A 144,179-nucleotide genomic window follows, 5' to 3' on the forward strand; every position below is an offset into this window, starting at 1 on the left:
GCTAGCAATTCGTAGTAATATTGTAAAATAAGTAAGTGATAGGGTAACAGAGGTATTTTGGCCACTTCATATATTTGGCCCACCTAACAAACTTTATCGATATTATCGGATTTTTTCCATGTTAAGTAACCCATGTTGCATCAATTTGATGCCTATCATATTAAATTATCTATTGCGGAAGGGTTTTTCAAAAATATCACAACATTTGGTGGATATTCGTACAAAATGGGCCAACATACCTCTGTTACTCTAAACTGTGTTGCATTATCTAGATCGACGGAATCATATATTTCGTTACCTAGGTAGTGATTAACATTATTTAAAAGCATGTAGAAATAGTAAAAAACATTTTTTTCTCAGTATGTAGTGCTCTGTACTCATATCACAAATTCCGAAACAATTAAAAATCTAAAGAAAAAAGCCTTTCCTGTAGGATACGTTTATCTGAATGCACACAACAAATAGTACAAAGTGCAGGCGGCGACCATGGCAAGACAAGCGTTAGAAATTAACGAATCCAAACTTATTCTGAATAAAACACCATAGACCCAGGACGATTAAGAATGTTGGATTGTTGGAATTCATGCAGCAGCTCACAGACTAGTTCAAGATCACGATCAACATCACATGTATATCGCTTCTGAACCAAACGATCTCCGTTCTTTAACTCGTTTACGACAGTTTAAATTGAATTCTCGGATATCTTCAGGTGACCCTGCTCCCTGAACTCAAGCACAGACGTTCCCATTCTCTTTCGGTAGAACGGCGCACTATTAGTAAATGCTCTGCTTCACCAAAAGACGTGAGCGAATAATTCTTGATCGATACGAACGGAATCATTATGGCTGTACAATTTCAGTATTCATCCTTCCCGATTATTCACGGCAGAACACTATTACCAGTGACAAAAATAATCGACGCAACGGTTCGACGTGCTTCACGATTCTAAACCTGTCAAACTTTCTACCTTACAATTCTTTGTGATGTTTTTTCCATTAAATGCCCTGATAACAAGTGTTTCTTTATGTTTATCGTCTTCTGTATTTTTTGTTTCGATCATAGCGGTTTGAGTCTCAAGGTAATTCGCTTCTTCGGACCAGAAAAATTTTCTGACCCTATGTGCAAGGTTGGGAATCACACCCAGGTGGGCTGCATGTAAGCCATCGCCTAACTCATCACGCTACATCCGTCCCTCAGTCTTCTGTATTGATTACCAAGCCGTTTCCACGTTTACGCTTGATGATATCTTAATGATGAATTTAACCGAAAAGTTTGATAAAAATCATATTTTTCCACACTAATCGGAAGTGAAAGTAAACAGCGGAACAGTCACTTGATGTTAAGACCTATTGAAAAATTGATTGCGAAGTACGTCTAAGTTCGGTAGTAACCAACCGGTTCGCAGGAATCACATCTTGTTGCCGTTTGGAGATTATTTATATGTTGCAATTAAACAACATACGTAGCCATGGATGACTGTTATTTAAAATCAACAGCTTTCGACCTGTGTTGCCAGTTTTAATGTCTTTTCAAGCAATTTCGTTTTGACATTACCAGTTACTGAGGGGTAGTTAAATTTGCGATACAGTTTTGATAGACGAGTGGCAGGTCGTGTCGTCGATACAGATTTAATACATATTGCCAAAACTTTATACAGAATTGTGCGAACTTCTCATCCTCCAACGCAATACAAAATCGACCGTTTTGTTACAAGATTTACTTGCTTCTGGTCTGCCGCCACTTAATTTCGGGTGAAAATTACCAACACAATCAGAAATAGTCTAAATGAACAACGTTGAGAAAAATAAATGGTTACCTTCCAACATCGCTAAAAAAGTTAAATGTATTATCAACGTAATTCAATAATTTATTATGACGATTCGTTTTCAAATATTATGATGGAATCAGGCATCCCTGCAAGCAGCTGATCGGTGTTGACAAACCAGGGGAAACCTACTAGTAAAAAAACTTTTACATAACACAAGGGGTGTACCGATAGTAAATAGTTCGCGCAGTACAATATAGGTGGAACTAGTACATCACGAAAAATTATTTTTTTATTACTCATACTGTCATGTCTGTTAGTCTGTGGTTGTAGTAAAAAATAAAAGAGAGTGCCAATATAAACATTAATTGATAAAGTTTACTATTCTTTGCGAAAAGTCATCGGATTTGAAGTTTATTGGAATAAATATGAATATATATTTAAATTTTTATGCTTTCCGATTATAATTTAGTCATATCGTAATCAAGTAGTGTCAGGAGAAACGAAGATAATGCCAATTGCTTTTGCAATCAATGGACGTCCTGGCGAGTGAAATATCGAGAGAACTTTAGGTTTGACACACCGGCTCTCAGACACTCAATACATGGTGGTTTGTAGAGTCTCGTTGGCAGCTGCTCAGCAGTGATGTCAGATCTACGGAAATCTCCGTAGATCTACGGATTCGAACATTTTCTACGGATCTACGGATCCGTAGACAAAATCTACGTAAATTGGAGTTTTTCTACGGAAATCTACGGAAATTACAATTTATCAACGGAGAACTACGGAAACTAGTTTTGTCTGGCGAGCAAAAAAAAAGCTTTTTACCGTGAGAGCTTCCGAGAAAAATGCCAATCTACGGAAATGACACTACTACTATCTGGCATCGCTGCTGCTCAGTAACATGGACTATCCAATCTATATTGTACAACAATCTTGCTAGTTCATAGTAACAGATATCAGCTCTGGGTCTGTCACTATCTGAATTGAATTAATGGATGTAATAACTTTTTCTGAATTTTCAATAGAACAGAAAAATCTGTTGTTGAAATTACCGGCTTGCCAAAATGACCAACATAAATGGTATATTGTTCCGTTCACTGTATGGCATGCAGACTCATTTTGTTGGAAAGCGAGCTTTTACAACCCATTTTTTTTTTCAAGTATATTCGGTAACACAAAGTCACAGACTAACAGACATGACAGTATGAGTAAATTCTTATAAAAATAATTGTTCGTGATGCACTAGTTCCACCTATATTGTACTGCGCGAACTATTTACTATCGGTACACCCCTTGTGTTATGTGAAAGTTTTTTTACTAGTTGGTTTCCCCTCGTTTGTCAACACCGATCAGCTGCTTGCAGGGATGCCTGATTTCATCATAATATTTGAAAATGAATCATCACAATAAGTTATTGGATTACGTTGATAACATATTTAACTTTTTTAGCGATGTTGGAAGGAAACCATTTATTTTTCTCAATGTTGCTCATCTAGATTATTTTTTATTGTGTTGGTAATTTTCATCCGAAATTAAGAGGCGGTAGACCAGAATCAAGTAAATATTGTAACAAAACGGGTTCGATTTTGTATTGCGTTGGAGGATGAGAAGTGGCACAATTATATATATATATAGTTTTGACAATATGTATTAAATCTGTATCCTGCATGAAATTCGCATGGACGTATACGAATCAATACATTACAGGTAATTCTGTATAAATGGCAACTCTGTTGGTAAATGAAAAAATAAACACAGTCTAGATGACAGACAGGATGTTTTTGATAGGGTAACGTGGCGACATCATGACATATACGTGTACTGTCCCAACTAAAGGAATATTCGAAAAGACCGTTAAAATGATTGAAGAATTTAATTTGAGTGTCCTGTCTGTTAGTCTGTGACAAAGTGTCTCAAAATCCAATTATGTCGACCTAATCGGGTTTTCGGTTATCCATACATGGTTGACTCTGTGTATGTGGAGCTAAAATTGAGGGATATTCAATTGTTTCCCACTCAATGTGGTAAGGAGCCATAGTCAAATGGTTTTATCGTTCTTCCTGGTGTGAATGAATCCTTGCTGTATTGATCCTGAAAGAATTTAGCAAATTGTCTGGCATCCCCTATAGGGTGCCGAATTTACTTCTGCTCATAAATATTGCGAATCGTTCTGATCTCTTCCGGGAATGCAGATTGGTGTCGCTTTTATAAAGTTTCTAAATCTTTTTGAGATGGTTGGAGGTTTTATTAAATATGCATTTCAACACACGCAGATCGTTCAGCATGCAGAACGATTTGTTTTGTGCTGTTTTCCAACTCATCCACTACGCATTCCTGAGCCAATTTGTTCTGATTCCTGATACTCCGGGGAAAGAATGAATGAATATAAAATAAAGGATTTCTTTTCTGCTCTTTTCAATAATTCGTATGTAAGTTGTAAAGATTTAAACAAATAAATTCATTAACAAAAATATCTGGTTTCTCGTTATCATTCTCGTTTGCTTTGTTATCAGATTCGAACACTTGAATAAAAGCACGTATTCACGCTTATGTAGTGCCGAAAATTGGTTTGTTTTTATTTTTTTCTGTTATAATTTGCGACAAAAAATCTCGAAAAATATAAATGAATTATTCATCTCATTTAGTTAGTTAGACATATTCCTACTTTATCATAGTGCCGGATTTTGTATTCAAGGATAGAGATTGAGTTATGGTTAAATAAAAGATTCTGCTTCTAACACTAACTGTAAGTGGATAATTATATATTTATACTCAAAAGTGACGCTGTACTGTACTGACCTGTTTGACTATGTTCAAGCTAATAGAATGATGGCATTGAAAGTGTGATTTAACTTAAAATATATCGCTGTTAAATATCAAGGCGTTTTTGAGCAATTTATATTCAACAATTTGTAGATGCAGTTTGAACAGTAGTACCGACGACACGACCTGCCACTCGTCTATCAAAACTGTATCGTAAATTTAACTACCCCTCAGTAACTGGAAATGTCAAATCAAAAACGCTAGTGAAATTTTTTAAACTGGCAGCACAAGTTGATATATTATTGATTTTGAATAACAGTCACCATAACCTTGGTTACTGCATATCGAAGGCAAGATGAAAGTAAACAAAATAAATTTCAGATCGGTTATTATATTACGGAACATTTTAATGGATTTACCTGCCTCGAGCGGAATGTAAAAATTGAGGAGTATGAGTTATGTCTTTTATAAAGCCAAGTGCAAAATTCAGGTCTTAGGGACATTGGGATGCATAACTCAATGCTGACTTGAAACCGTTGTGTGATAACAGTTAGCGCAAACCAACGAGGAAGACATGGAAATGACCGACAACGAGCTGAGCGAGGCTAGTGCTCTGCGGTACCTACATAACTTACGGTAAAATGATTTCTTTATGGAATTCCACTAGTAATCCTCGAATAGTGGTCAACAAGGTGAAATACTGTTTACACTGCTGCGCAATCAACCGACACAAAACAATTTTGACACCGGCATATTACACCGAATCCTATTGCCCAGAAAAGCTAGCAGTTGAAGTGTACGGATGAATCGCTGGAAGCAGTTTATTGTCCTCGTTCGTTGGGAAACGATCAAACGACCGATCTGATTCAGAAGTGTCTGTCGTCCATTTCAATCGGGGCGATACTACTGTAATAGTAATTGTTTCAATACATACATATACCGGCCACAAGAGCGAGAAAACTGCATCTTAGCAAGTTCTCCGTTACTGGAGGAAAGGTAAGATCGAATAGTGGTTTTTTGTTTTTGGCTCTTTCTTTGACAGCTCTCGAAAGTGACAGTATGATAAAACTACGGAAGATCTTCAAATGAAATTGGGTGCAGGCAATTTAGTGACCATTTGTTATGAATCCTAACATCACGACAATTCTGTATCTCCCTATCCGATTACTTCGGATTCTAAGTATTTATACATAGTTTAATCAATAAATGCATATTTATGATGTTTCATCCATAGTTTCGGTTAAATTCCGAAAATCGAGTTCATTTAAATGCATTTCTGCTTAATTTGGACAAAGTTTAACACTAATTTTCAAAACATGTTTATTTCTTTTGGGGTTCCTTGGTAATTAGTCCATAGCAACTTAAACAGTGTTGCTCGAGAAGATTATTTTTATCATCTACAAGGGGTCGCTAGATTTGTGGTAACTGGTGGTAAATCGTTAGCGAACAGTTTTAATGCTGATTTTTCTTCGGAGTGCCTGGTCGTGTCGTCGGTAGTACTCTAGTGATGCATTCGTTTCGAGTGATAGCATTGCATTGTTGCCGAAGAGGAGCTCGTTAACATTTACAAAGAAAGACGGTAATTAACAAATAGTTTGAACTTATCTACTCTGCAAATGGTTCAGTTGTCTTGCGATTTTTGTGGCACTTTTGATAACAATAAACTATGGAGAAGTATACATACTAATAGATAATGTACAAAACTGAAGAACAGATTAGATTTTACAGTCAGGCGTTTGCTGGACATTTATTTATCTAGTGTTTTTAGTGTTGGCAACTTTATTTCTCAAGCTTCGTAAGTACTTTGTAGTTCAACCATCAACCGGAAGAAGTATTGCCGTTTCCTTTCGAATGAACATTCTTTGCAGGTGTTTGGAGAAGGTGTGCAATCAACATTCTATCAAGCGGACATCATACTCATAATACATACTCTATAATTATGGTCTAATTGTGATGTTGACGTATGTGAATTCGTAAAGCTATCAATATGAAAACAGCGTTTTGTATTAAACGAAATAAGAATTCATTTGTTAGCTACAGTTATTTTTTTTCATACACAGGAAAACATTACTAAGACGTTTTGTTCAAGGTAACAATTTTCGTAATTTTTGTATTGTTTGGTCATTCTTTTAACATCGTATTTTGTTGTTGAAATATATACGAAAGCACTAATAAATAATTATCATCATGAAAAGATTAGATTCTAATCCTTATGAAATAATTCTTGATATAGTCCAAGTGGTGGCAAAAGTCTCGTTCAGAGCCATGATTGGCACAAGCAGTGAAACGAAAAAAAAAAAAATGTGGCAGATCATTCTAAAACATACCTCACCGACAGTTACCAGGAGCACGAGTTTAAAATGTCGTTTTGTTGTCAACGGTGGCGACATCTATAGTGATTTAGGTCACCTACGTACCGACGCAATTTCAGAAGTTTTTGTGTTGTTTTTTCGGCGCTTGTAAGTAAATTTCTGTTTTGTAAAGTAATACGTGTAACGCAGATATATTTCGATTCCCTAAAACGTGGTACTTTGGAAAGGGTATTCAAAGAACATATCGGTTTCCAATATAACCTTACTTTTATTTTTGTTAATTGTGATTGTTCTCGAAAACATTCATTGAGGCAGGTTGGCCGAGTTTTCTGCGGGGTTGGTTGACCGATATGTAATTTAAGCTTAGAGCAAACTGCACTTTGTGATTCGATGATCGTGCAATGTCCTTTGCCTACCCCGGATCTGGGGTAGGTTGGGCCATTTTTGGTCCGCATTTGATTGTTAATAACTATTTTCCCGATTTTTATTGTGAAAAATTAATATACCTTATGATCAAAAAAGAACCGGAATTTTCATTTTAAAATTCCCGCGCTTGTCCAATCGGTAAACTTTCATTCTCTCAAAATTGGCAACACTTTTATACACATTCTGTCAAATTTTGACGCATATCGTACGATTAGTTTTTGTTTGGCGTCTATACAAAGAAGTAGAAAAATTTTCGTGTGGCGATTTTTATAATGGATGAAAATTTAGAACAACGGCTCGCCTTCGAAGCGCCATTCGGTCAATTGTCGTGCGGTTTCGACGTCATATTCATAAATCCACACCTCATCACCAGTTATGATGCATTCGATGAATGTGGGGTCACTATCTGCGTTGGAAATCATCTCTTTGGCCACATCAACACGACGCTGTTTTTGAATGAAATTCAGCTTTTTTGGCACCAGCCGAGAAGCGACGCGTTTCAAACCCAAAACATCAGTTAAAATGTGTTCGGCTGATCTATAAGAGATGCCCAACAACACAGCAATCTCTCTAATCGGTACAGAACGATTTTGCAACAAGATTTGCTTCGCCGATTCAATGTTTTCTTCAGTAACAACATTTTCAACATTTTCAACATTTTCAACGTTTCAGAACACTTAAATCCATTTGCAACACAAAATTTGATGCACGCACGTTGTTCTAAATTTTCATCAATTATAAAAATCGCCACACGAAAATTTTGTTTCTTTGTATAGACGCCAAACAAAAACTAATCGTACGATATGCGTCAAAATTTGACAAAATGTGTATAAAAGTGTTGCCAACGTTGAGAGAATAAAAGTTTACCGATTGGACAAGCGCGGGAATATTGAAATGAAAATTCCGGTTCTTTTTTTATCATAAGGTACATAATAAAAAAATGGCTTATGCTATTTTTTTTCACTAATAAACGTTTTCCATTGATGCATTTGATGTGTTTCAAATATTTTTTTCAAACTCGGTAAAGCTACAGCCTCTTTTATTTCTATTTATTTCGGTAATAAAAAAGTTAAACCAGAAAGAGTACAAAAATTCCGAAAGCAAAACTCGACCACCCAACCCCGGTCGTCCCTACTTTCAAATGTTTATTTCGTGCTGAATCCAGTGAAAAGTGCTTTCGATTACGTGGAAAATAAAAGTAAAATTGTGTCTCGAAAATGAATTGTCTGTGTGGGGCTAAACAGAGGATTCAGTCAGACATAATTCTCGGTTAATTTTTCAAAAGGGCGTATAAGCAAGTGACAGTTTCTCTTTGTTTACTCTCTCTTCTATTAATTACTCAGCGGTTTCCACGTTTATCACTCAACTCTATGCATGAAATGATACCCGAAACTTTCGACTTTCAAACAGAATAGTGATATCAAAGAAAATCTTTTTAATTACATCACAATAATCGAAAGAGAGAGTGATTAAAGAGAAACTGTCACTTGCTTATACGCCCTTTTGAAAAATTTACCGAGAATTTTCGATTTGAAATTCTTAACGGATTTTTCAAACATACCTAATTAATGATATCTATATTTCAATTCTACTGCCCATCATTTATTAAAACTAGATTTACTATAAATTAAATTAAAACATTCATTCAATTTCATCAATCAAATAGTCTTCGATAAGGACTTTAAAATCAGTTTCAACATCAATTATTCGAAACTGCAGGGAGTGAAGTTTCGAGACAATACCTATATTCCCAGCAAGCAGGATTATATCTTATGCATACAAACTTTGAAACCTACAGACAATTCATTCGAAAACGATTTCATTTATTTTGCGCTCATTAAGTTATCTTAAGATTTGGCACACCACTGTACTGCCCATACTAGTATGTCAGTCGCATAACGATTTTCACCAATTTTGAGTTAGCTTGAGGAATGAAATCTATCCTCAATAAAGACTGTCCTAGAACGTATGGACGCAACCAAAAACCGCTGCCATTTCGCAATGGTTCAGAATCTGCCAATTTTTATGGCTGCGTCCTGTTGTTGTTCACACTCTTCTCTAACCACTTGTGCAGTTGTTTATTCGTTTTGATTAGTTTGTTTCGAAATGCGTGTACTTTCAGCAAAACAACGTCGAAAAATTGTGTACAAATGGTGCACAGAACGCGGACTGTCACTGAGAAAGATAGCAAAAATGGAAGGAGTAAGTGGAAAAGCCGTGCGAAATGCAATCAGGAAATTCGGTGAGGATAACACCTTCGAGGATAAACAGAAAACGGGCCGAAAAAAAGGTCCTGCTAATCCTCAGTTGGATAAACGTATACTGAAGGCGTTCGAGCAAAAGAAGGAGGTTTCAGTTCGGGATGTGGCCAAAAAAGTGGGCACTTCGAAGTCAAATGTTCTTCGTGCTAAAGAACGTTTGAATCTTCGAACCTATCAGAAGCAGAAACAACCAAAACGTAGTCCGAAACAAGAAGCATCGATCAGGCCGAGGGTTCAAAAGCTGTACAATACGATTCTTGCTAGAAGTTTGAACCGCTTAATCATGGACGACTTAACCTACGTGAAACTCGATTACAAATCCTTGCCGGATCACAATATTATACGGTGTGAGAAGGGCAAGTGTTAAACCAGTCCGGGACATCGATTGAAGTCGAAAAATTTGGTAAGAAAGCTATGGTCTTGCAAGCAATTTGTAGCTGCGGTAAGATTTCGAAACCCTTCATCACCACTGCTTCAATGAACAGCGAAATATACATCAAGGAATGTTTACAAAAACGACTTTTACCCATGATTCGAAGCCACAAGGATCCTGTTGTCTTCTGGCCAGATCTTGCTTCTTGCCACTACTCGAAATCAACGGTAGAATGGTATACTACCAAAAATAACACTTTCGTCCCAAAAGACATGAATCCACCAAATTGCCCAAAACTTCGACCAATTGAGGAATTTTGGGCATTAACGAAGGCACATCTTAGAAAACATGTCTCGGCAGCCGAAACCATTCAACAGTTCGAAAAAGATTGGAAAAAAGTGTCAAAACTTGTCGCCAAGAAGTCTGTACGGAATTTAATGAGGAACGTTCGCAAGAAGGTGCGCCAGCTAGTCTACAATGGCTAAGTAGCAAATGTTGAGAATAATATTCTGTTGTTGTGGTGTAATATTATCAGTATATCGAATAAAATTTGAATATCTAACACTTGTGAAATATTTACAGCGAAATCAAAGTGCGTCCATACTTTCTGGGACAGTCTTTATACTTTCAGAAATTGTGATAAAAGTTAAGGGTTTGTTCAATAAAAGGTGAAAAAAAATCAACTCATGTCTGTCCCATATGTAAAGTACCCGCATGTCAGTTCCAATTAGTGCAAATTTCAATAATTTCATTTGTTGTAATATTGGAATAGCATGTAATAATACCATGATTCAGCATTAGGTAGGACAATAAATCAAAAAATTCGTAAATAAAATTTTATTGGTCTTTTTCTCGACATGCCGATTTTCCATATGGGACTGATATGCAAGTATGGGCAGTGTATTCGTTCTTCGTTTTTGTGTTCAAAATCCGGTTTAGTCCCGCGGTTCCTAAATGTTGCATTTTTGGTGTGTTACTTCATGGTGATTTGATACAAAAACTAGTCACAAGTTGGAAATTGTAGCTGAAAGTTGAAGGTTCACAACTGTATAGATAAACTGAGTAAAACCCTAGGTGTAATGCGTGTCCAGTTTAGCCCCGCAGTTTCTGAAATTTTGGACTTTGGGTTGGTCACTTGGTCATTGCGACCTTTTACGGAAATCAATGCATATTTTCCCAAACCACAAGTTGGAATTTGTAGCTGAAGGTTGAAGCTACACAACGGCATAGATGACTTGGGTAAAAACCTAGTTGTAATGAATGCTTTTTTTCAATTTCCAAAAAGTGTCCGGCTTAGCCCCGGTCTCTCTTACACATGCTAGTATCCGCACAGTTTACTGACAAACCTGTAGTGTGAGCAAATGATGGTCTCGTATTATAGCTCCGCTGGATTCTTGAAACCCTGACGCAGTACTAAAAACCTTTTTAATCCACCAAGTGATGTAATGAATCCTTTCTCATAAGTCAGTCGATAAAACAGAACCGCTTACGTTCGGGACGGAAGAAACCAAGTACAGTATTGTGTTGTGAACAATAGAACGATCTCGAAATGAGTGAACAAAACGAACAAAAGCTACTGCCGCCACTACGAAAGAATACAATTATTGTTGACTTCTGGCAGTGCAAAATTTGACCTTCGATAGGAGAACTTGAAGGTTTCCCTCTTAGAAAAAAAAGGTTCAACGGTGGTTCTTCGTTGGATCATTGGTCCAATGAACGACCAATCAATCGTTCAACGGGAGACCAACACGAGACCTTCGCTTGCCGATTTTGAAACAGACCGTAGAACCGAATGCCATTTTTTTTTTTCGTTCAACAAACCCGGCAGACAGAAGTCCATTGTAGAGCTATTTTTTATATGAGGAGTCAGAGCCACGTAACTAGTTTGACTGGAGACTAGCCACGACTAGTTTGACTGGAGAATTTCTGAAGTTTCAACTTATTTTTTTAAAACTAACACTACATACCTGTAAAATTCTTCTATTTCACGTAGAATAACAGCAAATTATGTTTCTATATGAACATAACACCTAATTTTGACACTACTTTTGCAAGAGAAAAAACAACAAACCCACCCAGCAAACTGAACGAAAATTTTGTGCAGTATGCCATTCAACAAGCGCTCAACGACCAACAAAATAGAACCGCTTGCTGTGAGGGTTGCTTAAGGAGCAAATGCATCTTGATATTGACGTGTGCTTTTACTTACACAGTTTTATAAAGAGTTGGATGCAATTCAATTCATGATCATGTGTACATGATCTACCCTCAAGCGTCTACGATCTTTATATCCGCAAAAACATGTCTTAGTACGGAGAGATTCTTTCCATCGAAAAAAAAGAACGTTTTCCCAGGTATTCTAAATGGTGTCCGTTTGTTACGCATACGCTTGAAGGAGGCTCTACTTTCTTATGTAAATTTCGGTCAAGAAACAAGAATTCCGTGCAAATCATTTGTTACCTATGACAATCAGATGGCAACGTTGCCAAAAAGCTGTTCACCGACAAGCCATGTGAAAAACTGAACAAGGACAACAGCGCTCCACACCAACCCAAAATAACTCCAGTACATCGGCGACAGCCATCAACAACAAGGAAGCTTACTTCTCAATGAAATCAGTTGTACCCTATGTAGGACGAGGTACCCCAATTACAACTAACATCGCACCCAACGCTTGGACAAATGTAAGAAATAACTATGATTTCGCCAACAACAGTGACACCGAACCAATGGACAGGAGCGTGACTAGCGAACCACTGTTCCTCCTTCATTCGCTGGATAGCAATGAAAACGTCTCTCCGCCAATAAAAAAAGTTGACAACAAGATCCATACATAACAAATTTTTTTTGTTAAACGGCTACGTTAAGCCGAAGAGCGAATGAGCCGAAATAAAAGTTTTATGAATAAATGAAAGTTCATTTGGGCATGAAACAGCAGAACCTTTTAAAATTTTATCAGAATTCATAGAAACTTTGAAAAATTATAACAACGAAGAAAAATTTTGTATCAAAAATGAGGATATACGTGTCTAATAATTTATTATATAGAAGCCGAAAAAAATTTAGACGAATTTAAAATGTAAACTTGTTTTTGGTGTACTGTCGCTCCACGAATAAGTGCCCCATATTCTATAGGATCTCCTATGTATATGCGACAAATATGCGTAGAACGGCAGTGTACGACTTGTAAAAGAATGTCTCATAGGGGAAAGGTGGGTAATAGTGCGCATCTCATTGTAACCTCCTGTTAATGTTTACTTTAGCTATTTACTTGCAATTAACATGAAAATTTGGCCTTATTAACTCGGCCTATTCGGCTACATATCACCTTCCCTGTTAATTTCATATCAATACGACAGACGCAAATATAAAATCTGTCATTAGAAAAGAAGCTTTGTATTTATTTCTAATATAATCACGTTTTCTTGGTTCGTAAGCAACATAATAATTGTAATCGTTCATTTGAGGATATTGAAAAGCAAACTCCATATACACACAAATATACACACCTTGACATTTGCTTATATAGACGAACTGCCGCGAATGGCGTATCACACTCGACCTCGGCTCGAGAATCCGGTTTCACAGTGTCTGCATAACCTTTTTCAATGAAAAAGGAAAAACCTGTTGATTGAATAGAAACATAAAGGTCTGTTTAGACGTAAGCTAGCAAAATCTAGAAATCAAAACACCTTGTAGTTTCAGAACCGGAAGCAGAATCCGTAACAAATTCAGAAATTCCGTATGAAAGCGTATGACGTATGGTTTCATTTTTGAATGAAACCTACAGCTTGTGAAAATCGGTTCAGCCAGTGCATGTTTTTGCCATTTTTTAGATGCATATTACCCTGTATCTCCGGAACCGGATGTCGAATCGGGATGATATTCAATAGCAGACTATGGGACCATAAGACCTTTCATTTGAGTCTAAGTTTGTGAAAATCGGTTCATTCATCTCCGGAATATGACATTCGGTGCTCCGGACCTCGGTTGAAAAGCCGGTTTGCATAACCTTTCTTTATGAGGAAGGCATAAAAGTGAATTAAAATGAATAAGCTTCCAGTGCGACGCTCGACAGATAATGACGATATTGAAATGGTACCAGAATAGCAGTATAGAAACAGACCCATGCGTGACTAAAGCTGCTAATAAACGATGATGACATCACCAACACCTCATTTATCATGGTGCCCAAAATCATCACGATGGGTTTGATGAATGTCACTATCACTGCTTATCAATCAAATCAAATTACATTTTGAGCGAATCATGTCCGTCAGCAATCAATTTATATTGCTTAGCGGTTCAAATTGAACTGCCGAGTTTAGCACTAAGCAGTTCAATTTGAACTGCTCTGCACTGATCAGTCAAAGTCGAAACGTAAAAATAATAACGGGCAGCATTAGACTCTTCAATTGATTCTCTTCAAATCAAAACTCAGTTCAACCATCGTCAGTAGATCTCTTGAAGTAACAAAATATATCTTTTTTCGGTTTTTAACGATATCAAACTAACTAGAGATTATGAGAGGAGAAAGAATATGAAATTATAGAGCCATAGTACTCAAGGAAGAGCAAGGATGTGAAGATAAAGTGCGGAAAGTGAGACGTGATAAGGGTCATTTTAAGTAAGCAGAAGGCTTCTCGTATCTAAACTTTTACCTTCTACCAGAGGAGTCGAGCTTAGGCATCTTGGCGATACGAGTCATCCGAGTCTCTGATATGTCAGAAAGTAAAGTCAAAGGTCGTTTGCCATTTACTATCCGAACCGGCAAAAGTAAAACTACGAGAAGTTGTCACATTCTGCCCACGACGGTTTCTCACATAATGTGTTTCATTGTGTTGATATTTTCTCATCTCTATATAGTTAGTTATAACACCGGAATGGAAGATTTGTCCGAAACTATTGCTTGAATGCCTGGAGTTGTAGCGTATGGCTAAGCGTCTCAGGGTGCAGGCGGCGCACGGACAGCGCTCCATTCATCGCTGTGTGTGATGGAATCCCATCAAATATTTTTTACTTTTCTACTTTTTTATCAGAGACTCGGATGACTCGTATCGCTAAGATGCCTAAGTTCGACTCCTCTGGTAGAAGGTAAAGGTTTAATACGAGAAGCCTTCTGCTTACTTAAAATGACCCTTGTCATGTCTCACTTTTCCGCACTTTATCTTGACATCCTTGCTCTTCCTTGAGTACTATGGCTCTATAATTTCATATTCTTTCTCCTCTCATAATCTCTAGTTAGTTTGATATCGTTAAAAACCGAAAAAAGTAAAAAATTACTGACTGACCAGAAGTCATAAATAAAAAAAAGTGGACAAAATATCTCTTTCAATAGTGTGTGAGCGGCCTTCAAATGAGGTTCATGTAAACATTCGAATTGGTTCGAGATAATAGATGAAAGACAAACCAGATATCTGAAATATCAATTACAGAATACAAATGGTTTTCAAAGGAGGGAGAAACTAACATTGACAGCAAATGAAGAAAAACATCGAAGAATTACTTTGGTTTCAAATCCTATTCAGAAATTATCATATATTCTCAGATCAATTTGGGAAAAGTCGATGAACTGTTGGTTTATCTTTAAAGGTTATGCATTTTATTTCATTTTTCTTCTATATCAACTGAATAAATCAACATAGAAAGAGATTCGCACTTTTTCGATTTGTTTACCAACATGCTATCAATGTGAATAATGAAGTTACGCCCTTGCACATTTTTCGTGAAATTGGTTGGTTTCCGCGGCTAAGACAGATCAACGGGTAATTTTATCGTCTCAATAACTATTAACAGTAGTAAAAAGTTCGGGAACCATCTAAAATAACGAAAATAAATAGTTCCACCTTCCCTTTATATCATTTGAGGTATCGCCCTGAATATTGGCATGGAACACGGAGGTCGAAATTTAATTAAACAACTGCAATAACAGTTTCGCCTCTAATAGTTCTTTGTATTGCTAAGGTTGAGATTTTTGTATAATTCGGGCTAAATTGTAGGATTTTTTACCATTTATTGTTAGCAAAGAGATAGTCGATTTGTTTACTTATGTAAGATTCGCCCTTCCTCGAAAAAAAAACAGCTGAAATAAGCTTTAGATAGACACAAAAAGATACGATCCGAGATGCAACAACAGTTCCAAAATCTTGTTACTTTTGACTACAGGCGTGCGATGGGAATAGTAGATGGCTGCTGTTCGACTGTAGTCAGCTCAACGGCAATATTTCTTCCGATTGTCAGACATTCATACTTTCACTCATATTTGTTATGCTTTGCCGTTATTATCACATTAGTTTTTTTTTATTATCTCGTTCACTCTGAATTTCAGAACTCAAAGATGCTTAAATTTTCTTTTACGATTTTGTATTTTATCTATATTTTTTATATTCTTAATATGTCACTTCATTAAAAGAGGAGGGAATGAAGAAGGTTTCATTTTCAGTTCAACGCTTAAAATACCCTCGCAGTTTTTTGTTGTTTTTTTTCTTCTTAGGATCACGATTCCTTTGTTCCATTAACTAATGCCTAGCTAAACTAGCTTGTTTTATGATACAATATTGCGTCAAAGACATAATTACAGAAGATCAGTGTCCCTTGATCATAAAACATCTTTTAGTACACGTGCTCACAGACGCTCTCTGCAAGCGAGGTAATCTTTGTCCCGCTTTTCTAAATTTACAGACCCATTGTAATCTCTCCCCTAGTTTACCACGTAGGCTGACTATGTTCTAACGCTGGAATTCCCACTTTTGTGTGCGAACCCTCGGCAGACAGGGTGTTACGTGGACATAACTTTTCGTGGATAAATCACTACTGTCCAGACACAGTCCCGATGGCACGTGCATTAGCTGCTGATTTTCGGTGATCTGCCACGTATCATCAATATCCTCGTCGTCGACACAAGGAATCATTACTACATACCTGTTATCGGACTTGTTGTCCTGCACGGTCGCACAACTTCGCTCGGTTCGCAGAACGCCTCGCTTCGTCAGAGACATTAACTGCGAAGCGGACACTTCAGTGCGGAAACACGTGTAGATGCCGAGATTCCATGGTTTATCGGCATTCTGTTGGAGAGTATCTAGACAAAGGTTTTCTGCCAGTGACGATACTCTACCATAGGCTCGCACATTTCTAGTAGGAATGAACTTTTCCGGATACACATTTTTCATGTACCAATCAAAGCTCTTACATCGGAGCTTTTCTCGTAACACTCTTCGATGGGTTACGTCTCCAACTTCGGGGTGATCCTAGAACGAGAATTTCAATCGAATTTACAACACACGATACGACATAATCCGGCTTACTTTCAAGTCTGGCCTATTTAAAAATAATAAATCTATGTAGTCATCCATCCAGACCACGGCCATTCGAACTGTATTGATCCCATGGGTATCACGATCATTCGGGAATCTATAAAATATTTCAAGGTTATTAGAGAATAAAGATTTTTTTATATCATACTTTGAGCTCGGCTACTTACGAGTAAGGATGGAAATCTCGGAAGATATGTCCTATTCGGGAACAGGGTATCGTTTCCAGTGTACCCCCGCATTGCCACACTCGGAAGGACATTTCCAGATTTTCGCCTCCCCAGCCGTCCATCTGCTCATCGTAGCTTCCGATCTCCCAGAAGTAATCCCGTGAGATAGCAAATAATCCTCCGGCCATCGTTGGACTAAAAGTAGGACAGATAGCCAGATCCTTCTCGGAACATTCTCGTTTCTGTCGTTCCTTTTCTCGTTGGGTTACGTCATGCCAATCGAAGTGACCGTCCCAGGTGAAGCCACCAATCTGTACATGGAAACGTAGTTTTCGGAATTTGCTTCTAGGTTACTGTTTAACTAACTATCCAAAATTCACCTGAAAATCAGTTACCCCGTTCGTACTGTAGTAGAAGTTTTTCGCTTCTATCACATCGATAATCGGTACCAACACGCTGGTTCTTGATTCCTTGATCCGTTCCAGCAGTGGCTCCAGCCACTGAGACATACACTCGCAGTGTGCGTCCAGGAAAACCAACACATCCGCTTTCGCGAATCGTGCACCGGCTAACCGTGCCCGAATTAGACCAACTCTGCAAAAGAAGAAAGAAACTTATGTTTTTGTAACGCCGAAAAGATAGATCTAAAGTTGTTTCGTTAGTTACACTATCACATTTCAAATAGATGTATCAAATAGATACTATTAATTTTTAGTGACGTAGGACTACGTCTTTGTTTCCTATATAGAGGTACGAATTAAAAATACCGAAGAAACCTCTATAGCTCAATCAATTTTAAACTGACTCTCGATATTATGACACTTTCAGCTTGGAAATATTTCTACGCATCGTTTTGAGCTTATAAAGCAAATATTTAAGATGATTGGAGTTTCGTATACATAAGTTCACGGTTTACATAGGGATTCCGATCTTCAACGTGTGCGTTCGCTTTCAAGAAAATCCTTCACACAAAATAAGTATCAGCATCGCACTCTGTGCGGTTGGTTATTGCCGTAGAGAAGTTTGCGCAAGGTGCACATCAGCGACTGGACCGTTTGTGATATACACCTTTGATAACCAAATCAAAAAGGTCCTTTTCAGGGCAATAAAAGTTCTCAAAGAACTATTTCTAAATAAATATTTCGTATAAATACAAATAAGTTTACATGAAATGAAAAAACCTTCTGAATAAAAATACCTACATAGAAATCGATTGTTTTTCTAAAAATTATTCAATGTTTACATACCGACATAAAAGATGGAAAACCCTGTATATCATTCGACCAGGTCGACGAGATAGGAAAATGTTTGTGTGCGTGAACCTTTCAACGAAGTTTTTTCGCATTCAATTTTCTCGAGCTGCCTGAGCCGATTTCAACAAACTTAGATTCGTTTGAATGCTACTATTGGGTCATTGATTAAGTTCGAGGTTCAAATTCTCTATTTTCTCAGAGATGGCTGAGCCGATTTTATTAAACATAGACTCGTTTGAAATTTGCTAGTAAGTCAGTGATCGAGTTCGAAGATCAAGTGGCTGTGATTTCTGGTTTCGAAGATATAATGTTAATTAAGTTTTCCCATTAAAATGTACTGTATTTTTATATTAGAAAATTATTGCAGAATTTTATATCTTTAACGCATCGAATTTCGATTTTCCGCAATATAAAACGTCAGAAAGAACAGTAACAACGTGTAACGAATATAAATACATTCAAATAACAAATGGGTTTATCTCGTTATTTTCCCTTCATTTTGGTTTTTGGATTATTCATTCATTTTCAGAGCGCGTAACAACAATTTCACCAATTTTTTTATTCAAAACAAACGAAAATTGTCATCACCAGAAAGGGAGAACACACTAATTCAAAATCATCGTCAAAAATATTCGATTGATGATTAAATGGTGTATTTTTATAAAATTTGTATTGAACTAAAAAATAACCTAAAAAAATAATAAAAAAAAACTATTGAGATTATGACAATAAGTCATCTGATTTAAAAAATAATCATCATGAATTTTGTTGATTTAAAATAAAGGAAAATTATCACCACCAAATAGAAGGAATTTTAAAAACAAAAGTAGATTTTTTTGCAAAATATGTTTGTTGATTAATTCATGCATTTTTTTAAGTTTATAGTGAACTAAAAAATTCCTCGAAAAAAGGAAATAATAAAGAACTGTTGAAATTATTAAAATAAATCATCCGATAGCTATTCGCTTTTGTTTTTTATTCACTATTGATAAGAATAATGCGTACAGTGAAATGTACTGTGTTTTCAAAGTCTTTGTACTGTATTTTTTATTTTTGCCTCAAATGTACTGTTTTTTGTTAAAAAAAAATACACACGAGCGTTATATATAAGTGATGTAACCAACTGAACGTGCTTTTTTTCTCTAATCAATGTTTTCGTGATGGCAGAACCGATTTCAAAAAAAGTTAGGCTCGTTTGGAAACTGCGATTGGTTAATTAAACAGGTTTGAAGTTCAAAAGGCTGTCACTTACCGTTCCGGTGATATAATAGCATAACAGTTCGGCTGAAAAGTTCGTATCGTTTAATAGAAACACACATTTTCTTGCCAAAATTCGTTTTTATTATTCAACATAATTGCCATCAGAGGCGATACAGCGATTATAGCGATCTTCCAACTTTTCGATACCATTTTTGTAGTACGATTTGTCATTTGCCTCAAAATAGGCCTCAGTTTCAGCGATTACCTCTTCATTGCTTCTAAATTTTTTACCAGCGAGCATTCTCTTGAGGTCTGAGAACAGGAAAAAGTCACTGGGGGCCAAATCTGGAGAATACGGTGGATGAGGGAGCAATTCGAAGCCCAATTCGTTTTTCGTTGTTTTTTTGATTGATTGTGAGCTCACGCGGCACCCATTTTGCACAAAGCTTTCACATATCCAAATATTCGTGAATAATATGTCCAACACGTTCCTTTGATATCTTTAGGGTGTCAGCTATCTCGATCAACTTCACTTTACGGTCATTGAAAATCATTTTGTGGATTTTTTTCACGTTTTCATCGGTAACAGCCTCTTTTGGACGTCCACTGCGTTCATCGTCTTCGGTGCTCATATGACCAGTACGAAATTTTGCAAACCACTTACAAATTGTTGCTTCGCCCGGTGCAGAGTCTGGATAACACTCATCAAGCCATTCTTTGGTATCGGCGGCACTTTTTTTCATCAAAAAGTAGTGTTTCATCAACACACGAAATTCCTTTTTTTCCATTTTTTTCACAATAACAAAAGTAGCTTAACTCAAAATGCAATATCTCACAAACTAATAATCAGACAGCTGTCAAATTTATTCACGTATCTTTTGAAGGTTGATACTAACTGAAAATGGTATAGATTTAATTCTAGTGGCGCCCTCTCATAGAAACGATACGAACTTTTCAGCCGATCTGTTAAGTGACGTAAACGTCGAAAGTCATTACTGCTCAATTTTCTTGTATATGGATTTCAATTTTCTTGTACCGGGTAACAATAATTTTGGGCTGTGTTTCGGAGATATCACTTGTGCGATTAGTGACGTAATCGACAATACGATTTTTTTAATCCCTATAATCATTTCAGATATTGACCTATGATCACTAGGGTGCCACAAATTTATAAAAATATAATAAATTTTCATTTTTCGCTGTTTTATTCATAACATATTTTCACGTTCTAGTTTTTTTGTGATATAGAGCCGCCTTGAGCTTTTAAATTTGATTTGTACCATTAAAAAGTTGAACTCGTCAGTCTTTTTCCCATCTGTTTTCCTCGTTATCTACACTCATCGAAAAAAAAACTCTGTGATTTTACATCTTATTAGATGCACAGAAATGAAGCGTCGCCGTTCGCGCAAATTTACATGGACGAACATTCAATATTGTGTCTTAAATTCCATGATATGAAATTTACTGAAATAAAAAAAGTGAATCCTGATAGCGACCGCCGCGACTTGAATCGAGAATCATTGGATCACAAAGTACGTTTGTTAATTGACTGAGCTGAAGCACACATCTGCTCGGCTGGTAAAAGATGCATTCAAATGCATACAGTCGCATCTGCTAACAGAATGCATGTTACAGTCGTAAAAAAATTAAGTTGTAAAATTCATGCTAATCGAAAATTAAGTCATTATAAATTAAATTGTCTGTCATTTGACAAATTCGGTGTTCATGAACGGCATCGTATGAGAGATTAAGTCACCTGTAAAATTAAAATTTTTTTTGGGTGTAACTGATCAAATGGTTCGTGATTATGAACGATTTTCTCTGGTTGCGTTTACAGATATTTTGTGTACAATCATAAATCAAATAAACATAGATTTCCCACTGTACGGTGACACTAACAGCACCTCTAGTGAAAAACGGGTGTACTTTTTTCCATTAGTTACTGTGGTTGTGTTAAATGCGCAGGCAACTTTAAAGCATGCATTTTAGGAGCGTTAGAAAACTCTACTGACGTACGAATAAGGATATCTGATAGACGATAGATTGATAACCCTGAGGGCATGTTTCAGGGTTCCAGTTCTAGATGCATAATTTATGTCAGTTTTAAAATTTAAATCTGGAAATTATAAAATGTTTCAAAAATACAAGAAATAGAACGGCAGCGTATACTAGTTGACAGTAGAACTGTTCGAATAAATAAAACTAAAACGGTTCGTGGAGATACGGTTGTTCCAGTTTTAGTTCTATTAACTATTCGCCCATATAAAACTTCTAACCGAGGATGGCTTTTATCGTATCAAAAAACGCTCTCTACCAACTCTTCATACGATCCGATCAGTGCCATCGAAGAGACACGACTATCATCGCAGCAACAAAAAACCGGCGTGGTTTATTAACGTAGAATGGATACCAGTGTAAGAGCGAATTTCTCTCGATGACCCGTCTGAACATCACGGGTTAGCAATCTGCTGTGGGGATTCGCTATGAAGCAACAAAGATTCGATTTACTGCGATAATTGTCAACTTGCGATTCTCTCTTGGTAAATTATTCCATACAACGCCGATCGTTGCCAGATTGCATATATTTCGTTAAGGGCCGTGAAATACTCAGAGTATAAAGTGGTGCGAAGAAATGGAGAAAAACTCTCTCACGATTCATGTATTGAGAGCAGTGCTGTAAAATTTCATTCAATTTAATTGAAACTGAATGCGGAACACATTGACGTAGGGATGTCCGATACCGAGTCGATACTTTGAGGTATCGATACTTTTTTTCAAGAATCGAGTATTTTTGGTATCGATATAGCATCAGAGCGATACTGTTAGTATCGATACTTTTGGTCTCGATACTTATAGTATCGCAACGGATTAATGTCAATTCCCATTACAACGTAATTTTTTGTTTCAATTACAGAGGCTTTAACCTTGAGGTCATTCGCCTCTTCGGGCCATAAAAACTTTCTAAGACTATGTTCAGGGTTGGGAATCGAACCCAGGTGGGCTGCGTGAAAGGCATCGACTAACCCATCCCGCTATACCCGTCCCCAATTGAACTTTTTTTTTCTTCGGATTTGATGAAGCGCCAGACTCATGCATGGATTAGTATGACGTAGACTAGCCATTGTTGAAATTTGTTCTCGACAATCTCGCTTCTTGCACTGAAAGAAAGTGAACTGAGCGAAAACCATCAACAAAACAAGCACATAAAGGCCATACTCTCAGAGGATTCAAACATTGCAATATTTCACACATATTTGCGCCTGTGGGACGACGCGAGATTGTCGAGTACGAATTACAACGAGCGCTAGTCCACGTCATACCAATACATGCGCGAGCCTGGTGCTTCGGTTCCGTCCGTCTCTGGTCCCGTGGTGATAATAATAGTAGTTCAATTTAAATCGCAAAATTAACACTGACGAGCCGAAGAAAAAGAATATGTGCTTTTGCACAAACCAACGAAACTCCTACATGTTCAATAGGAATTGGCTTTTAGTGTAGTATCCGTGTATCGACATAAAGGTTATGATATGAAATTTTTTGAGAAAATAAGTGAAATGTGAAATTCTTTGAAGTGGACCAAAAGTCAAGAAAGGCGAGGTGCAATCTATGTGGCAAGAAATATGCGTATACTAGTTTCACAACAAATGTATGGAAAAACCTGCTGCTGCTCAAGTATCAATTGATACTTACAGGTATCGATACTTTATTGCCTTTTGATACCATGTATCGATACCCAAAATTTTGGTATCCCGATACCCTAGGTATCGATACTTTACCTTCCGAGTACCATCCCTACATTGACGATCTCTCTAATGCAGTAAACTTCACTCTCTGACACACACAATGTTTGCTGAAGGCCCGAACGAGCAGCATTCAGTTCATCACTCGTTTCTCTTCAATCAAGGCTCAGTTTAACCACCGTCAGTTGATCTCTTGAAATGACAAAATATCTCTTTCAATAGTGTGAGAGCGGCCTTCAAATGAGGTTCGTGTAAACATTCGAATTGGTTCGAGATAATAGATGAAAGACAAACCAGATAGCTGAAATATCAATCAAAGAATACACATAAATTAATTGTTTCCTCCTTAAGTTTTCATTTTTAATACTTTACTCCATTTATAATTCTATTCGTTCGAATTTGTTTACTACCAGGAGCGAAGGCATTGAAGCAGGTAGACTACTTGGCAGTCGAAACCGAGCAAGCAAAACTTCAAATGACTAGGTACGATTATTCAACTGACGGTGAATTCCGGGAGCTTCACTTGAAAATGGCAGCAAAAGTCAAATGAATTAGTAGGGATATGCTGACTGTCAGCGGCCATAAATTTCATTTTCATCTTATATTATTCGATTGAAAATGAAATTTTACCGCACTGATTGAGAGGCAGCGAGTTCTTGTAGCATCTTCTACCAGATTCAAAATGTTGTTTACAATGTAGAGAAATATCGAGCGGCTTTCTGCCAAATTTTCGGCAATCACCAACACTGCTTCCAGCTGCTGAATTTATTCTGACAAGGGCGATTGAAAATTGTATTCGATTACTAGCTGAGTTGCCCAGCGTTGCACGGAATTGTATAGACTGCCAAAAGATTCTTAAAATCGTCCTGTCAATTGAAATAGTCTGAAATTTAAAAGGCAACCCGATTGAACAAAAACTCCGTACATGCTCAAACTGCGCACGGTCAGTATGCCATTTCAGATCTTATAATAATCATAATTTTCACCATATTCTTGTCAAATCGGTTTACTTTTATCTTTGATCCCTTTTGCTAGAAAGGTATTTAAAATCCTTTTTCTCTATTTATACCATCCTAGTAACCTCAAAAAGATGCAAAAAGTTTCTGTGCTTGTAAAGACTTGACGTTGATCGTCAAAAATTTGCTACACCCTCCTCGCTATATATTTTGATGACATCATCTTTTCCAAGCAATCGCTCTAGATGTTCAATTTGATGTTTACTTGAAATTTTATACTTTTATCATCCTATAAAACCACAACCGGAAGTCGGATCCTGATAAAATATTATTACTACATGATTGTCAACCGCATCCGACAGTTACGAGTCGAATGTTTTAAGAAAATCTAGATTTTTCTCAAGTGAAAAAACCCGGTTTTTCGGTTCACCAACGGACCCGGGTTGGCGGTTCAATGCATAGTGCGTTGATCTTACAAGCCAGTTGTGTCGTATGTTCGAGCTCCGACCTGGAAGGATTCTTTGTGTCAGTAGGATCGTAGGTATCAAGCCATGTAATGATTCAGAACGCTAAAAATCGACTGCGAAATCTGTTGAACTTGAAAAGCCAAATTCCACAAAAGGAATGTGATAATGCCAAGACTTTACTTTTGTTTAACAACGAGAGCATGTTTACATCGATGATTAATATTTATGGGCAGAGAAATGAAGCTTGTTTAAAATAACAAAAAAGTTAATAGACTTTCAAATTTGATTAATGTTAGTTTGAAACAAGAATAATGTTTGCATTCAAATACAATATTTGCTACTTTTGTCACTATTTCAATAATATGAATCGTTACTTGAAACCCAAATTTAATTATTTTCACCATATTTTTTCTCTGTGTGTATTTCTAAGACTCGGAGAAACCGATATGGTTGAGAATTTTGTTCAAATTTTTACGTGCTCAATAGTGCAAACATTATCACTCCTATAATAACTTGTTATTGCATGTATGTACATAAATTTATTTCAATCATTGGAAAGAAAAAGATACGGTTACACTATAATTCATGTCATTCAATTTATTTCAATCCCTCAAAATATGAAGATTACTAAAGTGTACATTCAATTTTGTGAACGACTGTATTTCAAGACTAAAGCGAACTGTTTCGTTTTCTGACTGTTGTCAGTTGTACAAATATTCAATTGTTTGACGTCAGTTGTGAACGAACAAAAAAAAACCTGTTCATACATTGGCAGGGTTGATAGGATAATACGTATTATGTGGTGTTTGTGGATTTACACGGGTTTATATACACAAAGTAAATCAATCCCTGCGATTCAATTTTGAACAGTGATGATTGAAGAATTCTCAAAATACAATTTAATTTATACCAAGCAGGAAGATAAAATTTCCAGTTGGTTTAAATCAGAAGAAAAAAAAACCTTTTTTAATCCACCTAGTGGTGTAATGATGCCTTTCTCGTATTACTTATATTTTCTAAAACATCACAAGAAGATTCTTTCAAGACTTTTTTTCAAACTTGAATAAAATCAAAAACTTTCTTTGGTATAAACTACCATCACCTTTCCAGTTTGTAAACAGTTATGTCAAGTGAATATAGATTCAAATCTGGCAACCCTGCAAGCCATACAAAATTGAATAAAGCACACTGTGTGCTAGGCGGTTGCGTTTTCCTCTTCCGTATCAGTACGTACTGGTGCGTACCGATTTAGCATCATTTTGTATGATAGTTTGAAAGTTTTGATAGGGTAATTTGGCCACTTCATATATATAAATAAATATATAAATAAATAAATAAATATAGAAAGGTATTAGAATGGCTGGAAAAAACGACTTTCGAACGAAGCATCGGAGACCCATAGTGTTATATAATATCCGACTCAGTTCGACGAGATCGGAAAATGTCTGTGTGTGTATGTATGTGTGTGTGCACTTTTCGAAGATATTTGAACGCGTTCAATTTTCTCAAAGATGGCTGAACCGATTTTAACAAACTTGGGTTCGTTTGAAAGTTACTATCGGGCCATTGATCAAGTTGTTGTTGATCAAGTTCAAATGGCTGTGACTTTTGGTTCCAGAGATATGATGGTATAAGTGACGTAACCGACAAAACACGTTGATTTCTACCGCTCTTATACATATAAGAGTGCCAATATTTTGGGATCACCTCCAATTTCGTAAAGCGCTAGTGCTCAAAAGTTTAATCACATCGAAAAATGTCCTCATGCAAAATTTGAGCTAAATCGGACATGCGTAATGGAGCTGCCCGGCGGTTAAGGTTTGAAAATTTTCGATCTTGAAAAAGCGCCATACATGAAATTTCCGAAATCGAAAATTTCGCAGTGTTTATGTCACACAGTCAGGATAGTCTCGACGTTTCATGCAATTCTAAGACTTTCGGCATCAAAAATTTTTTTTCGATTTCGAAAATTTCATGTGGTTAATTTCAGAGATAATGAAAATTCCACTAAGTGGACTAAGAAGGGTTTTTTTTTGGATTAGCATCACTCTTCTCATACAAATAGGCAACGCAAATGTCAAGCACTAGTTTGGAAAAATGATCCTGACTGTGTGACATAAACACTGCAGCATGCTTTTGTGAACTTGAATCAATCTGAATCAATTGGTGTCAAAATTAGTATCCGAAATTATTTAATAAAAGTATGAAATATATTTTCATGAGACTGTTATGAAAGAAGAGAAAGGCATTACCACACCACTAGGTGGATTAAGAAGGGTTTTTTAAAGATGTTAAAACACTGGGTGGATATTTTTACAAAGTGGGCCAAAATATCTCTGTTACTCTACTCCCTATAATTTCTGAACCGGAGGTCGGATCTGGATGAAATTTCACACTATCTTTTAAGAAACTGATAGCTTTAATTTGAATCATGATTTGTGAAAATCGACAAAACTGTTGCTGAGAAATCGAAGTGAGTTTCCTTTTTGGAGCTTTTCTTCACTATTACCGGTGCGTTTGGAAGCGGAAACTGGGAGCTAGTAGTACAAAAGTAGATTTATATATCTATTAACTAACAAGGTCTGTCAACTAGATGAATTTCCTAGTAAATTTTATAAAAATTTAAAAATCATGAAATTGAAAAATCTTCACTTATTGCGCTTTTGGGACTTTTTAAAGAATTTCAAAACATTTCATTTCCATCTTAGTTTGTCAAAATCGGTTGAGAAATTTCCGAGAAAATTGAGTGCGCCTTGTAATTGCGGAACCGGAAGTCGGATAAAGATAAAATTCAATAGACCTTTGGTTTCAATTTAAGTTTGTGAAAATCAACCACGCCATCTCTGAGAAAACAGAGCACAATTTTGTTAAATGATAACAATGATTTTGGTGCATATCACTCTGTAATTCGGGGACGGGAAGTTGGATTGGAATAAAATTCAATAGCAATCTATGGAACCTTTCATTTGGATGTGAGTTTGTGAAAATCGGTTCAGCTATCTCTGAGAAAATCGAGTGACATTATTTGTCACATACACACATACAAATCACACTTGTAAAACAAGCACGAGTTAAATCGTTGTGCTTGCCTTGCAAGATAGCTGTTGTCTTGAGTTCGAGTCCCGAGCTGGAAGGATTTTCAATAAGAATAGAATCGTACATAGCGCAAGACAGTTAAAGGTTCGCCCGCTAAGAAACGGCAGCGAAATCTGTTAAAACAGTATGGCGAAATTCCAATAAAGAAATGTGTATTACCAAAACATTACTTCACTCTCCTTTGATCATTCGAAAAATTCGTTAGTGAAACCTTCGATTTGAATCCAAGTTTGCAAAAATTTATTATTATTGACATTATTTGACACATACACAGACCATACATTACTCGACTTGACTAACATGGCTCTCGATTTTTGGATGATTGTATAGCCTTTTTCTATATGAGAAAGGCAACATTTTTTATGATAACTATTCTATTTTAAATCATACTGATGCGAAGTTAACCCACCAATGAAACCAAATTGTCCCTACCCAAATCCAAAAATTGAGAGAAAGTTAACTTACGACTGACGCAACTGAAAATGGCACCAAAATATGATGACAAACCGTATCGGAATGAGTGTGCGTCGTCATTCGTATATAAAAAGTAGACTATTTATGTTCAAACGGCTGATGATGGTTACTATTTCTTCTCAAATTTATGAAATAAAATTCAATTGTAATAACAGAAATATGAATTCGTAGGTATTGAATAACATTTCCACTCCGATTCCGCACGGTCAGCACCATTAACTTTTCAATGTTCGAAACAATTCAATGGCTTTCCGAAACATAAAGTTCACCATTTGCTATCTTCGTTAAAAACGATTTACTTTGTTGCAGCTGTACACTGTAGCAACTCATCATCGGTGTAGTTGATTTATGTTTCGCATCGGATTCTACCGTCGTGAGCAGCGAATCAAATCCCGGCGGTGCCAACGGGAACGAAAATTGCATTTCAATGTAACAGCTCTGATTGCAATTTGATGGTGTAGTATTCCGATGGAAGTCTAAAAATAGCCTCAGGCGGGGTAGGAAGTGTTAGTGACGTCATCACCATCAACGACAGATTTGGTATTATTAGTAAAACAATCAGTTACTAACGAGACCAGACCGGAATTACGATCAACGGTGTAAAGTTCCCGCGGAAATTGTCAAATTAGTTCGGAATATGTATTAAACAAGAAATCTGATGGCTGGGGCGGAAAGCTCAACGAGTTACTGATTGTATTTTAATTCAATTGTCATTTTCCCCTGTCGATCCGGTAAAGGAAAGAAGTTATTATTCAACTGGTTAGAGGAAATTGTGACTGGTCGGTTACTTTCAACACTCAGAGTGAGAGGTGCTTTCCAGATGAGAGAACCTGTGCTATTCAATTGTAATCAGAGAAGCTTTTGTTCATTTTGTCTATCCAATTTTCTAATTTGTATGATATAAACATACCATGCTTTCCGTTTGTTTGGTGTTACTGAAGTGACGAAACATTTATCGCTGTACTGTATTATTAAATAAAAATCATACGAAATCCATTAATAACAGTTTGAATCATGTTTTTGGGAACTTTGGATAGCGACACAACAATAGAACACTGCAAAAAAGTAATAATTTAATCTACAAACTTAAAGATAAAGAAAAGTTAAACATCTTAAGCCCCTACAACTTATGTATTCCGAACTATTTCAAGCGAAAGACCTGAAATAAAAAGATACATCATACTAAAATTGCAAAATTATACAAAAAAAAATGAAATTTGAAGTTGACGCGAACCCACTGATAGAACTGTACAAGAATGATTTAAATATGTGTCAAATACAGTGGGAGCTTACAAATGTCAGAATCCATTAAATATGTGTTAGATCAACTGTAAAAATGAGTTAGTACTGACGGTCGAAAATGTCTTCACATTGTTCGGTATGGTCGCCATAAAATTTTTTTTACCCTACGGAGATACGAACGGGAATTTTGATATATGGAATAGGAGCAAGCTCGTATAATTTAGAGAAAGCGTTCTACCAATCGAATCTCTTTGGACGTAATGAAACGGCAACCCAATTGAATCGAACTCAATACATGTTTAGACTTTGCACGGCTCAAAGGGTGTAGCTGGGTTTGCATATAAAAACTGCCCCCAAACAGAAAAAACCTGTTTTAATCCACCTAGTGGTGTAATGATGCCTTTCTCATATCAATCATACTATCATATATAATACTGTTGTATTCTTCAAAATAATTTTCTTCGATTCTTAAAAGAATAATCGAAATCATTTTGTTTGACCGTCTACTGATAAAATATATCGATTGGAGAAGATTTGAGGTCGATTTAGAAAACTTTTTACGGTTTATCGTCCCTTTCAGTGATGGTAAAATTTTTTTAACACACTTTACCCTATATTTCCGGATCCGGAAGTCGGATCCGGATGAAATTCAGGAATTACGTATGGGACCACAGGTCCTTTCATTTGAACTTAAGTTTGTGAAAATCGGTCGCGCCATCTATGAGGAAAGTTTTAAAACATATTTTCATTTTTTTGCACATTTTACCCCATAACTCCGGAACCGGAAGTCGGATCCCAATAATATTCAGGAATTTTGTATGGGACCACAAGACCTATCATTTGAATCTAAGTTTGTGAAAATCGGTTCAGCCATCTCCGAGAAAAGTTAGTGCAAAAAAAACGTTACATACACACATACGCACATACACACACAGACATTTTGCGTACTCGACGAACTGAGTCGAATGGTATGTGACACTCGGCCCTCCGGGCCTCGGTTCAAAAGTCGGTTTTCACAGTGATTGCATAACCTTTCTATATGAGAAAGGCAAAAAATGATTGAAAGTGTTTATATTGGAGATGATTTTCCCAATTTTAACCCTTTAACTGCCATGTTGGTGGCCAAAATTGGGGTGGTTCTTCTGATTTTCATTTTATTTAAATTTTTCAAAAAACAAAAAAAAATTAAAAAAATCAGGAATATTTTAGGAATTATGAGAAACCATTCTGATTTCGTTCAGAATTTTCCAAAATGTATTTCATGTGAAAAAAAATGTTCAAAATTTTCGAATCGTTTTTGATTGATCCACCTTGCTCACTTCAAATGTTCGCCGTCTGTTATCCTGATGACATGCCCTACCGATCGCAGATGTCCTATTTCAGCTGTACGTATGACAGGTGGATCTCCAAGCAGCTGTTGAAAACCGTGGTTTTTACACCGTAGATTAATTTCTTGTAGTGACGTATTACTTGTATCCTTATCCGCGGTCATAAATTAATGAATACACGAATTCATGAACCTCCAGTGGAAGTGGGAAGGTGTTATATTTTAAAGGCTTTCCCTCTCATACATTTTGTTTCGACGGATTTACTGTCAGTCCGATCCCAGTTTGATTAATCCGTCTCTATGAGCTTAAGCCGCTTGACTTTAGCTGTCTTGTTCTTGTTGTTTCAGGCAACTTGACTATTTATATCATGTGATACAGAACGTCGACGTACATTTACTTTAAAACTGATAGTATCTAGGAATACTTTTTTCTGCAAAACAGTGGCGTCTCGTGACAAAATTTACGGGTTGTGAACTGAGCATGTGGTATGATATCAGATGTAACAGTTCGTTGTAAGTAAAAAATAAAGATTGGCGAATGGGTATTCGCTAGTGTTTTTCAATACAATGAAATAATAATATACTTTTGGATGAGATTTCTTCATCAACTTATTTTGTATCATCGATACAATAGAAGAATTCGGCGCTTAGCACGTCAAGTAAATCTGTCAATAACATCATCAATAAAACCGCTTTGATGTCGAAACTGAGACAGCAATTTGTTTTCAACTGCCATAAGCATAAGCCACTGAAGCCTCTCTTGAAGGTTCGTATACAAGTTCTCACAGAGCAAAATGTGACAGAGAAAACAAAAAAATCACAGTGCTGAGTTGGGTAATTGCTTCTCTTCTTGAATCTGTGCAGTGATTCATGTGCACGGAAAGGACACTAACGCAGCGACAAGAGATACTTGAAATTTTAAGTTAGATGTATATGAGATGTGTGCACAAGGCAAAGTGATCGAGTTCAGTGCGTCACGTATTGGCTACCTCAATGCGTTATGAAAAGTTGCTGCAAAAGAATTGTAATTTAATTGTACTTTAGAATTTTTACTAAATATAGTTATTATTTGATTTAAATACAATAAATGAGAAACAAATGTGAAATAACTCATCAGTTCATAAATAAAAACTTTAAACCGTATATTAAAACCTAAATATTTGTCAATTCATTAGTTTTGATTCATTTTTCTCTCACTGGTTATTCCTTATGAAAATTCTTTCTTAAGGGCTGAGGCCAGTGTGTTTTAGGGCGTTTTAGAGGGCTATTTTCACGCTTCAAATCTGATTTTCTCAGAAACGATGACGAATATCAAAAAACCCAACTGACAATCTCTTAGAAAATTAGTTTAGATTATTCTGTGAAAATTTCAGAATGATTGTTTGACTTTAGCGGTCGGGAAAGTCTTTTTACTGAAGGAAGAATTGCATTGCTGAAAACGGCTTCAAAAGCATGGATCAAAAATCTATCCTGACAATGTCTAGATAATATAATTTAGATGCGATTAATGCATAAAAACATGTATGTTGTGTCGATGAAAATGAAGTGTAAGTTATTTTTTGTAGAAGTAAATCGATTTCTATGTCGGCGCCATCTTAGTTCCCTGGTAACGTGACGAAACATGAGAGAGAAATAAAATCGACTTAAAAAGGCTGCCAAACAAGCTACAGGTTTTTTGGATTTTATGTGATGTAGTCACATGTCGTGGTTTTACGCGACCTACTGGCCTCAGCCCTTAAGCCCTGAACTCAAGTTATAGATGGAGATACATGGTATTTAGTTATAAAGGCATGTGATATATGATTTTAGAACTAAATACCATGCGTCTCCTTCGGATGATGACAATTTTATGGAGACGCCGGTTTCCGAATGATTTATTTTTTTTAAGTCTGCTATTATACCCGTCCACGTTTTTTAAAAATTTGAAAAATACAGCGTAATGTACTCACAAATGATTTATTTTTTTATGTAAAATCTAGAGTGGTACCAAAATTTTTAGTGCGATTTAAAAAAATCGAAACTTTCGAACATTTTTTTTTCACATGATGTACATTCTGAAAAATTCTGAAAAAAAATCAGAAAGGTTTCCCGTAATTCCTAAAATATTCCTGATTTTTTTCATTTTTTTTGCTGAAGAGGTTTTTGAAAAATTTAAATAAAATGAAAATTAGAAGCACCACCCTAACTCCACCAATATGGCAGTTGAAGGGTTAAAATTTTGGGAAAATCATCTCCAATGTAAACCCTTTCAAACAGCGTATATCAATTTATTTCTATTTGGAGGCAGTTCCTTTGTTCCCAAGATTATATTCGATATTAAAAAAAAACCTTTTGAAATAATATTCAGCAGATGCAAATAGATTCGAGCACCAATCTATAAAAAATTCAGTGTCGGTAAGATCAGCATCTGATGGAATCAGTTTGGTGTGGTGTGTTACGAGTTATTAAAACCTGGTGGATCGGTGAAAAAGGATCGTTATCCAAAACAATCAACATTTACACATTAAACACATTAAAAGAACATAATTATGGAATAAACAACCGCCATTTTCTCCTGATATTGCTTCGTCCGACCATTTTTGCATCGATGGGACACTCGTTTGCAGAGTAGCACCTCCACAATTTCGAAGGAATCGTAATATGGCTGATCAATTGGTTTGCTTCGAAACAAACAAAAAAAGTATTTTTGAAATAGTATTTAGATTTGCCTGAAATATGAAAAAAATGGTGTCTTTATACTCAAGTCAATTTTTGAGCGGAGATACCTACCGTATAAAAAATCGCATCGAAAAACTCGCATAACTTCGAAAATTCGCATGAAAAATACGAAAAACAAAAAAAAAAGATTATTTCCAGATGTCTTTAGAACTCATGAAACATCGAGATCTGGTGTTAGCTTGAAACAATTTTATTTTGAAAAGTAAAAACTTCAGATTTCCGAAGTCAAAAACTTTTGATACCAAATGTTTTAGATCTAAGACAAAACAGGAAAACCGCATAACTCTGAAAATTCGTATTAAAACTGCATCCAAAACCTGTTTTAATCCACCTAGTGATGTAATGGTGCCTTTCTCATATCAATCATACAATTATATATAATAGTGTGGTATTCTATAGAATAATTCAATTCTTGCAGGAATACCCGGAATCGCTTTGTTTGGCCGTCTACTGATAATGACTACCGATTGGAGAAGTTTTGATGTTGATTGAGAATTTTTTTAACGTTTTTTGTTTCGCCCCTTTAAGTGATGGTATAAAATTTTAAACACACTTCACCCTATAATTCCGGAAGTCGGATCCGGATAAAATTCAGGAATTCCTAATGGGACCACAGGACCTTTCATTTGGATCTTTGTAAAATTCGGTCAAACCATCTCTGAGAAAAGTGGATGAGATCCATTTTTGACCACTATTTCCGGTGCCTCCGGAATCGAAAACCGGGATCAGTTTTGTTGGCCGTCTACTGATAATGACTATCGAATGGAGTAGTTTTGAGGCCAACTTAGAAAATTTTTCAAGTGCTTGTTTCGCCCATTTAAGTGATGGTAGAAAATTTTTAACACACATTATCCTATAATTCCGAAACCGGAAGTCGGATTCAGTTAAATAAAGACGGAAAGTCTGAAGTTTTAAATAATCATAACACCTTAAATTTAAATCTAAGTTTGTAAAAATCGGTCTTTGAGAAAAATTAGTACACATATTTTCATATTTTTGCACATTTTACCCCATAACTCTGGAGTCGCAAGTCCTATAAAAAAAATCAAAAATTTCGTATAGGATCATAAGACCTTTCATTTAGATCTAAGCTTGTAAAAATCGGTTATATACACAGACATTTTGCTACCCGACGAACTGAGTCGAATAGTATATGACAAAAGTCTGTTTTCACAATGCTTGCATAACTTTTCGATATGAGAGAAGCAAAAATGAAGTTTATACGTTATATACAACAAGAGATATTAACGATAGAATATTTAAAACTCTCTCATAGGGTTAATCTTGAGAAGGCCATGGTGATTCACAACAAAATATTTTTGCACATTTTACCCTGTTACTCACGAGCCGAAAGTTCGATCTGGATAATATTCAATAACAGGCTATGGGACTTTTCATTCGGATCTAGGATTATGAAAACCGGTTCAGCCGTTTCTAAGAAATTGGAATAATTTCCGGTTTGGAGTACACGATCACTTTTTTTCGATACTTCCGGAATCTGGAACGAAGACCGGTATACCCAAAATCAATGTATTTGGTTATCAACTAACCAAATCTGTCCAATTCAAGAATTATACGACTATTTGAATGTATTTGATTGAATTTTCCGTGTCATGTATACAAACACGTTCCTGAAAATGATTTCTTCAGTTTGTAATTCCGAAACCGGAAGTCGTATCCGCATGAAATTTGGTAGGATTATACAGGGTTATAAGACCTTTCATTTGAACCTAGTAAAAATTGGATGACCGGTCTCTGAGAAAATCGATTGCACGTTTTTAGTTCATTTTGCACATTTAATCCCATAACTCCCGAACCGAAAGTCAGATCCAGATGAAATTCACTAGCAACCTATGGGACTATAAGGCCTTTACTTTAAATCTTAGTTGAAGAAAATCGGTTGAGCGGTCTCTGAGAAAATCGAGTGCACTTTTTATTCATTTGTTTGCACATTTTACCCCGTTACTCCCGGGTAAAATTCAATAGCACCCTATGGGGTCAAGAGACCTTTCATTTGAATCTAAGTTTGTGAAAATCGGTCCAGCCATCTCCGAGAAAATCGAGTGAACATTTTTGATACATACACACGTACAGATACACACAGAGTATGTCGAGCTGAGTTGAATGGTACATGACATTCGGTCCTCCGGGCCTCTATTAAAAAGTCGGTTTTTATAGTGATTGAATAACCTGAAATATGAGGAAGGCAAAACCGCATAGGAAGAGACTTGAGTGTACTTCGAATATTTTTTTTCCGATTCAGTATTTTCTTCGTTGAACATAAACAGTAAATTCCAACATGGGCAACTAAGTAAATAAAAAGAGCGAGAATAAGAACAAAGAATTATAACAAAGGCAAGTGTGAAACTATGAACGTCAGTTTTAGGAACATTTTCCTTATAATACTTCTGCTATGGAACTAGTAAAACAGTACTAGGTTACGGTGAAAAGGACTCGAATCAGCTCGAAATCTTCTGCAGTCAATGGAACTGCTCAATCATTGAGCTACACTGAAGATGCGAGATAACCACATCTCAATGGCAATGTTTTCCTCGTTCACCGAATACACATTTGAGATTTGTTTTGACTAAAGCCACGACCAATATTGTTTAGACTCTGGTGATATAGTGTAATATACTCCTTTATATAAAGATTTCAAGATCGGAATTCGTTTGTCACAGCACTTTCAGCTCCGAAAATATTGTCAAAAAACGTAATACGTAATTTTTATTTTTTCAAATGTTTTTTTTACGTTTTGTCTTAGAATCGTGATTACAGAATAGTTTATGTTGAATTGTTATGCCACCTATAAGTTCAACATAAACCGCTGAGGTTAACTGATGACCAGATACATTGATTTTGGTTATACCGGATCTTCCTTCCCGGTTCCAGAAGGACCGAAAAAAGTGATCGTGTACTCCAAACCGGTAATCACTCTAATTTCTTAGATACTGCTGGACATGCTTTCACGAATTTAGGTTCAAACGAATTTAGGTACTTATGTTCCCATAAGTAGATGTAGAATTTTGTCCAGATCCCCGCCATTTAGAGCGATAATGTCAAAACCGGAAAAATTTAGCTTAAAATAGTTTCAATTTGAAGATTGTGTTAATTGCTGGCCGAACGATCCGATTTTAGCTATGCCGGTTCTCAGTTATCGGTTCCGGAAATAGTGGCTAAAAACTTAAAAACTCAAAAACTCTTCATTTTCACAGAGACCACTGAGTAGATTTACGCGAATTTACACTCAAAGGAAAGGTTTTATGGTCTTATTGACTGCTAATAACTTTTGTTTGTTTGTTTAAAATTTATACCGTTATGAGTAGAGAAAAATCAAAAGAAAGAGTCTTTTGAACAATCCTTTAGTAATATTATGTGATTTTCGGTCAAGATACTAGAATTCCGTGCAAATCACTATATCACCAGAGTCTAAACAATATTGGTCGTGGCTTTAGTCAAAACAAATCTCAAATGTGTATTCGGTGAACGAGGAAAACATTGCCATTGAGATGTGGTTATCTCGCATCTTCAGTGTAGCTCAATGATTGAGCAGTTCCATTGACTGCAGAAGATTTCGAGCTGATTCGAGTCCTTTTCACCGTAACCTAGTACTGTTTTACTAGTTCCATAGCAGAAGTATTATAAGGAAAATGTTCCTAAAACTGACGTTCATAGTTCACTTGTTACCTATGACAATCAGATGGCCTCATGTCAATATTGCCAAAAAGTTGTTCACTACGGTAAGCCATGTGATAAACTGGACAAGGAGACAACTACACCAAAGGACAACGGTGCTTCCTCCACACAAACCCCAAGCAACCCCAGTACACCTGTGACAGCGGCCAACAACAATGAAGCATCCCCTTCAACGAAACCATCATCATCCTCTATAGAACAAAGTACACCGGCTGCAGTTAACAACTTACCCTCCAACCAACCAGCAATTGCAACCAATATACAACAAGGTGCATCTACAGCAACTAGCAACGAAAAGAAGACGGAAATCGACAACAATACCATCGATGCGGCAATGGATGACGAGACGAACCACGAACGAAGTGCCCCTCAATCCTCGCAGGAGGGAAATGGAAGCTCCTCTCCCCCTAGAAAAAGAGTGACAACGAGATCCAACTCAAAAAAAAAATATTTAAAAAATCGGTTCAATCGGCCACGCAAATAGGCCTGAATAAAAAAAAATCTTTTAAATAATAAAAAAAACACGCCATAACGTTTCAACATTCAGCAAAGTGACAAGTGACTTATACGTCACTTTTTCGAAAAATGATACACAAAACAAACAAGAACTAAAGAGCAAAATTGTGAATATACTTACAACCCTTCCGATATCTAAAAGATGTCAGCCATCTCCTGCAACTTTACATTTCGATTTTACATAACAATGAAATGAACTTTTGTGACGATTTCCGGAACAACAGCTTCATTCGGACAAATCAGCACAATTCCGAATCATGTAGTTGCATATGATTGAGTCACCACACGTTACTGGAACTTTTCCTACCTAAGAAAACCAGAAAATAATTCTGGTTTTCCCTACATCTATACCAAAGAAGTTATGTTACAAGAGGCCATTCATTTCACGGTTCACGGATCGAACGAAGAATATAATTTACTAGCCGTATGCCTTTTGTTGGTTAGCAAAGCTTGTACTAACTACGCTCGGATGCACGTAGTGCAGAAGTGTTAACGGATGGCATATGAATGAGATGAGCTAATGCAGGACAGTCAACCGCACGATCTACCGACCGCACAGTGCCAGGAGAAAATCGCCCATACAATACATACGGACCAATGCATCACGGCATGGTCTGTTTAGAATCAATTGAACAAAGGTCTGTAGTGTTTGGTTGAGCAGTTTTACAGTTTGGTTGCTGCTGTTGGTAATCCAAACGATTGTTTGTTGTGGGGCAGCACTAAATTCACCTTTTACCTTAGTTTGACTCCTAGCTCCCCTGTAAATGGTTGGGCGGTTTGTATGGTGCAGCAATGACCACCAGCGTCTGTAATCCATTTTTTTTAAACCAGTGAAAAGATGACTTTTCAATTCCAATCGATTGCAATTTGATTTAATGAACCGATTTTAGATGACACACTACCTAGCAAAGTTGTGATTTTTGCTGAAGCTAAGTATTTAAAAAAAGCATCAGGAATCTTCTAGTTTCTGTTGTTAATCTTGTTTGATATTTTCTAAAATTCAGGAAAGTTTTTTTAATTTACGGTATTCGGTTTTTTGATTCACAAACGGAAATCTTGATTTACATTTTCGTGCGCAAAATGGGCTTATTTCCACCTCTGGTTTAAAGGTTGACGCTATCTATACGAATTTTAGATTAGTCGGCAGTCTGGGGCCACTTGTATTTTTTTCGAAAAGCATCAAAGGAATTTATGAATTTTTTTTAATTGTAAGTAGACTGAGTAATTTTTGTGACCTCCATCCAAATTCAATAGAAAAAAATCAAATGAAATTTAGTATCCGAGAGTATGATTTCACAGATTTCATTACAATTCGAATGTTGCAAAAATTTTTTCATCAATAAAGCTCTTAGAATACACATTCGGATGCCCTGTGCCACCGTTTATGAACAAAGAAAAAAAGAATCAGTAATGACAGTAATGAGACTGACAAAAAACGTAAGCATTCCTCAACACCAAGAAAATCAGGAAAAAATCATTTTTAATCCACCTAGTGGTGTAATGATGCCTTTTACATGTTACATATATTTTCAAAAATATCACTAGAAGATTCAAGGCAAGATTTTGTACACTATACAAATTTAACAAAGCACGCTGTGTGCTAGGCGGTGGTGTTTTCTTCTTCCGCACCAGCACGTACCGGTTCTGCATCATTTCGTATGACATGTTGAAAGTCGCCATATAATTACGAAACCGGGAGTCGGATCTGGATGAAATTGCCCAGTATTTTACAAGACACTGAGAGCTTTAATTTGAATCATGATTTGTGAAAATCGGCTTAACCGTTGCTGAGAAGTCGAAGTGAGTTCCGTTTTTGGAGCTTTTCTTCACTATTACCGGTGCTTTCGGAGGCAGAAACCGGGAACTAGTAGTCCCTAATTAGATTTATATAGCTACTACCTAACAAGTTGACTTTACCAGCAAGTTGTATAAAAATTTGCACCTCGTTTCGTCATCACTTTTGAATAAACACTCATGAAATTGGAATTTTTTTACTTATCGCGCTGTAATACCGGAACCGAAAGTCGGATCTGTATCATCTTTTCGGCGACTTTTTACAGAATTTCAGTGAAGAATAGTAAATCGTGACCAGATTATTCATGGAACAGTTTTATCAATTGAAACAATTATAAATTCAATTACGACAGTTGATGATAGTTGTGACGCAAATAACCCGCCGGGGAGGGTGCCTTGGGCTAAATGTCAATAAACATTCAAGTTCTATTTTTATGTACAAATGAAAAAAAATCACAATGAAGGTAAGGAGGTATACTTAAATGCCAGAGTGCGAAGTTTGTAAATATCTTTCATTCACAGTTGGCCCAAGGCAGCCGAATCTTTCCTACGATATTACAATTAATAAAAACCTAACGTGTCAAATGACGGAAAATTCGTAATGATTTTGTGTGATATTTAAATGAATTTAAGAATTTATATGTACCAATTATCTGTCAAACAGATGTGCGCTTCTGACAATGCCTGGTACCAGTCACGCAGTTGCTACTGATTTTTTTTTGTACATTTTATTGAATTTCAAGCTGTGTAATGCTCAAATCCTACAACTTTCTATGTTATTAAAAGTAATTTTGCCTGAAATGCGACGTTCCATTTATGTAAAAATTACATCTTAAAAGATGTAAAATCACGATAGCTTTTTTAATGTGTAGGATTGGCTTCAGCAAACAGCAACAGAGAATATATATGTGCACTTAGCATAAACCGGTATCCATGCGGTACCAAAACTTCTAAATAACCTTGAAATCTTAGATAAGCAGCGTACATGGTTTTGAAGAACAGGCAAAAAGGCGTATTAAACCTGAACTACAGTGTAGTGAACAATGGAGTGTACGAAATGGGTAAATACGATTTAACAAAGCCTGAAACTTTGCCTACAAGACCAAATTCAATTTGTATTGATTTCAAGCGCTGTGAAGTTAGACCAGCAGCAACCGAGTTGATCATGACATTGTTAAATATAAAATCCCTGTGTACATCGTTGACAATGCCATAGAAGTACGCGTGCATGTCCTTCCCCCGCAGACCAGCAATCAGTTCGTTCAGGAAAGTATGTCGCAGTACGGTAAAGTAGTTTCCATCGAAAGAGAAGTAAGGCGAAATTTTTTTCCGGGTATCCGGAATGGCGTGCGAGTGGTGCGTATGTAACTACGTAAAGCAATTCCATCTTACATAATTTGTGATCAAAACGGGATATATCCGTGTAAAACGCTGATTACGTATGAAAAACAACTGGTTACATGTCAGTTTTGTGAACAACCTGCTCTCCTGTTTCACCATCAAATCAACCAGCAACTGCAATTAATGCACAACAAGGCGCGTCTACAGCAACTAACAACGAGCCCAAGACTGCGAATTACAAGGAAAACGAAGAAAAAACGGAAACCAACAACGATCCCACCGATGCGGCAATGGAGGACGAGACGAGCCACGAACAAAGTGCCGCTCAAGCATCGCAAGATAAAAATGGATAAAAGGTTTAACAATTTTCGAAAAACGATTATGGAATTAATGTATCTGAGCAATGAAATATTATTCTCCAGAATCCATTCAATGGAAAAGCTCATAAGAAGCTACTTCCGAAATACAGACGTTTTCGAGATAGATGAGGAACTAAATCGAGAAAACTTTCATGAGACCACACCCTTTTGCCTTTCTCTATAGAAAGGTATTAGAATTGCTCTCTCTCTCTCTCTCTCTCTCTCTCTCTCTCTCTCTCTCTCTCTCTCTCTCTCTCTCTCTCTCTCTCTCTCTCTCTCTCTCTCTGTGTGTGTGTGTGTGTGTGTGTGTGTGTGTGTGTGTGTGTGTATGTGCACCTTTTAACGAATTTTTTAACGAACAATTTTCTCAGAGATGCCCTCACCGATTTCAACAAGTCTCGTTTTAAAGCTAGTATTGGGCCATTGATCAAGTTCGAAGATTAAGTGGCTACGACTTCCGGTTCCGGAGATATGGTGGTATAAGTGACGTAACTGACAATACGCGTTGTTTTTTTACCGCGCAATTTTATCAGAGATGGCTGATCCAATTTTAACAAGCTTAGGCTTGTTAAACTACTTGGCTACTATTAGGCCATTGATTAAGTTCGAAGATCAAATGATTGCAACTTTGGGTTCCGAAGATATGATGCTATAAGTAACGTAACCGACAAAACGCGTTGATTTTTTACCGCGCAAGATTCTCGTAGATGGCTGAACCGATTTTAACAAACCCATGCTCGTTTGAAAGCTACTATTGGGCCAGTAATCAAGTTCGAATATCGAATGGCTGTGACTTTTGGTTCCGAAGATATAATGTTGTAAGTGACGTAACCGACAAAACACTTTGTTTTTTACCGCTCTAATGTATATAAGGGTGCCAGTCTTTTGGAATCACCTCTAACTTCGAAAAGCGCTATTGTTCAAAAGTTTAAGCACCTCGAGAAAAGTCCTCATGCAAAATTTGAGCTAAATCGGACATGGGTAAGGGGTGCTGCCCAGCGGTTAAAGCGGTTCGATCTTAAAAAAAGTACCATACTCGATCAGATGGTAATAACATAATCATAATAATTGGAGTAATTTATTTCAGAAAATTTTGTAACAAATTTTGAAATATTTTTGGCTGGTAAGTTGCTAAAATAACAAAAAAGACTCTAGCGGGAACAAAATCGTAACAGATTTTGAAACGCTTGTATCACACTTATTATTGAATTTGATATAACTTCAAAATTCCGAAAACAGGTATTTATAACAATAGTTGTAATAAATTAGAAAGCAAATTTAACACAGGAAAAAAAAACTATATCACAGCCAATTTTTAGCATCGTTTTAATCCAAAATTGTTGAATGATTTTTTCTATTAAATGAATAATTTATTTAGTGATGTGGTTTTTTCTTTTAGTTCTTTGAAATTCTAATCATAATATATCGATTTGAAGCAACGGAAGAACTCATTTTTATAAATAATGAACTTTATCATGAGTCTTGCAAATGAAAATAAAACAACATAACTGATTTTGTTTTATATTGTTATAATAAGTTTTAACTTTCAACTGTTTTTATTCGTTAAATATCTCAAAATAACACAAATTGTTATACATATCAACTGTTGATATACTTGTGTTATGATTTTGTTATGTGCTTCTGATCGGGTAGGGGGGAGGTACATGAAATTTCCGAAATCGAAAATTTTTTTTGATCCCATAAATTTCGAAATTGCATGAAACGTCGAGATTTTTTCTAAAGTCGATTTGAAAAAAAAAAAATTTCGACATGACACTAAATGTCGACGTTTCATGCAATTTTAAGACTTCTAAGACCCCACCCCCCCTACCCCTATGGTGATTTTTCAAGATATATAAAAATTCCACTAAGTAGACTAAGAAGGGTTTTTGTAGATTAGCATCACGCTTCTCATACAAATAGGCAACACAAATCTTAAGCATTAGGTTGGAAAAATTATGCCGACTGTGTGACATAAACACTGAAGCATGCTTTTGTGAACTACTCGAATCAATCTGAATCAATTGGTGTCAAAATTAGTGTCCGAAATTATTTAATCTAAGGATAAAAAATATTTTAATGAGACTATTATGAAGGAAGAGAAAAGCATTGTCACACCACTAGGTGGATTAGGAAGGGTTTTTAGACTAGTCTGGGTTCTCCATTGCCAAATTTATTAAAAAAAAATTATCCTCATTAAATTTTGAATGAATTATTCTTTGGCATCAAGACGATGCGAGTAGCTGTTCTCGAGATATTTTGAAAAGGAACTAGAAGAAAAATCTCTGATTAATAAAAATACATTTATTTTTAAAATTAGGTGCGAGTTTCCATAAAAACTGTAGAACCATAGTGTAGTGTCTATTTTCCTTCAAGAACTTGATTTTCTAATGCTTTTTTATTCAACTTTTTTTAATACAATTAACGCGTTACATTGATTTGCATAAAGCGTACGCAAAAATATATGTACCTTTCCGAAACATCAGCCCCGTTCAAAACAAATGGTTTCTGTTCCTGATACCAGAAATACCGGAATCTGTGATTAAAAACTCCAAAATAGACCTGATTTCGTTTTCTCAGTGAAGGTTAGTACGATTCTTCCAAACTTACATTCCTAGAAAAAATGAAATTACGCTTGACGTAAATTCAAGCATGCCCTAATTTCTACGGTGACGACACAATATTACATCTACTAATATGTAAAAATAAATTTTGCGTCTATATCGATGTAAACTTCAGTTAAATTAACTGTGAAATTAATGATATAACTTATTTTTACATGCTTTGAATTGTGAATGTAAGTAAACCGCGACGCTCCTTTTATGTGCATCTATAAAGATGTAAATTTTACAAAGTGTGTAGATTAAAATGAAAAGTCCTGTGGTTCCTCAAGTTAATATTCAATTTTCTCCAGATCCAACTTCCGGTTCCGGTATTACAGTGTTTGAAACTTGAAACCGACTTTAAAAGCAACGGTGCAAAAAGAGTAATAATTCTTCTGAATCGGACTCAAAACTGTTTCAATTTTTAATTATGGTATTGTGTAACATTTTTTTAATGTTATAATGCTCCAAATTTAATTCCTGATAAGGAACACGTGAACATGCGAAAATCGCAGTACATTATTCAATTTTCGGCTGTAGTATTTAAAGTTACTAAGCTTCCAATAGTATAGCAATTTGAATTCATAGCAATCACTGGAAAACTCAGATGTGTCAAGAGACAATCGCTTACAAGAACCAAATTGATTTATGTCTTAGTTCATGCGATGCTAGAAACATAAAATTGTGTCGAGTGTTACTAAATTTAATTCAATTGAATTGAAAGCTGATCAATTAATAATTGCATCACCACCCCATACAGTGCAACACGCCGCGACCAACACGTGGAAGGTAAAAAATAATGATAGTTTGAGAAATGGACACTTTTAGTTCAGTTTGGTTCTCTCGCAAAAGTGTGCCTGAATACAACACCTCTCCTGCGCTACACACACAGACAACACAACAGAAGTCTCGGCGATTCACATCGCAGTCGGTCAGCGTTTTGTGTTTTTTGTTCACCGCAGAAGTGCAGCGCGGAAAGCATGCGAACAACCGGTTTGTTTAGGAAGATTAAAACAATAAATATTGGGTGAATTTGTTTTCTGTTTTCGTGCGCTCTCGCCGCTGTTGGGACGAACCTGCATAAGCGCATTTCGGAGTTCGACGTTAAAAAAATAAAAATCGAACTTTACATAATCTGTGGAGTGATCTAGCAATTATCGAATGTTACTTCATAGGACAAATTGAATTTATGTTTTGGTTAGTTTGTTTTCAGAAATTAGTACGAATAAATATTTGATATTCTGCAGAGGGATTGATGGACACTGTTCCCAATGCCTCAAACGAAAATCTTGCATCAGACTTCAATGAACCTGTGTTGGCAGATAACGGGAAATCCGTCGGACAAGTTGAATGACAGCAAGAAGATTACGCATACCTTGCCTAATTAAATTTGCATTACAAATCGCAAAAATGGTCCTGCGGGAGGTGATCGAACAATTCGCAACCCATTTTGGATCACTGGTAGATTTTTTTCTTCACGGCACGGATTAAGTATGTGAATTGACTACGTAACATGGCGAAAGCTGCATTTGCTGCTTGTTAACCTTGAGATTAACATCATTGTCACCTGTTACCGATGTCCCACGATATGCATGAAGTCAACGGTTAATTTATGATATAATCTACGATTTGATTGTTTAGCAGATACATCAGAATTATCCGAATTTATGTCAATAAGTTTTTTTTTAATTTCAAATATAGAGGTTTGAACCTTAAGGTCATGCAGAAAAACTGTCTCACTATATGTGCGGGTTGTACATAAGGAGTGTATCGAATATAAGCTATCTACATACATTTGTGTTGTACGCATGTATTTGAGATATTTGTTTATGCTCAGATCATAGCATGCTGTGCGTTTGACTGTCACTTGAGTTGAAATATGATCATATTTCAGTGAGACTTCATTGGACACTCTCGAACTGCTGAGCAAGTTTTTGAGCTTTTTCGCCATTTGTAAGAAGTATTTGATTTCCTACCTTGAGAGCAGCAATTGGTTTCTGAGGTTTCTTAAGAACCTTAGAAAGTTTCCACAAAGGTTTAGAATATGGTTTAATTTGTTCAACTACTTTAGTGAAATTTTCATTTCGCAAAAGAATAAATCTATATTTAGTTTCTTTTTGTAAATCCTTAACTATGTTTTTCATAGCAGGATCACGAGAACGTTGATATTGTCGTCGACGAACATTCTTCAACCGAATGAGCAGTTGAAGATTTTCATCGATGATAGGAGAATGTAAATTAGTTTGAGCTTTGGGAACTGTAAGATTTATAGCTTCGATAATGAAATGATTCAAATTATCTATTGCTGTGTCGATGTCTGCAGAATTTTCTTAAATAATTTCATGATCCACTTGATTTTCAGGTGTCGATATGTGACAATGGATGAAACATGGATTCATCACTTCACTCCGGAATCAAAACGATCGTCATCTAAGTGGACAGCAACTGGTGAACCTCGTCCAAAGTGTCCCGAAAGCACAACAATCGGCTGGAAAGGCTTTTGGCCTCGGTATTTTGGGATGTGCATGGTGTAATATTTACCGACTATCTTGAGGAAGGAAATACCATTAACAGGGAATACTATAAAGCGTTATTGGAGCGTTTGAATGCTGAAATTGCATAGTAACGACCGCATATGACAAACAAAAAAAAATTGTTTTATCAAGACAATGCACATCCACAGTATTCGCCAGATTTGGCTCCCAGCGTCTACTGGCTGTTCGCAGATCTGAAAAAATGTTCGCCGGTAAGAAATTTCGTAGGTTATCGCTGAAATTGAGGCCTATTTTGAGGCAAAAGATACATCGTTCTACAAAAGTGGTATTGAAATGTTAGAGCGGCGCGGGAATGATTGCGTTGATGGAGATTACGTTGAGGAATGAACCAAAAACATCGTGTTCTCTTTATTAGGCCCCGTACTTTTCAGCCCATGTGCTAGTTACTATTTAGTATTGTACGAATCCGACTTTCGGTTTCGGAATTTCAGGGTGAAGTGTTAAAAATTTATATCTGTCATATAAGTCACATTGCCAACAATGCTTTAAGGATATTTTGATTAGAAGGTCGTGTTAGTTGAAGATCAAACAGATTCACTTTCATTATAACAGTCTCTAATTATCGGCTGCAGTTATAGTAGTTTTGAAGGATAGCCACCAGATTGAAAATAAATTCGTTTTCTCCAAGAAGGCGAATCCGACTTTCACCAACTTTCGCTAACCAATTTCAGAAACAAATCAAAGGTCTTATGATATGGAAAAGTAACAAAAAAAGGTGGAAGGTAATGTCAGAGACATAACTGGATGACGTGCATACGAATAAAATTGTCATGCTTTTTCCACACATTCGAATATAATCGTACTAGTTGCTTGATTTTGTGAATTTTGCAAATTTTCAATGTTTCATTTGTATAAAGAAATTTGAAAGAATATCCACAAACCGAATTGAAGAGTTGTAAAAAAATAAATTATTGCGATCCACTCACCAAGCGTGGACAAAAAAGTATCTATAATTCCTTCAAAAATTCATGAGAAATGGTGAAATGTTACTCATTTATATACTGATATTCACTTTCAAGCTAGTTTTAATTCCATACAAACAAAATCTTGTTTGAGTATTGTTCAGTTCTTTTAAAAAATGATACAAAGTTGCAATCAGATATGTTAAGTATTGTCATCATTCCAAAGGTTTTGATCTGTCGACATAGAATGAACAATTTCGCAATAAGCGGGAGAATCAATTATAAATGCAATTTGATTATAAATTGAATGACTAAACTGACCGTCTTGAACAACATGCACAAATGTGTCTCCCTCACATTAGGTAAATGAACCAACCATGTCGTAAGCCCACTCTACTCAACCACTGAAAATATTCTGTATTTCTATGTGTCCGATTCTATGCGATACGCTTTGTGCGATGGTTCGTTTAATTCATGCGGTTGGCACTTTGCGTACCTTATTTTGGTACTGAATTTCACCTCAATGCTCGTTCATACCAAACTTTTGGGAAAACTTCAATTTTTATTATTTTTTGCGTTTCGTCTTTGACTCATCAGTGCAGAGCAGTTCAAATTGAACTGCTTAGTGCTAAACTCGGCAGTTCAATTTGAACCGCTAAGCAGACGTAAAGTTTCTGCTACTTACAGAACACTTTTTGTTTTGCAACGGAGTGCAATGTCTTTTCTGATGTGCCGAACGAAAACGTGTTTTCGACTATTTCTGGCCGATGCAGGTTTGGTCATTTAGGGGTTAGCCAAATTTTGTGCTAGGGCACATAACCGTTTTTATTATTTTTACGTTTCGTCTTTGACTTCAATTTTTAGTTAGTTTTGGTTGCGGCAATATACTTAAAATTTTTACCATAAATTACTGACCGTTCTTTCGATGATATGGAGGAAAAATTCAACAAGAGATATTCGTAATTAAGTTCTACCCATTCTTGTATAGGGGAAATTTTGAAAAAGCGCCTAATGGTAAAGTAAGTCTTATTCACGACCCTTAAACGCACATTAGAAAGACATCATTGCACCACTCGGCGGATTAAAACAGTTTTACTTTCGGGTTTGCTCCCGTAAGATGGTATCTTTTTTAGCGTTTCAGCTAGCTCTAATTGAGCCTTTAGCCGGCGATGAGCGAATGTGCGTTTTAAGACTGTGCATAATTTTCTCATACTTTCGGTTGTTTTTTTTTCGTTGCGTTGCGGTTTGTTGTCAAGTATTCGATTTATGTAACCAGTGTCTGCAGTGGCATTTACATGCTTGCTTGATTTTTTGGAACTCCTCTTCGAGGCTGCATGGTAGCCCATTCAAAGCTGTCCGTCGACATTTTTCTAGTGAAAAAAAAGCACTTCTGTCTCTGCAGTCAGTAAAGGTAAATCGAATGAACAGCAGTTTTTTTTGCCGTCAAGATTTGTTGAGTATAAATCAGGTGTTGTCTTCGTCGACTGCTGACTAAATCAAACGTACATATGTAGGATACATGGTAATGCTTCGAATCTATACCCGATGATCGTGGAATAGAAGGAAGCACTATTTGGTCAGACAGATGCGCATGAATAAAATCTTACAGTTGGATGGGTTGAAGTTTGGGATTTGAAAGTAAAATATTTGTTTGCTTTGCCAGCCGGTTTATATACAGTCTATGGAAGCGCCGCAAATTTGGTGAGTTTTCGCTATGCAAGCTTATTCCGTTTGGGTTTTATTTACCCAGACAGACATACAAGAAAACAAATCGAAAGGCATCATAACAAGAGATAACTACGAATAATGACTCATCAAAATTAACCAAAATGATATGTTTCACGGAACGCGAAACAATTGCGATGTGTTTCATGATACAGGCATAAATATGTTTTGATAAACAGTCCGAATTAACAGTTTTATCTCATTTTATCGGTTTAAGTAATCCAACGTAATAAACTGTGATCTATTCTCGAACACTTGTGTGTTAGGTCAAAACTGAGTATTACTTTCGTTTTGGTTTTGTCGGCTAGACGTTTTGATTTAGTTAAATGAAGTCATATATTAGTATGTTTATCAAAATCAGGCACGTCCCCAGTGAACGGTTATTTTCTCAGTGCTCAAAAAGCGAAGTCGTTAGCTATCGAGGAATAGCTGCTGATTCTGGTACATTTCTGTCTGAAAGTAGATGCCATATACTACTCTGTCGGGAAAATACCAGGAATCGGCAGAATTTAACCTGCACGGGTTGTCAAAGGGTGTACGAAATCAAATTACATCACTGGAAAATATTTGGAAAAAATTTCCTATTCAACCGATCATCTCCAAAATTTCAGGTAGTCAAATCAAAGATATTGTTCAACTTTTGCCATGTTCGTTTTATTAAATTTCAATATCATGTCCGAATCCATGAACCTTCAGTTTAACACAACTAATAAGGTCTCGTACAACATTTGCACCAACATTTATGTGCGTGGAAAGCCATTTTTTTCATATCTTCCACCGATTTTATTTCTTTGGAATGTTTTCGAAGCACCTGTTTCTAGATGGCCCAGTACTTCTCGATTGGTCGTAGTTCCGGTTCGTTCGGGGGATTGAAGTCCTTCGGCACGAAGTTGAGTTGTAACGCTCCAAATCATCTTTCGAGTAATGGCACGAAGTTAAATCCGTCCAAAAAAGCGTAGGACCAGGTCACACAATGGAGTACAATGAGGCCTTTTTCTACGCGGGGGATACGTAGCGCGTAAAAAAACGCGCATAAAAAACCGCGTAACTTCCGAAATCCACACAAAAAACCCTTCTTAATCCACCTAGTGGTGTGATAATGCCTTTCTATTTCTTCAAAACAGTCTCATAAAAACATTTTTTATCTTTTTATTGAATAATTTGTGGCACTAATTTGGGCTCATTTTTCCACACCAATTGATTCAGATTGAATCGAGTAGTTCACAAAAGCGTTCTTCACTGTTTATATCACATAGAAGGCATCATTTTTCCAACCAAGCACTTGACATTTGCGTTGCCTATTTGTATGAGAAGAGAGATGCTAATCTGAAAAAGCCCTTCTTAGTCCACTTAGTAGAATTTTCATAGATCTTGGAAAATCACCATAGGGGAGAGTACATGAAATTTACGAAATCGAAAAAAAATTCTGATGCCAAAAGTCTTAGAACTGCATGAAACGTCGAGATTTAGTGTCATCCTGATTTTTTTTTTAAACCGACTTTCTGGGAATCAAAAAATATCAAGTCCCAGAAAGTCGATTTTTTCAAAAAAATATTTTTTTTGAGATAACACTAAATCTCGACGTTTTATGGAATTTTAAGATTTTTGGCATCGAAAAAAAATTTTCGATTTCGGAAATTTCATGTACTTTAACCGCTGGGCAGCACCCCTTACCCATGTTCGATTTAGCTCAAATGATGCATGAGGACTTTTTTCGAGGTGCTTAAACTTTTGAGCACTAGAGCTTTACGAAAATAGAGGTGATTCCAAAATTTTGGCACCCTTATATAACACATGAATCAATAAGTCCCGAGACTAACAATAGAAACAACATTTTTTTTGCAAAATTTTTTTTTATTCATCAACATAATCACCTTTTAGGGTGATACAATGGTTCCAACGTTTTTCCAATTTTTCAATACCATGTTTATAAAAAAATTATCTTTCGCTTCAAAATAAGCTTCAGTTTTAGCGATGACCTCCTCATTTGAGCCAAATCTTTTTCCCTGGAGCATTTTTTAAGATCAGCAAAGAGCCAGTAGTCACTGGGGGCTAAATCTAGCGAGTATGGGGGGTGTGGAAGCAGATCAAAGCCCAATTCGTTCAATTTCGCCATTGTTTTTATCGACTTGTGGCAGGGTGCATTGTCTTGATGAAATCGCAATCGCGGCACCCACTTGGAAAAACCTTTTTCATGCTCAATTTTTCATGAAGGATAGTAAATACACTTCCATATGATATCTGTGTCATCTCTGCAATCTCACGGAGCTTCACTTTACGATCTTTCATTATAATTTTTGTCACTTCACTCACATTTTCCGGTGTAACGGCTTCCACAGGTCTACCCTTGCGTTCCGCGTCATTTGTGTCGGTACGACCACGTTTAAACTCGGCGAACCACCGACAAATAGTTGCTTTTGATGGACAAGAGTCCGGATAACATTTTTCAATCCATTGTTCCGCATGCACGGTGTTTTTACCCATTAAAAAACAATGTTTTATCAAAACACGAAACTCGGTTTTTTCCATTTTTTAAACAAACTACAAAACGACTTTACTCCAGCCTCGATAACTCAGCTGTTTCTGGTCGGATCGACTTAATATTTTGACCCGTTTCAAGCAAAGGTTAGTACTCTAGAAAGACGTGGTTACTGGTTTACTACGAGTGCCATCTCTGCTTCAGTCTCGGGACTTATTGATCCATGTGTTAAGAGCGGTAAAAATCAACGTGTTTTGTCGATTACGTAACTTATACCATCATATCTCCGGAACCAGAAGTCACAGCCATTTGATCTTCATACTTGATCAATGACCAAACAAAAGATTTCAAACGGGTCTAGATTTGTTAAAATCGGTTAAGCCATCTCCGAGAAACTTGCGCGGTAAAAAAAACAACACGTTTTGTCAGTTAGGTCACTTATTCCATTATACCTCCGGAACCAGAAGTCATAGCCTTTTGATCTTCGAACTTGATCAATGGCACGTCAGTAGCTTTCAAACAAGCCTAAGTTTGTTAGAATCGGTTCAGCCATCTCTGAGAAAATTGTGCGGTAAAAATATCTTCGAAAAATGCACACACACATTCACACACGAACACATTCACACACGCACACATTCACACACGCACACATTTACACACACACACAGAGAGAGAGAGAGAGAAAGAGCGAGATTTTTCGATCTCGTCGAACTGAGTCGAATGGTATATAACACTATTGGTCTCCGAGGCTCCGTTCCAAAGCCAGTTTTTCCAGCAATTCTAATTCCTTTCTATAGAGAAAGGCAAAATCGCAGAACTAACTTTCTTTTGATGTCAAATTTTGAGATTTTCGAAACCGAAAATGTTTTTTCGGTGAAAAATGTCCTAGAAATGCTTGAAACGTTGAAATATGGTGTAATCTCAAAACAATTTTTTTGGAACTAAACGACCGCGATACTTCGGAAATTTGCGTAGAAAAAAAATGCAAAACTTATTAAACTCAAAAACTTTTGGAAAAGATCGACTTTTGAGATTCCCGAAATCGAAATTTTTTTCGATGCCAAATGTCTTAGAAATGCATTAAACTTTGAGATCTGGTGGATTTTCCAATTTTCTTAAAAAAAAATTCGAGTAACACCCGATCTCGATGTTTCATGCGTTTCTAAGGCAAAACAAGAAAACCGGGAATAACTTTGCATAAGAAAAACCGCGTAACTTCGGAAATCCACGTAAAAAAGACCTCAGTGTATACTCCGCTTTCCACATGAACAAATTGCTTGCCAAATCATGTATTTTTTTGGCAAACTTTGACATCTGCTTTCTAATGTCTTCTAAGGTGTTAAACTTATGAAGAGCAGTGAAAACTGGAGTCCCGACAGCTGTCTGTTTTCACGTAAGTCTCGTCATCTATAATGAGACATTGCGGTTTTGTCTTGGTTTTGAGTAGGATGTAAACAAAGAGTTATCTCTAATTTTGTAAAGCGTTCTGAAAAAAAAACCAATCGATAAAAATTTACTATCATTTGTAAATGATGCAATTTGATTTCGTACACCCTTTATCCTCTCGTGTGGAGGTGATACTTTTTGCAAGAGGTGTCAAGTCGGTAGGTAAATTTAAAATGAAAATTTTCATGTTTCTAACAATTTCTACTTTAAAACGAGCAGAATTGAAATTCAAAGAAAGTACCAAGCATTTTACAACGCAATCTAAGAGAGAGCTACATTTAACATGCAATCAAACTATTAAGTGTGTAGACTTTGAACGATGTGATTCACGCTGTTTGCAGCTCCCAGAGGTGATAAAAAGGACATGCTTCTATTTCCCTTTCTGAGACAAAGGACAGAGGAAATAGAAATTTTGTGTTAATATTTCATTGTAATCTCACACATACATACTAACAATCATGGGAGATTGGATTAGCATATTTCATTTCTTCCACAGATCAGTGGGCAGTATCCGTTCTGTCATAATCATTGCGATGTGCTGAGGACTTTGAACAGTATTCTGGTCTTTTGAGTAATATATTGAGTACTTTATTAATCGTAGTTCCGTCCTGAGAGTGATGAAGTTAGAGTAAGCTCAAGACGAATGTGATATATTATTATTAACCCCAATTACATCAAGTTAATCCAAATTGGTGACCAATTCCAGGTATAAGAATGTATGAAATCACCGAATGACCTATTGTCTATTTCAAGCATTTTTAGTCGTGTCCACTCCGTGATCGATCCAGAGAACATATAAATTTTCATTTTTTATATTTATAAGCAACCGATCGATCTCGGTATGGTCTGACTGTGTCCAACTTCTTTACCTTGTAAAAAAGTGTAAATTGTCTCCCATCCCAATCCGCCAAGAGGGGGTACGCGTCCTGTACAGCGATGCCAGATCGTGCGCACTGAATTTCCGTATTTCATCTTTTGTCAAAATGATGGGAAAGGAGAAAAAATCTGTATAAATCCATATAACTCATTTTACATCTATTAAATCTTTTTATATCAATTGTTGCGTAATTTATTAAAGTGCGTTTTTTTTTGTTTTTGAAGAAATTTTTATTTAATACGACAAAATTACAGTGTTGTGTACGATACACGACCGATCATGATGACATTAAGTTTCAATTGTCCAACTCTCCCATTAACAGATTTAAAATTGAAAAATAGGCAAGTAATTGTGGAACAACCAGTTAAGGCATTTTTCCAAATTTACAAAAAAAAAAGTAACAAACGTTTCTTATCTACTATTCATTAATTCTACGATTTGGTCTCAATTTTTCATTTATTTGTTTCCTGGATATTATTAGAACATTTTTTTTTGCAGTTTTCGTTGTTAAAGCGCATCATTTTATTAACAGGATTATTTTTGGCATAATTTGTCTTATATTTTTTTCTGAGAATAGGAATATAATAGGAGAATAGGAGCATAACATGTTAGTTCGGAAAGCAATAACTCAGTACTTGTTAAGAAACAATCACCCTTATTCTGCATAACGGCGTATTGATTTTTCGATCGAATATGATTCGATCCAATCCTAGCTACGTTTGATTTTGCTAGCGTTATTAGGAATACAAATGAAATACGATCGAAAAATCGATACGTCGTTATTCAGAATAAGGGTTAATGTCGTTGATAAAATAAAGCATTATAGCTTTGCGGGGTTCATCGAGTGTTTGTAAGTTCATGAACATACAACGCGCCTTATATGATGGAAAAGGAAATGTAGTCCAGCTTAGTTTACGAAACGCATACAGTCGAAATTGTTTTTGGATAGATCCGATGCGTTCTTCGTGTACGGAAACAAATGGGTTCCATACTATGCCGTAATATTGCAAAATTGGAATGACATAAGTTGTATATAATAATTTTATTGTGTAAGAGTCCTGAAATGATTAATGAAGCCTAATATACTATTTGCTTTATTGACAAATGTATTAGAACTTTCAGTTACTAATATATCATCGTTAATTGCACATTTTTACGAAAAAGAAGTATCTATGATTATCTTTATAACACAACTTTGAACTGAATCCATTAGCAAGCCAACGTTTCGCTCAAAATCTGAGTTTCCCGTATACGCACGATCCCATCGACAAATCAATTCATTTTTAAGTTACAATATTCAAGTAATGCTTTCGAATCAAGGTCAATGTGACAAATCCATCAACAAATCACCGAGAAACAAGCACTTTAAATTAGGTACGAAAAATCTATCACCGATAGTTCTAAATTGGCCTGCTAGTTACTGATTTAACAGCTGATCGGTATTCTACATACTCAAGCGAACACGCTATGCAGCAGACGTAAAATGGCATCCATACACCGCATAAAAGTGACTATCCAGTGAGCGAATGGATGTAACTCTGTTTTGTCACCCATTCACTAGCCAAGCTACATGTTTCGTTCGCAGGCAGTCAGTGACTAAAGGATGACATCATTATGGCATGCTGTGATTGCCTCGTGCAAACAAAGGTCAATTCAAACCAATTTTACAGTAGTACGCTACTGAAATACTGAAATGACATTGACATTCAGGTTTAAGTTAAATGTTTCCATATCGATTGGTTGTTAAATTATATCCATCTCGAAACAAATGACTGAGTTATTATCGTTCAAAATTATGACATGTACTACAAACTTTGGGTGCATTCTGGAAGTTCAAGATAATTAGCTCTACTGAGTTCAACTTGCGGATGTTTTCAATGATTCGACCCAGTGAAATTTGAAATGATGAAAAAACAGGCTTCCTTAAAAATCTGTATCAAATCAGTATTTTTTGAAAAATCCGTATAAAATTCAGTAAATTTTCCTAATGTACTTGAAACTCAGTAGAATACTGAAAAATCCGTATATCTGGTAACCCTGGTCCTGTAGCTCATCATCCAAAGCCTAGGGATTTTATCTACCGTGGCTTTTAAAAGATTTTTCTCTGCTGAAGCTTAGGCTCGTTTGAAAGCTACTATTGAATTATTGATCATGTTCGAACATCAAATTGCAGATACTTTCGGTTTCGACGATATAATCAGGGTGGCAAGTGGGTTGCCGATTTCAATTTCCCGATTTTTTTCCAGCGAAACCGAATTCCTGACTTTTTCCCAGTTTTCCCGGTCACTTGCCACCCTGATATGATCATATGAGTGACGTAACCGACCAATCAGAGTAATGTATCATTACTCTGCATTTGCTTTGTTTCCGCTTCAACCTGTGGAATGGACCCTTAAATTTTGACATTTTTTTTTATTATTGAGTTACTTCAATCGAAAGTTCTTTTTCAAAATTTGTATAAACCGAACAATTAAAATCGCGAAAAATAGAATTACGTGAAGAGCATAACTTTTGGCAGTGGTAAAGTTGGCAATTGTCTATACAGCAGTAAAAACTCCCCAATCGACGACGTGTTGCGCGTGCTTACTGTTTGTAAATTCAATTTCATACTCTTGAAGGTACGGCAAAGACCTTAGCATAAAAAAATGCCACCTCAAATGTTATTCTTTTTGTGACAATGGCAACCGTAATAAAAATCAAAATGTTTAAAGGTTTAGGAAGGGCACTCAACTGGTAGCACGTTATTTTGCAGATACAAGGCTCATCGTCGTGAGAAGCAAACCAAGTTACGTGGTGTCTCGCGTCTCGGGGACTAAGTTACATCGCTCAACTCGGCCTCCCCGCAGCATACATAACCGGCGGTATGACAACATTAAACGAATGGCGATGGGGATTGCCCACGAAACTATGCATCCATGGAATGAAGAAGAGTTTTAGTGTTTATGTTTTGAACAGTATAGGCAACCTTTCATTTGAATCTTAGTTTGTGAAAATCGGTTGAGCCGTTTCAGAGAAAATTGAGTGCACATTTTTTCTCTAATTTTCACATAAGGAGTGTATCGATAAGTAGTTAGCAACATTCAAACAGTTATTATTGTCTTTATTGTCTTCGATTAGAGTTAACCTTTCGCACAGACTTTGGCTGTATAACTAAACACTAATGTTAACTTAATAATATTTTTGATTTAAACATGTCTTTGCTAATATTAAAATCAAACAGATGATCCACGCTGTTGAAACGATGGCAACAAACATCAATTGGATTATTCTGACCATACTGTGTGCGATGAAATGAGCGTCTAAGAAAATCCGTTCTTCGCAATGATCTTCCTGGAATGTTAAAGTGAATTCTTTCGAGTAGCACGGGGCAATCGATGTTATCAGTCAGTAGATCAAAAACGAAGATCCTTTGTAGATGTACTCGTCTATTTGGCAGAGTCGGTAGGTTCATGAGAGCACAGCGATTCTCGTAACGTGGCAATTGAAGATGATTCTGCCAAGGCACAGTGGTTTGAATCGACAAAAACGTGAACTTAATTCTCTAGCTGCTAAACCGTTGATCCGATATACATAGTTCCTTTGGAGAACTCATTCACAAAAATATACCTCGTGATTTGATCACAATAAAAAATGTGCAAAGCCTACTACGATAAAAGTTCATTTCAACAACTTTATTCCCCTAAGAGATAGAAAAATGATGTCTTCTACAAAGTTTTAGAACTTCTAACGAGAAAAAACTTTGCCGAAGAAGCTAAAGGTTCAATGCATATAGTTTCGGATATATGAAGCATTTTCTTTTGAAACCACTTAAAATCAATTTTTTGTACATAGTTTTTTTCGCAATTACTTTCAGTGTCTACTATGTTCGAGACAATTACTAAAAACGTAAAATTACACATTTTTGTTGAAGACTGTTCACGGTTTGGCTTTTTCCCTAAAAAGTTATTTAACATTTAAACTTTTATATACACTAACTTTAATTACTAATAGGAAGCAGGGTCGCAGAGCAAATGGCACATACATATACTTTTTGGAAAGTTTAAATCAAGTAATGTAAAGATACGAAGTGTGTAGCGTGGCCTTTTTAAATTGAGTGAATGAGAGAACAAAATATAGAGTGCTTTTTTGACCATTTTCTTAGGAAAAACGTACATTAATAAAATTGTTTATCTTCATATCACGCGTTATTTGTGATATCGACCGAGTTACCTTTAGGCAAAAACTTTTGAAAGAAATTGCAGTCCTGGTATAAAAAATAGAGCATTCGTTTTAACACTTTTTAACGAAAACGACTATTTTTGGTTCATTAAAAAGAGCTTTACAGGAAATGTTAAAACATTGGAATCGGTCGTTAGTGTAGCTTTGGTGCAATGGTGGATTGATTGAATATAATTTCATGATGCATTCTTGTATGCAATTGATCAAACTAAAGAAGCATGTTAACGTGCTCATTAATTTTCGACAAGTTTTACTTATTCTTTTAATAGAATATTCCTTATCCGTTCATTTAATTCCAATCCAATTCATTCCAAGGATGATATTTTACATTATTACCAGTACACCTAAAACATCGTTTAAATTTAGGTCTTCTGAGATTAATTTTTATGTGTTGAAATGTGTAAATGTAGCCTGCTTGAAAGGCTGAATCCTTTTTGTAAAATCATGTCATTCTACGAAATAAGTTCATATGAATTAAGCCATACACTGAAACAAAAATAATGAAATTCACACGATTTCTAAATAAATAGTGCTATGAAATGGACATCAGTTGAATAAAAAATTCGATTTTAAACCATCCTCGATGTACTAAAACTAAATTGGAATACACTAATTTCAATGAATAAGACCGTTTATTTTTATTGACGTTTAGTATTACTTTTAATGTATATTGAAAAATGAATAAACCAAAAATAGTAGTTTTAGTGAAAAAAGTGTTGAAACAAATGCTCTATTTTTATACCAGGACTGCAATTTCTTGCAAAAGTTTTTGCCCAAAGGTAACTCGGTCGATATCACAAATAACGCGTGATATGAAGATAAACAATTTTATTAATGTACTTTTTTCCTAAGAAAATGGTCAAAAAAGCACTCTATATTTTGTTCTCTCATTCACTCAATTTAAAAAGGCCACGCTACACACTTCGTATCTTTATATTACTTGATTTAAACTTTCCAAAAAGTATCTGTATGTGCCATATGGTCTGCGACCCTGCTTCCTATTAGGAATTAAAGTTAGTGTATATAAAAGTTTAAATGTTAAATAACTTTTTAGGGAAAAAGCCAAACCGTGAACAGTCTTCAACAAAAATGTGTAATTTTAGGTTTTTAGTAATTGTCTCGAACATAGTAGACACTGAAAGTAATTGCGAAAAAAATTATGTACAAAAAATTGATTTTAAGTGGTTTCAAAAGAAAATGCTTCATATATCCGAAACTATATGCATTGAACCTTTAGCTTCTTCGGCAAAGTTTTTTCTCGTTTGAAGTTCTAAAACTTTGTAGAAGACATCATTTTTCTATCTCTTAGGGGAATAAAGTTGTTGAAATGAACTTTTATCGTAGTATGCTTTGCACATTTTTTATTGTGATCAAATCACGAGGTATATTTTTGTGAATGAGTTCTCCAAAAGAACTATGTATATCGGATCAACGGTTTAGCAGCTAGAGAATTAAGTTCAGGTTTTTGTCGATTCAAACCACTGTGCAAGGTAGTCGTCGAAGAGCAAATCGGACGAAACACTTTTGGACCCTTTCGATCCGGTCGATGTGAACATTATGATGCGGAGCCCAAATTATAACTCCATATTCCAAAATACTTCGTACTAAGGCGATGTAAATTGTTTTTAGACAATACACATCGTTGAAATCTTGCGTGTTGCGTTTAATGAGTTCCAAAACTGCAAAGGCTTTCGCAGTAACAAAGGCAAACTGTTCGATGAAGCGGAGCTTGCGATCGAGAATGATGCCTAAGTCTTTAACAGATGAAACTCGTTTAATTGTAGCCGCCATTATGGAGTAATCGAATAAAATCGGTGAATGTGCTCGTGAGAAGGTTATTGAATTACATTTCTTGATGTTCACTGTCATGCCGTTTTTATCACACCGGTCTAAAACCCTCTTAATGTCTATTTGTAGAGCACAACAATCTAAAAGACTTGTGATGATGCGATAGAGTTTGAGATCATCAGCATACATTATTTTGAATGACGACAATACACTGTAAAGATCGTTAACGAATAGAACGAAGAGGAGTGGGCCGAGATGACTCCCTTGTGGAACACCCGATGTAACATTGAAGCACGGAACGACCGAAATTAGCTCTGCGCCTAATTCGTATTACTGTTTTTGAATTAGTTGATTTTAACAACAAAATTTCCAAAATAACTATAAAATTAGTTAAAATTGAGAATTTATTTGCTGAAAAAAACTCTTATTTTTAGAGAATGTGTTTAGTTGGCGAATATTCTGGACACAAACCAGCAATATTTCAATCCAACACGAAATTCTCATTGACAACTAATTTTGTTTTTAAAATCAGAAAATTTGTTTCTATTTATCTATCACCTGTTTATTAGCCACAAAATTCATTAGAAGTGTCAAAACAAAACAATCCATTAAAAAGCTAAAAGGGACAGTCTTGTTGAAACTGCTTGCAAATTGTTTAGATGTTTTACGCATGTGTTACGATATATCCACACGGAACGACCGAAATTAGCTCTGCCCCTAATTCGTATTACTGTTTTTGAATTAGTTGATTTTAACAACAAAATTTCCAAAATAACTATAAAATTAGTTAAAATTTTGAAATTACTGTGCTGAAAAAAACTCTTATTTTTAGAGAATGTGTTTAGTTAACGAATATTCTGGACACAAACCAGCAATATTTCAATCCAGTACGAAATTCTCATTGACAACAAATTTTGTTATTAAAATCAGAAAATTTGATTCTATTTATCTATCACCATCATTACTGAAGGACAGCACAAAGAAAACAAAAATGAAATTCGTTTTATTAACAAGTTTATTAGTCAAAAACTCATGAGAAGTGTCAAAGTAAAACAATCCATTAAAAAGCTAAAAAGGACAGTCTTGTTGAAACTGCTTGCAAATTGTTTTGATGTTTTTCGCATGTGTTACGATATATCCCTATATAAATTTCTAAACCGATATGTAAAAATGACGTAAACTGTTAGTGGAAAGTGTATTTATTCAGAATTTGTGCGCAGTTGAAGCGATTGTGGGTAATAATGTTTTTACGCGAAACAGTGAAGTGAGTTTCGAATGTTGCACTCTAATTGTGATGAAGTTTTTTTGTATCTTCAAACCTTCCGAGCTGCGCCGTCCGGTGTACTATTTGTATTCGGTTTTTGTTTTCCGAGTGCTCAAAGTTTTCAGTGAGAATGAAGAAACAGTGATTTAGAAGAAAAAAAATTCAAAAAGATGTTTACGTTTCGTTTATGTCTTTTTCTCCAACACAACATCGTATTTATACCTGCCAATATAGAATAGACAACCGCGTTTGAATTTTTTTCGGCAGTAGTGTGCCATCTAGTGGCTAGTAGTCATTAAGGTGTTACCGTTTCGGTGACAGGGCGCCATATAGCTGCAGATTGCAGAAGCCAATTCAACCATTCATATTGGTTGAAAACAACATTATATTTCTTTAATTCAACTAAAAAATTAGTTGACAGAATATGAAGTGTGCCTTAGCTAAGAAATGACAGTATGTTTAATTTGTGAATTCAACTAAAAAAAATAGTCATTTCAACAAATATTTTATTATTATTAAGGGAATGAGAATAAAAAATCTAAATCAGCAAAAGTAAGATTTTTTTAGTTGTCTCAAAAAATAACTAACTAAAATCAGCAAATCAACTAAATTTTTCGCGAAAATGCTGATTTCGGTCGTTACGTGCATATATAAATTTCTAAACCGGTATGTAAAAATGACGTAAACTGTTAGTGCAACGTGTATTTATTCAGAATTTGTGCGCATTTGAAGCGATTGTGCGTAATAATGTTTTCACGCGGAACAGTGAATTGAGTTTCGAATGTTGCACTCTAATTGTACATGTCAAATGATGTTTTTTGTATCTTCCAACCTTCCGGGCCACGTTGTTCGATGTACTACTTGTATTCGGTTTTTATTTTCCGAGTGCTCAAAGTTTTCAGTGAGAGAGTCGATTTCGCGAAGTCGATTTCGCGAAGTCGAATGAAGAAAACAGTGATTTAAAAGAAAAATGTTCAAAAGGAAGTTTATGTTTCGCTTATGTCTTTTTCTCCAATACAACATCGTATTTATACCTGCCAATATAGAAAAGACAACCGCGACTGAAATTTTTTTCGGTAGTAGTGTGCCATCTAGTGGCTAGTAGTCATTACGGTGTTAGCGTTATTTCAACGACAGAGCGCCATATAGCTGCAAATTGCAGAAACCAATTCAACCATTTATGTTGGTTGAAAACAACGTTTTATTTCTCTAATTCAACTAAAAAATTAGTTGAATGGATATGAAGTGTGCCTTAGCTAAGAAATGACAATTGGTGAATTCAACTAAAAAAATAGCCATTTCAATAAATATTTTATTATTATCAAGGAAATTAGAATTAAAAAATCTAAATTAGCAAAAGTAAGATTTTTTTAGTTGTCTCAAAAAATAACTAACTAAAATCAGAAAATCAACTAATTTTTTCGCCAAAATGCTGATATCGGTCTTTCCGTGAGGATTCAGAGAGTACGGTTCCGACTCGTACGGTACCACTTCGATCAGTGAGATACGACATAAACCAATTAGTTATCCAATCAGGGAATCCGTTTCGTCTCAATTTTTCCACTGCGAGCTGATGAGGAACATGATCGAAAGCTTTTGAGAAATCAAAGTAAATCGCGTCGACTTGTTGCCGTTTTTCAAGTTTGTCGATCAATATTGAAACGTAGCTCATTAGGTTTGTAGTAGTAGACCGCTTTCTGACAAACCCGTGCTGATCAGTGGATATGATATGTTTTACTAAGGGGTAAATAAGATCAAACAGCATACGCTCGAATACTTTAGGTAAGCAGCTCAGAATTGAGATGCCTCTGTAGTTTGTGACGTCGTGTACGTTGCCGGTCTTGTGAACTGGAACTATCGAAGCTTTTTTCCACTTCGCTGGGAAATATTGTTCAGTAAGAGAGCAGTTGAAAAGCAGAGATACAGGTAAAGCCAAAGCAGAAGAACACTCCATCACGAAAGACGGTGGTAGCCCGTCCGATCCTGGCCCTTTGGATCCGTCGACTTGTCGTAGATTATTGTGTACTTCGCGTTCAGAGAAAGCCGTAGCAGGTAAGTTCAGTAAATACATCGGTAGACTACTCCGGTACGATTCTGACAAAGGCAGTGAGTTATTACTTAGCACACTTTGAAAGAATGACGAGAATAGGTTAGCAGAACCTGGAACTGTCGACGAAGATTGGTCGCGATAGTGGACATTAATTATTACTCTGTTATTCTGCACACTTGGTGCACAGAAAGTGGTGTCACGTACAACGAAATTGAAAAACGGGTAAAAGTGCACCACCTCAGTGTCAAAAATATTATCGAGAAGTTCGGTAAGACCCTTTCCATGAAGGATTTGCCCCGATCCGGTAGGAGAACGGGTCCCAGGAAAAACCCATCGGCGTCGACGCGGGATTTGGCCAAGCAGTTCAACACCAGCATCGGGATGATTCAACGGATCAAAGTTCGGAACTCCCTGAAAACGTGCAAGAAACAGAAGGTGCCGAAAAAGTCCCTGGTACAGCAAGTTCAGGCCAAAACAAGAGCGCGAAAATTGTATAACCGGATTCTACAGAATAAAGACGGATGCATCCTGATCGACGACGAAACCTACACCAAGGAAGACTCGAGCGCTGCCCGCACCGCAATATTATACGAAATCGGTGTACCAGGACCTGGACGACGCTGACACCACGGTGGCGATGGAAAAGTTTGGGCAGAAGGTGTTGGTCTGGCAAGCAATTTGTACCTGTGGTTTGCGGTCGTCGATTTTCTTCACGAAGGGCACAATTAACGCCAAGGTGTACGAGGAAGAATGTTTGAAGAAGAGAATGCTGCCACTGTACAGAAAGTATAAGGCTCCTCCTCTCATCTGGCCGGATTATTCTTCAGCTTACTACGCCAACTCCGTTCTACAGTGGTTGTCAAAACATAATGTACAATTCGTGGAAAAGGACATCAACCCACCGAACTGCCCGGATCTTCGGCCAAATGAAAGGTATTGGGCAATTGTCAAGCGGCACTTTCGGAAGTAAGGCACAGTGTCCCAAAACATGCAGCAATTAAAAAAAAACTGGACAGCTGCCACCAGGAAAGTCACAAAAGTAACTGTGCAGAATTTAATAAAGAATGTCAAGTCGAAAGTGCGAGCGTTTCACAGAAACTAGGATTTCCTTCAATATAATCAGTGAAATGCATAAAAATGTAATTTTTCTACAATATATCGAAAACTGATGTCAAAATATGTTTTTTTTTCGTTTTTTTTTGTCAATAATCAATGTTGCTAACTACTTTTCGATACACTCCTTATTACCATGTAACTCCGGAACCGAAATGAAATTCAATAGCAGGCTATGAGACCATAAAATCTCTAAAGCTTAGTTTGTGAAATTAGTTTTAGCCATCTCTGAGAAAAGTGAGTGCATATTTTTGTTACACAAACACACACTCACACACATACACACAGATATTTGCTCAGTTCGTCGAACTGAGTCGAATGATATATGACTCGGTTATAAAGTCGGTTTTCGCAGTGATTGCATAGCCTTTCTATATGAGAAAGGCAAAACGTGCTTTGTCGGTTATGTCACTTATACCATCATATCTCCGGAACCAAATGTCACCAGTAGCTTCCAAATAAGCCAAATCTTGTTTAAATCGGTTAAGCTTTTTCGAAAAAATTGCGCAAAAAAAAACAACGCGTTTTGTTTTGTGAATTCAATGATGAATAAACTTGAATTTGATAAAAAAGTTCAGTTTTGTAATGACTGAATATTGAACAAACCAAACAATGACATATATTAAACAAGCCAAATGAATGACAAACTCACAGAAAAGATGATTTTTGTCTTTGTCATATAAAAAAGATTATACAATCGCTGTGAAACCAGACTTTCGAACCGAGGTCCGAGTGTCAAATACCCTTTGACTAAGGTTAGGTTTAAATGAAAGGTCCCGTGGTCCATTACGTGGTCATCCGGATCCGACTTCCTGGTCCGGAAATATAGGGTAAAGTGTGTAAAAAATTATATACCATCACTAAAAAGGGCGAAAAACGTAAAAAAATTCTAAACTCGCCTTAAAACTACTCTAATTGATAGTTTTTATCAGTAGACAGTAAAAAAACCGATTTCGGCTATTTTTTCAAGAATCGAAAAAAACTATTTTGAAGAATACCATAGTATTGTGACAGTATGATTGATATGAGAAAGGCATCATTATACCGATATATGGATTATGACAGGTTTTTAGAAAAAGCTACACTCAGAGGCAGGGCTTGAACTTTCGTTCCTATGCAATCCGTGCATACGCTTTTACCATTTCCGCCACCCTGAGCGGTGGTTGGCACAGCTCTATAGCCGCACCGAGTTAGTAAGCGTAAATCGAACAATTATCTTAATCCTAACCGCCTCACGACCGGTACCTCTTATCCAAACATCTTCTCTGTCCATCAGACAACAAGCACTATTCCTCTCGCTCTATACCAATTTTCCGCTAAAGCACTGGGTAGGAGAATATGTCTAAATAATCGTTTCTAGCCTTGTCTACGACTGGCACACGCTGTCTGGCTTTTTGTCAGCGACAGACCCTATGAAGGCTGTTTGATCGTCCAGCCCTTTCACCACCAGAAGCAGATTGTAGCGGAAAATCAAACCGCAATTATTTTTAACGATTTTTTTTTTTTTTTTGGTTGGTTTGACGTAAAGTTGCCATAACTAAGTCTTAGGCTTATTATCCAAAGCCCAGGGAATTTTAGTTCCGAGTATTTTATGGCAAAAACTCGCTGCTAAAATTACCACAAAGTATTTCCGTGGAAGTTCAGTTACAATAATATAAGAATAGCAAAATTATATCATTAAGATATACTCCGATCAATAGGTTTTATCATTTTGATAAGAACGATAAACACTGTACTGTAAATCTATTTACAGTAGGCAGTAATCGTGCAAAATTTGTTCCGTTATCTATATGATTGCTACTAGAAGTCCCACCCATAGGTTTATCGTACATTTACTGCAATGGAATGAATCGAATCGTTACAATTTAACGGTTGTCAATTTATATCTGATGGTATTATTGATTTCTGCAAAAAAGGACAGTATTCCGTGTATAATTGTTTTCGGTCGAAAAACGAACGCAGAACATATTTACTTGATGTTCAAATTTATTTTATTGATGGCACATACTTGAAAATTCAGAAATAAATTATTTAATTGCAAAGATGTCTGTTTCGAACAAACAACGAAGGATAAGGACTATGAGAGGATTTTGTACTCGATCTTTGATATCGATAAGGATGTTGATTATCGTGATAATGGCTTGGAAGATTGAAACGTAAATTCGCACCAAGAAATGTCGTACTAAGACTGGAAAAAGACCGGAAAGTTTTCATACTGCAAATGAATGATTGAAATATTCATACCCGGAACAAAAACAGATGTACATTCAGTTTTATGTGTCCTCTACTGTGTCTCGGCTTCAGGTGTGAGGAGTAATCAAATTTCAACCGCACGCTGACTGATCGGATGAGAAACGAACACATATTCTCAGACGAAAACGTGGCGTATAAAAGCTTAATAGTATGTGAGCCAACCGGGGTCGTGAAGAAAGCTTCTAAAAAAATCACCTACTTGAGTTGACGAGGAACTAAACAACAAAAAAAAGCTGCACACGTCACACGATGCGTGATTAAAAAACTTCGCTGCTTCTTGGGGAAAGCTACGCGTGGATGGTTTCCTAGTTATCTATTCTGCTTCTGTCTGGTGCGTGCTTCCAGCAGAGCATACTTCAAGTAATCAATCTTATATTGTTTGAAGTCGAGTAACTAGTTTCAAGCTCAATATAGTTGCAACTTGAATAGCATAATCAATCATTGAATAGTTTCACCCACCTGTTTCTCTGCCTTAGAACCTTCACCTTCGACGGAAGACGCGTCCGAACGTAGTAATCTAGTTTCCCACTCAGTTCCTCGTTAGTACTGCCATCGTCTACCAGAATAATTTCCTGTAGCAGACGTGAATCGGCTGTGTTCAGGACACTGTGTACTGTTCGAACCAGAACAGAGTATGGTTCATTGTAGAAGATAATAATAACACTAGTCGTAGGCAGATTGGCTACATCGTACGTTTTCCGTCTGCAGGCCGGATGCCGCTCGTCGGGAGGAGTCCGATTATAACTGAGGTGTTCGCTCAATTCCTCATTCAAAGCGATTGTAGCTAATTGTTTCTCGCCAATCTCCTTTGCTTCTCCGCTCAGCTCCACACCTTTGCCATTATCGCCAAGGCCGCGTTCCTGCTTGGCAAGGTCGGCTAGCACCAGTTGCTCGAAAAATTGATCCTGACCACCAGTCCCCACCGCCACAAGTATATTGCCCCGGTTCAGTGTTCCCACTAAGCCGTTCGCAATCGGAATACTGTTTGGGCTACTGTTACCATTCAGATTTTTGAAGTAGAACAGAACAAATAGCGCAAGTATTAGCACCAGGATCAGCTTAGAGTATAGGTTGCGCCGGATGCTGAGTCCTCCGCGGAAGAACATTACTACAGTCGCATTTGTACTAGGATAAAGGTAAGGAGTTCCAGACTTACAACCTTTTGTCACTACGAATGCATCACTTTTCTACCGAATTTCGATTCTTCTTCACTCATCAATAAACACAAAGCAGGCTCATACTGTTGAATGTGTCAACCACGTTTGCAAAAAAAAGAGATAGATATTCAAAGGAATGATTCCTTATTATCTGAAACAATCAACACCTTTGCTCTTCGCGCAAACAATTCAAATTACGAGAAGCAGTTCATGACCGAAAACTTCCTAATAATTTTAGCTAGGAAAATAATCATAACATTCAGATTCTTTTTCACTTTGGAAAAAGAAGAAAAAACATAAAAATACGGTTACGACGCGATGCCTATGCAACTAACGGCAAACCCACTACACGACTCAAACGATGGACGGGAACTGACCAGAATCATCATCGGATGAGTACAGATATTCGAAGATAAAAAGAGAGAAAGGGCTTTTGTTGACACACTCATTCATGGTCATCATGACCAGAGATGCCATTTATACAGATTTATCTGTATTATACAGATTTTTATATACGCATACAGATTTAATACAGAGTACAGATTTTATACAGATTTTCTAAATTTTATACAGATTTCACAAAAAGTAAGATAGAAAAAATTAAACTATTTCTCCTGAGCTATCTATTAGTTTCAGGTCATACAACTCTCAGTCTGACATAGTGTGTGTTATTTGTCCGTTGATTAATAAATTTTTATCTTGAATGAAGATCTTTCATGCAGATGATGAAACCTAAAATACATTTATAATTTGAAACCAATTTGAGCTGATGTTCAAGGAACTCGTGGCATAATGAAACTTTGTCAGACTGAGAGTTGTATGACTTAACTTGACGTTGAGTATTGAGTGTTAGATTCCAAGTCAACTTATGTAGTCAACATTTTCAAACTATAAAATTTCGTCGATGAATTGGGTGCAATGAGTTACGAAGTTATGAAGAATAAATGCTCAATAAATCTCTTATCCTTTAATCATAATGTATTGGAATAACATCTTTTAGCATTATTTTATTGTAAAAATTTCATATTATTAGTAAATACAGATAAATACAGATTTTTTATACAAAGCAATACAGATTTTCTATGAAAATATCTGGCATCTCTGATCATGACACAGGAAGAGTTGGATTCTGCTTAATCTATCAGAACCCTACACAGAAAATAAAAACTACGTATTATTAGATTTCTTTTTACTCAATCATGTGTTGTTTGAATCAAATCTCTCATTCGTTCTCGCCATTGTTGTCAAAACACAAAGAACAAAACCATCAAACAGCGAGAGTTTCGTACAATAAGCTAGAGTTAAGTAAACCTAAATCAATCTAAAATTGAGTTAATTGAATTCAGCCGTTTTAAAAATATAACTTATTTTTCCTCCAAAGACATCATATTAACAAGATATCCAGCTCTCTAATTTCCCGAACAAATCATTGGCAACATCCTTTTTTGCAAGCATGGCGCCCTCAGGCGAGTCCACATCGAATCTCATATACATATAAGAAGGGAAAAGAAATGTCAAATTCGTGCGCGCCAAAATAGCAGCACTGCGCACCCATACAATTGACATGATATGTTGAATGTGACGCCGTGCGATGGCGTTGCTGAACTGAAGATTGATGTCGCTCCAAGCTGACAGGGTCTGACACCTCGCTCAATGCACAAAATAGATTAACTCCTAAATGATATTTATTTAAATGAAAACACTTTTTTATTTATATTTGAAAACGTACATTTTTAGTGTAAGTTATTTTTCTTCCTAATGAAAAGTTCAACAAAAGTGATTTTAAATCTTCCAATATATGTTCAATTAGGTTAGGTAAAAATACGTTCGGAATCAAAACTTGTCAGTTTTGAAACACTTATTTATGATGAATTTCTTACATATTCGAAAAAAATGGTGATAATGATTGATGATTGATAATTTCCAAAACAGGTTCATTAATTTTGAAATCTTTATTAACTCCTTGTCGGTAAGCATAGAAAAACGTCGCTAAAACACAAATACAATACCAAAAGAAAATAAATGTTTTCAAGTTTTGGGCAAAATATTTTGTGATCGGATTACTTTTAAGTGAATTAAAACCGTCTTATATTAATTAAATGGTAGGTTGGTTGAGTATATTAAACTACTTCTGCATTCAATTAGAAAAAGTCACAGAGTGTGATGCGAGATTAATCAAGGGAAACAAGGGTACAAGAAAATTACATTTTGAGTTAGCGTGAAAGTTTGCCCTTACGCCTTACACCATTTCATTAAACTTCAGTTAGAGGAATGAACAATACTGACTGAGGTAGACTTTTTTTTGTTGGTTTCCAAGCAAATTTGGACAGTTTTTGCTGGAATTTTAGAGAGACCTGCCCATTCACTAGTTCTTAATATTAAAAAAAACTTGATTATTTCAATTTCTAGGTTCAGTTATTTAAAACTTTAATTTGAAAATATGCACAATCGAAGAAGTAGAAAAAAACGAATTGGCAATTCAGTTCACTTTTTCTTACTATTCTATTCGATTTACTAATCAATCGGTTTGAGGCGGAATTAATTTTAAATCGGTTTTTGCTTTTGAATCAGCATTAATGAGCATTTAATATCACGCAGAAAAATTAATTTTCAATTTAAACATATTGCGCTTTGAATTCAAAGAAATTTTTATTTGAATCAATGCCAATTTTAATTTATTTTTGATTCAAATACATTAGATATTCACTTCAAAACAAATCATTTTTGTTTCTACACGCAAAGAACATTTATCTACACGCAAAATGAACATTTATTTCAAATAGATTTTGCTTCGAATTCCAATATATTTTATTTCCATTTGGATCTAATTTCATTTCACTTGGAATCAAATAAAATTGTTATTTGATTCAAAACAAATAAGTTTTGTTTCTACAATCTTGCTTTCTTGAGATGTGTAGATTGAATAATATACTTTTTTAAATTCATTCAATTTTTATTTAAAATGAATTTTTGACGGATTATTGTGAATATATTTACTTAAAATAATCACTGTTGTTTTAGGGTTTTTTTTTAAAAGACCGCATCAGTAAGCGACAATTTCTTTTTCATTATTTTCTCTTCTATCAATCGCCCTGCCATTCTAACATTAACTTTTTACTTCTTTGACTGAAATGATGTCATAATTCTTACCTTAAATCTTCATAATCGCGCTTTAATCAATTATAAAAGTAGAAAGGATAAACTGCCACTAACTGATTCGGCCCATAAAAAATACATTGAGATCTGTTAGGAATTTAGACTAAGTGGAAAAAGAATTGAATGAATTTTCCTGTGGTTCAGTTGTGAATAATTCATGCAATTCAATTGTTCTGATTTGTAATTCTGATGGAGTTAGTTTTGAGAAACTGTCTTTAAAACCATCTACCACGATCTGAGTTAAGATGCGCTTATCAGATCTCGTCAACAGAGATGGCGTTTCACCAGAGTGATACACGCTAGAGTCAGATTTTTGTCACACCGAGGATGCAAAAAACGAAGCACCGCACAAAGAGGAAAGCGCACTTCTTCTCAGTGTCGAATAGACAGCATTTGAGTGTGTGCTTGTGGTTAAAGCAGCTGGTGCGAGTGAAACACATTCTCTTCGCATAAATCGCTCACACGCGCTCTCGTCTAAATACACCCAAGTGACCACTGGCGCGTGATGGTGAGCGAACACTTCTGTGAACTTCAATTAATAGAGAGTAGATCTGGCCTTGCTACGCAAACCATACAGCAGAGTGCTCACCGGCGTGTACATCTCTGTGAAAGTATCTGCATCCACCTCAGAGAATTTATTAGCTAATGCTCTAGCACTTTGGTGCGATTCAGTGGAAGAGGTAAAAGGAAATAAACAAACGCACTCATGATGCGTGCACACTTTACACAACAGTGGTGTATAAATGTGAAAGAGAAGAGCTCTCGTTGAAGTTGTCAGTGCGAGGGGAGAAATTTTTCTTGCTCTTCGTCACACAGAGGAGATAGACATCTCTGCTCGTCAAATACATCATGTGTTGATACTTTTCTAGTATGGTTTTCCCTCTTGTAGATATCTTGATTAAAAACAAGGCTGTGTAGGCTGCTTTTGTTACGTCGGTTGATTTGTTTGAACTTTGGTTTGATTACTAAGGTTTTTCTTCGATTGTTAATACCATGGAAGCATTTTGTACATTCAGCTAAATATAGTTGCGGTATTTATTCCTGGTCCTCCTTTCGTTCAATATTTTTTAATAACTCTATTGTGAAAGCGTTCTCTGAAAATAATACAAATATAAGTTTCCTGTACATACATAATTCATAATATGCCTTACCTATAGAAGTATTCACTATGGTATCACACAATTCGAGGGATTTCAAAAAATCAAAAGTAGTGTTAAATATATAGAAATCAATTAGCATTAATATTTGATTTAATGGTAATATTTTAGAATCAATATTCGCTGGCATTTGATTCAAGGACTAATAAATTTGAATGAATTTGAATCTAAGACTCAGTATATTTGATTCAGTTGAATTCAAGAGTCAAAATATTTAATTCAAATATATCATATTATGTATTTGGATGAAAAGAAAATTTGTTTGAACATAACTTTTAATTTGAATTTATACCACCCCATATTTGATTCAAATACATTTAATGTACTGTAACAAGCATTTGAATCAAATAAATTTTTATTTGATTTAATAAAATTTTCAACTTGGAATCAATATCTTAATATATTCAAATCAAATATGCATTGCCACACTAAATTTAATTCAAAGAGAGTTTTATTCGACTCAAATGGTAATTCAAAAATATTTTTATTTGATTTAAACAAATGTTAGAGGTTGATTTGAAGACTCAGTATATAAGAATCTAATGCGTTCTATTTCTCTGCGTGTACTGAATTCTAAATGGAATTCTGTATGAAAATTCTTCGTCCACTCGGATTTGATTCGGAATATATTCTGAACTGATGATATAGGTACCCTCTTAGAAAAAAAACGTTCAACAATAGTCCTTAATTGGTGCAATACGTTAGAATCCAATGAAAGTCCAATGAAAGTCCAATCAATCGTTCAACGGGAGTCCAACACGAGACATTCGTTTGCCGATTTTGAAACAGACCTTTGAACCGAGTGCCATTTTTTTCGTTCAACAAACCCGGCAGACAGAGGTCCATTGTTGATCTATTTTTAATATGAGGAGTTGGAGCCCCGTTGGACTTGTTTTACTGCAGAATTTCTGAAGTTTTTTGCACTTATTTTTTTAAACTAACACTACATACCTGCACAATATTTCAACTTCACGTAGAATAACAACAAATTTTCTTTCTATGTCAAGGTAACACTCAATTTTCACACTATTTTTACAAGAGAAAAAACAACAACAAACCGTTCCAGCAAACTGAACTAATATTTCGTGCAATATGTCGCTCAACAAGCGCTCAAAGACCAACATAATAGAACGGCCTGCTGAGAGGGTAAGATCATTTTGTTATCGTTAATTTTAATTGGAAAAGTCTAGTTTTGAGTACTTTCAATTACGCGTGTCGTATACTAATGGGAATTTGTAAGGTTTCATCAATATAAATATTGGATTTAAATTCATACGTCACGTCACTTATTGTAGGAAAGGACTCAGATTGTAGTTTTCGTTCCTTGGGCGATATTATTCGGTACACATAATTTAAGAGACAGTTTTCACAGAAAACATGAGTGAAAAATCAAGTAATCCCTATGATATGGATAGTGCCAGCTTTGATCCAGATCGCTATTTACAGAAACTCTTGAAGGTATGGCCGTTCTACAACTATTTCGTCAATCAAATTATAATTTATGCATACATTGTCTAATGTTACATAGGAATGTTCATTAAAGCAAATTATGGACACAGAAGCGGCAATCGTTCGTCAAACGCAGACACTACATAGTGACATGCAAACGTTGGTGTACGAGAACTACAATAAGTTTATATCAGCTACTGATACAATCCGTAAAATGAAAACCGACTTCAAGAGCATGGAAACCGAAATGAATCTGCTTGTTTCTAATATGTCATCGATTACGGAACGTAGTGAAAAGATAACCGATACATTACAGGAAACAAGAAGCCAACTGACCAGACTTTCCGGGAAACATCAATTGTTGAAAAAACTACAGTTTTTGTCGTCTCTTCCGGCCAAACTCAAGACATTAATCGAGGACGGCAACTACCAGCAGGCTGTTCAAGAATACACCCACGCGCAAAAAGTTCTTCAGCAGTACGGTAAACAACCGTCGTTCCAGGGAATTCAGGAAGATTGTGTTAAGATTTTAGAGGATCTGAAGAAAGTCCTCAAGCAGGAATTTCAGAAAACTGGTAAAACAGCACAGTCACTTACACAAATTGGGGAATTGCTACTGCAACTGGATGAAAGTCCATCTGCATTGGCGAAGGAGATGCTTGAATGTGCCACAAAGCGACTGCATGAACAGATCGTGATGCTACAGGATCAAACCGATCGGGATATGATCGAGTTTATTGATCTGGGAATAGAAGGATTTCTGAACGATTTGACATTGGTGATCAGCTCGTACAACGATATGTTTTTATCGAAGCATATTGAACAGGAATCAGACGATTTTGATGAGATTGCTCGAATTGATTTAAACAACTTTGTGAGCAAAAATATCAATGAATACCTGGCACTAGTGCAGGATCGTGCCGAGGTGGAAATAGGCCACGGAGATTCACAGATTATTTTAAGAGGCTTGGATCGTCTTCATCGCCGTTTGACGGCTATGAAATCACTTTGTCGAGCGGTTGATATGGACAAATCTGGAATTGACATAATAACAAATGCGGCATATCAACTTTGTCAATCGCACAAAAAATCTCTGAAGGATCACTTCTCAGACAATTTGAGCTCGATTCGATTGGCATTGGTTTCGGTTAAGCCGGAAACATCTTCTACGACATCATCATCACAATCTGGGCTGAAGGAATTGATCTCTAATTTGTATGTCTCGACGATAGAAAAGGTAAAAGGACTGCTGCAAGATCTGCTGATATTTCTTCAACCGGAATGGTCATTTAATTTGAAAGCGGATCCCAAAGGAGCAGCATGTGTCGAAAGTATACGGGAAGGTTTACTGGTAGGCTTTTTGCGGCATATCTCGAGCACCATGAATGGCTTTGGTAACATTAATTCGAACAGTCCTCCGACTTTGCTGTTGATTTTGTCCAAAATGTGTTTGGAAATGGACAAGCATGGTGTGCATGTTCTGGTATGTAAAGTCGGAATTAACGATAAAGTTGTATTCTGAGAATTATCATTTTTTTTGTAGATTTCGCTGGTAGACGAGTTGTACGATATTGATTCGGAAAACAGTGCAACTCTGGTTCACGAATCGGAACTCTGTTCGGAGATGCGTGATTCCGCTCAGCTGCTGCTGGATTCGTACGTTCGGCTGCAAGGTTTGAATCTATCACAAATGCTTCGCAAAAGCGTCGAAACTCGCGATTGGCTCAACTGTCTTGAACCTCGTTCGGTACGAGCCGTCATGAAGCGTGTTGTGGAGGAACTGTCTCTCATTGATGCCGTACTTGGGGAACTTTACGACAGCAATGATATGCGAACGGCAGCTAGTAGCGACTCAAGTCGGAAAACACACTTCAGTTTGACCGCCTCCAAGCAACCTCAGTACCGGTCGACGTGGTCCACCTACACACCGTCGCAGATGGATAGTACTTTCGTGTCAAACATTCATCGGTTGTTTTCCGAAAAAATCGAAATATTCAGTTCGGTTGAATTTTCCAAAGTGTCCATTATGACCGGAATAATTAAAATATGTTTGAAGACGCTTCTGGAATGCGTTCGACTGAGAACATTCAGCAAGTATGGGCTACAGCAAATACAGGTTGATGCTCACTTTCTTCAGATGAATCTTTGGCGGTTTGTTACGGATGAAAAGTGAGTATAAAAAGTAGCATTGATTTTTTTAAAATAAAATATGAACCCCAATGTTTTTCATTCTAGTCTGATTCATGTATTGCTGGATGAAATTCTTGGTTCAGCTGTACTGAGATGTTTGGAGCCAATACTGATGGAACCTAATGCTGTGGAAATTATTTGCGAGCGCAATTAAATGGCAAGATTTGAAGTAATTAAGTATTAACTTTGGTTTATAATTATTGTATATAAAATATAAAAGATGAAACACATTTTGTTTTTTTGTAATAGTAAAAAGGAAGCTAACAGTGACCCCTCCGTGGTTGATGGGCTTGACGGTATTGCAAACATCATCAGATACGATTAATTATTGTTACAATTTAATATAAATATGTGTTATAACTTTTAGTTTAATTATTGAGTTTATTGAGTGAGGCATGAAACGATTTGAATAAGATGTTGATTGCAATACGCTCCAACATCCGGGGTTGGAGAGGCCGGTAGGGCTTAACTGAGCTCTTTTTTATGTTTCATTTTCATACTACCGGCCCTTATTACCGATGTGAAGTGGAAATTAAGCGAAATGAACGAACCCCACTCAGGTTTCACACGATAACGGAATAGTTGAATGGTGAATTAAGTTCATCTTTGATGTTTATTCTGTGAGGTTGTGTCGTGCTCGTGTGGGATCTGATGGATGAGGTGATATGTGAGTGAAGTATAAGTGAAGTGGAATGCAAGAACGGTAATAAAGGCCACCGTTTCAGCTCAGGACTAACGATCGACCAATAAAAGAGATAGAAAATGGGTGACGGCACCCCTATTCATCTCAAATCCATTAGTCATTTCATATATGAAAACCATTGGTTAGAGCGAGATCTGTTGTGTCTGTTCGATAGATTGACTTCGAGAGTGAGATGAGGTTAGGAGTATTTCGCGTCGCTATAACAGCGATATCGTACATTTTCTGAACTACTTTTATGCGGTATTGCTTATCAGAGATGAAGCAAAGATTTTGTATTTGATTTCATGACAATTCATTTATTGAAAGTCGAGTAATCGGTAGAATAATATGGTGACTCTATTAATGAAATGACTATTGGCACAATGAATTTAGTTAAAATCTATTCGAATTTATCTATTAGAATTATTATGTATTAGAATTTACTAATTAATCAATGTTACAATATTTGTGTGTGAAATACATATTTGTAAATATGTATATGTATGTACACATGTGTGTATATGTATGTATATATGTGTGTACGTCAGTATGCCTTGGTGCCTGTATATATTTATACATGTATGTATGTATGCGTTGTATCAAACCGTATATTATGATACCTTTCGATTGTGAGTGAAATGTTGATTGCATTACGCTCCAACATCCGAGGTTGGAGAGGCCGGTAGGGCTTAACTGAGCTCTTTTTATGTTTTATTTTCATACTACCGGTTCCTATAACCAGTGTAGAAGTAGAAGTTAAGTGGAGTGAACGTATTCCAATTGGGTTTCACACGATGACAACAGGTGAACGGTGAATCGAGTCCATATTTGACGTTTATTGGTGGTTTGTGTACAATGGATTACTGTGGTATGAGATAGAATATTGTAAAATAGAACGGAATAATAATGACTTAACCAATGGGCAAACCACTGATAGCTGTCAAACGATGTTCACCCAGTTTGTATTGTGAGGATGTATCGTTTGAGACCTGATGGGTGAGATGATGTGTGAGTGAAATGTAAGAGTAAGTGCATGCAAGAATGGTAATAAAGGCCACCGTTTCAGCTCAGGACTAACGATCGATCATTAGAAGAGATAGAAATTGGGTAACGGTACCTCCATTCATCTCAAATCCATTAGTCATTTCATATACGAGAACCATTAGTTATAGTGAGCTCTGTTATCTCAGTTTGATAGATTAATTTCAGAAGTAACATGAAATTTGGAGCATTTTGCTTCGCTAAAACAGCAGTATTGAACCACTTCCGAACTACTGCTATCCGTTATTGCTTCTTAGAGACGATGCAAAGACTTTGTATTTATCACAAATCAATTATTAAAAGTCGAGTGATCGCTAAAATAACATGGTGACTCTACTAATGAGATGACTATTGGCACACTAGTTTTAGTTAGGATCTATCAGAGTAGAAATAGTAACTCAATGTTGTAATGCTTGCGTGTGGAATACATGTGGGTATGTATGCATGTGTGTATGTGTGTGACTGTGTGTGTATGTATGTGTTTTTGTGTGTATATACAATATATACATTTTACCGTGCTTTTGAGTGTGTTGTACCAAATTGATAGTGATGCATTTCGATTGTGGGTCAGGAATCAGGAATCAGAACAAATTGGCTCAAATGGCACGTTCCCCTTGATATTTGGAGATTTGTGCCTTGCCACTGTCAAGGATCAACTGAAGACAACTAAATGTGAACATGCTGTAGCAATACTTATGGGACCCAAGGGTCAATATAATTTAAATAAAAATGCATGTTCTCAGTTTTTTTCCCGTCAAACCATCATGACCGGCCGTACAAAGATGTCATTAAAAAAACACTAATCCTTTTTTGTCTCTCTTTTTTTTTTTTTCGGAAATGGATGACTGAGCATAACCAAGAAATTCGGAATAAAGAATAAGATACTCAAGAAAAGCAGGAACAAATGTGATAAATGTGGAGCTGAAAAATTGGAAAATAATTTAATTAACACTCTTAGGAAATCTTAGATACAAAATGGAACATCGGTAAGACTAAAAAGACCATTGCATACAACTAACTTTTACATTTCAGGGAATAAAATAACATCAGCAAAAGTACGGAATGGAAATAAAATAGAAGGACAACGAAAGACATTTACGAAACACAATTGAATAGAACACTGGAATTAAGGTAAAACAGAATATTAACTATGACCAAAGGTAAGAAAACCAACATGAATAAATAATAGAAACTGTTGGGTAATAATATAATTTCCTCATATTGAAAGAGGCGTTTATATGGCGCGCATGCGCTAATTCGGCCTAATACAAATTAACGGGGAGGGCAATACATTTTGGACAGGGCTGTAAAAAGCTGATTGGAACCCTTTCCCCACCAAAATGTAATATAAGGAAACTATAAGGAAGTAAAAAGGAAGCTAACAGTGACTTACTTATCTTACCTAGCAGCTCTAGCACTGGGGTGCCCTTTGTTGTATCAAGCATACGTCTCCATATAACTCGGTTCATGGCTGCTCGTCGCCAGCCACTCAAGACACGGAAGCTTTGTAAATCGTCCTCCACTTGATCGATCCACCTTGCTCGCTGTCCTGCATCCTGGTGACATGCCCAGCCCATCGTAGACGTCCGATTTTAGCTGTTCGTACGATGGGTTGCAACTCGTGCTTCACACGCCGTCTCAACGGTCTTCCATCTACACTTCGCCATAAATGGTCCGCGGCACCTTTCTTTCGAAAACACTAAGGGCGCGTTGATAGTCCAGGTCTCGTAGCCATAGGCGGAACATAGTCCAGGTTTCGTAGCCATGAACAGATAAAAATATTTTGTGAATTTACATTTATTTTCATGCACATATTTGGTGCAGGCAATTGAATGGGAAGTTATATTACGAAACTAAGCGGTTTGTAAATAAAGACTGTCCCAGAAAGTATGGACGCACTTTGATTTCAAAGCAAAGCCTTGGTATTACATTCCTGTAGAGGAATTTGACCTTCTGTTTCAACAAACTTCGCAGCCGATTCAGAGTGTACAGAACCATTGCATGGCTGGTGCTACGATCCTACTGACACTACGAATGTTTCCAGGTCGGGGCTCGAACATACGACAACTGGTTTGTAAGACCAGTGCCCTATGCATTGAACCGCCAACCCGGGACCACTTTGATTTCGCTGTAAATAATTCACAAGTGTTACATATTCAAATTTTATTCGATATACTGATAATATTAGACTACAACAACAGAATATTATTCTCAACATTTGCTACTTAGCCATTGTAGACTAGCTGGTGCAACTTCTTGCGAACGTTCCTCATTAAATTCCGTATAGACTTCTTGGCAACAAGTTTTGACACTTTTTTCCAATCTTTTTCGAACTGTCGAATGGTTTCGGCTGTCGAGATATGTTTCCTAAGATGTGCTTTCGTTAATGGCCAAAATTGCCTCAATTGGTCGAAGTTGTGGGCAATTTGGTGGATTCATGTCTTTTTGGGACGAAAGTGACATTTTTGGTAATATACCATTCTACCGTTGATTTCGAGTAGTGGCAAGAAGCAAGATCTGCCCAGAAGACAACAGGATCCTTATGGCTTCGAATCATGGGTACAAGTCGTTTTTGTAAACATTCCTTGATGTATATTTCGCTGTTCATTGAAGCAGTGGCGATGAAGGGTTTCGAAATCTACCGCAGCTACAAATTGCTTGCCAGACCATAGCTTTCTTGCAAATTTTTCGACTTCAATCGATGTCTCGGGCTGGTTTAACACTTGCCCTTCTCGCACTGTATAGTTTTGTGGTCCCGGCAAGGATTTGTTATCGAATTTGACGTAGGTTTCGTCGTCCTTGATTATGCTGTTCAAATTTCCAGCAAGAATCGTATTGTACAGCTTTCGAACTCTCGGCCTGATCGATGCTTCTTGTTTCGGACTACGTTTTGGTTGTTTCTGCTTTTTATAGGTTCGAAGATTCAAACGTTCTTTAGCACGAAGAACATTTGACTTCCAAGTGCCCACTTTTTTGGTCACAACCCGAACTGAAACCTCCTTCTTTTGCTCGAACGCCTTCAGTATACGTTTATCCAACTGAGGGACCTTTTTTTCGACCCGTTTTCGGTTTATCCTCAAAGGTGTTACCCTCACCGAACTTCCTGATTTCATTTCGCACGGCTTTTTCACTTACTCCTTCCATTTTTGCTATCTTTCTCAGTGACAGTCCACGTTCTGTGCACCATTTGTACACAATTCGACGTTGTTCTGCTGAAAGTCCACGCATTTCGAAACAAACTAATGAAAACGAATAAACAACTGCACAAGTGGTTAGAGAAGAGGGAAACAACAAGACGTAGCCATAAAAATTGACGTGGGTACGTTGTATTCACGACACTTCTGGAGTACTTGTTTTATCGCGAATGTGCGATCCGAAGTGGCGCAGGCCCCAGTGTTATAAAATGTCCTCCTATAAAATATTGAGATATGCATTAATATCTTTTCATCGAGAATGTGAGTTTTTCAGTGAATAGCGGTTGAGAGTCAGATTCAAGAATGAAAAAATGAAAGTTTGAGAATCACATTTGGTGGAAGCGATAAAAATTTATTGTTGAAAACACAGTTTTCAATACATCCACACAACTCCACAACAATGATACGTTGTTCCCCTTGAATTGTCAAAAGAGAAAAGAAATAGTATTTGCATCCGAAATTATTGGCGTAATGCAATTGTGAATCTACATTTTTGATCCACACAACGCTTCATTTTGTTTTAATACACGTAAAAACTATAAATTAATACATTTAGAAAAGATTAGAAAATAATACAATAAGATTAGACTTCACCGCTCTGTAATTTTATTTTGACGAAAACTTATGGTAAACATAAGAAATAACCAGTATTTCAGCTCATCACAAATTTTTACAAAAATTATGCAATTTTTTACCGGAACATCAGTTAGATGCAAGTTTTTATTACAGAATTCGGTAAATAAATATACAATTGATTCGGTGAATCACCTAAATGCTCCGTACGTCAGTGTAAGCTAATCCATTCGATACTTAAAACCTAGTTCTAAAATATAAGCTATCTTTAGTAAATTTTCCATGAGTTACATCAAGTGTCGAGGGTGATTTATTGATAAAATCTAATGAATTGGGGTAGAGAAATTTCGTACGTGCAGTGTGCGTTATTCCATTTGGTTTCCCTGACTCTTTTTCGTTCATATGATAAGCTAAATTTAGAAACTATCGAAGATTTAATGACGATTTACAGTAGAATCTCATAAAATCGCTTCAATCGCTTAGCGCATAAATGTAAAATGTGTCGTCATATGACATGTGAAAGTGTCATCACATTTGAATCTTAAGTGTGGACATGTTGATATCGAATTTTTTGGATATTAGACTAAAGTGTGTAACTTTATGAAACAGATTAATATCATAACTTGAAGTGTAGCCGTATTGATGTGAATATGTTTCCTCAAACAGCTTTATAGTATCTGATAATAGCGGTAGTAATACATGTCAAACATATAAATTAAAAAGTTTTGAGCAAAATGGCTGCAAGAATCTTCGTGCAACTGATTGCGACTGATTTAGTAGGCTTTGAACTATATATTTTAGTTTTCACTTTTTTTTCGGTTTTTAACGATATCAAACTAACTAGAAAACCTGTTTTAATCCATTATTATATGCACTTCCGGCACCGGAACCCGAGAATCGAAGTCGGTTCGTACGGCCACCAACTAACATGACACACAAAATCTACTAGTACGCACTGTAAATTACGATTTAAATGTTTGTTGAATCCAAAAATAGGCACTAATTTTTGGTAGGACCATAAGAGCTTTCAAGTGACTCTAAGATTGGGAATAACGGTTATGTTAGTGTAGAATTTTTTTTTACGGTTTTTATTTTACCGGTTTAGGTGACGGTGTACAATACAACACACTTTACCCTATAACTCCGAAACCGGAAGTCGGATCCGGATGAAATTCGAGAATTCCGTATGGGACCGGAGGACCTTTCATTTGAATCTAAGTTTGTGGAAATCGGTCAAACCATCGCTGAGAAAAGTGAGTGAGATCTATTTTGGTATATATAACCACTATTTCCGGAACTTCCGGAGCCGGATACCGGGAACCAGGATAGCCGGAATCGGTTTGTTTAGTTGCCTACTGATAATGACTATCGATTTGTGTAGTTTTGAGACCAGTTTAGAGAATTTTTTGCATTTTTTGTTTCGCCGATTTAAGTGACGGTGTACAATATGTAACACACTTTACCTTATAACTCCGGAACCGGAAGTCGGATCCGGATGAAATTCAAGAATTCCGTATGGGACTGAAAGACCTTTCATTTGAATCTAAGTTTGTCAAAATTGGTTCAGCCATCTCCGAGAAAACCTAGTGAGATTATTTGACACATACACACACACACATACACACACACATACACACTCACTCACACACACACAGACATTGCTCAGCTCGATGAACTGAGTCGAATGGTATATGACACTTGGCCCTCCGGGCAATTTTCACTAGTCGGTTTTTCAAGTGATTGCATAACCTTTCTATATGAGAAAGGCAAAAATATGAAATTATACAGCCATAGTACTCAAGGAAGAGCAAGGATGTGAAGAATAAAGTGCGGAAAAGTGAGACGTGACAAGGGTCATTGAGTAAGCAGAAGGCTTCTTGTATCTAAACTTTTACCATCTACCAGAGGAGTCGGAGCAAGTTAAAATTGAAAAAATGACGCAAAAGTGCCTTTTAAAAACGTATTCCACAGTGAAAATAACTAAAAAGATTGCCCTGTATGTGTTTCCAGCATCAATGAGCGATATATGTATGCATCTGTTGAGTGTGAGGTGACTTGCAATTTTTACAATCGAACGATGAACTTCTGATGAACTTTTAAACTGTAAACAAGTACACGTCGACTGTCAAAAAAAGTTCATTCTGGTAATTTTCGTGAGGTTATGTCATGTTCGTGCAAAACCTAATTAGGTTTTTTATCGTGACGACACAAATGAACAAGTATTCATCCTTGACAGTTCAGCGGTACTGTTTAAAAACAAGCTTAAACAAAAATCGAAGAGCACATCTAAAACAATCATCTTTACACTTTGTAACTAGTCACTTTTATTTAATAAATATCAAAAACGCACCGTATCCAATCGTGAACAAATGTTTTAAAACTTTATTTAGGCGATACGGACCGTAAATAGTCTGATCCAATTTGTCAATAAACAAACAAAAGAAATTTCTGTTTACAAACAGTACTGCTGGACTGTCAAAAAGTGTTCATCCGATTGAGGTTAGCAGTGACGGTAAAAAAATCTAATAGGACTGTAAGTGAATGCCGTGGTGACCAAGTAAAGCGAAGCATGCTTGGTTTCTTCTAGTTGATTGGATTTTCTCTTCATGTATTTTCATATGCAGGGTAGTTTATTTGGTTAAATTTCTCCGGTTAAAAGCTGGCTACGGGCTCGAGTCCCGTTTCTGCGGTAACATTTTTTTAAATGAAATGATGGCTTAACCGATTTCAACAAACTTAAGCTCGTTTCAAAGCTAGTATTAGGCCATTGAAAACACGTTGTTTTTTACCGCTCAAATATGTATAAGGGTGCGAGTATTTTGGGATCCACTCTAATTTCGTAATTTGAGCTGAATATGGGTAAGGGGTGCTGCCCGACGGTTAAGGTTTGAAAATTTTCGATCTTGAAAAGTCACCATAGTGGGGAGTACATGAAATTTCCGAAATCGAAATTTTTTTTGATGCCAAACGTCTTAGAGTTGCATGAAACTTCGAGATTTAGCGCCATCTAAAAAAGATTTTTTTTTCAATCGACTTTCTGGAACTATTTTTTCCAGAAAGTCGATTTAAAAAAAAAAATTCGAGATGACACTAAATCTCGACGTTTCATGCAATTCAAAGACTTTCGGCTTCAAAAAACTAGAATTGCTGGAAAAACCGACTATCGAACGGAACTTCGGAGACCCATAGTGATATACACCAATCGACTCAGCTCGACGAGATCGGGAAATGTCTGTGTGTGTACTTTTCGAAGATACTTTTACCGCTGTTGTTTTTTTACCGCGCAAGTTTCGCGGAGATGGCTGAATCGATTTTAACAAGCCTAGATCCGTTTGAAAGCTATTGTTAGGCCATTCATAAAGTTTGAAGATTAACTGGCTGTGACATTTGTTTCCGGAGATATGATGGTATAAGTGACGGAACCGACAAAACGCGATGTTTTTTACCGCGCAAGTTCCTCGAAGATGGCTGAACCGATTTTAACAAGCCTAGGCTCATTTGAAAGCTACAATTGGGTCATTGATCAAGTTCGAAGATCAAATGACTGCGACTTCTGTTTCCGGAGATATGATGGTATAAGTGACTTAACCGACAAAACACATTGTTTTTTTACCGCTTTTATATTTAGGCAGAGAAAGACACTATCACACCACTAGGTGGATTAAGAGGGTTTTTTAATGTCATAGACAAATATTTTTTTTGAGATGTCACTAAATCTCGACATTTTATTCAATTCATTTTGCGTTAAACTATTTCGATGGGGCGAAAATATTGCAAATGTTATAAGAATTTTTCGGCAACGATACTCTGAAGAAAAAAGTCTTTTATCAGTGGCACGAACATTTCAGAAGTGGCCGTGTGTCAATCAGTCGAAAAAGAAGGCAATGATCACAGTTTTCATTGATTAAAAGGATGTTGTATATCATGGATTCCTTCCACAAGTCCAGGCCGTCAACGAGGAGTATTTTTTGGGCGCTTAGAGACGTTTGTGTGAAGCAATTCGTTGAAAAAGACCAGATTTGTGGGCAAACAACTCGTAGATCTTGCACCACGATAACGCACCGTCACACAATGCCATCGTTATCCGTGAACATTTGACTAAAAACGAAACGAATACCATTCCGCATCCACCGAATTCACCTGTTTTGGCTCTCTGCGACTTTTTCCTATTCGGTCGACTCAAGAAGTCACTCTTATTGTTTTTGGATTTAAAATTAAATAATGTGTTTTGAATTTCATAAAATAACATCAGGAATTCCTGAATTGCATCCAGATTCGACTTCCAGTTCCGGAATTATAGGGTAAAGTGTGTTTTGAGCCGTCGTTTAAAGCGGCGAAACAAAAAACGTAAATTCTTTTCCAAACTGACCTCAAAAATGCTCCAATCTGTAGCCTTCTCGGTAGCCAGCCAAACAAACCGATTCCGGCTATCCTGGTTGGTGGTCATAGGATTCATAGGTTGTACTAGCTCATGCATAAACAATCTTTTTGGTTACTTTCAAGAATTGAAGAAAATTATTTTGAAAATTATCTCAGCATTTTATATTAGAATATGATTGATACGAGAAAGGTACTAGGTGGATTAAAACATGTTCTTAAGAAATTTTCTACTCTTGAAAGTTCGCGTAACGCAACCGAACGAACTACTAAGAAGGTTCTTAAAAAAGTTGTTCAGCTTCTATGAAGCAAGTAAAATAACGCGAAACTTGTTCTGTACTGTAAGTTCATGCCAAACTTGTACTAAGCTTCTCAGCTGTCAAAACTAATCACGTGTTTTATGAAGCAGCGAGAAAGTTTGCACGTAATTTTTTCTGTTCTTTCAAGTTCTCAAAAATTTCGTATGTACTTTTAAGTTGCAAGAAAGTGAATGTTTCCAGTAATTGTGGAACTTTTGGCTTGATCACCAGCAATTTTGCTAGAGAGCTGTGAAACTAACTCGAGGCATGTACTTTCTAGAGAGTTTCGACTACATTTTGGTTTTGAAATGATCATCGACCTTGCTACATTGTAATGCGGTATAAAAATCAAAAACCAGGAGGGTTCTTGAAGTCTGCTTTGACGTTTGTTTTATTACCCACAACAATGCAGTCAAATTTTGTTAGAAATTCGTCACACAGTTTACGCACTCTGAGTTATTAGTTTTCGAACTGATTTCCTGGTTTTGTTCTAGTTTTGGGGTTTCGTTACGTTGATTGACATATACCCTGCCGTTTTTTTATTCCTTGATCGAAGGAATACGATATTTCAACCTTTTTAACTACACCTCGGATGGAAAGTGTTCCCAGAATTTAACATTTTTTTTGTTTTCCCTCGTGAGCACTATTTTCGTAGAGTAGGTCACACAAAAACCAAAAAATTTGAATCGAAATAAAACTTACGGGACGTAACGTTTTTCCAAGTATACTTCCACCTTCCTATCATTAAGTGCAACGTAATTTATGCATGATGCCTAAAGCCAAGGTTCAGCGATTTTGCAGTGTGTGTTTCCCTGTCCAACTTTTATCTTCATTGAATTGAAGCCGAATCCTATGAAGTAAAATTATTACTCAATTTTGGAAATATGACTGATTTTGATGTCATTCCGGAAATTGGCAACAACTTGGTTTGAATGATTACTGAATACCGTATCTATAATTGTCAATTCTGTCGGCCTGATAAATGTTGGTAATTTATAATTCCAATTATCGTTATAGGAATAAGAAAACATATCAGCTAAGTGACAAAGCGTAGTTTCAAATTACAAGTTCTATAGATAGGGGTCCTACTTTCACGCGCTGTATATCCCGTTGGGTAAATGTGCAAGCATTGTAAATGGATAATTAATTTACTCCCCCTCCCAGTATCGACTAAAAACGAATGTATCGTTTTTTACCGCGCTGAGAAATTGCGGTTGAAAGTAAGTACAACTGTTTTTGTATGTAAATACCAATTTGTCGTTAATTAAAATGACATAAAGGTAATAACAACCTACGAACAATGTATCAATACTGAATAATGGATGTGGATATCATGCATTTGGAAAGGGTTGTCACATGTGTTTGGACTTTTTTCTTGTATTCTGTTGTGACTACTAATTTGAAATGTTCCTGAATAGAGAGTAACTTTAAGCTGAACTTTTACAATAAATTTGCCTGCACTTTCAACGACTCAATGGGTCGGGGATATAATTTGGAAATTCCACACATCTAAAAGCCTTGACGGGTTCAAAAGCGAACTAATTTTTCACTGACAAACTCTTAAAATTGAAAATTCTTTTGCAAGTGAGCCGTACCATCCAGACAGTTTGTAGTCAATTTGTTGTTCAGAATTTATACAATGAGACTTTTCAACTCCTCTCGCGGTCCCAATCTGCCGCAACCGGTATTGAGCTCGCCTGAAAAAGACAATAGCAAAAGAGCCGCCTGGTTTTAATGAAAAAAGAACCGCGATTTTATTTGCCCGCTCTGCCACTCGACTGTTAAGTGATGCAAGAAATGGTGTTAGCTCGAAACGCATGTGTGATTAACATCAGAGACATTCATTCATGCTAAGCGTTGGAAATAACCGTTGAGGTTGACAGAAACCTATTAAGCGTTTTGTCCATCAGTATTGTTTTCGGACATGCTGTAGGTTGTTGCCGAATAAACACACAAAACTCATTCGGTTATTTTTTTCATCTTTTTACGACTTCAGAACAGCCGAACTACCGAACATTCTCATTCCACTGATATATCCGCACAAATAAACATTCGATGACAGCAGTACTTTAGGGTACCACTGTGAAGAAATGTTATTTCTACTGAAAAAACGTGATTAATCCACCTAGCAGTGAGATGATACCTTTTTTATCAATATGCATGTGTTTTTGCATGGATATTCTTAGGTGTTTTAGTTCTCATGACATTATTTTAATTATCGTCGTTTTAAACGGCAAATTGAGATTTTAATCACTCATTACCCTGTAATTTCGAAACTGCAAATCGTATCAAATTTTAATCCTAACGTGTGACAATCGATCGAACATTCCATGTCGAAGTAAGTTAAAATTTAGAGTTTTTCGTCATTATTTATGGTACTTCCAGAGCCGGTATTCAGGAACTAGCATAACCCAAAATGATTCGATTGACCATAAATTAATACGCCAAACAATTTACATGAAATTTATAAACTCATCATCTGTAATTCCAGAATCGGATAAAATTCACCAATTTTGTATGGGACCTTAAGTCCTGTAATATTTGTTTTTGAAGTTCGATTTGGTCTTTTTTGAGAAAATGATTGAGCTTTGAGAATCGATTCGATACTGGAACCGGAATTCAAAAATCGGTGTAGCCGAAATCAGTTAAATTCACCTGAGCAGTGTGTAGACATCTTTGAGAAATTGTAGTGCGAATTAAAATTTGGGGGTACATTCCGAATCCAAAAACGAATACCGCTCAAACTGAAATAAATTTATTTGGTAATCGACTATCCAAATCTGCAAACCCGATAAATCTGATTAATTTATGTGAAATGGACATTTTTATACTAATCACCCTGCATTTTCTAAACCAGAAGTCGGATCTGACTAAAAAGTAAGAGGTTTTATAGGATTTTAAGACCTCTCATTTGAATCATAGATGATTCTTAAATTTCATTTGAATCTTAGATCGGTTCAGCCATCTATTAGAAAAATTAATTGCATTATTTTAATTTCGTTTCACATATCATCCTGTGGTTCCGCAATCAGAAGTCGGATCCAAACGTAATTCAGGAACCTTGTTTGGGAGTATACGACTTTTCATATGAATCTGAGTTTGTAGAAAACGGTTTAACCATCTTCGAGAAAATTGAGTGAAATTATTTGTCACACACGCATTTGCTGATCTCGACGAACTGAGTCGTATGGTATATGGAAGTCATGTTCTTCCAGCATTTATTGCTGTAAATAGTTTAAATCAATATAATTATGGAATTACTTCCAACTCGATAATGCTGGTATCATCTGGTTTACATATGCCATATTCGAAAGATTATGTTGCCAAAAATGAACCGTGCTAAAATTGGTCCGAGGCAAATTGTCATAAAAAGGATGCTGTACACAGTCTTTTTGGTACTTAGAAACAATTATATGTAACAGTATAAAAAATCGTGTTTCATGTTGCTCCCAAGCATTGCTTTTTCATACAGCGCTCAAAATTCCTTCTACTGGAATAAGGCTTACACAAAAATATCGATATCTCCGTTAAAAATGGACGGATTTTAACAATCTATGGCTTGTTGGATAGGTATTACCGAGCGAAATCTAAGTCTGGAAACATATTCTGTTTTCAAGGTCAAATGTGACAGATACTGTCAAATTTTGTCATAAAACTTCGTATAACTCAAAAAGTAAACATCCGATCTCAAAACCATTCAATAGCGTTCTGGGTGACGGGGAGACCTTTCATTTGCGACTAGTTTGATCAAAATCGGTCCAGCCATCTCTGAGATCTCGACCTCTTAGTTGACAACACACATACAGACACACACACATACACACACACACGGACATTTGCTCAGTTCGTCGAGCTGAATCGATTGGTATATGACATTCGGCTCTCCGGGCCTCGGAAAATTTTTCGAAAGTTTGAGCGAATTCTATACCTATTTTTTATATATATAAAAAAAGGTAAAACAGCTATCGAGTTTAGGACAGCTGAAATCGGTAATCAAATTTAAGTGTGTACACACTTAAACCCGATTCTCGAGCTCGGCGTAGAGAAATGCGTTTTGCCGAGATTAGTTAAAATAATACTCTGATGTCTCGGAAACGCGCATGATCTTCTCACAGAAGTTTGATACACAATAATTTGCTGCATTTGCCAATGATGATCAAATATACCAAAATTATTCGCACTTTCGAAATGATTCCGAACAGTCATGGAACTGGAAAATATGTACACTAAAATTCATTCGTTAATGTTTTCATCTTTTGGCGTGCTCAGAGCAGACGAACTACTGAACATTTATCAGCCCAAAAAACCGTTTGCTGACAGAAGTGCCTTAAGGTACTGCTGTGATGAAACGTTATTTTTACTTGAAAAAAAGCAGCTACCGAGGTTTGAATCACTAAGATCGGTAATCCAATTAAGGTGAGTACAAATTGTGTGAAGCCAAAAGATTTCGGTATTTCGCGAATATATAGCCGAAGAAGATGAAGCGGTAATTATTCAATCATTCACTTTCTCAAATTTTTGTTTTTGTGTTCATTATTTCATGAAATATTAAAACAAGATCATCTTCTTTCTCAATTGCTGATCATCCGGCCTTTCATGATTTATTTCTTGGTAATTTTGCTGAGCAAGCAGTAAAACTTTTGCTGACAATTTCGGCAATAATTGACAGTACCTGAATTTAGGATTGTAGAGATTCTCAGTAATCAATTTTGGCATTTACTTTTTCTAGAAAAATGCTGGTCCGATTTCAAAGAACTTGGTTTCAAATTAAAGATCTTGTTGTTCCACACAAAATTCCCGAATTTTATCCAGATCTAACTTCCAGTCCCGGAAATACAAGGTGATTATCGTAAAAAATACAAAAAATGTGCAGAAATTTTTCTCTGATATTGCTGGACCGATTTTTCATAAACTTAGTTTCAAATGAAAAGGACTTTAGGGGACGGGTATAATGTGAAGAGTTAGTCGATGCCTTTCACGCTGCCCACCTGGCTTTGATTCCCAACCCCGGACAGAGGGTAAAAAAAATTTCTGATTCGAATAGACGAATGACCTTGTGCGAGATCACAATCGTCACTGCCGCTATCACATATTGGCTGAGACCGTTAGGTAGATGTACGATGCTGGTGTGTAACTCGATAAGTAGCAAAATAGACAAAAACAAAATATCGAACCAGTGTCAGCGGTAAAGTATAGGTAAAAAAATAGACTTGTGATCAATGTGTGTGTTCTGTTGAATTTGTTCCTTAGATATACTGTGAAGTACTGTAAGTGAATGCCGTGGTAACCAAGTACAGCGAAGCATGTTTGGTTCTTCTAATCAATTTGACTATCTCCAGACCCTGTCAGCTTGGAGAGATCTCAATCTTCAGTTCAGCAACGCCATCGCACGGCGTCTCATTCAACATGTCATGTCAATTGTATGGGTGCGCAGTGCTGCTATTTTGGCGCGTACGATTTTGACTTTTCTCTCCCCTACTTCTATGTACGTGATTCGATGCGGACTCGCCTGAGGGCGCCATGGTCGCAAAAAAGGATGTTGCCAAAGATTTGTTCGGGAAATGTGAGAGCTGGATATCTTGTTAATATGATGTCTTTGCTATCTCATAAGTTAAGTAAACATAGATTTCCCACTGTACGGTGAAACTGACAGCGCTTCAAGTGAGAAACGGGTGTACTTTTTTCCATTAGCTACTGTGGTTGTGTTAAATGCGCAGGCAACTTTGTACATGCATTTTAGGAGCATTTACGCACCCATTCTACGCCAGACGGCGCTTTTGGTGTCACGGGTTGCTCAACTACAGCACTATTACACTAGGGAATCTAGGTTTATTTTATTTATGGCTATCTCTTCACGTGTTTTCATAGGCAGGGTAGTTTAATTGGTAAAATAATTTCCCCGATCGGGAGTTAGCTACGGGTTCTGGTCCCGTGTCTGTGATAACATTTTCGCGGTTTTCATCCCAAAACTGCATTTGCATGTCAATTTTCCAATCTGTTTTCCCCGTTAGATATTGATCATATACATAGATGGCTCTACGTCATATCAAAGACTAAAAACAAATCGTTGAGTTCTTTGTATTTCATGTGTAAATATCTTAATAACGAATACGACTATTGAACTATCATTTTCATTGGAATAACAAGGAACACAATGGAATCGTACAAGAATAACAAGGAACAGGATGAAATTTTGCGGAACGAACATGTAAACAAACCACTTGTAGCTGTCAAACGATGTTATTCCAGCTTATTTTCTGTTTGTGCTAAACATAATTGAAGAAAGATCACTATGAACAAATTTATTGTTGTGTTTAAGTGAGTATTTTTCATCAAGAACTTGATGTTTCGCAAATGTTTGGACATTAGTTTAGCTGTAACTAATCAAATTAACGTCGGATGTTGTTATTGACAACAAAAATATTACGAAATAAAAGTGCGATTTTTGTTAATCAAGGATTTAGTTCAAGGATTTGAAGAAGGCACATGCAAACATGCCATTCCCATTTTTTTAAATCAATCTTGAGTCGAGTCGATTTCCATATTCGTGCAAAACAAATTGTAAAAATGATCAGATGTGGGTTTCGCACAACAATTAAATTTATTGGGCTAGTGACAATTTGACTCATTTTAATATTAGGTTTTTTACCGTCACTGCTAACCTCAATTGAATGAACACATTTTGACAGTCCAGCAGTACTGTTTGTAAACAGAGATATTTTTGTTTGTCTGTTAACAATTTGGATGAGACCATTCACGGTCCATATCGCCTGAAAGGAGTTTTAAAACATTTGTTCACGATTGGATACGGTTTGTTTTTGAGATTTATTAAATAAAAGTGACTAGTTTCAAAGTGTGACGATGATTGTTTAAGACGTGTTCTTCGATCTTTGTTTAAGCTTGTTTGTAAACAGTACCGCTGAACTGTCAAGGATGAATGCTTGTTCATTTGTGACGTCACGATAAAAAATCTAATTATGAAATACTTTCAGCATACTTTTTTAGTTTTCCAAAATTCCAATTCCATAATCCCTCGACAAAAGCACAGACTAACAGACATGACAGTATGAGTAAATTCTCATGAAAATAAATTTTCGTGATGCACTAGTTCCACCTATATTTTACTGCGCGAACTATTTACTATAGGTACACCCCTTGTGTTATGTATGTTAATTTTTTCACTAGTTGGCTTCCCCTTGTTTGTCACTACCGATCAGCTGGCTGCAGGGATGCCTGATTTCATCATAATTTTTGAAAATGAATCGTCACAATAAATTATTGGATTACGTTGATAATATATTTAACTTTTTTAGCGACGTTGGAAGGTAACCATTTATTTTTCTCAAAGTTGTTCATCTAGACTATTTTTGATTGTGTTGGTAATTTTCACCCGAAATTAATTATTGTAACTATTGTAACAAAACGGGCTCGATGTTGTATTGCACTGGAGAATGATAAGTAGGCACAATTCTGTATTTAGTTTTGGCAATATGTATTAAATCTGTATCCTGCATGAAATTCGCATGGACGTATACAAGTCAATACATTACAGAAAACTCTGTATGGATGACAACTCTGTTGGTAAATGAAAAAAATAAACACGGTCTAGATGACAAACAGGATGTTTTTGATAGGGTAACGTGGCGCCATCATGACATATGCGAGTACTGTCTCAACTAAAGGAATGAGAATCGTTAAAATTATTAAATGACCGTTAAAATGATTAAAGAATCCAATTTGAGTGTCCTGTCTGTTAGTCTGTGACAAAAGGGTCTAACAGCAAATGACAGTTATTTACTTTTTCTTTCGAATATTACGGGATGGATGTTATATTTGACTCTTTATTTCTTGCACAATTTTCTAGTCAAAACCACAACCTTTCGATTGTATTGAACTTTTTTTGAAGGGAGTAAACAAAGAGACACTCTCAAGACTTTTTTTCATAGATCGATCGAATTATTCACATATCACTATTGGCACAACGACGCTATAATTAAATGTAGAGGCGCTGCTTGTTTAGAGATGATTTTTTCAGCAAGAGCTGTCAAATCGGTAGAAAAATTCCATGCATTTCTTTAGTTTTTGCGGTTTTTTAAGCGGGTACCCGAAGTTACGCGTTTTTTTACGCGAATTACCGAAGTTACGCCATTTTTTGTGGAGTTTGTTTACGTATACGTGTTCGTAAAAAGAGACCTGAGAGTAATAGATAAAATGAATATTTGTTCGATATAAGGGTAAAGCAGTATCTAATCAACATAGGCATTGCCTTTAAGATCAACTAAAATTCTTTGATAAACAGTAAATAATTAATTTATCTGAACAGTAAACTCAGCAAGAGTATTTTTTTCCTTTGGCTGCACCAAAATTTTGATTCTAATCAAATAGAGATTATTTATGAAATTTACTCTACTTTTTCAGCATATGATTACTTGAGCACTCCATATTCTTGAGATTCATGTTGTTGGTTACTTCGTTTACCTAATCGAAAGAATGTTTATAGATAAACAACAAAATAGAACCACGCAGCCGCAATACAACCGAAGCATAAGCAAGCACAAACTTTGTTTAGTTGGCAATTGTTTGGCAGTAATTAACTGAAATTTGCGGAATGCTAATCGGGTTGTAATTTTTGTCTATGAAGCATGAAAAATATGATAAATAAGCTCTCAACAAATATTAACACTTTTCCGCCTTAATTGACGGAATGATGATAAATTCGTTTGGCTTTAAAATTCGACGGTTCGTTTTGCTTTCTAGGAAATGCTTCACCGGTCCGTTACTATGAGAGTCCTCAGATACAATGTATGTGAGCAATTTAGAGATATTCGCAACTATTGATGCGAATTCTTAAACCCTTACCCGATTCGTACACGATTAATAATGTAAATCTTTACCTGTACCCGACCCGAACCCGAAAACTATTTTTTTTTAATTCGAACCTTACCCGATTGAGAATAAAAATCTTCCTGAACTCGACAATTTTTTTCTTGAACATATCCGTCCAAAATCCGACTCCCGACCATCTCTATATGAAAACTCTTACACCCGACTTGTACTTGTTTGAAAATGAAAGTCATGAAAAATTTTCGTTATTTAACTCTAGTGAGAATTACCCGACGAATATTTTTCGGGTTTAGAAAAAAATGTTTTCGGGTTCGAGAGACGATTATTTCATTTTTAACTGGTACGGGTTAAAAATTGCTCGAATTTTTTTAGGTACGGGTAAAAATTCTTATTTTTAACGGGTACGGGTCGAGTTCGGGTTTGGAAGAAAAATTATTCTCGAGTTCGGGTCGGGTACAGGTACTTTCGGTCGGGTACGGGTCGGGTTCGGTAAACTATATTCACAGGTAAACTAAAATAAACGAGATCACTACAATCTCCGTAACAGCATGTGTAATCAAAAATATATTTCAAATTCCTAAACATGAAAGGATGGCGATACCAGTTAATTTCGTGTATGGCTGTGTGCATGGAGAAGCGATGTCGTGTCGTTAGGCCGATGATAAATTAATTTAATGAGGATGCTAATTTGATGTAATTCAATTTTACGCATCGCGACACTGCTAGCGAAACATGTGTTGTTCACGCCGGTTTAATTACTTTTCATTAGAAAAAAAAAAGATTGATTCATCTTGGGAGCAGTAAGACGACGCGCTGAAAGTGGATGAAGTACCTCGTTAGGGTAATTTAGTGGAAAGTCGAAAGAGTGAGAGAGAGGGAATGAGAAAAAGTACATGAAGTCGAAAGAAAATTCAACATTATGCTGATCTTACGAGGATGAGGACAAATAACAAATTTCCAACTAATTAATAACCGCCAGCGAAGCGTGCGACCGACATTCCTAATGGTCTGAGTAAATGTGCAGCGTGCAGCGCCTTCTCAAACCTATTTTTTTTAGGCTGAGTTCTGTTGAATGGTTTCTATCTATAAACCATTCTGGTACAAATTATACCAGTTTATTTTGGTAAGCACTGACTCCAGTAATAAATGAATTTTAAAATATTGGATAAGCGAAAATTTCAAAATGCAATTACTGATTCTCAGTTTATAAAAGTGGAGAAAACTGTTCATCCAGTTAAGCGCTCAAACCAGCTTCAACAGAGCAGACCACATTAGAATGACATGGTAAGATGTTATTCGCCGTTCATGCTGTGACACAAACCTATGTTTTGCCTGAGCCCTATCGTTTCATTACACGCTTTTAGCGGGTGTGAAAATGCTTTGCTACTTAATTAGGTGTAAAGTTAGTTTTTGCAGTATGCGATCAGCCTACTCTCCGTTCTACTATCTTGACTTTGTATTATAAAATAAAATGTAGGTACAGAAGTTAATTAAATCTAGGAAAAGAGTTAAGTAAACTTTCAAAGTATTCAAGGTAATTGTACCAAAATCGAGCCACACGAAAAATAAAAACTACCTATTATTTGACTTATTTTCACATTATTTTGAGTTCTTTTGAATCTTTTTTTTCATTCGCTCCTTCCATTGTTGTTAAAATACAAAGAGCAAAACCACCCAACAGTGAGAGTTTCGTTCAATAAGCTAAAATTAAGTAAACCGTATCAACCTGAAATTGAGTCAATATGACACAACTGTAGAGTAAATATAACAAACCATTGAGTAGATATAACTCATTTTTAAGTATTTTTTGCACGTACCTTACGTCAACTATCTAAATAACCGAGATATATAAGTTTTCATTGGGGCATAGATTGCGACGGAATCGCCGCAGAATAGCGAAATAATAAGCGTCAGAATACAGGTGCTAGGTTGCAGATTTGCATGTAACTTTCCCAATTTCTTGTGCAACAGACTTTGCAATTTTGCAGACTTTTTATAGGTTTTTGAAACTTTTATACACAATTGTCAAATTTATAGACTGGATTAAAGGCAATTACAGATTTAAAAGGTAATATACTCTATCGACATCAGATTATATAGCCAAGGTCAGGCGTCGTCTAGAAGCGGTCATAAATGCAAATGGCGGACACATTGAAGAGGAGGATTTATATTCTACGAACATTTAATGTTAATACAGGTTATGTTTAAAGTTAGTAATAAAGATACTATGCTCTAATGAAATTAAAAATGTTTGAGTCTCATTACTCTCTGACGCATACTGTATAAACAGTTTTAATTGAACACTGATTTTGAAAATAAATTTGCACGATTTGAAAACGTTGTTCTGGAGTTAACCTATTCATGATGATTTGCCAAACAATACTGAGCAGAGACGTCACTTTACACTGTCTTTCAGACAAAGTAAACTTCCTAGAAAACATCCGTTATTTGCTAAATTGGATTGCACTCTATTGATTATAAGCCGAATTTTTTGCCGTTCTCGGATAGAAAGGCTATGGAATCTCTGCGACAGTCTACATTTAAACCAAGGAGCGTACACTGAAAATCAATTTTACCTATTTTTTAGGAGAAATCACTCATTGTCGAGCTAAGCTATCCAAAATTAGCTCGTTATCTACTCAAACATTGACTTGATCGTAAAAAATGGGTAGCGTGCTTTGTTATAGCACAACACTGTGGGTAGATGCACATTTACCTTAATTTTGAGGTCATCACTCGTTACCTAAAATTGGGGAGATGCACTTTAGTTGATTTTGGGTAGGTTTTGAGCGGAAATTAGGTAGCGGCTGATAAGACTGTATGCCATATTCCATTTTCATCAGCTCGTCGATGTATGTGTGTGTTTGTGTAACACTAAATACAAATCAATTTTATAAAGGTCTTATTTCCTCCGAGAAAATATTGGATTTTCACTCAGTTCAATCTTCCGTTTCCGGAATTGCTCGGTGATGTATGTAAAACACTTGCAAGAAATTTACACACAATTTTCTTCGAGATAGCTAAGCCGTTTTTCACGAACTTAGATTTAAGGTGTTATTATTGAATAATATTTATTCTTCGTTTGGGTCCTACTTCCGGTTTCGGAACTATAGGGTGATTTATGCAAAAAAATTGACATTCGGTTTCAAAATTACAGGATTTCTTAGAATTTCAAATCGTGAAATCTACAAATTTGGGTGCAAAACTAGACCAATTTGCAGGTTATGTTAGTTAATTTATATTTATATATGGTCTTCGATAAGTTACATCGCACAGACTCTTACGTACTAATTCTTAATCTAAACACATTTTTAGACACATTAAAATCGAAATTGTCATAAACATCATTGCATAAACGGCAACAAACATCCAGTGGGTTGTTTTGTCCATATTGGGTACGGTGAGTTGTAAATCGAAAGAGTTCCATACGACGGGTTCGTCTCAGTGGAGCATGAAATTGTAATTTCTCCAGCAGTTCTGTGCAGTCAATGGTGTTGCCTAATATGTCGAAAATTAGAAGTCGCTGCCAGGTTTTTCTTCTGCTTTCCAGTGTTGGCAGTTGGATAAGTCGACAACGATCTTCGTAGGGAGGAAGATGAACTGGATCGGTCCAAGGTAACAGACGTAAAGTGTAGCGTATAAAACACCTTTGCACTCTTTCAATTTTCTTGATATGTACGCTGTGATACGGTGACCATACTGGTGCGGCATATTCTAAGATGCTGCGGACGACTGAACAATACAGAGTTTTTAGACAGTACACATCTTCGAAGGCGTGTGTATTTCGACGAATAAAACCCAGTATCGAGAAAGCCTTAGCGGCGGTTAGTGCAACGTGCTCCGAAAATCTCAATTTGCTATCCAAATAAACGCCGAGATCCTTTATAACAGAAACTCGTTCGATGGTCAGAGATGAGATTTCATAGTCGAAAGCAATCGAAGAACGCAAACGAGAGAAAGTTACGACGTTACATTTCCGGTAGTTAACCTCCATATCATTCATGTTGCACCAGGCAATGAGTGAGTGGATGTCAGATTGAAGGACGTAACAATCCAAGTTAGATTCTATACAGCGAAATATCTTTAGATCATCTGCATACAGCAATTTAGGAGATTTTATTACTTTGCAGAGGCCGTTGATAAATAGAACAAAAAGCAGTGGACCAAGATGGCTTCCTTGAGGAACACCTGAAGATATTTCGAAAAGAGAAGATATTGCATGTCCGATACGCACGAAAGCACTGCGTCCAGTTAAGTATGTCCAAATCCACCGTGTCAGCCAATCCGGGAATCCGAGTCTATTTAATTTCTCGACGACAAAACGGTGAGGGACTCTGTCGAAAGCTTTGGACAAGTCGAAGTAAATAGCGTCGACTTGTCGTCGACTCTCCATGTGATCGATCAAATTAGAAACGTAGCACATAAGATTTGTTGTAGTCGAACGTTTTCTTACAAACCCGTGTTGTTCTTCAGCAATTATGGGATGCACTGACTCGTACAGGATATCATGCAACATGCTTTCGAGTATTTTTGGTAGGCAGCTGAGAATTGAAATCGATCGATAATTACTTACATCGTGAATGTTACCACTTTTGTGAATCGGAGTTATTGATGCAGTTTTCCATGCAGTCGGAAAGACGCAGTTGATGGTAATACGAACTGACCTCGACTATACCAGTCTGTACACACTTAAATTGGATTACCGACCTCAGCTGTTCAAATCTCGGTAGGTGATTCTATCGGTAAAATTCACGTTTTATCACTGCGTTATTTTGAGGTACTGCTGTCAACAAATGTTCATTTGTGCTGATATATCAGTAGAATGGAAATATTCGGTAGTTCGGCTGTTCAAAACTCGTCAAAAGAGGCAAGAATTACCGAACGAAATTAAGTGTGTAGATTCCAGTTCCGAAGTTACCAGAAATAGAGAAATTCACGAGACGGCTTAACCTATCTGAGAACTGTATCGAACAGTTTCAAGTTATGCTATTTGATGCCCAAATAAACTTTTTTGTTTTCTTTCAAGAGTCAAAGAGAAGTATTTTGAAGAATACTCAATTATATATATGAGAATGTGAGCGGTATGAAAAAAGGTATTACACTATTAAATGTATTGAGAGAGGTTTTCCAAATAGAATCAGCAAGCTTCTGAATTTTACACTTTGATTAGAATGGATTCGTGTACAATTTTCTAACCGACAAGTTCGAGTTAATGCTCATTGTTTTACTGAGAGCAATCGGATGCTTTGTTAATATTGTCATGCTACTAAATTATGCGTGAGTTCATTCGAGCCAAATAAAGTACCAAATCAACTTTCGTCACGGGATGTATTCATAAGTGAATCTTCACAGTAGGGTAACGGAGATATTTTGGCCCATTTTGGGATTCATTTTATTTTGGCCCACTTTATAAAAATATCCACCAAATATTGTAATATCTTTAAAAACCCCTTCCGCAATAGGTAATTTAATGTGATTAGCTTCAAATTGATGCAAAATGAGTTACTTAACATCGATAAAATCCGATGAAATCGATAAAGTTTGTTAGGTGGGCCAAAATATATGAAGTGGCCAAAATACCTCTGTTACCCTAATTATGACTTCTGTTTGACGCCGCACATCTATTTGTTGATTCATGGTAAGAAGTAATGCCATGGATTTTATTGCTTTGCCAGTCGATGATAGCACACTTATAAAACCAGCAGGCTCACACACAAACTCAGTCATGCGCATTGACAGCCAGCTTCATTTGCCCAATCACAGTCACTTAGAGGCGGAGTCAACTCATTTTCTTTTGGCCATTATTCTTTAACCATCGCAACAGCAAGTTTCGGTGTGTTGGTACGGATAGCTGTCGTCTCTGAAATGAGTTCCATTCATTCCAATAAGATTGAGTTGTATGTAGTAAGAAAAAGTGAACATCATTGAGATGTTTAACTTTTGGTGCTTGGTAGCAGGATGGGGAAGCTGGTTGAAAAACTTGTTTGACTGTGTATATATTCGCTGACTGGCGGTTTTCCAACGTGATGTTCTTTGTGTTTTGAATTCATAAACCAACTTACTAGGAGTTTATTTGTTTTTTTCCTTAGAATGTAATCGTTAAGCAATTATAATTGCATATTTACTATCAGATTATGGAGGATTAATTCACCGATTGATGTAACAATGACTTTTCCATATATTATAAAGTTATCACAACATCATAGTTGCATTAAAATAACTTTACCACAGCATTTTAAGAATTTTACGTTGATGATTTATTGTCTAAAAAAATGTGCCTATTAGAGCAAATTCAGCAGTTAAAAGTTCTATATGGAAGATCAATAATAGAACAGAAACTGGAACAAACGTGCCCCCAGCAAGCCGTTCTAGTTTTATTTATTCGACCCTTCTGTCAAATTTAAAACTGATCTACAATGCCGTTCTATTTTTTGTAAATTTGAAACACGAGTAAAACACTGCTGGGGCTGCCAGTTTCTCTTGTTATAAAATTTAGATTTAAATTTTGTAACTGACATAAATTATGCATATAGAACTAGAACATTCCTGAACATGCCCTTAAATACTGCTTTTAGTAGTAGGTATATAGTGGTTTTCAGCTGGACATAGAATGCGACGGAATCGTCGCAGGATTGCGAAATAATGAGCGTCAGAACCACTGATGCCAGGTTTGCAGATTGGTATGTAAATTTGCAATTTCGTTTGTTAGCAGACTTTGTAATTAAGTCGACTTTTTTGCAGATTTTCGAAACTTTTATAAACAATCGTCCATTTTAATGACTTTGGCCATTACTGTAGGGTTTTCGTTTGATTTTTTTGTCATACTTCTAAATATTGAGGTCGCATAGGACCATTTCTAATACGCAGACGCCTAAAATTTCACCTGGCATCGCTGCCAGAAAATTGGACAGTTGTTTTAACCCCTTCGCTGTCTGTTGTATTGAAATTAACTAGAATTAGAGCCAAAAGAGAAATTAATCGGCTGTTGCATTGAGGCCAATTGCATTTTCAACTGGTAAAATTCCTTAGCGACAATTGTTATTTCATTGTTCATCGAAAGCATCAACAAATGTATATCTGTCAAAGACGACCACCTTTTTAGAGTAGACAAATAGCACAATCGATTAAAGCACGAGCTTTTGAAAACCAAGGCGTCGATTAATACAAAATATAAATTAAAAGGGAACATACTAAGCACAAAATAATCATTATGTACGATTCAGACGATCCGTCTTCTTTTGTCACAGTCAATCTCCGTCACCGGCACCGTCAACATTAATTACATGCATTCTTATGGAGCCATTCACACGTAACGTCACCGTCACGGAACGTCTTGACGGACGGAACGTGTGAACGTTCCGGTAAAGAAAGTATTAAACTAATTTTGACGGAATCTGCCGTTCCAGTGACGGTGACGAAAGGATGCGGATCGTCAGAATCGTACATTATGTCAAATAAATAGCACACGCTTAAAAAATCCGTGCAAGTTGTAGCCGTAATCTGCCACATACGCATTATCAATATGAATTAATTATGACTGAAGTTTTCTTAATAATAAATAAAAAATTAGTTGTTGTAACGGTCAATTTAAAAAATATTTTTTTCTGGCTTGTGGTCTCGAAGGGGTTGAATCGATGCGAATGACAGTTTCGCTATCTTTGCGGCATTTTGTCGCTATCTTATCGCATCGCAATCTTTTCTAGCCGACAGTGAAAATCACTATATTTTCTAATTTAACTTGCGTGGGGATTTTCGTATGTGATTGTACTTATACTTATTTTTTTTTTTTAATTATAGAGGCTTTAACATCTTAGGTCATTCGCCTCTTCGGACCAGAAAATCGTTCTGACCCTATGTGCGGGGTTGGGAATCGAACCCAGGCGGGCTGCGTGAAAGGCATCGACTATCCCATCACGCTATACCCGTCCCCTCTTATACTTATTGACAATTTGTGTGAATATCAATCCTCTAATCAGAATTTGGCTTTCCGTGCATAGCACTTCAATTTGAACCGCTAGGCAGACGCAATGTTTCTGCTATTTACAGAACACTTTTTTGTTTTGCATCGAAGTGCAATGTCTAGATTGACGTGCCGCACGAAAACGTCGCTTCGACCTTTTCTGGCCGATGCTGGTTCGGTCATTTAGGGGTTAACAAAACTTTGTGCTAGGGCACATTCAATTTGAACTGCTATGCACTGAAGAAGCGTAAACATATTGAAAACGGTTATGTGCCCAAAGATAAATAATAAAGACATGTACGTGCTTATAAATATTTTAAAAAAATGTAGTTCGTTTCCGGTACCTTCTGAAATGACCGCACTCACCGCTTGGTGGAGCGCGAGATTAATTGCATTGTTATCATTTAAACCAAAGTGTGCCATAAAATCTCAATATATACAAATGAGCTACCGAATCGAAAGGGTTCCTACGGTTTGACATTTGCATTATGGATGTATGATGAGAACTCAGCAGTGCAACCAATTTATCACCATTGGTGCCAGATTCACGGAGGACCGTAGATGTGCGCCAAAAATAGATCGTGACTGTCATGTCTGGAAATTCGTTTGTGATGTGCCCTAGCACAAAATTTGATTAACCCCTGAATGATTTATAAGAATCGTTTCATCAATATCACGTCCTGGGTTGGTGGTTCAATGCATTGGACGCTGGTCATACAAGCCAGTTGTCGTATGTTCGAGCGCCGACCTGGAAGGATTCTTAGTGTCAGTAGGATCCATAGTACTAGCAATGCAATGATTCTGTACACTAAGAATCGGCTGCGAAGTCTGTTCAAACAGAAAGGTCAAATTTCACAAAAGGAATGTAATGCCAAGACTTTGCTTTTCATCAATATCACAGAAATATATATCTGCTGGTCTTTTGAACATTATTTCAAGGGTTCGAGGTATTAAAATCGGCGAATTGAAAATATTTTTTCGAGATTTTTTTACCCAGATTGCTTTGAAAATTATGTGTTTTCTTCATCCACAAACAAATACAGAATTTTAACTCACATCCCTAGAATTATGATAAATTGAACATATAAAAACGTACAAAAATTCACCAACAAATCGAGTTGCAAACAATTCGGTCACACTGCTACTTACTGTAGTAAATGGCCTAAAAGTTGGAAATGCAAATGTAGAAATTTGGCAAATATCGTTTTTGTCTCTTTCGACTTAAAAGGTTGCCAACCCTGCACTTGTTGGATTAGGAATAGGTTTTTTAAATGTTCTGAAAAGGAATTTTTTGGAAAGTTGTTTTTATTCTTGCCATTCAAAGCAGTTATAAATTTTGATAAATTACACTGCCATTTTTCTTTAAAAGCAAACGCTGAACTTAACAGATTAATGAGTAGTATTTTAGGCAGCTCGTGCGTGCTTTACTCCTAGAGAAAAACTATACAAATACTGTGAAAACCGACTTTTGAACCGTGACTTGAAGGGCCGAGTGTCGTGTACCGTCGAATCAGTTCGTCGAGATAGCAAAATTGCTGATCCTGGTAGTTGATGGTTAAACATATTTATTTCGACAATTCCGCATCCTCGGGGTCCGGTTCCAGGAGTCCCGGTCCCGGCTTATTAAATCTTTAAAATTTAAACAATTCACAAACAAAAAAATATATATCTCATAGATTGTTATCAAATTTCATTCAGGCCTGAGTTGCGGTTCCAGAGTTGGAAGGTAAAAAATAATAGAAATTTTCAAAACTAATTTCAGTGACGATGCAAACAATTCATTAGTCGTTGGCCCTACGAAACGTTTTCGGTTCCGGAAGCACACTTTCACAAATTTAATCTTAAATGAAAGTCCTCTAAGGCGAAGAGTGTTGAAAATTGCAAACGGTCCTTTGAAATGACGATGCAAAAAACATAAAAACTTTTGAACTATGCTGAAAACTGTTCACTCAAATAAAAATTCACGTTCGTTTCACTTGAAAAATCACGTAAACTAGTTTCAAATGTCAAATTGAATGGTTTACGTGATGAAATTGAATGTTACACGAACATCCCCTAAAATGAATAGAGTCATCACATAAGATTTACGTGAAATGACCAAACGTCAAACAATCTACGTGAATTTCCAGTGTGAAAAACTGGATTTTGAAAATGGCGAACCGTGCCCGTCAAAGTGTGAGTAGTGTAAATATTTGCGAGAAATGTTATTTAACTACAATTTTTTACTACATCGACCGGACCATTCCAGTTTCCATGTGTTCGACTGGACCGAGTGCCTGCGTAAGTTCGGAAGTGTGCCCGCTCCTGTCGAATGCTTCAAACAGGCCGTTGGTCCACCGAAAAACGAGTTCATAATCGGTATGAAGCTAGGGACACTGGACCCATGTAATGCGAACTCAACCTGCATCGGTAGTGTTGTGTGAGTTCTCGGATCTCGACTTCAGCTTCGGTTGGATGGCAGTGACAACAAAACGATTTCTGGAGGCTTGTCGATTCGAGATCCCACGACGTTATTAGTTGCTTTTTATTTTCAACCGTAAAAACTTTATGCTAATTTTCTGAAATAAATATTTTATTTTTCATGGCATTTTGCATTTCCTAGATTTATATAAAAATCTGAAATCTCCCTTTTGACTTCAACCAGTATATAAAATAGTAATTCTCTGGAATCTAAATTTTATATGAACTGATAGGTAAATGTTATATGAGCAGTACATTATATTTCACCTATGAAACACGTGGCTTTTACTGGATTATGCATTAAACAGTTTTTAAATGCCAGTCCATTAAAACCTACGTGAAAAGTAGGGTGGAAAATATTCACCTAACTTTCCACGTAACTATAACATGATTATTATTTTGAGTGTTCCAATATGTAGGTCTTGTTTGTTAATAGGCGAACCAACCGGGTTTGTCTATACCGTTCTCCGGTTTACTTTCCCGAACGTATCAGTAAATATGATTAAAAATTTAACTAGCCTAAAAGTGGGAAATGCAAAAATGTCTGCTGTGGATAAAACCCAAATGACATTGAGCTTCAGAGTTCTTTTGAATTTTAGAGTCAATTCAGACGAAAATAGTGAGGGCACATTGTTTGTCACTTTTCGAAGGTTAATTAAAAGGTACAAGTCATTACCTAAATTACCCTTAAAACACCCTCACTTGAAGATCTAGGTGCAAAATCTAAAAAGTCCATCAAGCACCCTACCCCATACTTGTACAAATGCACATTTCATATCAGAAACTACTATTAAAGAACAAGACAATAATCCAACGGCCTGTATTTCACAGCCACCAATAGGATTGGTGAAATTTTGCGAAATAATCATTTTCAATTACTCAACATAGACGAAATGGATCAAGAATAAATGTCACTCTCAGCACCGTTTGCAAATTATTTGTCTTTAGTCAAATCGAGTAGCAGTTTTTTAGTTCATACTTTCCATACGACAAGTAGGTTTTCAACTTTTCTTACCAAAATCACAGAATTGCGGGAGCAAATGATGTCCTAATGGTAATAAAGTATGTAAATAATAGGGCTGAATGGTCATCCCTTGTGACTGAACAACCAACGTGATTTACCAACACCTTAAAAAAAATTAAATTTACACTTGACGTAAATTCAAGCATACCGCATTTAACATGTAAAAATAAATATTTTTGTCTGAGTAGATATCAAATTCAGCTAAATTAGCAGATAAGTTAATGATAAACATGCTTTTAGATGGTAATTGAAGAGTGTTCCGAGATAAGTGATCGTCTCGGACGATGGTGATGTAGGCCTTGGATGATGAGAATAAATCCACCGATAGTTAGGAGAGCAACTACTTTATTCTACGGGTTATAACGAACAACTGAACTATATTTGATCTACAGGCGCAAATTAATAAAAACTAATACATTCAAACATTGGTTTCATCGACAATTACGTATTCTAGCTAATACAAATAATAAGGTGTTATCACTTCAGAAACTGATATAGTATGGTGGCGATGGATTGTACATAAACATCCCCACGCCCCTGAAGTTACTTCTTCTTCAGTAGCTCATGTTGACATTTCTTCAGTAGCTGTCGGTAGTAAGCATAACTTCTCCACAGGACGTACGTAAACTCCGCTAGCTGTCTTAACTGTCACCACACGTGTCACTCCATCTGGTCCTGGATGTGCTTCATAAACACGGCCTAGTGTCCATCGATACGGTGGAGAGTTATCATCTTTTACGATTACCAGTCTTCCAACATCGATGCGTACAGGAGGTTTCCAGCGTTTCATACGTCCTTGTAGCTGACATAAATATTCGGTTTTCCAACGAATCCAAAAATGTTGCAGGCGTTGTTGAACTGCTTGCCAGTATCGTAGTCGACCTTCAGGAATAACACAATAATCACGATCCGGAGCAGACTGCAATGATGCCCCTATGAGAAAATGAGCTGGAGTTAACGGTTCCAAGTCGGTAGGATCATCAGAAAGCGCTGTTATCGGTCTAGAGTTCAGGCAGCCCTCCACTTGCGTAAGTAAAGTTTGTAAGTCCTCAAACGAAACTGGATTCGACCCAAGCACCTTCAGTAAATGAGCTTTTGCTGAGCGAACGGCTGCCTCCCACAATCCTCCAAAGTGTGGGGCACTGGGGGGATTGAAGTGCCAGTGTATTCCTTCACTAGAACATTCTCTCATAATCGGTTCGTAGTATTCTTTCGTCCGCAGATTCCGTAAGAGTTCTAAAAGTTGATTCCTCGCTCCAACAAAATTTCGCCCATTGTCGGAGTACATATCAGATGGTTTTCCTCGTCGAGAAATAAACCGACGAAGAGCTTGAATGAATCTTTCAGAAGACATATCTGATACCAGTTCCATGTGTACCGCCTTTGTTGTCATGCAAATGAATAGAGATACGTATGCCTTAACTGCGACTCTTCGCGGCCCAGGTCGGTAGAAAACGGGTCCAAAATAATCAACACCTGTCTTAGAGAAAGCACGAGCAGGTGTGACACGTACTGATGGCAAATCTCCCATGAATTGCTGAATAGCCGTTGGACGGAAACGAAAGCATGTTACACAATTATGGACTATATTTCGCGCAATATTGCGACCACCTAAAGGCCAAAATCGTAGACGAATTGTTGCGAGAAGTAGCTGAGGTCCTGCATGTAATAAACGTTTATGATAATGCAATATAAGCAACCGTGTAAATTGGTGTCTCCCAGGTAACACCATAGGGTGTTTCATTTCCTCTGTTTGCTGTGAATGAGACAGCCTCCCACCAACTCGAATAGTTTGATCATGTTTTGAGATGAACGGGTTGAACCATTTTATACTCGAAGAACGAGATACGCATCCATCCTTATTTAGCATTTTCAATTCTTGCTCGAATGTTTCTTCTTGTACTCGGCGAACTAATGCATACTCTGCCTGCTTTAACTCTTCACTGGTTAGAAAGCCAACCTTCAATTTCTTACCGTCCAGCTTATGTTTCAAATTGGTGAAATATCGACGCCAATATGCAGTTTTCCGAAGAAGATCAGTATAACTAGAAAATGATTGAATATATTCCTTGCAAAATTCCTTTCCCTTTGATACCGTCAGTGCCACTAATGTGCGCCTCCTTTCATTATGGTTACTCTGTGTGAAAGATAGTTCCGGCTGCTCAGGCCAATTAGATGAATCTTCTCTAAGCCAACTCGGTCCATGCCACCATAATACGCTGTTCACTATTTCTTCTGGAAACATTCCTCGGGATATTAAATCAGCCGGGTTTTGATTCCCCGGAACATGTAACCACTGACCTAGTTCAGTTAGTGTTTGAATTCTTGAAACACGGTTAGCTACAAAGGCTGTCCATGTGGCAGGAGGAGCTTTCAGCCACTGCAAGACTGTCGTAGAGTCAGAACCGTGAAAAAACCACTCGCCCTTCGAATCTTATCGCCGTTTTAACCTTCTCGAATAATTCCGCTGCAACTAAGCCCCCACAAAGCTCCAACCGTGGCAATGATTGAGTCTTCAAAGGTGCGACCCGTGACTTTGAAGCCATCAAGGAAACCATCATCTGGTCAGATGTATCTATAGTTTTCAAATAAAGGCAGGCTCCGTATGCCCTTTCACTGGCGTCACAAAAGACATGAATCTCCTGTTCAATTGTTCTAGGCAGTACCACACAACGCGGAATCCTGATGTTATCTAGAGCTGGCAGTTGAGCGTAATACCTCCTCCAGTCGAATTCGATTGCTGAAGGGAGCAATTCGTCCCAATCTAGCCGGGCACCATTCGTTCCGGGCAAAGTCCAAAGAAGTTGCATAAACAGCTTGGCCATTGTTATTGCAGCTCCTACTAATCCCATGGGATCAAATAGCATCGCAATGATAGATAACACCTTCCGCTTCGTGAGCCTTTCTGTGATTTCCACGATTGGTATATTGAAGTGCAGCTTCAGTGCATCCGTTCCAGGAAACCAAGAAAGTCCCAATGTCCTTACAGCTGGATCAGGGTCTAACTCTACCGCCGAATCATGTATTGCCATATCTTCCTTTGGTATGCCCTGAAGTACGGCTGGGCAATTAGAAGCCCATTTTCTTAGATGGAATCCTCCTTTGTACATCATGGAAACTAGTTGCTTATTCAATTCCAATGCAGATTTCATATCGTTAGAGCCCGAAATAAGATCGTCCATATAAACGTCTTCTCGTACAGATTTGGATGCTAAAGGGTACTCCGATGCTTCATCCTGCGCTAGCTGCTGCAATGTATGTGTGGCTTAATAAGGCGCAGACTTGGTTCCGTATGTTACTGTAATCAGTTCGTACGTCGATGGAGTATCGTTGGAATCAAATCGCCATAGTATGTTTTGCAACCACCTGTCATCCGCTGCGATCAAAACCTGCCGCGTTCGACTTCGAAATATTATTGAACGAAGGTCGTCCTGAATAACTGGTCCGGCTATCAAACAATCGTTTAAGGAGACACCAGTGTTAGTCTTACAGGATGCGTCAAACACTACTCTGACTTTAGTAGTGGTACTATTCTCTTTTACGACAGGATGATGTGGCAAGTAAAGGCGTTTGTGATGGGAATCTGCATTGATATCAACCTTTTTCATATGTCCCAAACATAAATATTCCTTCAAAAACTCGTCGTATCTTTCCTTCAGTATCGGATTATTATTCAAGCGCCGTTCCAATGCAAATAACCTGTTCAATGCAATTTCCTTGGACTCTCCCAGTTTCGTCATAACTTGTTCATTCTTCGGTAAGGTCACGATATACCTTCCATCGACTTCTCGTTGGGTTGTTCTTGTAAATTGTCTTTCACATCGTATCTCCTGCGGCGACATATTATTACTACATTGGATTTCTTCACAGGACCAAAATCTGGGAAGAAGTTCCTCCAAAGGTGTAGTTGCAGCTATGTTACAAACCCTAGGAGAGTTGTATGATATTTTTGTATATTCTCCGGCCACTACCCAGCCGAAGACGGAATCATCCAGATTTGGTAAGCCGTCGCCCAATCCCATGAGCTTTCCAGTATTGAATATTTCGAAAAATGAGCCTCCGCCTAATATCAAATCAATTGGATTTGATCGATTAAATTCTATATCTGCAAGCCATATGTAGTTGGGGATTTTCCAATCGGCAACATCGATATCCGAAATTGGAAGCTTCACCGTAATTTTCGGGAGCACTAGTAATGGCAGTGATCGCGAAAAGTTCCTTGTTCTGGATGAAACAGTCAACTGTACTTCGTATTTGGCCAATATTTCTGATTGACCAATTCCAACTACAGGAACTTGTACCTTGTTTTGTTGTAGCTTGAATTGTTGACAAAGCCGACGAGAAATGAAATTGCATTGAGATCCCGAATCTAACAATGCCCTTGCAGTAGTATGGTATCCCGCTTCGTCTTGTACCGTTACCATCACCGTTGCCAATAATACCTTGGGTGTCGAAACGCAATGCGAAGAATGTTCAGAATTATCGACCGCTGCCGTATGAGCTACCCTTTGCTCCGATGCTCCAACCGAATTAGGTTTCCTTTCGGGAACTTCTACTGAGTCAATCAATGTGTTGTTCTGCGTAGATTCAACATCATGCCTTATTCTGCTACTGTTCTGCGTTTTAAAACAAACCATGGTATGATGTCGTGCCTTGCAATTCTTGCATGAAACTCTCGAATTGCAGTCCTTAGCCTGATGTCCCTTGTGAAAGCAATTGCGGCATAAGGAATGGGTCCTTAATAAACCTTCTCTTTCCGAAACAGACGACTGCCCGAATACGGCACATTTGTACAAAAGGTGAGACTCTGGGCAAGCCGGACATTTAAAGCTATTCTGATGAACCGCACTATAACTAGCTTGTTGCTGTTGGAAGGGCCGCTGTCTTTTAATTGGCTGAGGAGGTTCTGACCGTTGTTCTAATCCTCTAGTCGGTAATGCCTCCAACACTCGAACACGACGCGTAAGAAAGTCGATGAGATCTTTAAGAGATTCTGTTTCCTTCGCTGAAATATATTCTTCCCAACTCCTGCGAGTATTACTATCTAATTTCGAACTTAGTATGTGTAAAAGCAGCAGGTCCTTATAGTCACAAGGTTGTACCAGCTGATCTAATGTTTTTAAGATCCTTTCGAAGCCTTCCAACAATGAATGCAATTCAGAAGCAGACTCTTTCCTTAATAACTGCAGATCGAAAATGCCTGAATTTGCTTCCGTTTTATAATCTTGAGGTTTGAATACCGCTTCACAAGCAGTTCCCAGGCTGTTAGATAGTTTGCGGAAGTAATCGGTAGTGCTTCGATTACCGCCAATGCTTCACCTTGCAACTGGCTACGTAAATAATGTAACTTTTCAACATCAGGCAACTCCGTCTGCCAGTGAATTAAAGACGTATATAAGTCTCTGAAACTTATCCACTCATCCATGTTTCCGCTAAACTTTGGAAGCGTAATTTGTGGAAGCCGTACATGCGGAGCAGAACCATGCGCAAACGAGACATTTGTTCTTGAGGTTTGATCAAGAATTGGTGCCTCGTTTAGCAATTTATACTTATCCATTAAGTAGGATTTATCGTCGTAGAATCGATTTTCATATACACTCCGTTCCTCCATTATCGCCGAGGGGTCTATTGAAAATTCATCGTGTGACAGTATTTCATTTATCGTGTCGTTTATTTGCTCCCATAGTGTATCGAGGCGTTCCAATCGAACTTGTATTTCACTTGGTGTGACGTCATCGTGGAACCGTTCAACGAAGCCGTGTATATTATCGAATGATGCTTGCAGTCCTTTCAATCGAGTAGTAATGGCCCGCAATGACGGTCCTTTTTTCGATGATGTTGATTTTGACATTTTGCAGAAGTCTCGAACAACCAGAAAGGAAACAAATAGTTGTAGTATAGATCGTTTGTTCAAGCTTCGACAAGGACATATACAATGTAGCACTTACTTTTGAAGAATTATTATCCCACGAAGTCCTTGACGAAAGCGTAATTGTGCTGACGTAGAATCGAATCGGTGCTGAATCTGCCCTTAGCGCGAACAGTCGAGTTCTCCAGTGGTTATGTACCGAAGATTGTGTAAGTTTGGATTGTAGCAGTGATAAAATAAGATGGTATAGTATCGAATTGTTCGTCCAAGCTTCGGCTGGGACATATACTGTGTAATTTTTACCTGAGCAACAATAATTTCCGCAAAATCCCAAACCGACCAAAACTTGTAATATTTGATGTATTATGCCAACCGTAATGTTATATATCTTCCGTTTGATGATCCAACCCAAGCCGACTTTATTGGTTATCCATTGTTCCCGCCAGTACTGTAGCGTCTCAATCGTGTACAGCCGAAAACAATGGCACTTCCATGCATTGAAATGTGGTGATAAAGTGATGAAAATGACCAACCAGCATCCAAATCAAGCCGAATGCACTGGTTCTGATTCCTCGGTGTCTTCGACCATCCGGTTCGAAGGACCTTATGTTCCGAGATAAGTGATCGTCTCGGACGATGGTGATGTAGGCCTTGGATGATGAGAATAAATCCACCGATAGTTAGGAGAGCAACTACTTTATTCTACGGGTTATAACGAACAACTGAACTATATTTGATCTACAGGCGCAAATTAATAAAAACTAATACATTCAAACATTGGTTTCATCGACAATTACGTATTCTAGCTAATACAAATAATAAGGTGTTATCACTTCAGAAACTGATATAGTATGGTGGCGATGGATTGTACATAAACAAAGAGAATGGCGACGCTCTTCTCATGTGCATCTATAGAAACGTAAATTTACATGATTTTGTTTAAGTGTGTATGCAAAATTAATTTATATTCCTATGAATAACACAATATGATAGATAGAGCGTGCTTCTTTAGAATAATTTGATTACAATGTTTTAATTCGTTCGGTGACCGTTATGTCGTTTACGCTTGATTGATACATACACAGATAAAAATATTTTGTGATTTTACATTCATTTTCATGCACATATTTGGAGCAGGCAATTGAATGGAAATTTACATTACAAAACGAAGCGGTTTGTAAATATACAGTCTTGTTCAATGAAAAACTAAATAAATTTTAATGTAATTTTACATCAATCATGGTTTTAAATCAGTTTCAACTGATGTCTATTTCATAATACTATCGGTTTACATGTAGTGTAAGTTTCATCTTTTCTTTCTGTGTACTAAAAAAATATAATCACATCATAGTTACGTAAAAAGCTATGTGAATATTCTCCACCCTACTTTTCACGTAGTTTTTTATGGACTGGCATATATTAGCTCTTTAGTGTGTAACCTTGTAAGAGTTATGTGTTTCATAAATAAAATTCAGTAGGTGTTCATATCACATTTACCTTCTGGATAGACAATAGCTATTTTAAATATTGGTAGATGCCATATGTAGTTGAAATGTATTTCACTTAATATTGCCTTAACATTTACGTCAAGTAATGTCAGTTTAAAATTTTTACGACAAGTAATGTCAATTTAGAATTTTTCCACGTGTTTGGCTTCGCCGCTTAAATTGACGCTATGCATAAGCTTTGTAAAACAATTAATTTGAGCCTGAGTTTGTGAAAATCGGTCACGTTCTATCTGAGGAAAGTAAGTAAGTAATCAGCTTAGTTGTTTCGTTTCTTTATAGCGTGTACAAAATTAAACAAAGATCGTTGAGTGTTTTGTTTGTAAAGGCGAGTTGTGTTTTCTTTTTCCGTATCAGCTCGTACTGGTTTTGTATCGTCATTTTTTATGGTGGTTTGAAAGCTTTGGCACTCATCGCCCTGTAATTGCGGAACCGGAAGTAAGTTCCGACTGAAATTTCACAGTAGTTTTTGAAACAATATGAGCTTCAATTTAAATCAAGATTTGTGAAAATCGTTTCAAGCATCGCTGAGAAATCGAAGTGAATTCTACTTTCGGAGTTTTACTTCACTATCTGTTTCCGGAACTGGAAATGGTAATATTAATACCTAATCAAGTTTTTATACTCGCAAATTAATAAACTTTGCAAACTAGAAGAATTAATCAATCAGTTTTATGAAATTTGTACTTGTGTTTGCCATCGTTTATGAAAAAACGTGCTTAATCTACCTAGCAATAAGATGATACCTTTTCTTTATCAACCGGCATGTGCTTTTTACATGAATATTCTTTGGTGTTTTAGTTCTCATGATATTATTTTAATGACCGTTGTTTCAAGCGGAAATTTCAGATTTTAATCACACATTATCCTGTAGTGTCGAAACTGCAAATCGGATCGTATTTGAATCTAAACGTGTGACAATCGATTGAACATTCCATGAGGTCTAGAAGTAAGTTCCAGGGTAGAGTTTAACCCAAAACGATTTGACGAATAAATTGCAATAGTTTTTAGTACAACTTTGAAGCTTTGAAGCTCCCTGTAGTTCCAGTATCGGAAGTCAGAATCGGATAAAATTAGCCTATTTCATATGGGACCATAAGTTCTTTAGTTTGAATTATTTGTTTTTGAAATTCGATTTTTTTAGAATACGATTGTGCTTTGGAAAACGATTCGATACTGGGTGTTATGTTCTTCCAGTATTCATTACTGTCAGTAGCTTAAATCAATATAATTATGCAATTGTTTTCAACCTGAAAATGCTGCCATCTTTGCCATCATCTGATATTTTATATGTCATATTTAAACGATTATGTTGCCAAAAACGAACCGTGCTAAAATCGGTCCGAGGCAAAATGTAATGAAAAAGGACGTTGTACACAGTCTTTTTGGTACTTAGAAACAAATGTATGTAACAGTATAAAAAATTGTGTTTCACCTAGCTCCCAAGCATTGCTTTGTCATACAGCGCTCAAAAATTCTACTACTGGAATAAGGAAAAAAATCGCTTACACAAAAATATCGATATCTCCGTTAAAAATGGACGGATTTTAACAATGTATGGCTTGTTGGATAGGTATTACCATGCGAAACCTACGTCTAAAAATATATTCTGTTTTCAAGGTCAATTGTGACAGATATTGTCAAAATAATTTTGACCTAAAACTTCGTATAACTCAAAAAGTATACATCTGGTCTCAAAACCATTCAATAGCGTTCTGGGTGACGGGAAGACCTTTCAATTGCGACTAGTTTGGTCGATATCGGTCCAGCCATCTCTGAGATCTCGATCTCTTAGTTGACAATTTTAATTCTATACCTATTTTTTATATTTATAAAAAAGGGTAAAAACACATGAAATTGAAATGTTCTAAAGAATTTTAAATAATTTTAAGGCCTTTCGTTTGATTCTCAGTTTGTGATAATCGGTCAAGCTATGAGGGGCGATGATGGAGCAACGAAAACTGTTAATGGCGATCGTTATCGAGCCATGATAAATGATTTTGTGATTCCCATTGTTCATGAAAATTGTTTGAATGGCTACTGATTTCAACAGGATGGTGCAACATGCCATACAGCTTGACTAACAATCGATTTGTTACGATCATTGTTCCCCGGACTAGTCATATCAAAAACGGTGATTTTGAATGGTTCCCGAGATTACCTGATTTGAAGACTCTGTGAAGCTATTTGAAATCTTAGGTATAAGCTGATAAACGTCGAAAATAGGGCACATTTTGTACTCATTGCCAAAGGTGGCAATTTACGCTATATCATTTTCAATTTTTTGTTAAGAAACAAATGCTTTCACTTTAAATGGCCCACTCTGTAGAACCTTAAACAAACTATTCGACGTCAACATTTCATAAGGTCACATAAACCAATGAGAGATTCTCTTTGTTTACTTTCTCTTTTGTTAATATCTCCTTAATATTCACGTGTACTTACAAAATATTCATGAAAAACGAAAGACAATACCTCCAGGTTTCTAACAGTACCAAATATGTAGCGAATGTTTGTATAATAACGCAGATATAGTCGAAAGAGAAAGTAAACAAAGAGACACTCTCAATTATTTTTAGGCTCTTTTGAAATGTTGACATCGAATTTCAAGAAATCGAGTTGATAACTTAACAGAGTAATATCTAATTTATAGACTTAATAACTGGGTTGAGAGAAAACCCGAAATAAGAATCAGGGTCGAAACTGAGTCGAATTTCAGTTCAACGGCGTTGAAATTAGGTTCTAAACTGGTTTCAAACAAACAGTTTGACAGTAGTTAGAATGGAAGCTGTATTAGTTTTGACATCAAGCGAAAACAACATGAATAACCAATGTGTCTCCATCACCGCAATCGATCGTGAGCTTGGAGAGAATTTCTCTGTATATCATCTGTCAAGGTAATGACGGTTCGTATTTGACAGGTCGGGATGGATGATTCTGTGGATACTAAAATTAAGTATGCATAAGGAGTGTATCGAAAATAAGCTATCCACAAATTTTTCTTTCAAATTATGATAAAAAACGATATTTTATTCAAACTAAAAATTGATCCGTTAATGTACGAGGTTAAACTTGAGTATAATGAAAACCGAATGAAATTTAAGTTATTCCTTCAAGAATTTTCGAACTTTTGATTGAACGCTCTTTATGAAGTTCCGGACAAGTGTTGCATCGCATTTTTTGGACGATTGAGACCAAATTTTTTTAAACTCCTGTATGTTCCCAGCTGCCTTACCAGTCTTCTTGAAGACCCTCTTAACGATTGCCCAGTAACGTTCGATGGGTCGAAGCTGAGGGCAATTTGGTGGATTGATATTTTTCTCAACGAAATTTATACCCTTTTCCGCATGCCAATTGAGAGTGGTTTTGGCATAGTGAGCCGACGCTAAATCCGGCCAAAACAGTGGAGGTGTGCTATCCTTCTTATATAAAGGCAGCAATCTCTTCTGGAGACACTCAAATTGATAGATTTCTGCATTTATAGATCCGGTAGTATAAAAAATGGTTGACTTCAAACCACAGGAACATATTGCTTGCCATACCAGTATCTTTCGACCGAGTTTCTCTACTTGAATCGACCTGTCCGCATCGCTCACATCCTCCCCAACAACGACAGTTAAGCATTGTGGACTTGAGAGGATTTTTGAGTCCTCCTTTACATAAGTCCCATCGTCCATCAAAACGCATGCATCCGGACACTGCAAAAGACGCGAATACAATGTCCGGGCCCTTGTTGCTACTCGCTTCTTCTGTTCTACACTTTTCTCGAGATTTTCTGTTTCTTGTATGTCTTCAGGTGATTTCGCCGCTTGATATGCTGGATCATTCCGACACTCGTTCCTGCTTTTTCGGCCAAATCACGTATTGACATTGATTTTTTCCTCAAGACTAGTTTCGGGTTGGAAAAACCGGGTTTTTTGCCTCTTTCTGGTAGCTCATCCAACGAATAGTGTTCTCCAAACTTATTAATGATGGTTTTACCAGTGGCATGATGAATTCCAAACCGCTTTGCCAATTTTCGCATAGTAATATCCTTTTCACTTAGCCATGTGTCCAGAACCTTGATTTTCACTTCCTTTTCAATACGCGATATTTTGAAAACGCGGCATTCCAACCGCACAAATAAGTAAACATACGAAAGCTAACAGCCAAACACACAGCATGCTGTGATCTGAACATAAAAAAACATCACAAATACATGCGTACAACACGATTGTGGATAGATTATTTTCGATACACTCCTTAAGAGAAGGATAACGTGTATAATCTCTTAAAGACTGTCCAAGAAAGTATGGACGCACTTTGATTTCGCTGTAAATAATTCACAAGTGTTAGATATTCAAATTTTATTCGATATAGGGTAACAGAGGTATTTTGGCCCACTTTAGGATTGATTTTATTTTGGCCCACTTTATAAAAATATCCACCAAATATTGTAATATCTTTAAAAACCCCTTCCGCAATAGGTAATTTAATGTGATTAGCTTCAAATTGATGCAAAATGAGTTACTTAACATCGATAAAATCCGATGAAATCGATAAAGTTTGTTAGTAGGGCCAAAATATATGAAGTGGCCAAAATACCTCTGTTACCCTACTGATAATATTAGACTACAACAACAGAATATTATTCTCAACATTTGCTACTTAGCCATTGTAGACTAGCTGGCGCACCTTCTTGCGAACGTTCCTCATTAAATTCCGTACAGACTTCTTGGCGATAAGTTTTGACACTTTTTTCCAATCTTTTTTTGTTGTTGAATGGTTTCGACTGCCGAGACATGTTTCCTAAGATGTGCCTTCGTTAATGTCCAAAATTCCTCAATTGGTCGAAGTTGTGGGCAATTTGGTGGATTAATGTCTTTTGGGACGAAAGTGACATTTTTGGTAGTATACCATTCTACCGTTGATTTCGAGTAGTGGCAAGAAGCAAGATCTAACCAGAAGACAACAGGATCCTTGTGGCTTCGAATCATGGTAGAAGTCGTTTTCGTAAACATTCATTGATGTATATTTCGCTGTTCATTGAAGCAGTGGTGATGAAGGGTTTCGAAATCTTACCGCAGCTACAAATTGCTTGCCAGACCATAGATTTCTTACCAAATTTTTCGACTTCAATCGATGTCTCGGATTGGTTTAACAATTGCCCTTCTCGCACCGTAAAATATTGTGGTCCCGGCAAGGATTTGTAATCGAGTTCCACGTAGGTTTCGTCGTCCATGATTATGCAGTTCAAATTTCCAGAACATTTGACTTCGAAGTGTCCACTTTTTTGGCCATCCCGAACTGAAACCTCCTTCTTTCGCTCGAACGCCTTTAGTATACGTTTATCCTACTGAGGGTTAGCAGGACCTTTTTTTCGACCCGTTTTCGGTTTATCCTTAAAGGTGTTATCCTCACCGAACTTCCTGATTGCATTTCGCACGGCCTTTTTACTTACACCATCCATTTTTGCTATCTTTCTCAGTGACAGTCCGCGTTCTGTGCACCATTTGTACACAATTTTTTCGATGTTGTTCTGCTGAAAGTCCACGCATTTCGAAACAAACTAATGAAAACGAATAAACAACTGTACAAGTGGTTAGAGAAGAGTGTAAACAACAGGGCGCAGCCATAAAAATTGACAGATTCTGAACCATTGCGAAATGGCTCTTTAGAATTATAATAATACGAATTCGATTTATGATATTTCTATAGAATAGTTTCCGGCGTTTGTGCTGATAGTTGAATCAGTCCCCAAACAACCAAGAATATGAAGCATCATCTTACACAACTTGACGAGTGAAAAATTCAAATAACGATCAGCATCTTCTCTTCTATGTCCCCACCGAACTTGCTGTATGAGCACAGGAAAATTCATGCACCCACCAAAAAAGTGTAAGAACGATTATCTAGCAATATACAAAAACAAATAAATTTATGTTGCTATTATTTTTTCTCTCCCTAAGTCAACAGCAACTTTCCAGCTGACGGTTATGTGGCATCTCAGTACACGGAGGGAGGGGTCTACGGCAAATAACCAATACAAACAACGTACGCCACTGTGTATGATTGCAGTGTGTATTTTGAGGATGGAAACCCGAAAAACCGAAAATCCCTGGCGAGTGTTCAGTTGAAAAGTGTCACCGGATCAGTAGAGTCACGTTTCTACGTCGCGTGTCGCGTACACTGCATATCCTATGAAGAACGGTCGTGAACAACAACAATGGAAATGGATAAAGCGACGGATTTGATCCAACCGGAAGAACGTTTGAAGCTGACCCGGATACCCAGTTCGTCATTTTCGATTGAGAACCTTATTGCGACGACGGAGAATAAGCAGAAAAATCATTCTCCGTCGCTAATGGAACGAACCCGGATGACCAGTTCGGGTGAGGCCGGCCAGTACCTTGTGGGTGGTTACAATGCCGCCATGTTATCGTTTAGCAATTTCCCGCTGTACAACCCTTGGGTGGGATACCTGTCGCAAACGGCCAACGAAAAACTTTCGCAATTATTTTCGGGCGTTACAAGTGGTGACAAACGTGTTCATAAATCATTACCGAGTGAAGTCGTTGACGAAGCTGGCCCCAGTCCTACCGGTCGCAACGAAAGGGCCGGCCAAAGTGGGGATAAATCGTCGATCAATGTGAATCTGTCGAAAGCGTACCCCGGCTTGATCTATGGATCACCGAGTCTTGAAGTGGCCGCACAATACTTTGCAAACACTCGGAAGCCTTTCTATCCGGCGGCGGAATTCTCCGAGAGAGGTGTTATCGATGAGAGCACAGTTCATAACAAAAGTAATTTGAGTAGTGACGGTGATAGTGCAGGACGAAGAATATATCTAAGAAATTTCAGTACTGACCTGGATGTGCCTAATCGGAGTAGTTTGGATGTGCATGACTCGGATTCCAGGCAGTCCTACTTGAACATAGATCGGGACGATGATGACCAAAATCTTGGTGACAGCAACGACGAAGGATCATACAGTGACGATATCAGCTTGTCACTGTCACCAGCCGGCTGCGGGAAGAATGCTGGTAAGAATCGCTTGTTGTCGAAACCGAGAGGGGAATGAGTTAGCAGTTCCATAATGGAACGGTTTGGTGGGAAAAAGACTTCATTTTTTTCTACACGGCTTATTTGGATTGATTTCATGGAAATAAGTTGCAAGTCACTATCTAATAGGTTGTATGTACAGGATGATTGGTACAAGTAAAATTTGTAAGAAGGGTAATCCAATAGATGGTTTCTGCGGTATTTTTCGACAATTGATTAAACGAATAACATAATACATAGTTAGAAGAATCAGTAATCCGATCCTATATGATGCGGAGGTGGGAGTTGAACCTATATTACCTGCGGAAAAGATGATCATCTTTGTCACGATGCTATTCCCAGCTATATTATATTTAGTATTCTGGACTAAGGACACAAATTTGGAACTATTTGGAAGTGAATACGACTTATTTTATTATGGGGCGCCTTTTCAAAAATTCGCCCGGTACAACAATGAGCAGAACTTAATTGTAAATATTTCGAGATGTACAAAATGCAGCAAGATAATTCTTCTAACATGCCATAAGAAAAATGATCAGCAATTTGTGATTGAATTTTCAACAGTATGAGATATCCATAAATAATTTGAAAATTAATTTTTTTAAACTTTTGGAAACAATGAGCAAAACTCAACACACTTGCTTGTATTTCTCGTACCCGAGCTGACGGTTATAAAAGGTAAACTCTGTTCCAAAATCGTTTGTTTCTTCTAGTGCGTTTATGGAACTGAACGACATGGTGAGTTTCTTCCACTAACATCAGTAACAACAAACCTTCTGCGTTATATAAAGCCTCAAACGTTCAGGTCGTGCTCTTATTCGCATTTCGGACGTCGGGGCGAGCAGTCGCCTTCAATTCGCAGCAGCAACGAATTATCAGTAATTGCATTCAGCTTCTGGATACTGGTCCTGGATTCGGGAACTCAATTCAGAACTTGAATTTCTGGTTTAGAATTTAGTTTCAGACTTCAGTTTCAGAATTTAGTTCCAGGTTCCAGGTTCAGAATTTAAAATTACGTGCTGAATCCTAATTCTTGTTTCGGGAGCTAGTTTCTTTGCTAGGTTTTTCAACTAAATTTAGTTTCTTAATTTATGGTCGCGACTCGATTTCTGATTTAAGATTTCAACTTAAGAATTCATGAACAAAATTCAGGATATGAATTTCAGTTCTGGATTCTGGAACTAAATGTTAGATCTAAACTCCAAACCTAAATTTTAGAACTGGCAGAATTTAATTCAGAATTTATTTCTGAAACTCGTAACCTGCATGCTGGAACTAAATTTGGAATATGGATTTTTCTACATTTCGAATCCGAATTTTGCAATTGAGCCTGTCCCAAATTTAGCTCTTGAATCCAGTACTAGAATTCAGTCCTGATCCAGAATTTTAGTTCTGATGTAGATAAATAAATGATCATTTTTGCGATTTGGTTTTCCAGAACTATCGTTCAACAAAATAAACTCAAACATTTTGCTTGATACAAAGCATCATTCGAACAACATTTTGTAATTTTTTCGTGGAAAAATATTGAGAAATAAATCGGTGAAGAGGTATTTTTGAGAACGCTTCATGAAAATCATGATTTACGGTGTCCACTGTATTTCAGCGCAGACTACTCAGAAATCAACAAATCAAAGCAGCATAGTTAGAGTAGAAGTTTTTCTAGACCCCAACGTTTCTGTTTGATTTTATTTTAATTTTTTTAATTTTTGGTGCTTGTTCAAAGTGAAAACTACGATTTTTCACAAAAAATTGTAGCTTTTAAACCTCCTCAAATAACAAACAACGAAAAGGAAAACGTTGGGGTCTGGGTTTTTATATGTAGAAAGTGTCCAAATTTTTAAAAAAATAATATTTTCTCTTATATAATTTGTTATAATGAAACTTTTCAAGAATGTTTTGTCATGTTTTTAAGTCAATCGAAGCTGAAATCTTAGGCCGGTGCGCCGAGTTCTTACTTCTTCGAAGTATGAGATAAGCAAAGATAAAGGTCCATAACTTGCTGAGTTTTGTTCCGAAAGGCTTGAAAACACAGAATATTCTTGAAATTTTTAACTGTAAGAAAATATAAATAAAAAATAAATTATTTTTCAAATGTGTTAGACCCTACCCGCCCCTTAAGCTAATAAAATTCAAATAAGATCAAAATCTACTAAGGATCCAAATAATCAAATTTAATTGATTCCACTAATTACATTTAATTTGATTTTATTCCACTAGAGAGAAAGCGGACTTTTGTTCGTAGCATTCTAAATATCCAAATTTACTTTTTTGCGGGATCGTATAATCGTATCGAGTGATTGCTCGAAATTTCTGAAGCGCTGACATCATGTATCTCGAATCGAGTTTCTACAAACGATTATTGCTGAAGTCAATTCGGCTAAACCGTGACATTACGGGTCGCTATCGATTACGTGATCGAGATTCCAGCCAGAGATACCAGGTTCACAGATTGATTTGTGTAACACAGATTTTCAATATGCTGCGCAGATTTAATAAATGACACAGATGTGATCAATCAGACTCGGAAGAGTCCCTAAAGGGCATCAATTTGCTAGGGAAAATACAGACAAAATATATTTCCGACAGAGCGTTTAAAGTAGCGAGATCAGCATTGTTCACAGACTGATTGTTGGTTCAATCACAGATTTTTGAAAATATCACCTGGCATCCTGGTGCGGTTCTAAATGTCAAATAAAATTAAAACCATTTATTTTATTTTTATTTATTTATTTGATTTATTTATTTTTAATTTATTTTTAATTTTTTTGAATTTTTGGTGGTTGTTCAAAGTGAAAACTACGATTTTTCACGAAAAAAATCGCCATTTTGTAGCTGTAAAAACTCCCCAAAGTAACAAACGACGAAAACAAGAATGTTGGGGTCTGGATTTTTATATGTAGAAAATATAAAGAAAATAATAAATGATTTTTCGAAATTGTTAGACACAACCCGCACCTTAAGTTCAATTAATCCAGTAGTTATATCTTCAAATAAAATACTATTGAATAAACTGCATCAGAATCAGGTAATATAAATGCTTATGACATTACTCTATTCTGAATGTTAGAATATCAAATAACTGAACAATTCGTCTTCTATAAAAATTTTGTTCTTGCTTTGATATTACAATGTCAGAATTTTATATTTTGTTGCAGTTTCCTCATGCAGACTTTGTTATGATTTTTGTGTTTAACTCTTATTTCGAACTAAATAATGTCAATTTCTACCATTGAGATGTTTGAATTTTATAGTAAAACTTGTTATTGGTTTGCAAATCTGTTCTACTCGGGATGTGACAATTGGAAATAGTAACCACCAACCATAAAATTATTCGTTTCAATTTAAACTGGTGACAATCGATTCATGTTGTTTTTTTGTTGGAATGATGAATGTTGATTTTAACTATATGCTTTGCTTATTGTTTGAAAGTTCTTTCAAAGTATAAATTTAGTCATATTTAGTTCGGAAAGCAAATATTTATTGTAACTTAGCCAGTCTATGAAAGTGAAAATGGTTATATTCAGGTTCAGGCATGTACCAAGGATTTCGTTTCGGGAGGGACCTCTAGATAACAAATTACAGGGTTATGTGCGAGACACGACCGAACATAATGACATTAAAAATGCAATTCTGAAACTCTCTCATCAACAGATTTAAATTTGAAAAAATAGGCAACAAATTGTGAAACACTAACGTTACTAATACAGGGTGATTTTTTAAGAGCTTGAGAACTTTTTTAAACAATAAAACGCATAAAATTTGCAAAATCTCATCGGTTCTTTATTTTAAACGTTAGATTGGTACATGACATTTACTTTTTGAAGATAATTTCATTTAAATGTTGACCGCGGCTGCGTCTTAGGTGGTCCATTCGGAAAATCCGCTTTTTTATCGACAAATTTTGTTCAGCGATGAGGCTCATTTCTGGTTGAATGGCTACGTAAATAAGCAAAATTGCCGCATTTGGAGTGAAGAGCAACCAGAAGCCGTTCAAGAACTGCCCATGCATCCCGAAAAATGCACTGTTTGGTGTGGTTTGTACGCTGGTGGAATCATTGGACCGTATTTTTTCAAAGATGCTGTTGGACGCAACGTTACAGTGAATGGCGATCGCTATCGTTCGATGCTAACAAACTTTTTGTTGCCAAAAATGGAAGAACTGAACTTGGTTGACATGTGGTTTCAACAAGATGGCGCTACATGCCACACAGCTCGCGATTCTATGGCCATTTTGAGGGAAAACTTCGGAGAACAATTCATCTCAAGAAATGGACCGGTAAGTTGGCCACCAAGATCATGCGATTTGACGCCTTTAGACTATTTTTTGTGGGGCTACGTCAAGTCTAAAGTCTACAGAAATAAGCCAGTAACTATTCCAGCTTTGGAAGACAACATTTTCGAAGAAATTCGGGCTATTCCGGCTGAAATGCTCGAAAAAGTTGCCCAAAATTGGACTTTCCGAATGGACCACCTAAGACGCAGCCGCGGTCAACATTTAAATGAAATTATCTTCAAAAAGTAAATGTCATGTACCAATCTAACGTTTAAAATAAAGAACCGATGAGATTTTGCAAATTTTATGCGTTTTATTGTTTAAAAAAGTTCTCAAGCTCTTAAAAAATCACCCTTTATATCATTCTCAACTGTGTTCAAGAAGTATTTATAACATTTATAAATACTTGATTTATAGGTGCTTTTTTCGAACTTCGGCTTCCGTTTGTAAATAAAAATTTCTGTTCACGACCAGTGCAGTCGCAACCTTATCTAATGTTCATCAAGAAATAATATAATTTCGTCTTCAAATCACCTAGTGACAAGCGGTAATTCGTTTTCTGCAACCCATAGGGTTACCACCTGAACGGGCCGCACGTATATTTTTAAAACATTAATTTGACAAGTGACAATCCAATAAATATTATGTAATTCAAGCACAATTCGAATTTCCATGTTGATCATTCAGACGTTTCTAATCGTTTCCCCGCTCACGTGCAAATAGCTTTTTGCTTGCCGGGCGAGAGAAGTGACATGGTGGTAACCCTAGCAATCCAATCGCTCACCGGTGAAGCAAATTGCAATGTAGTGAATACACACACAAACGAACACATATTTGACATACAGCGCCGCACTGCACACATGTTAAATGTGGCAAGTCCATCAACAAATTACCGAGATACAAGCGCTTCAAATTAGGTCCAAAAAAATAAATCGCCGAATGTTCAGAATTGGCCTGCTAGTTCCCGTAGAATCAACAGCTGATAATACATTCAATATACTCAAGTGAACATGACGACGCGTCACTAAAACGAAGCATCCAGCGAACGACAAGCTAGCTGCTGGGACGGGTATAGCGTGATGGGTAAGTCGATGCCTTTCACGCCGCCCGCCTGGGTTCGATTCCTAACCCCGCACATAGGGTCAGAAAGATTTTCTGGTAACGCTGCTATTTTTGAAACTTTTGATTGACACCCGGCTCCGTATAGTGAAGAGTAAGGCAGTTATAATGCCAAAAAAAATCACAGGGTTGTGTACGAGACATGACCGATCCTTATAATAAAAAATACACTTTTCCACATTTCTCATCAACAGATTTAAACTTGAAAATTAGGCAAATAATTTTGAAACACTATCTAGGATTCTAAAGCTAATGTTAGGATTTTAGGAATTTAGAACCTCCAGTTACTAATACATACACGTCCCGGGTTGGCGGTTCAATGCATAGGGCCCTGGTCTTACAAACCAGTTGTCGTATGTTCGAGCCCCGACCTGGAAGGATTCGTAGTGTCAGTAGAATCGTTGCACTAGCCATGCAATGGTTCTGTACACTCGGAATCGTCTGCGAAGTCTGTTGAAACAGAAGGTCAAATTCCACTACAGGAATGTAATATCAAGGCTTTTAGTTACTAATACATCATCATCAAGAGCGTTCAAGAAATATTTATAATAATGTTCATGAAAAAAAGGTTTTTTGGGAACTTCGCTTTCGTCCTCAAATAGATATTTCTGTCCATGACAAGCGCCACCGGTGATTTGTTTGCTGTGTTTGATGCATGTTATTGGGCGACGTTGAATCATGGTCGTAAGTCCACAACAGAATGGTATTTCCGAGAAACATATATGCAAAACTTCCAACGTTGACGCATAACTACAGAAAATTGGCATTAAACATTTTGCAATTAAAATTATATAATTTTTAAATGCCATAATAAAGAAAAAAAAAACAATTTCCCCGGTTTTCCTTATCATAAACTACAACCTGACACCAATATCTACTTGTTGATAAACTGCATTTATTCTTTATAATTAAGTAGTACATGACGAACCATTTTCTTATGTTGTATTTTTACTCTGATTGGTTTGAACCAACGATAGTTCATTCTGACTTTTAATAGCAAAACTGTACTTTTAATAGCAAAACTGTAGGGTGGGTAATGTCAGAAACCAGGCACGTGCCCATAAATTTTTTCTGGGGGGTGTTTCAGAACATGTTAATCAACCAAACCAAATATTTATATAATTACTTGAAAAATTCTTCGTTATAGAGATGTTTGTTGAAAATTACTTATTGTATAATTAACTTAAATGTTTATAGAGAATAAATTCCATGATATAATAATTCCTTGAGTTTCGGAGGGAGTTTGACTCCTAAAGTGCATTTTTATTACTTTCTGCAAAACTTTTTATTATAACAAACATTTTCGAATAATTTGATTAGTTATTCTTTAAATCGAGGAAGCCGTAGCTAAACAATTTAGAGGCTTTTGCATATTTTCAAGTGTTTAAAGGAAAATTGTCAATTGAACACTTGAACATGATTTTTCTGATCGAGAGCAATAAAGATTAACAAACACAAGTAACAGCTCACAGTGACTTTCAGGGTTTACGTAGTCGTTGTTGCAATATTTATGCATGAAATTTTAACAACTTGGAGTTTTGCAATTGTGCCGTTTGGATCAGGGTCATTTCGCCGAAAACCATTTCGCCGAAAGCCGTTTCGCCGAAAGTCATTTCGCCGAAAGGGTTATTTCGCCGAATGGGTCACTTCGCCGAATGCCATTTTGCCGAAAGGGTCATTTCGCCGAATCCTGAAATCGTCTTGAAATCGTAATCAGCATTGATTTAAATTAAAGACAAACGAAAGATGATAGCGTTAACGCCCGTTTTGTTAACTTACTATTGTACTTCTGAATAATGATTGATTCATGAACCTCAGAAAGTAGTTCCCAAGAAAACTTGTTGACTATTAGCTAGTAAGCATCAAAGCAATTGCATAGGTGTATCTACCAGGCAAATGTAGGTGGTATTTTCCGTTTATTAAGTGAAAATGAAAAATACTAATGCGGCTACGCCACATCGTTTTAGTTCATGTGCTGTCCGACCTCGCTACCGCTCGTTCGGACCTAACTAAAGCAGAGAAACCTAGCTTTGAGTAGACCGGGCAAACGAGGCGGTTACAGGTTTGTATGCAAGAGGCCGCCGCTTTTGACGGCGGTTCGGCGGCCGACTCAGCTGGCGTCTTGGCTTCGGTTATGTGGCTGCGCCACATCAGTTATACAGGAGATATGACCCTTACGGCAAAATTACCCTTTCGGCAAAATGACCCTTTCGACGAGATGACCCTTTCGGCGAAATGACCCTTTCGGCGAAACGACTTTCGGCGAAATGACCTATTCGGCGAAACGACTTTCGGCGAAATGGCATTCGGCGAAACGACTTTCGGCGAAATGGCTTTCGGCGATATGACCCGCTCCCGTGCCGTTTTTGGATCGTTGTGACGCGAAAAAATATTAATTTCACAACAATTGTGTTCACGAGCAAACTTCAGGAAATCGATTTGACACATTATTCGCGGAAAATAGATTGAATGCTTTTCCTAGAATCAGAAAATCAACAGGAAAAATAACATCAGAAAAACGCACCTTTGTTGAAATTTGTAATATTTTTATTTTAAACTTTTTTAATGAACTATCATTTGAAGTTGATGTAATTAGTACCTTTTTTAAATGAAAAAGTTACAGCTTAAATTATTTAAATACCAACACATCACTATTAATAAGCAACAGACAGAGAGAAAAGTTGAAAATGCATGAAACAGAGAAAATTAAAAAATTTGCAAAGAATTCGAACCTTCACCCTTCTCCTTTCCGGGGAGACGCTCTCCCAAGTAACAATTTTTGTTACGCTAGCTTGTTTGTGACTAGTTTGCAACCAGATATTTAAGTGATTGTCACTAACATCTAACCACTTGCATGACTCAAAAAGCGCAGTTTCTACTAGTTGTTAAGTCGGCTAAAAATAAGTTGTCGTTACGTTGTAATGCCATACTGAAATAACTTATCTTTTCATAACTTGTTTTCAAGTAAACTAGTTGAAACTAAGTCACCAGCGACAAAATAAACATTGAAGGAATCCAGAATACTTTTCTATCATCATTAAAAAAGCAGAAGAGTACTTTAAGTTACAAACTTGATACAAGGTATAAATTTCACAACGATCCAAAAACTGTCGAGCGGAATTCAATTTTACTTAACTGTTTTTTATGCGCCTTCAATCAAAATCTGTTTATAAAAAATGATCAACAAAATAACCCTAAGGTCAGAATGCTCAAAATTATTCCAAGTAGAGTGATTTTTCATCATTTTTAATTCATGTATCATGAGAATTATAATATTATCACAATCGATGTTCAACCCCTATATTATTTTCTTCGTGTTTATGACAGTGCATAGAACAAAATTGACTATTCTGCCTTTCACTATTTTCGGCAAAAAGTAGTTTTGAAAAAAGTAATATCCTGGTTTTATTTACGTTTCATACACTTCTTGAGACTCCATATTGTGTTCGCCATATTCAAGCCAAGAAAGGTTGTTTTGTTTGCATTTTCGTTATCAAAACGTTGGGAAAACCTATCGATAACTATCTGAATCAATGAAGAAATTATGTTATAATTTTATAATATCTAAGTTATTGCTATATCAATTCACAGTAACGATTCACATATACGTTAACGTATTTATAATGGTTTCACAACGGAAAATAAACCTTTTTTCGACAAGTAGCTAAAAGCATAGCTGTGATTAAAGATATGTTCGAATCAAGTAACACTGCTGTCACCATGTTTTAACCAGTCTAACATAAAAAACATGTTCGTGCTCTTGTTGCAACACAGTTGGGCTAAGTGGTATCAAAACTAGTTACGGGTTGATACTATTGAAGTCAAATTAACTTATTTTCAACTAGTAGCTAGAAGCATAGTTGTGATTAAAGATATGTTTGGATTAAGTAACGATAGCTTATAAATTATGTTTAATTCAATATGACACAAAGATGTTATGATTGGAAACCTGAATAACTATTTCGTAACTAGTTATGTTATGATGAAACATTGCTGTCACCATGTTTTAACCAGTATAACATGAAAAACATATTCGTGCTCTTGTTTCAACATAGTTTGGACTTTGTCGTATCAGAACTAGTTGCGAATTGCTACTTGGGTCTACCAATTACGCTACTCTGGTACATGTGTAGAACATTCTCCAGAACTCTATAGATGAAATAGTGCTGAACTGCACACAAGCCGAGTGAGATTGTGATTGAATACATTTGCGCAAAATTTTCAATTTTTGTTGGTTCATGCATTTTCAACTTTTCCCTCTGTCTGTTGTCATTAGTGGTGATGTGTAAAAATTGAGTTCAGGACTGCTTTAAGTGTTAACACAAAACCCCAAAATAATTCATAGGCATTCGTACAATTTCAATTTTTTTTATCAAAAGTAATAACTTAAACCAGAGGTGGAAATAGGCAAATGTTTTGATTCACAGTAAATAAAAACAGTCAGTATTATCCTTTCATATCAAATAACAGATCGGCTGAAAAGTTCGTATCGTTTCTATGAGAGGGCGCCACTAGAATTAAATCCATACCATATTCAGTTAGTACCAACCTTCAAAAGATACGTGTATAAATTTGACAGCTGTCTGATTATTAGTTTATGAGATATTGCATTTTTAGTGAAGCTACTTTTGTTATTGTGAAAAAAAATGAAAAAAAAGGAATTTCGTGTGTTGATGAAACACTACTTTTTGATGAAAAAAAGTGCCGGCGATACCAAAAAATGGCTTGATGAGTGTTATCCAGACTCTGCACCGGGCGAAGCAACAATTCGTAAGTGGTTTGCAAAATTTCGTACTGGTCATATGAGCACCGAAGACGATGAACGCAGTGGACGTCCAAAAGAGGCTGTTACCGATGAAAACGTGAAAAAAATCCACAAAATGATTTTCAATGACCGTAAAGTGAAGTTGATCGAGATAGCTGACACCCTAAAGATATCAAAGAAACGTGTTGGACATATTATTCATGAATATTTGGATATGAGAAAGCTTTGAGCAAAATGGGTGCCGCGTGAGCTCACAATCAAGACAATGCACCGTGTCACAAGTCGATGAAAACCATGCTGAAATTGAACGAATTGGGCTTCGAATTGTTCCCTCATCCACCGTATTCTCCAGATTTGGCCCCCAGTGACTTTTTCCTGTTCTCAGACCTCAAGAGAATGCTCGCTGGTAAAAAATTTAGAAGCAATGAAGAGGTAATCGCTGAAACTGAGGCCTATTTTGAGGCAAAGGACAAATCGTACTACAAAAATGGTATCGAAAAGATGGAAGATCGCTATAATCGCTGTATCGCCTCTGATGGCAATTATGTTGAATAATAAAAACGAATTTTGGCAAAAAAATTTGTGTTTCTATTAAACGATACGAACTTTTCAGCCGAGCTGTTATTTATTGTAGATACTCTAATGAATTTTGAAACAAATTATTTTTGATAAGTAAAAGTTTGGTTTTACTTAGAATTCAAAAATGTCTTCATCGTTATCAGTATTACTGTCTGATTCGGAATCAACATTTCAACAAAGTTAGGCTCGATTTAATGGTACTCTGTGTTCTTCAAACAGGTTTGAAGTTCTAATGGCTGTCACTCCGGTGATATAATGGTATAAGTGTACCTCAATTTTATCGGATATGGATTATCCGATATCAATAATTTTGAGCTCGTTGAGTGAGTTTATTTCGTCGGTCGCATCGAAATTCCATGCGTCGTGATGTATTTGAAATTTATTCAGCAATACTGTCGTGGTGGAGTAACATAATCAATATAAACAGCTAATAATATTACCATACATGCTGCGATGAATAATAATTATGATAATAAGAAAAACATGTCCAATCTTTGTGTGTGCTATGCAGCTGATTAGTATAACCCTATTTAGCTTGAATATCATACACAGAAATAACAGGAGTGCAGGATTTTGCTACGCCAATTCAAACGCCCCATTCAAACTTTGAATCTAAGTTCGTGAAAATCGACCGGTACCAGTTCCATTTTGGAAATTCCATTTATTCTTAATGCTTTTTATCAGAAAATCCCTGTGTGTTATACTGTTTGAAACATAGCAGATTTCAAAAAGTGATAGTTTTTTTTATCGTGTATTTATTTGTTTCAACTTTGAATGGGATAACTGGATAAAATCTTCGTCGGTACTTCCAGAGCAAATCTGTTGAATTTTGCATTGAAACTTTCTACGTGTTTCTCTCCGCTGAGGGATTTGTTACACATTTTGAATGTTATGAATCTTATCTAACAGATTCAATATCGTTTGCTGTATTAATTAAACGTATGCGCTTGCAACCCATTATTTAACCTACAAGTTGTTTGAGATCTAAAAGATTTTTGAACACTGGATATTGCACCAGTGCACCTAGCATAAATTAGGAGGTAAAAACCTTTTACTTCTTAAACTTACCATACTGGATATTGATGACGAGCCTTTCATTTTAATCTAATTATATGGAAATTAAATATTTTTATCTTGACGAATTTGTCTATTAAAAAAATTTTCGGAATCAAAATTCATTCAAGTGTAAAAAATTACACCAATTATCGATATTATTTGGCTCGAAAAGTAGTTTAATGTATGACCATGCAAACTATTTTAAATAAATCTTAAGGTGGTGTTGAGATCGCACAAGGATTTTCAAGAAGTAGATAAAAAAGCTTTAGAATGATTGAATAGTTACAGATACTTTTTCCGCTTTTGAAAATCTAATTATTAACAATTGTGCCGTACGCCAAGCAAAGTAATTAAACAACTCTCAGCAAACACAACTGCCAAAAAATGTAGGGTTTTAATATTCTTACAAAATTGTAGAAATGTTATTAAACTGGAGCGCTCGTACCTCGTTCGTGGCTGAATGCGCCGAGAGCGAACGAAGCGTTGTACATTCATTTCTGCCGCGGTACACAAATGCGCGAACGAGTTTTTGTGAGTCTTCTGAGAATGAGAACAAATTTGTCTCAGCGCAATAAAATGAGCGCATAAGGTCTGCTGCTACTCTGTGTAATATACAATTTCCACAACTTAAAAAAATAATCTCAATTTTAGTTTTGTTACCCAATTTTTTAATTCACGGTGTTCGGTTATTTTATTCACAAACAGAAATCTTGATTCACATTCTCGTGGGCAAAATGGGCTTATTTCCACCTCTGACTTAAACACTAGACTATAATTTCACAGCTTCAGAGCATTTTCTTATAGTGAGCCGAATATGGTGGGTGAAAGATCGGTAGTAACACCAGGACTTCGTTAAAAACCTCAAATATTTTTAATTCGGTATTCTGAAGTTGTCATATAGATGGAAAACATTTGTAGTTTCTTTGAGTACAAAAATAGTGAACTAGTTTTTCGAAATGAAGAAACTAGTATAAGTAATATTCGCTGAAACGTACTTCTAGACGAGTTTCACAGAAAGTTTCCTTTTTGAAAAATTACCAGAGAAAATTTCTGAAAGGTTTATTATAATTTTTCCTATTCGTGAACATCACAAACATAATCGAGAATTCTCGAAGCTTGCTGCTTTGCGAATACTATTCGGCGATAATTCTTGATAAATCGAATTCCACAACAATAAACAGTTCCAGCGGGAGCCAAACTGAAGCGTGTCAAGTACTATTAATCTTCATAAACTTCCCGTCCGTGGGCACATCGAATTAATTTGCAGCGGAAAACGCATAATTTCCATCCATAGATATGATCGACCATTTCTCCCCACTTGATGTTTATCGTTCAAATCTGTTCAAAAGCCGACGGACCATTTTCCCCCTTCTCGCGTAATTCAATTGACTCAATGCAAGTCAAACAGACCGTTAGACCGGGCGGCAGATAGATAGATAGATAGACAGGCCCGTTTGTGGCCAAGCCACCGCAAGTCACTAGGGAGCAACATTTTTAGCATTTTGCAGCAACAACAGTGCAAATCGACTGAATCCACAGCCGCTACAGGAAACGGAGGGCGGCTACGGTTGTTCGCAGCGTGGCATCGTGCAGCGCATTTTCACCACATCACTCATCGTTTCGTACTGCTCAGTAAAACCGGCCGTCTCTAGTAAAGTAGCTTAGCATGTAAGATATCCCGATTTGTTGGCATCATCATCGTTTAACTGAGTTTTATTTTCATTATCATAAATTGGTCGTTTATGCATAGGGGACCGGAGGGACGATGGTACAGCAGGCGGGTGCTTAAGTGCGTTATGAATAAATTACACATTTTTGTGACGAAATGTGGGTACAGAGCATTAATCGGTGTTGTAACTAGACTTGATTTTTTTTTCAAACCGAAGCAAGATTATTGTTTCGCTTCAATTAAACATCTCTATAGTTGACAAATTATTTAATTTCGTGCTGATTATCACCACAGGAACGTCGCTAACTATCTTTTTCTACTAGATAAAACTATATTTTTCTACTTACAGCATTGAAGTTATTTAGTTTCAAGCTTTCTTTGGAAATAGAGAAACTGTTTGACCATAGTAGGACAATTTTAAAAATTGGATACAATCTATAACACAGCACTCAATAAGTCGTGTGACTGACACACAGATGGCGCTATCGTTTTGAAATACCAACTTTCAAAACACTATGTATGAAATTTTATGACATTACGATTAGTCAGCTAAAAATGACTGCCATTCAAGTGAAGATACTTTTGTCATTTTCAAAGCTATGGATTCAAAACAATTTCGTGTGGTAATTTATTACTGCGTCTAAAAATGATGACTTCAAAAGTGTTTTCCGGACTCTACTCCATCGAAAAGATCCATTTGTTTGGTTTACTGAATTTAAACGTCATCTTACACTTCTTACAAAGAGGGTGCCACGTTTACTCACAGTCGATTGAAAACTCCAACGTGTTGATAATTTAGAGCGGTGTTTGGTCATGATTACAAGTAATAAATCAGACTTTTTGCGTCGATATGTGACAATGGATGAAACATGGGGCCATCACTTCTCTTCAGAATCAAAACGATTACCATCTGAATGGACTCCAGCCGGTGAACCACGTCCGAAGGGTCCCCTCACGGACCCCACAAGACCGTGGGCCCGGGGGCACGTGCTTCCACTGCACTATGGTCCGAAACGGGAAATAAGCGTGACAAAAATATTTTCACTATTAAATATTAGTTTTTTGTAGTTGGTGTCTTCACAAACGTTGTTTGGTGTTCCTTTTGATGAAAAATGTTACTAGGATTGTCCTCATTTAGATTGAAATCTGAAATCTAACTTTTTTAATTGAACTCAAAAATGATTTTATTGTACAATAAAGTTGTAGGAAATTTTATTTTGAGCAACTTTGCTGAAAAAAGCATCTCTCTAGCTTTTTATTTGATCGAGTTACATAAATTTTTCCGAATAAAAGCTGGGTGGCTCCTGAAAATTCACTTTTTTTGTTCTAACTTTTTTGTGAAACGTTCTACGAAAAAGTTGTCTTCAGAAGAGTTGTTGTACTAAACATTGCGCGCAATTTTGTTCAACCAAAAGTAAAAAGTTATGATTATTTTTTCACCAAAAACTTGTCAAGTTTCAAATATCAATATTCATTAGATGCCAGATCAATAAAAATATATCCTGGCCGTTTTCTGAAAGGTCATAATATAAGTAAAAATTTAAGAGAAAATTGGAAGGGTGTTATTTTTTAACTTATTTAAATTAGTCTTAAAAATACCTTTAAAAAACTCAAAAATCATTGAATAACTCTTAAACACCTTAACGTATCAACATACTGTCTTCAGCAGAATAATAGTATCAAATTAGTTCTACAAGTGTTCCATACATTGTCCTTCCGAGAAATAAGACAAACAAAAACTACAGCCGAAAAAATTGCAGAACAATTTTAATTAATTTATTACTAAAAGAACAACTTCAATTGAGTTTGAGCAACTGATGATTAGAGACACTGTGTAATATGGTTATTCCGATCAAGTTGGTCATGATAAATCTACGAACAGAAATTTTCGTGATCTCGACAACCATTCCAACAAGCTGGTGCAAGTTAGTAAAATGCAAATATTTTTATCCACATCGTGCCGAGACGCCTATGACACTGGCCTTTCTTTTCATCCATTTGTGTACCGAATAGCCTGAAAAAACCGGAAAACGACCCACAATGAGTTTTGGTTCGAATAAATACATTCTACTCATTTTAACAAACTAATGATTTTTTTGGGTTTCAGGAAGTGCTTTGACTTACAACAAATCTTTTTTCGGCTGTAGTTTTTGTGTGTCTCATTTCTCGAATGGACAATATATGGAACACTTGTAGAACTAATTTGATACTATCATTTTGCCGAAGGAAGAATGTCGATACGTTAAGGCGTTTAAGAGTTATGCAATGTTTTTGAGGTTTTTAAAGGTATTTTTAAAACTAATTTAAATATGTTTAGAAAATAACACCCTTCCAATTTTCTCTTAAATTTTTACTTATATTATGATCTTTCAGAAACCGCATAGGATACATTTTTCTAGATCTGGCATCTAATGAATATTGATATTTGAAACTTGACAAGTTATTGATGAAAAAACACTCATAACTTTTTATTGGTAGCTCATATGAAGAAGCTTGGTTGAACAAAATTGTGCGCAATGATTAGTACAACAACTCTTCTGGAGACAACTTTTCCGTAGAACGTTTCATAAAAAAGTTAGAACAAAAAGAGAATTTTCTGGAGTCACCCTACTTTTATTCGGAAAAATTGATGTGACTCGATCAAATAAAAAGCCAGAGAGGTGCTTTTTTCAGCAAAGTTGCTCAAAATAAAATTTCCTGCAACTTTATTGTACAATAAAACCATTTTTGACTTCAATTAAGAGTGTTAGATTTCAGATTTCAATCTAAATGAGGACCACCCTAGTAAAATTTTTCATCAAAAGGAGCGCCATTTGATTACAAACAACTTTTGTGAAGACATCAACTACAAAAAACTAATATTCAATAGTGAACATGTTTTTGTCACGCTAATTTTCCGTTTCGGACCACTACGCACTGGCCATCTGTAAAAGCGGCCCTGCTGTTTCAACAAAGACAATGCATACTGCTTATTGAGTGATGTTATTTCATTTAATCGGTCCAAAAATAGTCGGAATTGAACAACCGATCGTTGTTCCAAAGAAGGATAAATCAGGGTTTACGACAAATTAAACAAAATTAACTCAATACAAAACTAAAGTTTTATGAATGGTACTGGAAATTTCTGTATTCATTAAAATCCTGCTACACAGCTGTATCAAGTACAAAATAAGTTCATTTTGTTTGTCATCTTTTTGACGAAGCAAAACTTTACAGATTATTCACAAAAAATGTTTGATTTATATCAACAAAAGATGAGATGAAATGATTTCTTATCATGTTTGTAAAATCAAACCACTATAAATCCTAACTTTATCAAAAATGTTTGTTTATTGAAACATTCATTCAAACAAACTCATTACTTGATTAAAATTTTCTAAGAAAAATCAGATATATCATTTTGTTGTTTTCATTTTATTTTTACTATTTCAATAAAATAAATTGTTGTGTTAAACCCAAATTTGGTTATTTTTGCAACTTTTCTTTGCCTGTATTTCAAACCACAGCACTAACTTACAATTATTCGTTGGCCAGTCCAGCGCAGCGACGATTTCCAGCGACGTCAGATGAACTGTCATTTCCTGTTCATCAACAGAGATGCCATTTATACAGATTTATCTGTATTATACAGATTTTTACATAGGCATACAGAATACAGATTTGGTACAGATTTTCTAAATTTAATACGGATTTTAAAAAAAGCAAAAAACAAGCTTTTTCGTATGAGCAAACTATTAGTATTTGAATGCAGTGACAAGAAGCAAAGTCTTGGCATTACATTCTTTTTGTGGAATTTGACTTTTCTGTTCCAACAGACAGATGGAAAGAATTATTGCTCATCGAATCTACAATTCTACAGCCATAATGTGTTGGACTAACATCTTTGAACATCATTTTATTGTTGATATTTGATTTTATTAGAGAATACAGATAGGGTAACAGAGGTATTTTGGCCCACTTTAGGATTGATTTTATTTTGGCCCACTTTGAATAAATATCCACCAAATGTTGTAATATCTTTGAAAAATCCTTCCGCAATAGGTAATTTAATGTGTTTACCTTCAAATTTATGTAACATGAGTTACTTCACATCAATTAAATCCAATAAAATCGTTAAAGTTTGTTAGGTGGGCCAAAATATATGAAGTGGCCAAAATACCTCTGTTACCCTAATATAGATTTTTCATATAGAGCAATACAGATTTCCTATGAAAAAATCTGGCATCTCTGTTTATCAAATGATAGAACCATGTTACATCATACATTTTTTGTTGTCTTCATTATGAACCACGTGCTTTACCATAACACGGAAAAAAGATTCAGAACTGAACGCAAATCAATTCCAATCGATAGGTCTTACTAGTTGACGGCCGAAAGAACCGACTTCGTCAATACCGGTCTCCGGCTGTCGTTTCTGTAAGCATTGGAATTATTGGTCATGAACTCTGAAATGGAACACACTCACTTTTCTCTGCGATGGTTTCACTTATCCGGTTCCGGAATTACAGAGTGACGAATGTTGAAAAATATATACCGTTACTTAAATGGTGATAAAATGTAAAATTACTCTCATGTGTGGAACATTACAATAGGGTAATTAATAAAGGAAACAGTATGCTGGGCAATGGCGTACCGAGGAAATTTGGCGCCCAGGGCAAAATAAGAGATTTGTTGCCCGCATCGTTGGTTTAGTGAACAAAAAAAAACACAAAGCTGAACTCTATCTCCAGAAAGCTGACTTGGGCGACAAAAAAAAAAGTCCCAAACATTACTTTGGCGCCCCCCTAAAATTGCGCCCGGGGCGAATTGATGTTATCTTTATTTCTCCTGTCACTGCTTGATTACGATGGGACTAAATATTAATCAAACAGTATAAACATTGAATTATATTCATTTACACCAATGAACTCCGAAGTTCGATGACTTTTTGCAAAGAACAATGAACTTTATCAATTTATGTATTCTTAGTACTCTCATTGATTTTTTTAACTTCAACGGGGAATAGGAAAAATAAAAAAGTCGCCTACCTTTGACTGAGTATACTTCTACTTGGTCATAGAACTATCGAGTATCTAATTTGACAGTCACTTTCACCGTACCGATTACAGTTGACGATGATTTTAGTCAGTCTGTCAAGGTCATTTGACATGACTGACAAATTGCAATTCTGATCTTGAACTTACTATGTCCAAAAATTAAATGATATCTCAGCTTTGTCGTAGATTTAATGCGTAGTATGTAAGTAACCATTGTAATTCATTTATATGTCGTCTACATTTGCTTCACGAAATAAATAAATGAATAAAATGGCCAAATTTTCAAAATAGTATTCAAAAATATTCCAATCGGTAGTTATTGTAACTACCACCAAATAAACCGATTTCGGCTATACTGGTTCCCGGATTCCGATTTCGGAAGCACCAGAAATAGTGTTCATAAGGAGTGTATCGAAAATAAGCTATCCACACACATCACATGCGTACGTATTTGTGATGGTTTTTTATGCTCAGATCACAGCATGCTGTGCGTTTGGCTGTCAGCTTTCGTTTGTTTACTTGTTTGTGCGGATGGAATTCGGCGTTTCAAAATGCTGCGTATTGAAAAGGAAGTGAAAATTAAGGTTCTGGACACATGGCTAAGTGAGAAGGGTATTACCAAATACAAATTATAATCCGGAATACTTCGACAAATTTTCAAGGACACATTTTGCATCGTGCGGTACACTGTCATGATACACTGTCATAGTGACAATGTACTTTAACGAGTTTTCTATAAAACTAGCAACACTGAAGGGTAAGAGCAAGTTCACCATAGTTACTGTTTATTGTAGTGAAAAATAAATAAACAAACAGTTTTTATCTGATAAACAAGATCACAAGCGAAATGTAAGTTAAACAATAATCTAGAATGGTTAAGCCACCATGAATATACTACTAGCTGTATTGATAGTTGTAGATTCGTAGGTGTTTGTGTTCATTTTTCATCTTTTGTGCTAGTGACGGTGATATTTAGACTGATTGTAGCAGTTTAATACAGCAGCGATAAGCATAAACAAACAAGTTTGTTTTGCACCGTAGCAACTAGCATAAAGCGTTGCCAGAAACGATCTCCTTCCACATTTTCAAACTATCGCCATGAAAGGGAGTAATTTGCTAGGCTTACTTGTTCAGGCTGTGAACCAAACATTGGCGGTTCGGTTGTATGGGACTTAGGGGTATTATTATTTGTATTTGGTATTACTGTGCGAAAATTGGTGAAGCGGTTTGGAATTCATCATGCCAGTGTTAAAACCATCATTAATAAGTTTGGGGGAACACTATTCTTTGGATGAGCTACCAGGAAGAGGCAGAAAACCCGGTTCTTTCGACCCGAAACTGAACCAGAAAGTGGTATTTCTAATCATGAAGAACAAATCAATGTCAATACGTCATTTGGCCAAAAAAGCAGGCAGAGATGGCATTTCACCAGAGAGATACACGCTGGAGTCAGATTCTTGTCCACACCGAGGATGCAAAAAACGAAGCATCGCACAAAGAGGAAAGCGCACTTCTTCTCAGTGTCGAATAGACAGCATTTGAGTGTGTCCTTGTGGTTAAAGCAGCTGGCGCGAGTGAAACACATTCTCTTCGCATGAATCGCTCACACGCGCTCTCGTCTAAATACACCCAAGTGACCACTGGCGCGTGATGGTGAGCGAACACTTCTGTGAACTTCAATTAATAGAGAGTAGATCTGGCCTTGATATGAAAAATTTGCAAGGAAAACCGAAAATTTTACGATAAATTGTTTTATTTTGCTGATTTTGCGTGTCCACGCTTCTTCTACGCAAACCATACAGCAGAGTGTACACCTCTGTGAAAGTATCTGCATCCACCTCAGAGAATTTATTAGCTAATGCTCTAGCACTTTGGTGCGATTCAGTGGAAGAGGTAAAAGAAAATAAACAAACGCACTCATGATGCGTGCACACTTTATGCTACAGTGGTGTATAAATGTGAAAGAGAAGAGCTCTCGTTGAAGTTGTCAGTGCGAGGGGAGAAATTTTGCTTGCTCTTCGTCACACAGAGGAGATAGACATCTCTGAAAGCAGGAACGAGTGTCGGAATGATCCAGCATATCAAGAGGCGAAATCACCTGAAGGCCTACAAGAAGCAGAAAATCTCGAAACAAAGTGTAGAACAGAAGAAGCGAGAGCAACAAGGGCCCGGAAATTGTATTCGCGTCTTTTGCAGTGTCCGGATGCATGCGTTTTGATGGACGATGATATACAAAGGAGGACTCAAAACCCCTTCCAGGTCCACAATACTTTACTGTCATCGTTGGGGAGGATGTGAGCGATGCGGACAGGTCGATTCAAGTGGAGAAATTCGGTCGAAAGATACTGGTATGGCAAACAATATGTTCCTGTGGTTTGAAGTCAACCATTTTTTTACACTACCGGAACTATAAATGCAGAAATCTATCAATCTGAGTGTCTCCAGAAGAGATTGCTGCCTTTATATAAGAAGCATAGTACACCTCCACTGTTTTGGCCGGATTTAGCGTCGGCTTACTATGCCAAAACCACTCTTAATTGGCTTGCGGAAAAGGGTATAAATTTTGTTGAGAAAAATTTCAATCCACCAAATTGCCCTCAGCTTCGACCCATCGAACGTTACTGGGCAGAGGGTCTTCAAGAAGACTGGTCAAGCGTCCAAAAAATGCGATGGAACACTTGTCCGGAACTTGATGAAGAGCGTTCGATCAAAAGTTCGAAAATTCGTGAAGGAATAGCTTAAATGTCATCCGGTTTTCGTTATGCTCAAATTTAACCTTGTACAATAAAGGATCAATTTCTAGTTTGAATAAAATATCGTTTTTTATCATAATTTGAAAGAAAAATTTGTGGATAGCTTATTTTCGATACACTCCTTATACTCCAAAATGGAACTCACTCACTTGTCTCTGTCACTTGACCGATTTTCACAACCTTAGATTCAAATAAAAGATCAGTTTCATTTTTAAATCTTAAATTTTGTTTTAATCCGACTTCCCGTTCTGGAATAACAAATACTTTAAATTTTAAGACGTCATTAAAAGCGACGATGCATAGAAGGGAAAAATTCTTAATTTGGCTCAAAACTATTCCAAATTGCAGAATGTATTCGTGGCTAGTCGTTCGAATCGAATCAGACCTCCGGAAGTTCCGGAAATAGTGATTAAAAACTGCTAGAATTATCTTATGACTAACATACAATCTTATGTCGTTTTTTTTTTAATTACAGAGTTAGATGAATCTGATTCGGAGCCTTGTTCGGACGAAGAGAGAGGCCTAGGACACTCAGCGTCCACCGGCGGCAGTGGCACCAGCGGTACGAGCGAAAGCTGCTCAAAATCACGTCGTAGACGAACTGCATTCACCTCGGAGCAGTTGCTAGAATTGGAACGGGAATTTCATGCCAAAAAGTATCTTAGCCTTACGGAGCGAAGCCAGATCGCTACTAGTTTAAAGTTGAGCGAAGTACAGGTAAGCGACGATGACGACGACGACGATTTCTTGTGCAATTTTCTTACCGAATGTTCTTACTTAGGTGAAAATCTGGTTCCAAAATCGACGAGCCAAGTGGAAACGGGTTAAAGCTGGTCTCAATTCGCACGGTTTAGCTAATCGCGGGACCGGCGGCAACGCGACCAACTCGAAAATAGTAGTTCCTATACCGGTGCACGTGAACCGATTTGCAATAAGATCCCAACATCAGCAGATGGAAAAGATGAATCTGGTTGGACCAAAAGCAGAACTACGGAAAGATCTGGGCATGGAGGCTAGTAGTTTCGAGCGGTTTGGTCTGAACAAGCAAGGACCAAAACCGACTGGCAGTTTCTGAGATTAGGTGGTAAATCCGTGGATTAAGTGCAGGTGTGGATGTTGCTGTGATAGCGGCGATTAGGGTACATTAATTTTATCATTTTTTAAACAACGAGAGCAATTTTCTTATTTCCGACGATAGACGATTGCGGGATGTAAATTAAGGCCAATTAGGATAAGTGAGCGAGGGTAGATCCACAAATCAATGTAATATATAAAAAGTCAGGGCAATGAGGGAAGTGTACTTCAAATAATGTTAAGTTCGTGTTTGCCGAGTAGTTCACTACTACGTGCTTGTGTAAATGTATGATTATAAATTTAAGACTCACTGTCATAATTTGTATTATTCGCCTTTCTGGATTGCTGTAAGTGGAAATGGTGATTACACTCTAATAAAGCACATCCGTTTCTAATTACAAACATCGTTTTGAGATTATGGTATAACGAAAGATAATAAGCCATGTTTTGATATTATTTCTGGTCACATATGCTGCTATTGAGTTTTATCTCGATCCTACTTCCGGTTCCGAATCTACAGGATGATATACACAAAAAATGGAAAGAAATGTCACTCACTTTACTCAGAAATGGCTGAATGATTTCCACAAACATAGATACAAACAAAAGGTTTTATGGTCCCACAGTATGCTATTGAATTTTATCTTTTTCCGGATCCGGAATTACAAGATAATATGCGCAAATCTATGAGAAAATGCGCCCTCAATTTTCTTACAAGTTTCTTAATCGATTTTCACAACCTAAGATCCAAATAAAAGGTCTTGAAATTTTTTAAAAAGTCTCCGAAACGTTTATCCAGATCCGACTTCCGGTTACGGTACTGCAGTAAATATATAAACCTACTTTGGGACTACTAGTCCCCGGTTTCCGCTTCCGAAAGCACCGATAATAGTGAAGAAAAGCTCCGTCGATTTATTCGCTTCAATTTCCTGGTAGTATTCGTGATAAGAAGAGAAAACGAGAGAAATGAATTCTACTCAACAAGGTTCCTAAAGGCACCGTCTCAAAGGGAGTTGAGGGAACCAGGGAGAGAGAT

General features: G+C 36.6%; 5 protein-coding genes across 5 annotated transcripts; 2 read left to right on the top strand and 3 right to left on the bottom strand.

Annotated features, from left to right (window-relative positions):
• Positions 1 to 4,202: 4,202 nt before the first annotated feature.
• Positions 4,203 to 68,357, bottom strand: LOC131434416 (polypeptide N-acetylgalactosaminyltransferase 1). The gene is made up of 5 exons (XM_058601097.1): positions 67,298 to 68,357; positions 17,767 to 17,980; positions 17,387 to 17,697; positions 17,211 to 17,316; positions 4,203 to 17,153 (listed from the first exon to the last, which is right to left on the bottom strand). The coding sequence occupies exons 1-5, from the start codon at positions 67,942 to 67,944 to the stop codon at positions 16,632 to 16,634; spliced, it is 1,800 nt and encodes a 599-aa protein (XP_058457080.1). The 5' UTR covers positions 67,945 to 68,357; the 3' UTR covers positions 4,203 to 16,631.
• A 5,226-nt stretch (positions 68,358 to 73,583) lies between these two features.
• Positions 73,584 to 76,168, top strand: LOC131437976 (vacuolar protein sorting-associated protein 51 homolog). The gene is made up of 4 exons (XM_058607691.1): positions 73,584 to 73,766; positions 73,837 to 75,240; positions 75,301 to 75,926; positions 75,993 to 76,168. Exons 1-4 carry the CDS (start codon positions 73,686 to 73,688, stop codon positions 76,099 to 76,101), a joined length of 2,220 nt encoding a protein of 739 aa, XP_058463674.1. The 5' UTR covers positions 73,584 to 73,685; the 3' UTR covers positions 76,102 to 76,168.
• Positions 76,169 to 109,667: 33,499 nt separating this feature from the next.
• On the bottom strand, positions 109,668 to 111,038 carry LOC131434175 (uncharacterized). The gene has a single exon (XM_058600829.1). The coding sequence runs from the start codon at positions 111,036 to 111,038 to the stop codon at positions 109,668 to 109,670; it is 1,371 nt and encodes a 456-aa protein (XP_058456812.1).
• A 539-nt stretch (positions 111,039 to 111,577) lies between these two features.
• Positions 111,578 to 112,252, bottom strand: LOC131434176 (uncharacterized). The gene has a single exon (XM_058600830.1). It carries the CDS (start codon positions 112,250 to 112,252, stop codon positions 111,578 to 111,580), a length of 675 nt encoding a protein of 224 aa, XP_058456813.1.
• A 7,648-nt stretch (positions 112,253 to 119,900) lies between these two features.
• Positions 119,901 to 143,523, top strand: LOC131437627 (homeobox protein unplugged). Its single transcript, XM_058607100.1, has 3 exons — positions 119,901 to 120,797; positions 142,545 to 142,786; positions 142,851 to 143,523. Exons 1-3 carry the CDS (start codon positions 119,981 to 119,983, stop codon positions 143,142 to 143,144), a joined length of 1,353 nt encoding a protein of 450 aa, XP_058463083.1. The 5' UTR covers positions 119,901 to 119,980; the 3' UTR covers positions 143,145 to 143,523.
• The last annotated feature ends 656 nt before the right edge of the window (positions 143,524 to 144,179 follow it).

This window comes from Malaya genurostris, chromosome 3, assembly GCF_030247185.1.
Source record: "Malaya genurostris strain Urasoe2022 chromosome 3, Malgen_1.1, whole genome shotgun sequence".
Taxonomy (NCBI): domain Eukaryota; kingdom Metazoa; phylum Arthropoda; class Insecta; order Diptera; family Culicidae; genus Malaya; species Malaya genurostris.

What these genes read in the sequence shown, in the direction of transcription:
- LOC131434416 (XM_058601097.1), bottom strand. Translation starts at nt 67,944, where the DNA reads ATGTTCTTCCGCGGAGGACTCAGCATCCGGCGCAACCTATACTCTAAG. An exon ending in CGAGATTTCCATCCTTACTC is followed by an intron (nt 17,317 to 17,386) that starts GTAAGTAGCCGA and finishes AATATTTTATAG; the next exon opens with ATTCCCGAATGATCGTGATA. An exon ending in TAAATAGGCCAGACTTGAAA is followed by an intron (nt 17,154 to 17,210) that starts GTAAGCCGGATT and finishes TTCTCGTTCTAG; the next exon opens with GATCACCCCGAAGTTGGAGA.
- LOC131437976 (XM_058607691.1), top strand. Translation starts at nt 73,686, where the DNA reads ATGAGTGAAAAATCAAGTAATCCCTATGATATGGATAGTGCCAGCTTT. An exon ending in AGCATGGTGTGCATGTTCTG is followed by an intron (nt 75,241 to 75,300) that starts GTATGTAAAGTC and finishes TTTTTTTTGTAG; the next exon opens with ATTTCGCTGGTAGACGAGTT. An exon ending in CGGTTTGTTACGGATGAAAA is followed by an intron (nt 75,927 to 75,992) that starts GTGAGTATAAAA and finishes TTTTCATTCTAG; the next exon opens with TCTGATTCATGTATTGCTGG.
- LOC131434175 (XM_058600829.1), bottom strand. Translation starts at nt 111,038, where the DNA reads ATGGTTTGTTTTAAAACGCAGAACAGTAGCAGAATAAGGCATGATGTT.
- LOC131434176 (XM_058600830.1), bottom strand. Translation starts at nt 112,252, where the DNA reads ATGTCAAAATCAACATCATCGAAAAAAGGACCGTCATTGCGGGCCATT.
- LOC131437627 (XM_058607100.1), top strand. Translation starts at nt 119,981, where the DNA reads ATGGAAATGGATAAAGCGACGGATTTGATCCAACCGGAAGAACGTTTG. An exon ending in CGGCTGCGGGAAGAATGCTG is followed by an intron (nt 120,798 to 142,544) that starts GTAAGAATCGCT and finishes TTTTAATTACAG; the next exon opens with AGTTAGATGAATCTGATTCG. An exon ending in TAAAGTTGAGCGAAGTACAG is followed by an intron (nt 142,787 to 142,850) that starts GTAAGCGACGAT and finishes GTTCTTACTTAG; the next exon opens with GTGAAAATCTGGTTCCAAAA.